Below are 121,896 nucleotides of genomic sequence, written 5' to 3' on the forward strand. Positions count from 1 at the left end.
TGCTGTTCGTGACCTGAATTGGTCGTGAACAGAAGCGTTTGTGACCCGAGGTACCACTGTACTGTGCTACAAAATGTATGACCTAAGCCATGAGCATGTAATCTTTTTCAGGCTCCTGTACAGACTCAGTCTTTGAATGGCGTACCAGAGATGTGCAAAAGATGCATGTGGACAGAACAAAAGAGGACTACATTATTTACATATTGATGATTAAATCTGCATGCTGCTGAATCTTCAAGATTCACAGTGGCTTACAACACAGTGGCTTACATGTTAATTGCAATAAAACACCCCAAACAAATAAAAATCATACCATATAAAACAAAATTCTTTGGCAGCTGATAATCAAGAAATAACATCTGAATGATGGTAACCAATCACTCTCTGAAGCTCACTCTTTAAGTTCTCTAAAGCTAGACTATGTTTACTATTTAAAGCTTCTGAAAAGATATTAGGAGGGGACCACCCTAAGTTTCTATCAGTGCTGCGACAGAAAACACAGCTTTCTCGCCTCAGGCCCCCCTCTCATCTCACTATAGCGGGATACCATTAGCAATTTCCCCTTAGAGGATCTCCTTGAATGGGTTCAATCAGATAGGAATCAGATGGCAGTCCCAGATATACCCAAGTCCCAAGCCTAGGTACTTTGCATGGCACCTAATTAACTACTTTAATTAGTTAAATACAGTTAATGATTACTTCCCTTATAGTTATTCATATCCTCTTCTGTCATATTAAAAATTTGGATATTTAGGCAGGCTTGGGGGGATGGTCTTGGAAGGCTGCCTGAAGATTGCATGTCCATGATCCAAGGAAATCAAATGTTCTGGGTGATAAAATGCTAAATAAACTGTAAATTACACATAAATATATGGAATTATCTATATGCAAACTAAAACAACCATATGGCAGGTGGTTTGAAAGTATCATGCTATATCATAAATATCCAATCCTTTCCCCCCAAATCCAAAGCACAATTCTTTTTGCTAACTGCATGAAGAGTGGAGCAGAGTGAAGTGGGATAAGGAACGACACTCTTTTTGTACAAAAACCAGGGTTATCTTTCACTCCCAGGCTCTTTGTTGCTGCTTCTCTCCTACAACAGCACTAATTGCAAGTAGCAGCTCCTAGAAAAAACACCGCAAAGTGGAATATAGTTGAAGAAGGTAACAGGTCCAATCTAGATATGACAGGGCATGGTGTTTCTGGAGCTCTGTGGCAGTGACAGTAAATCTTTATTCCCAAATTCTTGAAATGCCCTTCTCTGATGCAGCAACTCTAGACTTTATGCAATTCCAATGAAATTCCCCCACCCCCAAACGGTTGCTCAAGTAGAGAAGCTTCTGCTAAGATTTTCAGATCAGGAGTTCTGCTGCCACATGTGCTAATAGTCAAAATAAACACACAATTACAAATGCAGCTAGCCATTTCAGCTAATATACTTGGAAGCTGTCCACCAACAAGAACCTGGATTGCAGATTTAACAGCTACACCAAAGCTGTATTATATTTCTAGTAACACTATAGCATTTTTCTAAATTGGCATTTCTGCATATACATTAACATAATGAAAATTCTATGCAAATGCAACATCTTCTGTAGGCAGTAAAGTCCCACCCTTCTATCATCTAGTTCAGGGTTCCTCAACCTCAGCAACTTTAAGATGGGTAGACTTCAACTCCCAGAATTCTGCAGCCACCATGGCTGGCTGGGGAATTCTGGGAGTTGAAGTCCACCCATCTTAAAGTTGCTGAGGTTGAGGAACCCTGATCTAGTTTAGCTACAATACTACAGTTTGGGTTCCATCTTGAAATGTTGCTTAGTTTTCCTTTTCTAAGTGGCTCCACTGAACATGGTCTACATCAGACAGAGTTCAGAGAAAACCCCAAACTTGTTAATCTCATTGGTATCCTATAAGACCTTGAAAATAAATATTTAAATGGCATTATATATTTATTTGTTTGTTTCCACCTATATTCTATCTTTCCTTCAGGAGCTCAAAATTGCGTAGGTACCTATGCACGATGAGTAGAATCAACTGTGCACAGTACTGATGGCCTCTACTGGCTGTTGCTGAGCAGAAAAGAGTGTTATGAAATTGAGGGAAAAGGAGGGAGACCCAGGACTAATGGTCAGATCCAGATTAGACTGGTGAACTATTGTGACCTTATGATGAAAGCACCCTAAAACTCCACCTCCTAGGTTATTATAATTGCACCCCCACTTGTAGATTATGGGATAGGCAAGGTGTTACATGCATGTGTGATTTGTATCAAATTTTGACCAATCATATTCTTTCTCCCTGTTTGAATATTGTATAAAAGGCCTAATGTGACAGGCACTGGGCGCGCTCCCTGTGTAGTGACCCTTGGATGTGTCCTCCTTTATTGCTGCAGTAATAAACAAGTTGGGTTGGATTTCTCTTGTCCTGCGTGTTATCTGGAGACCCTCATGCTGGATCCCTGTATCTACTCAACACTGGTTTTCTGGCCAACAGTTCTGTAATGCAAACCCATGTACATTTATTCAGTTCGGTTTCCCTGGTGTAGCTACCCTAACCTACTAATCATTCACACACACACACAACCGAAGAGCACAGCTGAAACTCAGTTGCTTGGCCATCAGGTACCAAGCTTCAAATAAGAGCTTTACATTTGGCTTGCAGGATGATCAAATTCTATTTTTAAGTTACTACTAAAAGTGCTTCCCCCCTCCTGCGACCACCGTGCTGGTAAAGTCACCTGATGCATCAGGTGAAAAGAAGCACTGGCATGCTCCCACATTCTGATCTCAGCCAAAGCCAACTTCCTACTGCTGATGAATGAGTTGTGATATCATAGGCTGTGAGGATGCATACTTAAGCAGGAAAAAGAAGAGAGCCATCAGCAGCATCTTGTTTGATTTTTTTTTTTGTGCCATCTCTATCTCCATGTACAACATATTTGTACAACATGCAGAAATATTGTTTCATCTGATTCTCAGTTTTAAGAACACACATCTTTAGGGCTACTTTCAGCCCTGAGCATGAGGTGGCAAAGCCCATTGTGAGAGATGGAAGACAGCAGCAATAGAAAGGACAGCCGAAACAGAGGAAGCCATGAAGGAAAATGGGAGGCTTTCTGTAGGTGATCAGTTCAACAATCTATTATCTTGTTGTCAGGGAGAAAGAGACAAAAAGAGAAGCTGAGCCACTTTTGATTCCAGCTCTATCAACTACCAGCATATTGTCCTCAAGAAATTACTCTGGACTGAAATGCAGCCTTCAACAGAAAATTAGAGTCCGAGCCTCTATTGTAACCCACCTCAGCTTCATTTACAGAACATGTGATACAGCCTTCCTAGGATTGTACCACTTCAGAATGGTACAATAATCCCAGAATTTCTTAACATACCTATTTTATGAGAAGGGAAGATAGAAAAAGTAGACTCCATAGTATGTCACTCATATTCTGAGATGGTATTGTTTTAGGATAAATACTATTTACAGTAACAGATTTACAAAGGGCACATCTAACCACTTAGCAAGTTACTTATCTCCTGGATCAACTTTCCCAATGCTAAAAGAACCTTATAATTATTCCCAGTTCCCATACTGCTCATAGAGGAACTCTGAGTAAACTCTCTCACAACTCTCTCACTAAATCAAGTGATTTAGTCTCTTCATAAACCTGTCAACCACATAGTAACAAGAATTTCTGCTTCGTGCATAAAATGCAGATAGGGACATCTTCATCTAGCCTAGTAATTGTTGCTTTTGACGGTAGCAGCATTCCAGGATTTCAGGCAGAAACCTTTCCCAGTCTTATCTGAAAGTGATGAGATAGAATTGGGAACTTCTGCCTCAAAAGGACATATTGTACCCACCAGGGACTATAGCTCACTTTTAGAATCTATGGTAAGAGTTCTTCTCTCACTAATGTTGCAATCCTTTTCATTGATTCTTATGGTAGCAATTGTCAATTTTTAGAACCCCTTTTAATTCTCAGTTTTATTCTCCTTCCCTCTTTATACACATTTAAAGGGTGTGCATTTCATATTAGGAGAGCAGTTCCACATGGAGAGAGAGCCTTTGTAGACCTATGTTGTACATGCCTATGCTACCTTTAGAAGAGCTAATTAAGGGAAAGTGGAAAAGTGATAATAGGTGATAAGTTGCTCCTTTTGCAAATGATGCATCAGACTGCCCTAACTAACCCTCTGGTTCAGCTATAAAAGTAAAAGGATTCCTTGAGTCAAGCTGAACTCTTGGTGACTTCAGACAATCTGTGCACTTTTCTTAGCAACCATATAGAAGCGGTTTGCCATTTCCTTCTTCTGAGATGTTGTTCAACCTCTCCATCTAGCCTACATCCCTGAGAACTTGGTGGTCCCTGATTCAACAACTAGGCAGATCCAACCCTTTTTGGGGATCAGCTAAGTTTGCCTAAATGCTCCTACTTGATGGGACATGTTTCAGCTATAGACTAAAGTAACAAAAGACCAGGTCATACTTTCTATAATTTGGGTCCTTTCAGAGGTGTTGGGATTGCTGTTGGCCTATCAGCCAATACTCCACAGGAAGGCTAAATTTACTTTTATTGAGAGTGGCTATAATAACAGACTCTTGCAAGTCTGATTGCTCTGTATCTCCACTTCCTTCTTATAGTTCAGTGAATTAGGGATGTCATTGTTCTGGACTTTAAAAATGCTTCAGCCCGTTTTGCCTAGGTAACAATTCCTGCATATCTCCATCAAAGTCATCTTCTTTACTCTCTGCATGGCCATACTAGTTCTGAATTCTGGCAGCTGGGATCTAAAAGAAATCAAGTTGGAAACGTCGAGAGTAGACAAAAGAACACTTATGGGCTGATTTCTAAAGAAGGAAAAGAAGTCCCTTTTGGGCTTTCTAATGTAATATGAGAACGTGAGTGGTTATATACTATTCATAAATTGATCAAACTGAAAATCACACAGGTAAATTATATGTATATGCTGGAATTAGCACAAATAATGATTTTTTCCCTTTAAATCTAATCAGCTGGCCAATTGATTTTTATGTTCACAATTCCAGTTTATAGTGCCATTTCTCTAAGTGATGCTCTTCTCCAAGGTCTCATTTAAATGATGGATCCCTCACAATTACTGTCCATTAGAAGACAGGAAAACATTAAGATCAACAGAATATGGTGAGAATTATGAGTTCTTTTCTAAAGGGAGACTGTAAGTGAAAATTAATTTTAACATGTTCATTTCTGACCAGGATAAATAGGGAGGAGAAAGGGAAGGTTAAAACAAAATTATGTGTTAATCAAGATGCAAACTTGATATTATTTGGGAATACTTAGATATTAGAAGCCAAGTTATAACTTGTTTCCCTTTGTACATGAAATCCCTTACTGAAATAAATTTGAAATGTTCATGCAGACAAGAACACTTTCCATATTACATGTTTTTTGTCAATAAGGAGTCAAGTACCAAGTGGCATAAGAAGGCAAAAAATTACTTTTGCATCTGAATGGGGAAGGGCTATTCAAAAAAGGATGGGCTTTGTTCTCAGTGACTTTTATGGTCAAAGTAAAGTAATTGCAATCTGCTAGAGAAACCCTCCCCTTAAGCTAGATAATTCATCTCAAAGTGCACATCCTTTTGGACTTGATTAGCACATGGAAGCTAGTTTGGTGCGAACCAGAAACCACAAGACAGTGAGTTCTAGTCCTCCCTTAGGCATGGAAGTTGGCCAGGTCACTCTCCCTCAGCTCTACCCAACTCACAGAGTTGTTGTTGTGGGAAAACTTGGATCTGGAAGCATTATGTGCACTGCCTTGAATTGTACAAATTAAAATCAGGGTATAAATGTAATAAATTAAACAGCCATGCCAAGAGAGCCTAGGACAAGCTTCAGCTTGTATATCAGTTGTAGGTTTTTCTGAAACAGGGTCTTTGCAACAGTGACTCATTCCCTCATCACTACAATATGCTCTACATGGGGCTGACCTTGAAGACAACTCAGAGGCTGTAACTGGCTCAAAATGCAGTGGCTTGATGACTAATAGGAGGTAGTAGATTCAGAGGTGTACTTCTATGATGAACTTGGATGGTTTAATTAAAAACAGTACATTTAAAAATATATTAATATGCTTTTTAAATGTTTAAAATATTAAAGTTAATAAGTTTAAATTTAATAAATTTAAAATAATAATAATAATAATTAATAATAATACATTGGTTACCAATAGGCTTCTGGATTCAAACTGTCAAGAATCCATGAGGACTGAGGCAGTAGATAAATTGCATGAATAAATAACTAAATAAATGTCAAGATTTAGGCAAGTGGGCTATGTGCCAGAACTCCTCCCAGGGTTTGCTCAACTTGAGACCTTATTCTAGTTGGAAGAGACAGCTTTGGGGGTGGTCACATTTTTTTCAGTTTCAAGACAACATAGGGTTTTAAGCACTATCAGCCACCATTTAACCCTAAGCACCTATCAGATCATTCATGTGGAAATGTTTGTAGAAACTGTCAGGTTTCTCATGCCTATATTATCTTTAGCTTTATAAAGAACAGTATTGGAGTTAGGATTCTGGTTTAAGACTGCTGCATAGTTATCCATTGAAGAAAGACATTTGTTGTTCTTTTCTTTGGTACATAATTTACAAGTTCCAAAACTTCTAGATCCATGCACAAAAAACCTCAGAGGGAATTTCTGATTCATTGGTTGGTGTTTCAATGGGCCAACCTAAGTAGGGTTTCTATAGCTCCAGCTTGTGGCACAAGGGTAAACTGGATTATTTTGATGACCCTGTAGCAAACAGGAATATGTACTAGGCAGTTCCTCTATCAGATGATCCAACAAGACTCTTCTTATATTCTTATTTTAATAGTCCAGCATGACCCAAGCATTAAGCAATCAGAAAAGGCATGCTGATATAACTTCATAGACCAGGAATTTGTCTATGAAGATACAGAGAAAAGATATGTATGATGCCATACGTTGTTCTGTCTCCATTGCTTCCATCAAAATGGTCTCAAGTCTTCAGAAATGAGAAAATGGTCTCAAAGGCTGCTTTCTGCAAATTAGGGTGTCCTTTTATTAGATTTTGTTTATATAAGTGGGAAGTATACTCTGTCTATAAAATGCACTGTGTGAGGATAATTTAAACTTAAAAAAGAAACACAATAAAGCCACCATGGACACTTTGCAACATGACATACAATTTTAAATTCCAGGATATTAAAGATACATTTAATAGAAAATAATTAGCACATTTAACTACCCCTAATAAGAATGTGTAACATGGGTAGTTTTTTAATCCATTCAGAAATTTGCACAAATGGCATTGGAAAAATACTGTTATTGTTATTGTTGCTTTAAAGTAGAAGAATAGATGATAAACAAAAATATACAGAGAAAAAGCTACATGAGTTCTGATCCAAGAAATTCATTTTTTTTGCCTTATCAAAACAGTTTCTAATCTCTTTGATAGTTTCAACAGAAAATAAACATTCATCAGAAATTCTAATTCCTCCATCTGATAAACTGAAAGCAAACTGCTTTAGTTAAAAAAAAGAGAAAGAATATATTATAATTAGCCTAAAGACATCAGTCAGAGAATTTCATGTTAACTAAAGCTGAAAATATGAATGAAGAAGGAGCTTAATGCTACACAATCTCTCCTGCTTCCCACCCCCTCCTGTGGAATTAATACTACGGAGACCCATAAAAGATTAATCAAGGTAAGCAATCAATAACTTCTCAAGTGCTAATAAGCACTGTCATGTTCCATGATATGTTGAGCACTTTATCATGTTTAACCATATGAAGATTTATGGAAAATCCATTGTTAAAACTAAAGGATGAGGTAATGCAGCACTTAGTAAATGAAGTGCAATTACAATTTATGCTTTATATTATACATTCTAGAAATTTGCAAAAAATCATTTTCATTTCTCCCATTTTTAAAGACAAGAAACAGGACTATAGCCATGGTGCCCAGTATATTCTTTGTACAACAGCAGCTGAAAAATCAAGCCAGCATCCAAATTAATAATCCTCTTTCAAGGCATGAACCCCCCAAATAATCCTTTATTTTTCAAAAGTGGAGAAGAATCCAAATGTTTATACACTGAGTTATTTATTATTTTATTGGACAAATATAGAAGATCAAATATAAAATCTCTTAGGGTTATAGATGTCCTTTTAATTACACATTATTCTGGAAGATTTGTGAGCCACTCCAATGAAGGATTTGATGGCTTTTTAATAGCCCATAAAACAAAGGTCATGACCCATAGGCTCACTGGCAAGGATCCTATCAGCCATTACATCCTATTGTATATTATTAACTAAGGCTATCTTAATGTCATGTTTAGAAAAGGAAAGCACTTCGCCTGATATACCAATGCATTTGTCATGACTTTTCTGCAATAAGTATTTATTTTACAGTTATATGTTTTAATTGATTCATCAGTGACCATAATAGATTTTAATAAATCAAATACTATTTGGCAGGAGCTGACAACATCTCTGGCCAGGATCCAAACAACCATGGAATTACTTCCATGCATTCAAACAAGCTCTGGACTTGTATAGGTTAAACATTTGTCAGTCTCAAAATTAGTTCTATTTTGATCATTTCTATACTGTTACCCTTTTCAAAACATGATGTTTCCCAAGACTGCTTACGATAGATAGAAGTATTAACTTCAAGATGTAAAATATTAGGTATTAAATTATTTCAACTGAGCAAACTCACAGAATGTTGGGGTGGGGGTGAATTCCTACAAAGGGAATTATCTTTGAAATATTCACTTGCATGAAAGGGGAACTGATTCAGAAGAAACAAGAAAAACACTTATGAATTACTGCATAAGCTTTCAATGGATCTGAGTTTTGCCCAATCATGGAAACATATGCTTCCTCATACTCTACTGCAGTATCTGCCATCATCTGTCAGAAGCACACCACATTTTAGATAGGACAAACAGGCCAATTTCTGTATAAAATAATAAATGGACACAAATCTGACATCAGGAATAGCTATACTCAAAACTGAGGTCAAAGAGGATGGTGGGGATATTTCAATTCTTCAGGACCCTGTTATGTTCTCAAGGTGTCAGAACAAAATAATATCACTAGGTGTCAGGCCCAGTCCAAGAACAACAGTTCACCCAAATTTAGTTTTTTTATTGCTTACACCATATAGACAGAATCTTGCCAGGCAAAATCTGTACTACTGCAACTAGTGGATATACCCTGGGAGATTCTAGGGAGTGGCTATCCTAAATCTCTTATACTTTCCACGCTCCTGCTCCGGACTGTGCTGTCTCTTGTCTCTTTGCCCTTCCTGAATGCACCCCCTCCTTCCTGAGAACCTTGCTCTCTACTGCTATCCACCACATCAGGGTTTGATATAAATTGCAACACCTTTTTTTCATTGATTACATAGAGAACATATTTTTGACAAGTTTTATCTAACTGTTCAATGCAAGAATGCTTGTGTCATCTAAATCTCATGGTCTCTCACCTCTCCTTCATAAGTAAGATCAATATCCATCCCCCATCCCCGGCTTCCCTCTCTTCCAGTAACAACTGTGTGTATATATAATAAGACTATGTTCATGCCTTGTATCTGATGAGGTGGTATATCATTCAAAAAAATTTATATGATAATAAATGTATTAGTCTTTAATGTGCCCCAGAATTCTTCCTTATTCCTTCTAAATCAAATAACAGTGCATGCATATGGATATTTCAAAGATGATTCCTCTTGTAGGAATTCTCCACCCTGCTAGCTGTTGCAGTGACAGTCACTTGTTTGCATTCCTTACATTTGTTTCAAAAGTGGCAGGCCATCCCTCTGCCATTGGGCATTCTTCTGTTCATACTGCTGGATGGGATCTGGACATTTGCCCTGCATGTGCTTTGATGGCCCATTGAATAAGTGATCACACCAAGACTGGATCATAGTCATGTTTTATAAAATACAGCAAATTGCAGCACTTACCAACCCTGGTATCATCATCATCATCTCCTCCTCCTCCCCCTCCTCCTTCTCCAGGGAATCTAATGTTTGTATCATGGTGTAATTGGCACAGAAGAACACTCAAATTAGTTCATAGTTTTAAAAGAGAGGTAGATCTGCTCATCTTTAGCAACAGAACTGCATCATGCTATGCAACATTAGACCATATTCTAAGCGTGCTATTTCAGAAAAGGCAGATTTGACATTCAGAAATCTTTTCTTAAGTTTTCCCTCTTAAGCCAGCAGCAAACCAGAGCAGTTCTAAGGTATGTAAAATCTGGTGCACTTTGCTATCTAATCTCTTGGACACTGGCATACCTCCTTTCCATTGGGACTCGGGTATTCTCCTCTGCCATCATTTTTTGTTTGTTTTGCTCATAGAAGAGACGAGTACAGTGATTGGCCATGAACAGCTGCTTGACAGACTGGGAGAGTTATGGTCTATGGGAAGGTGCCAGGTTTCCAGCATGCTCTGAGAAGTGCACTGTGTTGCTTTGATATGTGCAGTAAATAGGAGTGGCAGGCCAGACACCTATCAAATACAAGTCACTTCCCCAAATCCCATCCCTCATTACAGTCCTGATTGGCAGATGGTTTCCCACCAGCCAGGGGCAGCCAAATAGGCACTGGCCTAGAGGCACCAAATTTTAGGAAGCGCCAAATTGAAAAGACTTCTGAAAGCAAAATAAAAAAGCGAAAAGCAGTAATGGTGCACTCTGTGAGCCAGGGCACCCGCTTGAGGGTTAAATATAATTTCAAGAGTTGTTCCCATATGACAACAGCGGGTACTGATGTAATTAAAATTATTTACTGTGTAAATAGAGTGAAAATGTCTGAGAAAAAAAAAATGTCTGGGGTTGAAAAGCATAAGTGCAATGCTCATAAACTTGAAAACAAGAAACAGGAGTGCCTTTTTGAAATTCCTAATAAAATTGGAAGATGAGCCAAACCATATGGGGCAAAGAATATGACTTTGCCTAGGGCATCAAAATGTCTACAGCCAGCCCTGTCACCAGCTGATGATGTTCAGAAAGTGGGAGGACAGCAAAGCCAGGGTATTTCACCAATCACTCGCTTAATATACCCTACATATTGAAACTGGGACACCACCATTCAACAGCAAGCCAAAATTGAGGCAATAGATGCAGGATATTGTGGAGAAAACAATGGAGACAGCAAACATTATGCTATTATTGTTTCCTACTAACTCAAGGATGGATGGACAGCACTTGAACTCAACAATAGGAAAAGGTCCTAAGACGTGGTTTTATTTGTTCTTTCTGCACACCATTTCGGCAGTCCTGAATAAGTGAGATCAATATAACTTCTGCAAAACACACTTTACACGTGATGCAAGCATGAAGATTAGGAGCAGAATTAATTAATGCTTCATAAGTCAGTCGTTACACTGTACATTACATTGTATACAGTAATTCAGGCATTTGTTCAACATGAATTCTTCATAAAGAGCACTGGAAGTTTAAATATATACACACAGATGCACGTGCACAATGTATATGTAGTGTGTATGTATGTACACATAAACATATGAAAGCAATTTCTCCTTAATTTATCTCAACAGAAATGCCTAAGACTAATTAATTTCCAAAAGGCCCTTCAATGAAAAATACAATACATCATGAATCCATCAGGAAAGGGGTTAAAACACAACAGACCCACAAGTCATGCCAGATATATTTTTATCTTGTACACCGCCCAGAGTCCACCAAATAAATAAATAAAAATAAAATATATCATTTTTACCATTTTCGAATTCTCTGAGGCATGGAATACATACTCCTGGATTTATAATGACATATCTAATGATACTGAACTAAATGCCCAGGCACTTTCATTTACCTTTTTATAATTAAATATTAATCAATTTCACAATTGTATACATTAAGTTAAAGAAAAGCATATTGATCCCTTTCACATGTGAAAAACAGAAACAAAACTACATTCCATTTTAATTCAACATGACTAGATTGCCTATTGATTCACTTCTATGCCAGTCTTACAGTCAGTGTTGCTGTGGAACATATCTGTGTGCAAGCTTCAGCATGTCCTTGTATGAATTGAGATGAATTGGTCATGTCAGTAGGCACATTACATTGCTTAAGTGTTTAAAACATATGATACTGTACCATTTCATAGTTCCTTTCTTTTCTGCCAAAATAATAATAATAATAATAATAATAATAATAATAATAATAATAATGGCAGTGTACAACAGCAATCAGCATTAGAAAATCTTTACATGCCACTTCAAAGCAAACTTAGTGAAATTTCTTGCACAATTCTGGGCCAAGTTGTCCTTTGCTCTGAGAAATGATGATCTGGATACTGTTGTAGATAAAACACAAAATAATCCCTCTACATCACATTTATAATACTAATCTCGTTTACCAAGTACCAAGTATCCTTTACTATAAGTGAAATTAGAATTATTAATGAAATAAAATTCATTTTAAATCTATTTCAGTAAGTCAGGTTTTAACTACAAAAATAATTATACACAGAGACAATCAACAACTTTTAACTATTAAATAATTAAATATTTTTATATATAAAAACACTTTCAAGATATAAAAGTTTCTTCAATCTTGTTAATGTTCTTGACAGGTAAATCTCATGAAACCAAGTCTGAACTTGTGACCAATTCTTCTGCAGTATACAGTCAGAAAAAAATAAATTCTCATCAATAATCAAGTCCCAGTTCTCCCCATTCTTTGAACTGATCATAGTCAAACTTCTAAGATCTATTTTACACAGAATTTCTGTTAGTAGATATTAACCTTTTTAACACCAGGAAGTGCTAATCTAAAGATGTGATAGACATTTCCATTATAAGCTTAAATCTGAGCTTTGATTGCAGCATGTTCTTAAAACAGAGTTGGCCTATGCCATATACAACAGAGGACAGTTCCCTCACTGAAGAGGTACCCTATCCAAATCTAGTTTAAATCGATATAACATTGAGTCAGCTTTGCCATTAGGCAAATTGATGTCCTATCTTAAAAAGTTTTAAGGCAAGTTTCACTGTGATGTACGGTGAAGACAAGATTTTCAGAAAGGCATTAAAATAAATGGGATGGAAGCAAATTAGACAATGAAAAGAAAGCCTGGCATATTAATATTAGGCTAAGATTTGCCTTCAGCAAAGTTAGTAATTTATTAAATTATTTCAGTGTATACTTTGCTTTATTATAAAGCCACTTGTCAATACTTTTTAAAAATATTAAATAAAGTATGAGCCATTAATAGGTAGGATAAAAACAAATTTAAGATTAGCATTCAACATGCTTAATTTTGCAACTGAGTCTCGGTCTTATGAATCAACACTTCATGAAAACCCAGTTTATATACATGGACTAATAAAGCAATAGTGTTTTTTTTTCTGGATCACTCTGTGGATCTCTTAAAAAATACCTTATGAGGAATTTGTAGCTATTGAGGATCCCCTTCATAAATGGAGGTTGGTAGGCTGGTTCCTTCTTTTTCTTGTTTATGATGCCTCAGGCAGGCACTAGGGCCTAGGAGTGGCATCCACAGGAAGTGTCAAAAAATTCAAGAAGGTGGTTGCAACCATGCAACCAAAAATCTGCATTTTTTTTAATGTGTTACCCATTAAAAACTGGTACAGCTGCAATTGCACAGTTGCAGCCACCATCTTGATTTTTTTTGACAATCCTATGGACACCAGCAGTCAACCAGGAAACCAGCAGTCAAGAAATACACCTAGCACTTGGTAGAGTGGCAATGAAGGCCTTGGAAAAATATTCAGATACTGGGAAGTGCCTATACCTACAAAGATTAGAAATGTACAGGTAATGTTTTTTCCCTGTGACACTCAATGGAAGCCAAACCTGGTCTATGAAGAAACATCATAGAAAGAATATTAATGTTTTTGGTGCTAGAGAAGACTCCTGAGAATACTATGGATAGCCAAGAAAGTAAATGAATCATCAAACAAATCAACCCTGACTCAAGACACAATTATCAGGCTTAAATTATCATATTTCAGACACAGCATGTGAAGACTTAAAACTTCTCTTAAGAAGTGTTTAAAGCTGGGAAAGGTGGAAGAAAGAGAAGAGGACAACCAGCAGCAAGATGGACGGACTCGATTAAAACAGAGATGGGTGCATCGCTAAAGAGCCAGGTTGGGGATAGATCATCTTGGAGAAATTTTATATATGTGGCTAAGAGTTGACCCTAGCTTGATGGCACATAAACAATCAATTAATCAATATGTACATACTCCTGGGTCCAGGTGCTGCTAGCTACCCTTGGCCTCTCCAACAGCAGGACCTGATGCCAAATAAATAGAGGGCCTGGTTATGCCATACAAATAGTTTCTGTTTGCCTAAAACCAGAATGGGGATCTTATAGCCCTCAGCCTAATTTTATAGTTGTTTCCTTACTTCCCATGGTCTAAGGTACACTCACCTGGGTGCTCTGCTGCTTTGAAGGTCTCTTTACACTTTAAATTTTCTCCATCCAAAAGTGCTTTAGAAAAGTGGATTGGGTGAACCCAGTGTCCTTTAAGCAGGCTTCGCCTGAAGCTGTGAGCAAGCTGTTTTCTTCCATGGCTCCCGGTGCTCTTACTCAAGAGTTGCCCGCCGGGTCCTTCCTGATCCTGCAGGTTTCCTCATGAGGAGCTCCCTTCCAGAGCTGAAGTGGGTGGTCTCATGGCTCTCTCCTTGTTCAGAGAAGCTCTGTTAGCTCGGGCACACCACCTGGCTGCCAGTCTTTGCCTCTGCATTGTCACCAGTCCTCAGAGATGTGCTAGTCCACCATATTTCCACCCCAGAAGTCCAGATTACAGTCTCATTTTATGCAGAACTGCCTTTCAGTCTCATTTTCAAATGCCCTCTGCAAATGATGAATCTGATAGCAAATATCTGCCTTTTATTAAATAGCCTGCTCTATAGGGAAGAAGAATGTGTCATCCTTGCAAGGCAGACCAGCAGGAAACATGGTCAGATGAGCTAATTCTACTTTATTGTAAGGTTACATTAACAGAATCTTGCAAGTTTGAAAGTACATTTCTCCCTCCATCCCCTTTACAGCCGAAGAAACGAGGGAGGATCCCTTCTGAGCCACTTGCCCTGCCCACATTCTTGCTGTGGGCTAAGTTGCTTTTATCTGACCATTCCCTTGGCTGCATCTCTTTGCCCTTTCTCCCAAGGTCATTCCCACATACCATTACAGAATGATACTAAAAAGGGTCTTAAATAGGACATCCAAGGGGGATAAAAAATGTGAAGATGGCCACTGTTACGACATTGTTGAAGCCTTGCCCCTTGTTTACATGCACATAAAAATGGAGCAGGGCTTCAACCATGTGCTCACAGCCATCATCTTGACTTTTTTGACTTCTCCCCATGGATGCTCTAATTTTTAATATAAACAGGGCATTAAAAAATGGAAGGATGGTGAACCCATAAAAGCCCTCTGCATTGTACATTCCCTTATAAATATGAAGACTGTTTAATCTTCTTGCAATAAATGTACGTTTTAGACATATTAAAGAGACTTCTCACATCGTCCTCTCTCTGTTGCACTGCATTGCTCTGTACATTGAATTCCCCTACTGCCAACTGATCAGGAAGCAATTCATTTGCAGAATGCTGTGCTTCCCAACATCCATATACAGAATGGAAGTGTAGATCAGAGCCTCACTGAAGCAATATTCACTTACTTAGGCACTTCTCTGAAATGGATACACAAGGATATATACACGGATCAGCCCCAGGGGGTTTTGTAGGAATTAATGGGATCCTATTTTGAATTCTCTCACACCTGTCTCTTTTAACAGGAGCATACCATGGGCAAGTCTACTACATTCTCCTTAACATTATGTGGACTTTTTGACATGGGTTATCAATCTTGCTGTCACCCAGCTACCTTCTGAAACTGGTACAATCCCACAAACATGATATCAAGTGTATGATTATTCTTGAATATCTGAATTAAACGTAAGAGCACTTTGTAACAAGTCTAAAGCAGATGTCAGGAAAAACTTATCTAAGTTAATAAAAGACTTTAGATGGAAAGGTATTCCAATCATTTGGAGAAAACAATTGATCTTAATAATGAAACTACAGTGGGATTCAGAGTGGCAGACCATAATTATCTGGCTGGCACAGAGCCAGGTCACCAAGTGTTAACACCTTTGATCTTCAATCAGCCGGCCGTTCACAGAAAAAAAGGGTATTTTTAAAAAAAATTATCAAGGAGGTAAATGAAAAGACAACTGGGGAGGAATAGTGGGATTCTCTTTTCTTCATTATTATATCACTACTTTTTTTTTTGGAATAAAGTAGGACTTTCTAAATATGGATTAATGAGCAGTGGTGAATTATAATCTCATAGTTTAGCATTTTATTTTAGTCCAGTTCTGACATTTGCAAACAATTTAAATAGGCTTTTAATGAGCTTCTCAACTCACAGGATAGCATGAATGGGAAGATTTTAAATTAGATTAGAATTTTTAAAATAACAATCCCAATGCCAAATGTTCCTAGTGAAACACGCATATTGACAATACAACCAACAAAGAGCACTATTAGTTCAGTCTGTGAAAGGAGGGAATTATGCATCTGTGACAAAACCTTATTTATTAGATTGATATCCTACCTCATTCAGGAGATCAAGTTAGTATACTTTCAGCCTTACGAGGCAGTCCAGACAGGAAGCATGCCCAGATGAACTAATTCTACTTTATTGTAAGATGACATTAACAGAATCTTGCAAGTCTGGAAATACATTTCTCTCCCATCGCCTTTACAGCCCAAGAAACTAGGGAGGTTCCAATGGCTACCCAGTGAGCTTCCATGGCTGAAGGTGGACTAGGATCTGGGTCCTAGAACCATTCCAAATCCAACACCTTAACCACTCCACCACACTGACTCTCTAGATATGGCTTATCAGTGTCTCTCCACAGACAAATCTGGTAAACCGCCATATTGTTGGGAGGCCTTAAAGGATCAGAACTCATCTTTTGTTTCTTAATATGCTTTTCCAGTATAAGCTTCTTTTTTTTCCAAACAATAGGTTATTAATTAGAACAGACCAGCTTCTTTGTCATTCAACTATAGGGCTGCTGGGAAGGTGCATTCACCCAACACGTAATTTTGTGATTCGCTTGCTAGATCTGTGATAGCTGGGGCATCTCATTTGGTTATGTAAAGCAACAATCAGTCCCCTTAAGAGACTGCTTTTCACTTATCTCTCCACTCTACAAAACAGTGATAGTAGCACTCAAGAGGATAGAAAAGAACTATAGGTAGGGACAGCCGAATAACATTTACCAGAGAATAAAGATGGTCTCTCTCATGTCATCCTCTTTGCAATGAATTCTACACATTATTTTATTCAAGCAAGTAAAATGTAACTACTTAAATTAGAACTGACTTTATTTAATTTGAAATTCTGTTGTATAATTGTTGCCCTCCTATGCTCCCCTTTTCCAAAATTAACTCTTTTTATATTCAGAGATTTGGCAATTCTGAACATTAATTCTCTCACAGTCAAAAGAAACAACCTTTTGGTCTGATACTAAATAAGATTTTTAGCAAACCACAGAACAGATGGAAACTATCTCCTGCCCAGAAGAGAATCACTTCTAGTCTCAACAGAGACAGAAAGAAACACAAGAAAACTGAACACTGGTTGGTATAAATAGAGCTTACATTTGGTACCCTGCAGATACAGGACTGTTTTTGTAATTGCTTCTTACTTCTTCTACAATAAATTTTACTTATTAGAAGTTAATGGATTCCTCCATCTTAACTTGCATCTGGTTGACCATTGTAAGGAATGAAATGCTGGATTAAGACAGGTCTTGGACAGGTCTCCACCATGGTTGTTCTTATGTTCTTTTGGAACTTTGAGAGTGTGCTGAAGGCAATCTCACAAATATCTGCCAGGAGGACATGTTCAAGCACACAACAGTTGCCAAGGTGGTGGATGCCAATCACACGCTTCATTTCCAGAACACAAACTGATATGGTTGCTCTCTTCTAGGCTTCTATTACTTTAGGATACTCTTGGCTACTCTGACATACTCTTGTCTATTTTCTGGCCAGATGGGTGGACTTCCCAATAAAGCAGTGGGATGCAGCCACCTCTCATTTTTATTTTTCAACAGTGTCTCCAAGCCTACGTTGGGCCCAGAGACGCTCATGGAAATAAGGATTATGCTAGAGGCTGATTCATTACAGCTTTTCATTTTTTAGAAAATTGAAAGAATCCAAAGAATCTAAAATAAAATATAAAAAATATTCAGGTCAGTCACCATCAAAGGAGTTATCCACAGGCATAGAACTATTACTGCCTGCATCATTTTCAGCTAGTCATTTGCAGGAGTCCTAGATGCTGGCCCCTAGATGCACTGACTGCCCATAAACCTAAAATGAATATAAATTTTCAGTTTGCTGAAATATCTGTTCCCATTTTAAATTACTCCCTTCCATTTTCTAGGTCACATTAACAACATGCATGCAACTGAACTCAATGGCAATTTTAGCTTCACATATGATGATGTTTGGTATTCATCCACATTTTGAGATGTAAGTTTAAAAGTCCTCTTTCCAACTCTCCAGATAAACATAATAAAGATTAACTTGGAAATGTGCTTTTTAAGTCAGAGGTAGGATGTGTCTAAGAGACATCCATCTAAATAAGAGATTCTATTCCACAAACACGCACACTCTCCATTTACACAAACAGCTTAGAATCAAGGAATAAGTGAGCTTTCCTCTTTTAGCAAAGTTGATGGCAACATTCATTCTCTAGCTGTTGCAATACAAAGTCTGCCAGCATGATGCATCACTGTCACTTTACTGGCAAGGGCTTATTCACCACAAGTGCCAAGACAGCAGTAAAGTGAAATTATTCTTTCAAAAGTGCAAAAGGGTGCTTTGAACTCAGAATTCCCTCAAAGCAGAGTCAATACTTGAGGAAAGGAGGGGAAAAAGAGGGAGAAAAACCTCCAAAGAATTCTTTTCAAACAAAATGAGAGGATGAGTTTAAGGTGTTTATTTTAAACTCATTTTCCAAATCTTTTTTGGATTTAACCTGCAAACCCATTAGCTAATTAAAGAAGAAACATGGTAAGGGTTTTTTTTAACTTGTTTGCCCCATTTTGAATTAACTCAAATCCCAGGAAGAACAACAAAGCTTTTTCTTTGTCCTGTTTAAATTAAGAGCCAGGAAAGACATGTTTACAAACAGCTTAACTGCTTTAGTACAAATATTGTTTTACAATCTTATATCCAGTTTAAAAAATCCCTTTGGATCTTTCAAGGTCTTCAAGGGACAAAACGATCTGCAAGCAACTTGGGATCAGTGCTACTGCTGGGCTTTAATTTATCTATATGCTGGGAGAGAGAAAAGCCCTGAAAACAACCCAGGAGAAGGCCCTTTTCCACATACTGGAAAGACAGGGCTATAACCATGGAAGCATCTTCAAAAAAGACCTCTTCTGTAAAGTGTAAAACCTGGACAGGTTTGTAAGAAAAGAGGCTACCCATTAAATAGTCAGGCTTCAGAGCTTCATACCAACTTCTTAAATTGCACCTGCTAAGCAATTGCCAACCAGCACATAGAAAGCTGTTGAGGGAGCAAGGGTGGGCAAGTGATATCACATGTGTTATGATGTCATTTGCACAATGATTGACATGATGGCTTGTACTAGATACCTATGAATGCTGATTTTTGAGTATAGGCATTATATGATCCATGTATTTTGCACCTGTTAATAGTCTAACAGCCTTATTTTGTACCAATTGCAACACCTGAACACTTCTCAAGGGTAATCCCACATATAGGCATACTAAAGACAGGACATAATGTTCACAGATTGAGACAAGAAGGAATCAATTTATCTGGTTCTGGCTAATGGCTACAGCTGCAATGAAAAGAATGAAATTAGTCCTTATGGTTCTCTTGCATATATTGTTCTCTCCTGAAGGGAAATCAGTACGTTGTTCTAAGCACACACTTACCTGGAAAAGTTAGTTCTGATACAGATACACATCAAATAACATTTCTACAAATGGAATGACTTAGCCCTTAAAACACTGCTGTAATAAATGCACCTTTTAAAACACAAGAGAAATGGTTAAACTTTGCCATTAAGCTTTCATAAAACCAAACTGCATGTATAATGTTAATTTGTAACAGAATAATAACAATTACATTAAAATACTGGTATTGTCAATTTAATGGGACCATAAATTTCAGCCTATTGGTTACTAGAAGAAACATGATAAAACAAAACCTTTGTTGTGGCCTTTAAGCCAGAAAATACTATATAGAAACAATAAAGAAATAAAAAGTAGGCATAAAATACAATAACACAACATATCAATAATATTAATATAATACAAATAATAATGTTGATCACTAAGATTAGCTGTCCTGTTCATCTGTTCTTCACTTGCATGTTGTCACATGCTGTCCAGAGTCTGTAGGAGAGAGTGGACATCAGGTACCAATTGGACAGCTCTCTCTGACCTTCACTGCTTGAATGCACAAAGTGCCTCCATCCAAGAAATCCTCTTTGCTGATGACTGTGCACTCCTTGTGTACAAACACAGTGATCTACAGTTGATGCTGAACAAATTCTCAGACACTGCTATGCTCTTTGGCCTGACTATCAGCCTGAACAAGACTGAAGTACTTTACCAGCCCGTGCCAAATACCAACCTCGTAGAACCAAAAATCACTGTTGATGACACCAGCTGACAAATGTAAATGGCTTCAAATACTTGGGAAGCATCATCTCAAGTGATGGGTCTTTGAACAAAGAAATTGACTCCAGCATCACCAAGGCCAGCCAGACACTGAGGTGGCTGTGTGCTAGAGTGTTCAATCAACACAACATCCATATCTCCACAATGCTGAAAGTCTACACAGCTATGGTTATCCCTTCTCTCCTATATGGATTAGAGTCCTGGACTCTCTACCAAAGGCACATCAAACAACTGGAGAAATTTCACATGTGTGCTCTCCACTCCATCCTCAGCATTCAATGCCAAGACCGTGTCTCCAACCTGGAGATCTTGGATCATGCAGAGTCTACCAGTATTGAGTTCCTGATTATCAGAGCCCAAATGGGGGGGGGGGGGGGAGGGAAATATGTCATCAGAATGGATCACCACTGTATGCCTTGCCAGTTGCTCTATAGTGTACTGGAGTCTGGAAAGAGATCTCAAAGTCGACCACACAAGTGCTATAAAGACACTGTGAAAAAAACCCAATGCCACTATGACATCCAGCCAAGGGAACTAGAAGCTGCAGCTGCTGACAGAATCTGCTGGCAAGCCCTGTGCTATGAAGCCTCTACTGGCTTTGAAGAGAGGCACCGCTAAAAACTGACAGAAAACCGTGAGCAGCATCACAGATTGACAGTTACTACAACAATGGACTTCCAATGCCCCCATTATGCTAGACTTTGCGCTTCTAGGCTGGGACTGCAGAGCAACCTCTGTGTCCACAGATGAACTGCACAACAGCATGTCTTCTTCAAACCCAAAGGACTATCATATACGGTATACAGACAGTAGATGACATTTCCAGTGGGCACAAGTGCTCTAAAACAGGATCCTGAGTCAAAATTCTTTTCAAATGGAAAAGGTCACTCTGGCTAAGAGAGAAAGGGAGTAGTAAAGCAATGCACAGTTAAGTTCACACCGGAAAAAACAGAAAGGATAGGTGTTGGGGAGAGAACCATCTCTTTAAAATGGAAATACTGTATAAAACTGAGTTTGAAATTACCAGAATTAAATTATACTTTGAAGCTCTAAAAGACACCTGAAATACATTGTGATATATCTACTATCATCTCTTATCTACTGTTGGGCAGGATATAATTCTGAATTACTCAAAATTGAAAATTGTACATCCTATCCTTATAAGCAAGTCCACATTTTATTAAATGTTGTTAGATCATTTTTCAATAATAACCTTCAACATAGCCAGTATCAGGGGTGTCCCATGGGGTCAAAAAAATCAAGCTGACAGTTGCAACCACAAGTTGGGCTACATTAATGAATAGCAGAGAAGTGCTGTTCTAGTGTGAGTCCAAAGTTTGATAGAAATCAAGCAGAATCAACAGAGTTCTATTCCTCAAGTCTTTCTCTTAGTGGAGCTCATTCATCAGATTACTACAACCAGAGACATCCACAAAGAGCATTAAGGAGACCGGGCAAATGGAAAAGCAACATCATGCCAAAAATCCCACCCCTTTTATATGTTGCATACATGTTTGAAAGAGATGCAGCTTGCATCGCAACGATGCAACATTGCTTTCATCATTTTGATGAAAGCCTCCAATCCTGCAGATACCCCTCCTAGGACAGTTTTATCCTGTATTTGCACCAATAACCAGACTGAAATGGACCCATATCATCATTGTTATCATGAGCCTTGGCAGTGGCCAAGAAACAGGAAGCCATCTTATGCCAGAATGGATTAGCTTTTACTCTTTCCCAGATACTATTTCGTCTGCAGTTTTTTTTTTTTAAAGGCCTTTTGAGGAGCCTCTTCTAAAATAAATATTGGACTTCATCAATTTGCTCTGTCACTAAACTGTGGACCACATGCAAGAGTGCCCTATAATATAATTAAGTCCAAATACCACCATTTTGGCACAGATTTCACAATATAATACTATAAACCAAGGTATATGCCCACAAGAGACATTCAAATGTTCTGTAATAAAATGACAATAACAGTAACAACTACATCATGGTCTTCTGGGCAAAGCTTAGTGTTAATCCAATCATCAGCCTTTACATACTCCCAATTCAACATCTGAGGCCATAACTGGTTCAATGTTGCTTTTATATTATGGCAAAAGGGACATTTCAGTCCTAAAAGCTTGATATATATATATATAAATAAAAAATGGAACTTTCTTTTCTTTTCTTTTCTTTTTTTTGAAACCTGAGAAGAAACTGCTTATCACTGGGAGGACACTAGCTTTGATGCTGATCTAAAAATGTACAGAATGTGTCTAAACTCAATTAAGAATTGTCTGTGAAGGGAGAAAAATCACTTAACCTCTTCAAAACACTTCCTTTCTCCCATTCTGGAAATGATCTTTGAACAAGAGGAGGGCAGGCGAGAGCTGTCCTAACTTTTGTGTCTTTGAAGTAAATTGCCTGCCGACTTAAACTACCATCTCTAAGCAATTATATAACAAGTCCCTCCAGATCAAAACTGACAAAGAATTAATGTTTAGAACCAAATAACCTGTTTGTGACAGTTCTATCCATATTTTCTGTCAATGAAGGAAAGCACTGGCTTCATACAAGTGTCTTGGCAATGAGTCAGCAATGGTTTTCCCTAATCTAGACTTGGGGCATCTACACAGGGGTCAAAAACGTCAAGATGGTGGTTGCAATTGTGCAATCAAAGCCAAGCCCTTTTTACATGTACCATCTTAAATAAAGATGGGGCTTCAATTGTATGGTTGTAGTTGTCATTTTAACTTTTTTGACCCCCCCCCGGTGGATGCCCCTCTGTGTTGACTAGAATACTCATTATCCCACATCAGCAGAACAAGAATGGATTTGCAGAGGATGAAAGGATTTGTAGTCAGACACACTGAAAGCCTAGTGAATAAGATATTAGTGTACTCTAATATATCAGGATATATTCCCATTGCAATCACACTACTTTGACTATTGTTGGCATTGCTTCAAGTGTTACTAGTTTTTGAGCACACACACATACACATATACATACACAGACACAATCTCTTACCTAAAGAGGGTCACCACCTACCAACTTACAGACTCTTCTAAAAAGTTGTTGCTGTTGCACTGTTGTTATTTACACTTGTATACTACCTGATTCTCAATGACTCTGGGGGGTTCACAACAATGAAACAAAGAAATCACAGTTGTTGTTGTTTAGTCGTTAAGTCATGTCCGACTCTTCGTGACCCCATGAACCATATTGCGCCAGGCCTTCCTGTCCTTCACTGCCTCCCTGAGTTTGCTCAGTTTCATGCTCATTGCTTCAGTGATGCTATCTAACCATCTCATCCTCTGCCGTCCTCTTCTCCTTTTGCCTTCAATCTTTCCCAGCATCAGGGTCTTCTCCAAAGAGATCTCTCTTCGCATTAGGTGACCAAAGTATCTGAGCTTGAGCTTCATTATCGATCCTTCCAATGAGCAATCAGGGTTGATTTCCTTTAAGATTGACTGGTTTGACCTCCTAGCAGTCCAGGGGACTCTCAAGAGTCTTCTCCAGCACCACAGTTCAAAGGCATCAATTCTTCGGCGCTCGGCCTTCTTGATGGTCCAGCTCTCACAGCCATACATTACTACTGGAAAAACCATAGCTTTGACTATGCGGATCTTTGTTGGCAAGGTGACGTCTCTGCTTTTTAATATGCTATCTAGGCTTGCCATAGCTTTCCTCCCAAGGAGCAAGCATCTTTTAATTTCATGGCTGCAGTCTCCGTCTGCGGTGATCTTGGAGCCCAAATAAATGAAGTCTGTTACTGCTTCCATTTCTACCCCTTCTATTTGCCAGGAATTGATGGGTCCAGATGCCATGATCTTAGTTTTTTTAATGTTGAGTTTCAAGCCAGCTTTTGCACTCTCCTCTTTCACCCTCATCAAGAGGCTCTTTAGTTCTTCTTCACTTTCTGCCATTAGGGTGGTATCGTCCGCATATCTGAGGTTGTTGATGATTCTCCCTGCAATCTTAATTCCGGCTTGTGATTCTTCCAGCCTGGCATTTCTCATGATGTACTCTGCATATAGGTTAAATAAGCAGAGTGACAGTATACAGCCTTGTCGTACACCTTTCCCTATTTTGAACCAATCGGTTGTTCCATGACCGGTTCTAACTGTTGCTTCTTGGCCCGCATACAGATTTCTCAGGAGACAGGTAAGGTGGTCTGGTACTCCCATCTCTTTAAGAATTTGCCACAGTTTGTTGTGATCCACACAATCAAAGGCTTTTGCATAGTCAATGAAGCAGAAGTAGATATTTTTCTGGAACTCTCGTGCTTTCTCCATGATCCAGCGAATGTTGGCGATTTGATCTCTAGTTCCTCTGCCTTTTCGAAACCCAGCTTGTACATCCGGTAGTTCTCGGTTCATGTATTGCTGAAGCCTAGCTTGTAGGATTTTGAGCATAACCTTGCTAGCATGTGAAATGAGTGCAATTGTGCGATAGTTTGAGCATTCTTTGGCATTGCCCTTCTTTGGAATTGGAACATAAACTGACCTTTTCCAATCCCATGGCCACTGTTGCGTTTTCCAAACTTGCTGGCATATTGAGTGCAGCACTTTAACACCATCATCTTTTAGTATTTTAAATAACTCAGCTGGAATACTGTCATCTCCACTAGCCTTGTTGTTAGCAATGCTTCCTAAGGCCCACTTGACTTCACTCTCTAGGATGTCTGGCTCAAGGTCAGTGATCACACCAGCGTGGACATCAAGGACATTAAGATCTTTCTTGTATAGTTCTTCTGTGTATTGTTGCCACCTCTTCTTAATCTCTTTTGCTTCTGTTAGGTCCCTGCCTTTTTTGTCCTTTATCATGCCCATCTTTGCACTAAACGTTCCTTTCATATCTCCAATTTTCTTGTAGAGATCTCTAGTCTTCCCCATTCTATTGTTTCCTCAATTTCTTTGCACTGTTCGTTTAAGAAGGCCTTCTTATCTCTCCTTGCTATTCTCTGGAAATCTGCATTCAGTTGCTTATATCTTTCCTTTTCACCCTTCCTTTTCGCATTCCTTCTTTCCACAGCTATTTGTAAAGCCTCATCAGACAGCCATTTTGCTTTCTTGCATTTCTTTTTCTTTGGGATGGTTTTAGTTGCTGCCTCCTGTACAATGTTACGGACCTCCGTCCATAGTTCTTCAGGCACTCTGTCTACCAAATCTAATCCTCTAAATCTATTCATCACCTTCACTGTGTACTCACAAGGAATATGATCTAAGTCATACCTGAGTGGTCTAGTGGTTTTCCCTATATTCTTCAATTTAAGCCTAAATTTTGCAGTAAGAAGCTCATGATCTGAGCCACAGTCAGCTCCTGGTCTTGTTTTTGCTGTCTGTATAGAGCTTCTCCATCTTTGGCTGCAAAGTATATAATCAGTCTGGTTTCGGTATTGACCATCTGGTGACGTCCATGTGTAAAGTCGTCTCTTGTGTTGTTGGAAAAGAGTGTTTGCTATGACTAGCTTGTTCTCTTGACAGAACTCTATTAGCCTTTGCCCTGCTTCATTTTGTACTCCAAGGCCAAACTTGCCTGTTATTCCGATTACTCCTTGACTTCCTACTTTAGCATTCCAATCCCCTATGATGAAAAGGACATCTTTTTTTGGTGCTAGTTCTAGAAGGTGTTGTACGTCTTCATAGAACCGGTCAACTTCAGCTTCTTCAGCATCAGTGGTTGGGGCATAGACTTGGATGACTGTGATACTGAATGGTTTGCCTTGGATACGCACTGAGATCATTCTGTCATTTTTGAGGTTGTACCCCATTACTGCCTTTCCTACTCTCTTATTGACTATGAGTGCAACTCCATTTCTTCTAAGGGTTTCTTGCCCACAGTAGTAGATATAATGGTCATCCGAATTAAATTCACCCATTCCCGTCCATTTCAGTTCGCTGATTCCCAAGACGTCGATGTTCAATCTTGTCATCTCATGTTTGACCACATCCAGCTTGCCTTGGTTCATAGATCTTACATTCCAGGTACCTATACAATATTGTTCTTTACAGCATCGGACCTTCTTTTCGCTTCCAGATACATCCACAGCTGAACGTCCTTTCGGCTTTGGCCCAGCCGCTTCACTCTTTCTGGAGCTACTTGGAATTGCCCTCCGCTCTTCCCCAGTAGCGTATTGGACACCTTCCGACCTGAGGGGCTCATCTTCCGGCGTCATATCTTTTAGCCTTTTAACATTGTCCATGGGGTTTTCTTGGCAAGGATACTGGAGTGGGTTGCCATTTCCTTCTCCAGTGGACCACATTTTGTCAGAACTCTCTGTCATGACCTGTCCGTCTTGGGTGGCCCTGCAAGGTATAGCTCATGGCTTCACTGAGTTACGCAAGCCCCTTCGCCACAACAAGGCAGTGATCCATGAAGGGGGAAATCACAATAAAATCAATAAAAGATAAAAGGTAAAGATAAAAGATGGCAAGGATGACAGACCAGATGGAATGAAGCAAGGGGTCTCACTCTCCTTCACCAAAAGCCTGGGTAAAGAGCCACATCTTCATGGCTCTTCTAAACAATAACAGCGTTGGGGCCATCCGGATTTCAGGGGGAACCTAGTTCTAGAGGGTAGGTACTGCTACAGAGAAGGCAGACTTCCAGGGTGGTCTTATGTTAATAGATGGTTGTGAAAAATCGATGGCCATCCAGAATATTCCTGGACTAGAGTGTCAGCAGATCTAGTCAGCGTGCCCAATACTGAAGGATTCTGGAAAGACACTTTTTTAAACTTATTGATTTGGTAACTGGATGATTGATAACACTTTAAATAAAGAATAATATGTTGCAACAGCAATAAAATTTCAAACCCTTCACCACCAGGCCAGCATCTGATGAAGCTGAAAAACAAGGGTCTCTTTTTATTTCTTTCTGCATTTTAATAAAATTCTTTCAGTAGCACTTCCTCTGGCTTTGTTACAATGCAAGAATAAATAACAGTACCAAAAGTATCTAAACATCGCACATACCCACTCTGTCCACAACACATACACACATACAATTAATTTACTTAGGGTCATAGACCAAATAAGAAAGTCATATACAGTAATCAGGCAATATGGTAAAAGGAGATTCATGAAAGAAAAAGATACTGTAGAAAATAATTTTTTTCTTCCTAGTGTTTTTCCTGCATGTTACATAGGCCAAATTCAACCCCAAAATTTCCTAATGACAATCACAACTGAACAGAATTTAGCTACTGTACTTTCGGAAGCTGACATATAAGTACGCCTTTGTAATATGCAGAAAATATATTCTGATGTATAATTCATTTATAAATGAAGCAAAACGCATAGCTCCAAATGGTTGGGGCACCAAATTAATGGGGCAATATTAATGAAATCAATGAAATCAGACATTTAGATTTTCATGTCAAGGGCAAAGACCCTATTTAATTTTTTTTTAATTAATGGGAATTAAGTGAAATTGTATGAAAACCATAAAATATAGCTACTATCATTCTAGGTACTTTTAAATGTAAAGGATACCAATTTTATTAAACTAACATTTTATTTCTCTACAGATCCAATTCCTTTCAAGAGTCTTTTTCTGGGGAAGAGAATAGAAACAACATACTTTAACAACTTGAAATTGATTTAGTTGATATAAAATATTAAAAATTGGAGAGGCTGACACATGAACTTTCACATGCACCCACATGGTTCTGTATAAAATATTAATTTTAGGTTAAGACGATGGAGCCATCTATATAAATATTTGAGTATATATATTTAAATTCAGATACCAAAATTCTGTTTAGCAATACCGGAAAAGAACAATGCCTAAGCTATAGGAAGAATAGTTGGAGATGTAATATATTCACTGAAAGATGCCTGTCTTTTTCAATAATAAACAAATTAAAGAAATAATTTGTCCACCTACAAGTGAGGTAAAAAGAAGCTTAATTGCTATGGAAATCAGTCAATTCTACTCAAATTTAACTGAGTATAAGAAAGAGTTTTTGCAAAGCATCACACACAGACACACACAGAGCACCTTCTGCTGATAAAGAAGGAAGATAATAACTTTCACAAGTGACAATCCTACATGACAGAGATATGCGAGGAACTCAAGAGAGAAAATATGAAAACTATTTACAATTAAAGTTTCTGCTACATGAAGTGACCTAAGTGAGGCAATCATGCTTGGAAGTATCAAAATAATGCTCCCCTCCCTGAGCAAAACAAGGGAATGGCTAATTAAGCAAAGACTTCTCACAGCTAAGAAAATTTCCCACATTTTTCATTCATCTGACTGACCATCTTGGTATTGTTTGATGCCATTATTCAGTTTACCACTGAATTCTTTAACTGGCTCATATTCATTCCTTTTCCACAGTTAAGATGAAAAATTAAGCACGTTTGAGCTTTCTGTCATGGGCTTAATTTGGGAGAATAGGGCTAATTAAGGTACAGACTGGCTTGGACAGTAACCACTTCGCTTTTGCCCAGAGACTAGATCACAAAAGGACATAATAATAATAATAACAATTTATTAAACTGATATGCTGCCTGACTCCCAGCAACTCTGGATGGTTTATAAATTGTTAAAAACATTTAAAACCAAGAAAACAACATAAAACAAAAAGGAACAGAGATGGCAGAGGTAAACTCAGATGAGAACAAAGAAAAAGAAGAAAACGGCTTCAATCACACTTGCCAAGGGACCTTCAAATCTCAGTGGTGGGGGACCTCATTGCAGAGGGCAGACACTGCTACAGAGAAGGGGCACTTCCAGAGTCCCAATAGATGACATTGTTTAATCGAAGGAACCTGGAGCATGCCAACCCTCCCAGATCAGATTGCCTGGGTAGATACTATTGGAGACAGGTGGTCCCTCAAGCAACCAGGCCCTATTTAACAACTTTAACTTTAGTGTCAGTTAATAAGAATATAATCTTTAGCAAGAAACAGCAGGAAGAGGTCCTTTAGCTAAATGTGTACCATTGCACGTTTCCCTGTTGGTCAAATGGGAAACAGAGAAGCAGTGATTTGGGAAATAATTTTTTTCAGCACTTTGGAGATAGTATATTGGGCTAGCAAAAGTGTTGACCAGTGATCTTAGAATTGGGAGGATTAACCCTCCAATTTGGTCTCCTTCCTCAAAACATGTTCCAACTAAGCCACCCCTCAGTCTTACTGATTTATTCAGGAATTCTGAGGATCAAAGCCAGAAAGTAGATGCTCTTCACAAAAAAGAGCTATGTAAATAGTTCTAGATACCACCAAGATGTCAGGTAAGGTATTGTGTCCCATAGCATTACCCTTTGACCAAAGATCATCCCCCAGAAACACCAGCCCAAGATACAGGCCCTGAAAGCAATCCTGGCAACCCAAACATTTTTGCATTTAAATATTTAAATTTGATATCCACTGATATCAGTACTAGTTATTCTTTCTTAAGAATACTTCAGGATAGCATTCTTAATGTTCATTCCACCAAATACACAAACTTTCACAATCAGATACATTGGTTTGGCACCAGAAAGTTTCTTCTCTTAGAACAGCATCCTCTAGGTTTGAAGACTTCTCTTAACATTTTTTTTTCAGTTAGAGTGAGAGCCATTTGATCTTAATACATTGCATGGTCCATCTGAACAGCCATGTCTATGTCCAACTGTGTAGTCAAGAAAGCTAGTCTCACTAAAGGTTATATAATAGAGCCTACAAATCTTCCTGAAAACCGAGTATATATCAGTGCATTGGTGTTGGTTTCAAATAAGAACTTTTGGTATTAATTCATTTATTCAGTGACATCATCATGACTCATACTGGGCCAAATTCCTCTGATCAATTAAAAAAAAAGTGACTGCTAATTTGAAGATATTTCAAAAAGTGATGTTTTAAAAGACATCAGTGTCAACTCTGGAATCACCAAAAGCATGGCCCGAGATTTATTGGGCTGACACTTTGAATAAAACAGCTGCTACATGCCACCAAGCCTAGCTCAATGCTGCTTTTTTAAATGGGATTGTTTGCCTAGAAAAGCAAGCAAAAGCCAGGCCTAGAAGAGGCACCTTTTGATTGCACATACTGAACTGAATTCCTGGCTAATAAATTTCCCCACACCTTTGTCTGAACGAAGGGAGGCAAAGGTCTACATTTTCTCACAAGCATGCACAAGCCTTATCCTAAGTCATATGGCTTTCTAACTCTAAATCTCACCCTTTGTTGACTTAAAGAGTTTGTCTGAGCGACAACGGACATTGTGGATTTGTTACTTCTGTCATCTTTTCTACCAGTGCACTTTGCTTCAGATCAAAGTTGAAAGCTCTTAAAAAAAATACACAAACCACAGTGACAAATAGCTTGCTTTGTTTGACATAGCAAAGCAAACAAGAAATTGCTTTAGTTAACCAAAAAAAGAGAATCCTCTCTTTTCTGCCTTCTCTTTCTGAAGCCCTAAGATGCTAAAAAATAAGAGATTTCTTTCATGATCAAGCAATGAATCTCTTTTAAAATTTTAAGTAGGTTGGCAAAAATAAAATCATCTGGGCAGTTTTGAGTTTTTCAAAACTCAGAAAATACTCTTCCAATTTCCCTAAAGTAGACAACCTGTCTTTTAAAACATTTTCTCTGCCTTTAATATATACTCTATGATTGCATAGTATATAGATCTATCAATAAAGTAATACATTAGCACTTAGTAAGCAAATAACATTAAAAAAATACTGATTTTATTTATTATGAAATTTTACAAATCTGGGCCTATGTTTAATAGAATTTGAAGCAAAGTCAAAATTCTATTACCACAGAATCCGGACCATGGAAATTCAGCCCACATAAAATACACCATGAGAACATACTATACATTCTTTGATCATACGAGATATGGCTTACTTTTCACAAAGTGGTAGAGAACCATATTGTTCCAACAAGTTTTCGGTGTAGACAATGGATCTGGCTATTTTTGTAATTGATTATCTCTTTTATGTTGGTTCAAGGTGGTTATATTTTTGTTGTATTATAAACTGACTTCCAGTCTTTGGAAGTAGTCAGTATGGAAGTCACTGGAGGGAGGGAGGGATAGATAGATGGACAGATTGATTAACTGATTGATTGGCTGGTTACAGTCTGCCCAAAGTTACATAATAATAGATTTGGTAATACTGAATTGCAAAGCTATGTCTGAGCCCACATATGAAGTTTGCTTTTTTGTGACTTAGCATACTAATATCTAAACACAGACAATTGTGGTTTATTCAATAAACAACAATTAAAACACAGCCTGGCTTAGTATTAAGTGTGAATCCAATGAGTACACTAGAAGCAAATTGTGCTAAGAAAATCAAATCTGAACTTCCAACGTAGAAGCAAAATGGTTTGTTCTTCATACAACAATCTCGTAGTTTTTATCCTCAAGAAAAACACAGATCAGATTTTTATGCTTGTGATAGTTATATTATTATATTATCGTTGTTGAGTAAACGGTAGTAGACATGTTAAAATGAAGTGCTTTGACCAAACCAAAGAACCACACAATTCATTGACTCACACTGTATTAACTCATGATTTGCTTAACAATTAGCTGAGCTCACACAACATGCTAAGGTACATCTAGCAAACAATCTTATGGCTAAGCATAGAATTTGAATCCCACAGCTATGTATGCCCATAGGATTTTTAACTGTGTTTTCTAAGCAAAATTCCCATCTCTCCTTCTTTGTTTCATAGCAAATCCCTGTTGATATCAAAAGGAATTTCAGAAATTATTTTCGGTAACTGAAGGGGGTAGCTGCTCAGAGAATGCTAGTATTTCAACATCACTGTATAGTTAGTTATCAATAACAGTACATGCAATTTTATTCCATTGTGAGTCACCCTGAATGCTTTTCAGAACTAAAGCACAGGAATGACCACATATATTAAGTAAGCAGCATATGCAAAAAAGAATAAAAACATCAAAAAGCTTTTGTGGTACATCATCATCATCATCATATCATCAGGCTTTTGAAGAAATAGAATCAATTCCTGATTGCTTATGCTGTGATCAGTCTGTTTGTCTTTAAATGCCAGAGGAATCTTAAGTGCTTTGGCTACATACTAGAAAAAAATATGGAGTCAAAAATTCTAGGCATAGAGTAAAGGTGCAAGAATACTGAGATCCTCATCCTGGGAAAGACCCAGATGATACTGGGACAAAAATCAAACATACTAAACGAATATTGGCCTATCAAACTCACAATTTAAAGCCCCATTTTAAACCTCTAAATAAAATAAATATAAGGTACAGTATACAGATTAAAGTTGGTCATTAATAAAAACCCATGTGCAGGAGTGTATATTAAAATGGCACTCCCACTACCTGAGATTTCTTTCTCAAAATGGCACACATACATGGCCTAATTGACAGTTGTACAGTACTCCAAAATTTCCATCATGCCTTTTCAACTGGGAATTAAATGGAGATTTCTGCATGCTGAGCATGAATCCTATTTAAGACTAGCTGACCTGGGAAGGCTTTTTTCAGTTTGGTGGCCCTCCAAGTATTTAAGTTTCAACTCCCATAATCCCATGTCAACTGTCCAAAACAGCTGGAGGGCATCCCAGTGAAAAAAGCTATCTCTAGCAAGAAAGGGAAGTATGGGTGTCTCCAATGATGTACAGCCCTTGACTAGATTCACAACATGCTCAGAGAAAATATTAAGATATTGTTTGCAAAATTTGAGAAAATTTGGGTTATTTGTAAAGTATGGTTGATGGTTTAGTGTCTTGTGCAAACCTGCAGTTCTGATTTAATCAATAAATTGTGGTTAAATAAACCTTGACTTAGCATGAGCACTGCTAGCATGCTATTCTGCATGCCCACTCATCTAATTTTTATGGTGAATCCCTTTCAAACCACAAATAACACTCAAATAGCGTCATTTAGGAGTACACAGGCACAGCATCTAGGGGATCTTGGTTAATCTTAATAAACTAAGTTAGACCTGGTTAGTCCTTGGATATGGATCATCCAAAAATCCTGGGTGTGTAGGCAGTCAAAAAATACATTGGGAACTGTACAGTTTGGAAGAAATCTGCACTATCCATGAAGTCATCAGGAATCAAGCTTGACTTGAGGGAGTATCATAGTTCCTTATACTCACAACTAACTGATTCTAGATCATCTCAAATTAGCTCCAATCCAAAGGAAAAGATTCTATATTTTATTTTTGTTAATTAAACCACCCAACAGCCAAAGCTCATTTGGGCAGTTTACAATACCCCCCCCCCAAATAATAATCCAATTTGAGTTTAAACATATCCAATAAAAACAAATAAAATCCAAAATAAAGACACCATACAAACTAGGCAGCAGCCAGGCGGTGGTCCAAATCTAAGGCAATGGAATTAATCAAAACACGATGAAAAAGCTTGGGAAAACACCAAGGTCTTCCCCTGGCACCAAAATAATGCTAATGTGGGCGTTGGGCATGCCTCTCTGAGAAGGGCCTTCCATCAATGGGGTGCCACCAGAGAAAAGGCTCTCTCGCTTGTAGAGACTCACCTCACCTCACCTCAGGCCTCAAAGCCAAGCTGAAGAATAGCCACCAAACCTGGGGGACAGACGGAGGGGAAAGGCTCACCCGCCCCCCGCCCCCCGGTCTCCTAGCATCCCTGCTCAACTTTCCTCTCAAGGAGGGTTACCAACCCTGGGCTGCAAACATCCGGACGACCCCTAGATGGCTGCAAAGAAGTACCAGACTTCCAGCTGGATTCCCTCAGCTCCTACCTGGCAGCCCTCATGTACGAGGCCTCCAGGAGGCCCCGCCCCAAGGGAGAGAGAGAGGGGCGAGCGGGAGGACCGGCAGGCGCCTGCGCGTCCCCTTGGCCTCGCGCCCCAAAGGAGCTCGACCGGCCTTCCGGGGCTCGCAAGTCGTTTTTGTGAGTCCGGTTGCTTAGCAACCTGGGGCCCAAGCCGAGACAGCAGCAGGCGGCGGCGGCGGCGGCGCTCCCGGGTGCGGAGGGGATCGAGCTGTTTCTGGGTCCTGAAGAGAGAGGAGGACGCCTTCGGGATAATATTAGCCCCAGAAGCGCCTGAGGTGGCGGCAAGTGCTTGGGGGCGGGGCGGAGGGGGCGCGACGAAAGGGGAAGAAGTGCAAGGGGTCCATATTATAGCGGTGTTTTTCAAACTTGGCCATTTTGAGATGTGTGGACTTCGACGCCACACATGCTGGCTGGGAATTCTGGGAGCTGAAGTCCATGGATCTTAAAGTGGGCAAGTTCGGAAAACACTGTATTATAGGTTGCCATTATCCTTATAGGTTAGGACAGCATCCCCAGCATGGTGCCTCCAGGGGTCCCATTGAAGGCCTCTCCTCATTCTCAGGGGGTGGGTTACAATGACTGACTGGGGATGGGGGTGGGGAGTTCGATGCTGTCATATCTAGGGCACTCAGGGTTGGGGGCGACAGGATCCCCTCCACATGTTGGCCCTCACGTTCCTCAGTTGCCCAGCCAGTGATGATGGGTGTTGGAATTTCAGCCCCCAGTGTTTGGGGTCTGCCAGGCCATCTAACACATATACCTCCCAAACCTGATTTCCCACCCAACCACCAAGCACTGTACATAAAGAGGAAGCAAAATAAAGGCAGGCATGCCTACAGGTTCATCATCCAATAGAAATATACAAAAGAAAGAGAAATTAAGATGGAGAAGAAAGCGAGAGCTCCTTTCTGCAGTACTGGATGGAAGCCAGATCAGTCTTCCTTTTGCCACGGTAGCAACAAAGGAAGGTAGACCATCCATAGTCAGTTCTTGGACTGCAGACTGATAGCAGAAGCCAATGCGATGCCCTTCAACTCTCTGTCCAGGACAATTGCAATATATCCCATCTTTCCTCCAAAGAATTCCCTTGTTAACCTCACAATAGCCCTGTAAGGTACTTTGTTAAGACGTATATAACCCAATGAAATTCCTGAATCTAGGTCACAACCTAATCTTATTTTCACATTAAACTACCCAAATTGCATTTTTTACTGATTCTGTTTAATATATTTTAAAAATTGATCCAATGTACACTCAAAATGCTGTAGAATATTTTAAAACAATTACAGTAGTATAATACTAAATGTGTCAGATTGCAAAGTTTAAAAAGGTAACAGAAGTAACAATAAGATATTGATACTTATGGCATATGACTACTCAGTCTTTGCTTTAGTATCTCCTTACACCATTTTTGGGTAAATCATTGGCAAGTGTAAACTCAGAATCTTTCATTTAAACCTGCTGGTTTTGCTTCTGTACACAAATTTGATCCATATATATATGATATCCCATTATTTTAAAAACTGCATTTAAATTACATTTCTTTGTTAAACATATGCCCAGCTCCTTCTGCTTCTCCCCATAAGCTTGGGATCCAAGCCCTTCACCAGCACTGCCATCTTCTTCCAAAAATATTCCAGTTCTTAAATAGCAACATTCAGAATACTTAGGACATTTTAGAATAAAGCTTAATTTTAAGGTTTCATCACTATTTTTTTAGAGTCTTATAAACCAAGAATTTTGAAGCTATGGAGCGCTATACTGTATGTTGCTAAAGTGCAATAGCCATCATGACCAATAATAATGTATGCTGCCTGGAAGTTACAGTTCAGCAGCGTAAGGAGGGCCACAGGCACTTACCCTTAACTTCTGTGAAATTAGCTCTTCCAAATATTTCCCCTGAGCTCTTTGGGACTGACACCTGTATCAGTAGAAATATGGAAACCTGTTCTATGGCAGTCATCTCTAATATTGGACCTCTCTTACAAGAACATTTACATTAAAGTAATATGGCAGTAAGAACATACACCAACCATATATTTTAATTGCCATGCTGTTTATTTAATGTTTTTATTTGGTGCTTTTTTGTTTGCTTGTTTATAGGAATGTAATAATTTGGTAATGTATGCTGTCAATAGCAGGACCTCATTAAAGATATTGAAGATAGGGAAATTATCACTGCCTCCTGTTCCATGATGCAAAAGAAATATTTCAAGGTGCACAGATCATATAATTGTAAAACATGCTAAGAAAGAGCTTTGAAAATAAAAGCTTTATAAATAGGCCGATTTAATGCATATAAAATGTTATCTACTGCTATAATTGTTTTAATGTGCAGTTGCTTTGGAAAGCAGAAGTAGCCTTAGGTTTTATTTTTAATTACACTGAAGCAAAATATGTTTAGGCATGTCAAACTTTTATAGTTCATAATGAGTTTATTGCACACAATAATTATGGGTTCAGTAATTAAAAGTTTAAAATTGCTGCTATTTTATTTAATATAAATGATAAATCAAAGATTTCTTTCTGCCTTTATATAAGTTAAAGTTGGGATGTGTCAAATATCAATCTTATGTTTCATATTGTGGTAATTGTATATTAGTAAGACTTCAAACATGGGAGTTGTATGGGTATAAAGGCTCTGTCAGGTTAAAAAAATCATTGGCTAAAGGCTGAATTTCTTTTGTTGTTTAATGTGCTGTACATATTCATATATAACAGTAATTTATAATAATAATTATGAAACTTATTTTAGGGGAGTTCCTACAAACAAGAGTCTGTAGTACTTACTGCTGTGGCATTACAAGATCACATTTTACATGATCTTCAACTGCAAAATCTTTCATTAGCAGATCCTTTAAAGTCAAAGACATGGAGTAAAAAACATAAGTACAGACCTGTGAACAAAGAGACAATCAGATCAGTTATAGATACTGGACTAAAAAAACCAAACAAACAGCCAAACAACCAAAACAACCCAAAAAATGAAGATCTAGAAAAAGAATATGTTCTTGATCCAAGTCCTCAGCCTCTGACTTTAGGTAAAACCTTAATTTTCCAGTCTGTGCATGTTTGCTTTTTATAAACATTTAATGCCTCTGGGAGTATGGAAGGATTTGGCGGCATACAAATTTAATAAATGTAAATGCTATTTAGATTATAATAAAGAGATTTTTCCATATTGCACAATAGCAAAAGAATACAAGAAGAGCTGCTCATTCTTACAAGCAACTTTCTCTATTTTGCATTTCAGCTTTTGTTTGCAACAGTATTAGATAGACATTTCTTGGAAAGTTATAAGCGGGGATGAGAAAACAGTTATTTCTTGTTTACCTAAGCATTTTGGATTCTGAGTTTTTCTGTCTCTGAGCATTACATAAAAACAAAAGCCTACTTCATCTCAATTCAATATAACTTATTTTGGATAAGAACACATGTGAACTGGAGAAAGACTCTCAAACAAATTTTAATTGATTGCAGTGATTAGAAAAATATCATTATCATTATGATATTGCTGCTGACCATGTCATTGATCATCACATTCTCTCGTTTGCTTACATGAAGAGAAATCTGAGAGAGAATAGGAATGCATCCGTGAACATAAAATGTGTTGTATTAAGTAACCCCTGAAAATATCCAAATCTAATGAATCTATCTTAAATAAAAGGCAATGCCACCAGGTTAAGGAGAATTACTTAGAAAATGAACCTTTCCTCTGCCCCCATGTCTCTTGGGTAGATACTTTAAATTGATTTCTACTGTGATAAATAGCAAAAACCTTACTGCAGTGCCAGGATAAAAAGTTTTGTCATTAGGAAGAAAAGTCTTTGTACAGCAAGAAGTGAACATACCACCCAGTGAAACTACATTAGCACCATCTAGAGTTGCCTTCTACTATAATGGGGATAAGTATTTGGGCAACTGTTGCTTTTACAAAGAAAACATTTACTAGGCTGGGCATAGTTTGGTTTTTTTTAAATAAAACTTCCTTTTAACTACCTTTTACTCAAAAATGTACAAGCTGTGTTTTCGTAATGATCTGGGGAGCAAATCCATGAATAATGCCTGTAGCTAAACACCCAACTTCAAACCAAGAAACAAGAGATGTACTGTATTGTAATAAAGGGTATGGATGCAGAAGTTTCCTGCCTGGGGAAACAGGAGGTGCAGCAGCAACACATTATACTGTCATGAGCTAATAACGTTACATGGTCTGACTAATAACTAGGAAGAACTACCGAGCTGCCACTTTTACCCTTTGTAACTTTTGTTTACAAGAGTTTTCATCCTTTTAAATCACCAGTAGAAATGTATTGGAGAGCTAGTGTGATGTAATGGTCGATGGCACAGTGTAGAAACTAGGAGACTGTGAATTACAGTCCTGCCTTAGGCACAAAGCCAGCTGGGTGACCTTGGGCCAGTCGCTCTCTCTCTGCCCTGGGAAGAAGGCAATGGCAAATCACTTATGAAAAACATTGCCAAGAAAAATTCAGGGACTTGTTCATGAAGTTACCAGGAGTCAAGAATGACTTGAAGGAGTGCGCGCGCGCGCACACACACACACACAAGAAATGAATTGAGTTATCCAGCACTATCTCCCTCCTGTTTTGCCTCCCATCCATTCTTGTTTTTAAAAGTAGTGTGTTTCTGTTCCAAGATTGTGTAGTTTAAAAGCCCAGCCCTGCAATCATATATTTAGAAAGCTATAGAAGATATATTTCTGTGTATGTGTGCTAATGCACATTGGTATGTTGATTTGATGGTGTCAGCTATCCACATATATCATCTACAGAGTGATATGCACTGAAGAGAACTAGGTGGAGCTGCTGGGAGTTGTAGTTCAACAACATTCAAATATTCACAGATTTCCCAGCTTTGCTCTGTTAGAATGCAGTCGTTGCAGAACATCTAAGAAATATTAAAATCTGCTCAGACTTAAAAGAGATTTAAGAATATGCTTAAATAATGCTTTGTTTAACTGTTTTTATGATCAGTTTACTTGGTGGATGATACTTCACTAAGCCTGAGTCGCATCTATTCAGATAGATAAACTCTTGTTTCAGGGAAAATTAAAATGACCAAATTGCTCTTTGTCTTAATAAACCTGGTCTTCATGCTGAAGTAGGCAAATAAAAATTTAGATAAAGAAATGGGGTTTGAAGTCTACAGAATAAGATATTTTGGTGGTCTATTTAATTTTAGTTGGGGTTGTTTGTTTGTTTAGTTTGGGTTTTGCTCATTATCACCCAGTCCTGCAAACATTCTTTCAGACAGAAACCCCAGTGTGGAATCCAGAAGTATTGGTTGCCTGAGAAAAATGTGGTATACCTGTCAAATTCCTCTGTCATATGGCACATCTGCCTACTTAAAGAAGGGAGGCTTAAGCAAATTTAGTTGCAATTCTGTAGCGTACTGTACATCCATGCCTGAAGTACCCATTTTACACTATGAAATGTCTTTCTAAGCAGATATGCAGGGGATTTCACTGTTGATGTATCACTTAAAAATAGGATTTTATGTTAATACACATGTGTGTATCAATATGCATATTTCTATGCATTTGTACACATTCCAGTGATGGCTAGTTTTTTTGTCTCAGCAGTGATTCCTGACAATTATTTACAAGACCAAAATGTGCATTTCTGTTGCCCCTAAGAATTCTCCCATTAGGTTTCACTCTTTTTTTTTTTTAGATTTTTTATCCCACCTTTATTATTTTTATAAATAACTCAAGGCAGCGAACATACCTGATACTCCTTCCTCCTCCTATTTTCCCCACAACAACCCTGTGAGGAGAGTGACTGGCGCAAAGTCACCCAGCCGGCTTTCATGCCTAAGTCAGGACTAGAACTCACAGATTCCTGCTTTCTAGCCTGGTGCCTTCACCACTAGACCAAACTGGCTCTTTCCTTAATAAACCATCCCCCCAAATATTAGCTTTAATTAATGGAATTATTGTTATTCAGTTACTTTCACTGAACTTATTACATTCAAATTTATGATTAAATTATGAGCTAGAAAATATTAATTCAAGTTTATCCCCAAAGAACATTAGTAGCTATAAAAAAAAAAGAATGCTTATGTTTCCATAGAAATATTAAATATGCACTGCCACACTGAAGATCCTCTAAGGAATAAATTATGAGTCCATTTCATTTACTGGACTTTATCTGCAGCTCAGAAACTTGGACTGGTGGAGCTTCCTGCCCTGCCACTAACTCTGGAGGAGTGGGAACATGTGAAGCAGCGATCCATAAAACAAGGAGATTCTGTTCAACCTTGTGCTATATGCAAAGAAGAATTTGCACTTCAGCCACAGGTATTTTATCTGCCTCCTTGAATATTATGACATATGTCTGGTAGAACTGGGAAATGCTGTGGCTTCAGCTTGGAAGAGATGCTTTGGAATACATAAGGGCACCAATGTAGCACCTGTCTGTAAGACATTAAAACAGCTGCTGCTGTTTCCAGTCAGTTTCCAATTTCCTCACAACCACCACAGAATTCTAAGTTGAATCCAAAGCATTTCACAGTCCTGGAATCCAGTGAAACATGTTAAAAAAAAAACCATTGGAAAAAACTAAATGAATTAACTTGCGCTTAGTCATAATAAATATGGGTTGCCAACTTTGTTCACAGAACATTGGACTGTTGCCTGATCATGAATGGGACACAACCTCTCTCTTCTTCTCCAAAAAGCAAATAATTGGTACCATTCTTTCCACTTTCTTAAGATTACTTTGTATAGCTATCAGAAGCAGTTCAGAGACAGGGACTTCAAGTGTTAAGGAGACTCCATCTGCCCTAGGAAGGACCTTCTAACATGTATTCAGGGACTCATGATTCACCTTATACACATGGCTTTTAGGGTACCAGGTTGTGCCCTTTCCGCAAGCATTTTAACAACCATTGGGGAAAAAATCCAGTATATAAATCTGAAGTGTAATAAATATGCAGATAATGTGATTAACCACTAAAATGTTCTCTTTGCAATGAAAGCTACTGTTTGTTTGTTGTGCATTTACTAATTATAGCAAGGGTAGAGGGGATTTTTGGATGAATTGAAGTCTCAAAGTAATTTTATTATTTCTGAACAGGTGTTGCTCTCTTGTTCTCATGTGTTTCACAGAGTAAGTAAACCACATCTCTTTATCATTTAAAAGGTAAATATGTATCCAGCTAGCCTTCTAACTTGTACATTATGTAACTAGTAATAATGCGAATTTTTAAGTATAAGAATAAATCTGTTATTTGTTTTTAATTGTGATAATTCAAAATGTAACTTTAGGATATTGCTTTGAGACAGTATGTTTTATCTTATACAGTATGATTGCCTATGGAACAGGCCTGCACAACTCAGGGGAAAGGGCTACATTGATAAATTAAAAATAATCATGGGCCACAAAGAATACCTGGTGTGCCAGTCAGCTTTTCAGCAGTGATGGAGCTGGCAGTGTTGGTGAGGCCTGGAAGCATTGGAGGTGCTTGGCAGTACATCTATGGGGTGGTGGCACATCCTTTCAGGTTCCTTGATTAGGGTATTGTTTACTGCTTGATTGTATGTCTGGTGATAATCTTGGTGTTAATCTCTGCTTATCTGGGTGATGATTGCTGGTAAGGAGATGTTCTGGTCTTTTGCTTGGAGTACTTGATTAGTGTGAGTTGTATTCTGATAGACTTGGTTTTCTAATTTGCTGTTGTTACCTCTGCTGATGAGGATATCCAGGAAGGGTAGCGTGTTCTTCCTCTCTGGTGAATTTTATTCCTTTGAAGATGTTGTTGATAGTTTCATGTGTCTTCTCTAGGTGTTCCTTTTTTATTATAACAAAGGTGTCATCTACATACTCCATTACCAAAGTAACAACCCAACCTTCCCACAAGAGGAGCTGTGTAAGAACATTATTCAAACGAGCACAAACGCATTGCAGTAACCCAGACAGCAGAAAAAGGAAACAGACCACCTATATAACATCTTCCAACAAAAAAGATATCCACACAACTTTATCAAAAAGTGCCTGACTACTTAACCTACTACAACACAACCAACACAAGCTATGAAAAGGATAACACTGCCATACATCAGAAACATCTCAGAAACTACCAACAGACTATTACAACCACATGGCATCTCTATAGCACACAAAGCAACTAAAGCCCTCCAAAACATCTTAAGCAAACCAAAAGACCCAGTAGCCCAAGAAGAAAAAATAGGAGTCATCTACAACATACAGTGTAAGGACTGTAACAAGCACTATGTAGGACAGACAGGCAGAAGACTAGCAGAGCGCATCCATGAACGCCAACTAGCAGTCAGAAGATACAATGAAAACTCCTTAATCTCACAACACATGGACAGACTTAACCATAGTTTCAACTGGGAAACTGTCAGCATTTTAGACCAAGCTAAATCCAAAAATGTGAGGGAATTCCTGGAAGCTTGGTATTCAGACAAGGAAGCCATCAACAGGCACATAGAGATAAACAACATCTATACACTATTCAAAAGAGACAATAAAAAGGAAAACAAAAGACCAGAACATCTCCTCACCAGCAATCATAACCCAGATAAGCAGAGATTAACACCAAGATTATCACCAGACATACAATCAAGCAGTAAACAATACCCTAATCAAGGAACTACCAGAGGGGGAAAAAATAAAACAAAACCCCCACCCCCACTAACACTGGCAGGGCATGCCACTATATGTAAACAGAGAGCAAACCCCATTCCATTCTAGCACTGAAGATGTTATCTAGCTGGGTAATGAAATGTTTGCAAGAAAACAACCAAGCTCAGGGAACACCAAAGACTCCACAAATGCCTCTTTGTAGGAGGGAGTGGTTCCACCTGCCTTGAAAGGGACACTGGTCCATCCCCTCCTCAAGAGACCATCCTTGGATCCAGCAGTGTTGGATAACCTTTGTCTAGTCTCTAACCCTCCATTTTCAGCGAAGGTTGTTGAAAGGATGGTAAGCACTCAGTTTCAAAAGGTTCTGGGGGATGTGGATTATCTGGACCTTTTTCACTCAGGGTTCAGGCTAGATTATAGTGCGGAGACTGCATTGGTTATGCTCATGTATGACCTCTGGAGGTCCTAGGATGCAGGTGGTACATCCATCTTTGCCCTCCTGGATCTCTCAGCACCTTTTGGTACCATCAATCATAATATCCTTCTGGACTAGCTTATGGGATTAGTAGTGGGGATGCTGTTTTGCAGTGGTTCTCCTTCCTCCAGGGCTGGTTCCAGTCAGTTTGGTGTGGAGGGGGAGTTTGAGCCCTTGGCCTTTCTCTGTGAGATGCCTCAAGGCTCTGCTCTGTTTCTATTCCTATTTAACATCTACATGAACCCACAGGATGAGGACATCCATTGACACAGGGTAAAATATCAGTATGCTGATGATACTGTTATATATCTGCACCCCTGGCTGAACAAGTAATGCCATCAAGGTGCTTATCAAATGCCTGGAGGGTGTGAGGGACTGGATGGGGAAGAACAGGTTTCAACTCAACTCTAGCAGGGATTTGAGGTTCCTTGGACCTAGGGATTTTGCATCTTTAATTCTCAGCAGGGTAGCATTTCCCCAGATTGAGTTGGTGCACAGTTTGGGAGTTCTCCTGAACTCATAGCTCTTGCCTGAAGAGCTGGTGGCAGCCACAGCTAGGAGGAGCTTTTGCTCAAATCTATCTTGTGCCCTTTCCTGGACCAGGAGGCCCTGCTCACTGTCATTCATGCCTTAGTCATTTCCCAACTGGATTTTTACAATATGCTGTACATGGGGCTGCCCTTGAAAAACTCTTGGAAACTTCAACTGCATCAGAATGCAGTGGTATGCAGTTTGGATGCACCAAGGTTGACCAAGTTACATTGCTTTCAGGTGCAATTCAAGGTGCTGGTTACCCCTTTAAAGCCCTGCATGACACATGGCCAGATGACTTGCGGGACCACCTGTCTCCAAGGGTCCCTGCCCATCCCACCAGATCTGACAGGGCAGGTGTGCTCCAGGGACGCCTCCATTAAAGAATATCATCTGATGTGACCAAGGAGTTGTGTGGTATTTGCCCTATGGAACAGCCTCCCCCATGAGATCTGGAGGGCCTCAACCCTTCTGACCTTCTGGAAGGCTGTGAAGACCTGGCTTTTCTGTTAAATAAACCCCATACAGGTGTGGTGTATATGGTTGAGCTTGTTATAAAGTGCCTTGGTGATTGTATTATGATTATTTTCATTCTGGGTTTGGTTTTGGATTTTTTGGTTTAATTTTTAGATGTTTTATTATATTGTTTTTGTTGATTGTTGTTAGCTATCCAGAGTTCACACGTAAGATAGGTGCCTATATACATTTTCTAAAATAAATAAATAATCATATCCCCAAACAGCCTTACAGTTGTTTAGTGCTAAACTAATTTCTCCTGTGCATCTCTGTGTGTGAAGATAAACAAAAGTATTAGACCTGTGGTCTGCCTTTTAGCACAGAGATGAAGCCTCCAGACAGACTTCTTACAATATGACTTCTTTATGAAGTTCTTTCCATAGATGGATGGATGGATGGATGGATGGATGGATGGATGGATGGATGGATGGATGGATGGAGGAGGAGGTGCAGGCTAGACATTAGGAAGAACTTCATGACTGTACACACTGTCAGCCAGTGAAACAGGCTGCCACATGGAGATGTTGAATTTGCCTTTGCTAGAATTCTTCAAATAGAGGCTGGATGGTCCTTCCCCAGAGATACTTTAGGATTGTGCACTGCACGTGGGACTGGACTAGATGGCCTCTAAGATGCCTTCCATGATTCTATTGTCTTTCCTGCATGTATAAACTATGGGCCCATAACTCTGCACACATATCCATAAATCTTGGGCGGGGGGGGGGACTAATTTCAAGCAGGTTTATAGTTAGAACTAATATTATTTTTCCAGGCATGCCTGAAAGCTTTTGAAAGGTTTGCAGCTAAAAAGAGCTGTCCAATGTGTAGAAAGATCCAGTATCAAACACGAGTCATTCATGATGGAGCCCGCCTTTTTAAAATAAAATGTGCTACGAGGTAAGAATGACTGGCAAATGACAAAAACAATCTTCTATTTTTGACACCTTTTATATTTTATTTTCAGTATTCAAATCTGTAAAAGACTCTCTTTTTATGCCACAGAATTCAAGCTTTCTGGAGGGGTCATATTGTTAGAAAATGGTATAAAAATCTGAGAAATACAGTACCTCCCAAAGATGTGAGATTAAGAAAAAAATTCTTTGAAGAAAAGGTAGGCATTTCTCACATTTCAAAATATATTATGTTGCGACGCTACAAATCAAAACAAATTCAGTGCTTATCAAATCTGCATTCAGAACAAAATGGCCTGATTTTGTTCACATATGAATCCAAACATCTGAAGCATTCATGCTTCGGTTTGGGTGTGGGCTACCCCAAAATGGTGGTTCCATGCACGGCATGGTTGTATGCATCTCCAGAAGAAAAGCTACTTTCCTTCTCCCTCCCATGCTTAGGCTAAAGCAACAGAATCTAGTAAAGATTCTTTCTTTAAAAAGAAATCTTTCAGAGCCTAGGAAATACCAATGAAAGCATATAATTCATTTTCTTCCATATGCTGTACGCATATGGTTTCACGTATACATTAAGGCCAGTGGGGAGAGCAGTTAAAATGTTGCACTACAATCAGGGAGAGCCAGGTTCAAGTCCATCTTCAGCAGTGGAAACTCACTGGATGACTTGGGGCCAGTCACACACACCCAGCCCAATCTCCTGCACAGGGCCATTGTAAATGAAGGGAAAACGCAGTGGAAGTTTCCTGAGCAACTGGAGGAAGGATGAAATCTAAGAAATGCATAAAATGTACATAGGAAGAGTACCTAAAAGAATAAGAGTCCTAGAAAGGGAGAATTGGGGAAGGAAGCATAAAGCTCAGAGTGTACCCTCCTCCCAGTTTGGCAGATGTACAGTATAAGATTTATTATTACCTGTCTTCATGTCTGCAGAAAAACCACATTCTCAGCCTATCCTAATTATGTGAGACTATTTCTGCTAATCATGCAACTTCCTTCCACTTTTGAATTTTTTTTTTTCATTTGTCCTCAGAATTGTCAAGCCTAAATCTAGCTGGATGAGATACTGCTGTATCTAATTTTGTCTCTTTTATTTATTTGTCACCTTGGTAGACCATTACAGTCTCAGCAGTTTACAAGATAAAATATACAATAAACAATATACAATTAGAGCACCCAATTAAAAATATACAATTAATAAGCATAGAATACTAATTAAATTCCAAAGCTCATCTGTAACCCAACCAAGATTGTATCATGGCCCAAAATCCTCTGGAAAAGTTCTGTTTCAGTCTGTTTCCAAAAGGCAGTCATAGTAGGAGCCACCTGGATATCCTTTGGGAGGTCATTCCAAAAGGCTGGAACTGCTACTAAAAAAACATCACTGCCAAACCTCAGACCCCATCACCTCCCTAAAGTGGGAAATCACTGGCAGCTTCTTCTAGGTAAATTATTTCTAGTTATTACAGTCAATGCCATTTTCTAAAAGCATGTGAACTGCAAACCAGTCTATTTCCTTGGGAGCAAGACCCATTGATTTGTGATTTAGTTTTGAGTAAACATTCATTGGTCCACCTTGTTTATAGATTGTAAGAAGACCCCAAGGTTTCTGAAATACAAGTTTATTTTCTCAAAGGGTAACATGAACAAAGTACTGAGGGTCGCTAAGTTAAAAGATGTATTCATTGATAAGAACATATAAACCAAGGGTCAAGTTTTGGCAATGATAAATTCCAAAGTTAGATCCTGTGAGAGATCATTGTTGAATCTACTTTATTACTAAATAGCTTTATTACATAAATCAATTAGAAACCTTGCTAATTTAGATCAAAGGAAGTAGGAAAAGTTACTCCAAGCAATCTATGCTAATTTTTAACACTAACGTACACAGAGAATGAAATGCTGTTTAGATTTCCATGTGTTAGATAGTGAACCTGTTTGACTGTTAGCTATAAACAGTGCTTGTATATGTCATCTAACTGAGCTAAAAAATTTTTATTGCTATAATTAAATCTTTTCAAATGCATTCCATTATCTTCAGTCCAGCTAAAAAGGCAGCTATTGTTCCTGAAACAAGGTATATTATTTATAAAATGGTACTGCTCACTCCTTCCTCACCACGTGATTTCTTCCCAAAGTTTTTAATTTAAATCTCACCAAACAACATAATGGTCTGGGAGTTTGTTTAGCCATTTGACTTCCTTTATCACATAGAGATGGCAAACATTCTGTTGCTAACTTGATGTGGCTCCAGGCAGCAAGCTAAGAGGATATTAAACTAGTAAAAGCTTATCAACTGATTCATTGATACGCTGTAAATTCCAGGCTTTTCATTTTACTTTTAAGTCAACACATTAGTAAGCAATTTGCTGACATAAAGATGGATTGCTTTAAAACAGCTCCCCTTGGCAGACAAAGTTCATTTTGATGCTTTTGTGTGCATCTTTATTTAATCATGTTCTTGGGCGTCACCTAAAACCTGTGACTGATGGTGCTTTACATACAGCTAAAAATGTTTAGAATGCCTCCACTGTCATATTGTGCATGTTGAAAAGCACAGAAGTGACAAAGGAAAGTACCGAATTTGGATAGAGAATAGTTTTCAGAATGGCCATTTTCTTGGAAAGTAAAATTTCTCCTTTTTAAAATTGCAAACGTGTTGTTTACATTTGTTAAATATTTTTCTTTTGAAGAAAAAAATAAATGGTTTGAACATATGTTGCCTCTCCTTCACATTGGTGTGGGGAAGAAGATGCAGGTAGTAAACTATGTGTATATCAGCCTAAGTGTGCAAGTTTTAGAACAAAAATATTTTGTATTTATTTATAACTCTACTACACATGTGCATGTTGAGAATTTAAGCAAAAAACAAACAAAAAAACCATCTGACTACTTTGTGGTCAAGGAGAAGAAATTAAGGACAACCCTAATTTTGCTTTCTGCAAATGTCCCCATCTCTTCATTTCACCTGAAAAATAAAAGGGGGAGGGGAATCTTGCAAAGCCAGTTCTACAACTTTAAAGATAGATATCCTGTTGCTGCAAGATATAATATCAGTAGATCGGAACATACATAATTCAGTAGTGCACAGAAATGATAAACAACAATAAAAGTCGTGTAAAGAAATCTAGAGTGTTACTCTGATGGAGAAATAGCTTTAGGAGAAGAAGGTAAGCCATGTAGCCTGTGCCATCCAAGTGAGTCAGATACTACAATACCAAGTAGTTCCAGTAGAAGAGAATATATGTAGCTCAAGGTGAACTGTGGAGTCCTTGGCACTGTCTGAGTTTGGATGTTCGCTTGCAGACATTTCATTACCCAAGTAGGTAACATCATCAGTGTGCACTGATGTTACCTAGTTGGGCAATGAAATGTCTGCAAGCGAACAGCCAAGCTCAAAGAGCACCAAGGCTCCACAATACCAAGTAGAAAAACTAGGTGGTTCCAGGTGTGCAGTTGGCTGGAAATTGTGTGTGTGTGCGCACGCACGCGGCTGCATTTGTTCCCTGAGGAAGGAAGGGCTCTAGGTCAATTGTAGAGAAATATTTTGCATGCTGGATTCCATCTTTAGCATCCCTGGTAAATATGCTTGGGAAATCAAGCAATAGTAGCTTGAAAGAATACATGGGACTGCAGCAAGTGAACCAATGCTCACTAGCACCTAGCAAGGGAAATTGACGAGAGCAGGGGGAGAAACATGGAATGGAATGAACAGAAAGGAAAGAGAGACAATCACATAGATACACAAATTGAAGAAAGGTCCATCATGTTTTATTGAATTAGGTTTAATTCTTAGAGTGCCCACTGAAATCAGTAGGCTTTTAGTGAGTCCCATTAATTTCAGCCGTTTTTTTATTCTTGCAGTGACTGAATCTGAAGCTATCATTTGTTTAGATGCTTATAATATTCTTGCTGATGAACTTTTAAAAATATCCCAACAGACATGAGATCTGCTATAGAATCAGTAGGACATTTGAGATAATGATGTAGTTTGATTAGTGTGTCCACTCTCTAAATCCAAAATACAGAAGAGGGAACCTCAACTAGGCCAAAGAAATAGTGAGGAGGTTCAGTGGGCCTGAAGGTTTTGGGGGGAGGAACAGAATGGAGAAATCAGTACTGAAGCAGCCAGCATCAAGCACCCAAAATGTGTCCTTCACTACCCGGGGGTGGGGAGAGGGGGATATTTAGAGAAAAAAAAGCATGAATTATAATCCGTTGTAGAGCTCCACTTGTTAAGATATTAACACAGTCTAATTTGACTGATACTTAATTTAGGCCTTTGAAAAGGGTCATTTATTTCATTGTACTACTATTCCCCTAAATTTGATACAGAAGTGAAAGCAACTGCTATATTGTGTTCCAGAGTCTTGCTTTACAATCTCTAACAGCAGATGCAGAAAATATTTTCTTTCAGACCATTCTATTCGGACCTATCAAGAACAGAGAGGATTCTTATTAGACTGTGTTTGACTTGAGCCAGAAAAAAATCTTGCACGTCCTGCAAAAGAGACATTCTTGGACTGATGCTACATGGACCCTTTGGGACTCCACTTTTAACTCATTAACAATAAAAATATTTGTCTCATCTTCCAGTTTACAGAGATCTGCCAACGATTGTTGAATTCCTATGATACTCACATTGATGAATTCTTCTCTGAGATAGATTCTACTGTAGCTGCAAGTCAAGAAGTATTTCAGCAACTAGAAAAAAAGTTGGGCCCAGAGATACATGAAGTTGAGTGGGAAAAAATTCAGATTCAGGTTGGTTTCAGTGTCAGAAAAACCTCTTGTTTCATTTACCTTGAGGTAGTTATATGTATTATAATTGATTGGTAACTGACTTTTCTCTTACTCCATTTGTATCCTTCCCCTTACTATTACAGGTAGTCCTTACTTACTGACCCCAATTGGGCCCAGCAAGTCCGTTGCTAAGTGGCACAGTCATTAACTAAACTGTCACATGACCACACTAATGTTGGTTCTGGCTGCAGTTGTTAAGCAAATCACCTGCGGTTGTTAAGCACAACATCAGGTGACCATGACTTGCAACTTCCTGCCAGCTTCCCCATTGACTTTGCTTGTCAGAAGCCAGCTGTGAAGGTCACAAATAGTGATCATGTGACTGTGGGATGCTGCGACCGCTGTAAATGCGCACTGGTTGCCAAGTGCCTGAATCACAATCACGTGACTGCAGGAATGCCATGACAGCTGCAACTTCAAGGACTGGTCATAAGTCTCCTTTTTCAGTGCCATCATAACTTCAAATGGTCGCTGAACAAGCAGTCAGTAAGCAAGGACTACCTGTACTGTGAATTACGTACATGGTATGATCCCACTTTGCTCTTACAGCAAACCCGTGGTCTGAGGGCCCACAAACAGTCACTAAAGTTTGTGGCTGAATATGAAGTTAGACCAGTACCCTTTTTCTGATCCAAGTCTACAGCTCCTTCCACCAAACTACACTTGTATGTAATCTTGTGTGTTTTGCTTGCATAACAAAGACAGCTGTTGATTCTTGCCAATTATCCCGAACAAATTTAGCATTAGCAGCACACACGACTTTACCTTACTTGCTATGTTATCTTTACTGTTCAGCGTTAGCATTTTAATGACCAAGAATTAGTCCAAACTATTTCTGCACTTAAAATGTTTTTTGTTCTTGAATAAATGAAGCACTTGAACTACTATAACCAGAAACAATCATCTCAGAGTACGAAGGACGTAATAAACTCATACAAGTCAGCTTTGGTGGTCACACGCTGTATTTTCTGAGCTTACCAACACTTTTTGTTTCAGGCATTCCGACAAGATATTGTTGACTGTCCAATTTGCATTATGCCACTCATGCAGCCTGCTCAACTTCAGGATGGATTTTCCCAAGATGGCCATCAGTCACGCCCCCGTCAGACGGTGCTGCTCTCCTGTTCCCATGTGTTCCATAGTATCTGTCTTCAAGCATTTGAAGAATTTTCTTTAGGAGAAAGGCCTGTATGTCCTTTATGCCGTTCCTGTTATCAGAAGAAAATTCTCGACTAACAATCTAACATAAATTACAAATATATTTGTAAGAAACCTTAGTAGAAATAATTTATCTAAAAGTGTTTGAATTTGCATTTCAGCAACAAGAGGTGCTGCGCAGATTTGTTTTTTCTGATGAGCGCATTTGTGTGTAAACCTAGGGAGTGCTGTCCGTAATCTAGAGATACGCAAGCCATTAAGATCTATGGTAGGGTTCCAGTTCTCATCCGTGCCACTTCAACTGAATATTTGCATGAGACAGTCCCACAGATGCCTGTGTTAACAGTGGATTGAAAGAAAGGGAGAAAAGCTCCAAGTCCATGGGGACACCGGAATAACTGTAACCAACCAGTTCTTCATAAAATTCTGTAAGCTGAACATCTTATTTTCCCTCCTTGGCCTACCAGACATCTGTTGACCAAAAGGAGGACTTTATATATACCTGTTATCCAAAGACAACAGAAAGAACAATTGATGCTTTGGCTACTCCTGAATTCTCATTAGGCCTCCCTTTGGAAAGTACACAGTTCCCAGGTTAAGAACGAGATCTGTTCCTAAGTCTGTCCGTAAGTCGAATGTATATGTAAGTTGGAACTCGTGCTTATGAATGGGCTTCCCATTACTAAAAATGGTGGACAGCGTTCTCCTTCCTCGAGCCAAGAAATCGCTGAAGCCTTGCAACGTTTTCATGAACCGCTGAAAACAGGCTGTATATTAAAAACACACAGCTTCAGCAGTCCACCCTTTTTAGTAACAGGCAGCCCTTTTGTAAGCATGAGTTGTAAGTCAGACGTTCTTAACCCAGGGACTGTCTGTAATGCTCTGCAAAGGTTTGTGATTCTAGTAACTTTTCTAACGGGAAGCCATTATTTATTGGTGACTGATGTTCTGCATATGGGTATTTATAGCTGTATGTGTAGAATGTGTCCCTGCAAGCCACAGATGAGATTTTCCTGTAAAGTTCTTGACCAACACTGTCCTGTCCACTCACTGTACACTCTAATGCATTGTTTAAGGAAGTAGGAAGAGTGTGTTCCTGTTAGTTCTATGCAGCAACCAAAGAATATAGATAACTGGTTTTGGAAATGAACGATAGGACTCTCCTCCTGGACAGTGACAGGAACTGCTTTTTTGCAAGTTCTGTGTAGGCCCATATATGGGAGAACAGTGAGATCACATTTCGAGAGATGGGGGTAGGATTAATTAACTGAAGCAACCGCTGGGGACAACTTATCTGGGGTGGAGATACTTTGCCTGGAGCTCAGAAGCTTTTTTGACAATACTTGCAAGATTCTATAATCCTGACACTTGTTCAGGCTAAGGCAAGAATTGCATTAGTACAGCTCAAGAAACTTTCCTCACAAAATGTCTCAATAACAAAGAGCACCTTCTGTTCCCACATGGGTTTTGTTCAGTCCATTTATGCCTGGGATAGGCAATGTGTTTTCTTTGATCAGGGGCTTGAGGATAATCTGTTAGAAGCTACATGCCACTGGTGAATGAAGCTGAAGCAAACTAAATGGGATCGCCTATTTTTCCCCTAAGAACCCTTTTCTCTCTTTGCTGTCTCCTTTTCCACACACTCTTAAATCTCCTCCCCACATTCTTCCATGTCAGCAAAGGGAGATAGATTACTGTTTCCTGAGGCCCAAGTTGATTGCTGAAAAATGTATTTATTAAACTTGTGAAATTAGGTCAAAAGATGCATATGGCCTTATGACTGCAAATTACCACCTACCTCTAATTTAGATAGAAGAGTTTTAGAAATGATAAGATTTTAAGGACACTGTTAAGCTACCCAGAAACCTCACTTACGCAGAAGGATATATATTTCACAACACTAGTACATCCACATTTCTTTGAAGACCTTCATCAGATACTGTAGATCAGCAAAAAAAAAAGAAGTGCTGTTCCAGTATAAATCAAATACTTATGAATTGGAATATGGAAGTAGCACGCTATGCGGTGTGTGAATGTGATGCAAGCTTTATACCACCATATACAATTTTAAAGCTTGTTTTGAATAAAACTCCTTAGAATCAAGTCACAGAGGAATGTCTTGTCAAATACTTTAATCAACACTAAACAGGCAAATGTGTAAAAGTGTGAATAAAGAAGGGTGAAGTTCACCACATTACATTCAGTAAACCAAGTGTCCTAGTAAACACTACTTCTGAATAAACCTGTGTCCACTTAAGCTTAGCTTTAAAAGGTGAATAGCAAAGATTTGCTCAAAGTCTGCAACAACAAATCTGTTGTAATGTGTTCACACTGTGTTATCAAATCTATCATGGAGAAAGCCAAACAAATGCTTACTTGAAACACTTGTTTTGCACACATTTTTGGTCTACTTTGATAGATACCTAGTACATTTAAGAAAAGCATATTTGTGCTTAAACCTCATAATAAATGAGGCAAAGGTTGATACCTGAAGAAAACCTTTTTGTATTTTAAGAAGTACAGGGTACTTGACTCCAAGTGTCAAACCACTAGGGATCTGTATACAATGAATTATGAACCAAAATATGTCTTTTCTGAATTTGTAAAGTATTTCTGAATCATTTTTTTAAAACATAGTGGCAAGTAAAAACTCCAAAGTAGTTTACAATAGGCCATTTTACACAGACAAAGCCAAGGAACAGAGGAGCTCATCATATAGATATATACCTTTCTGATGCCACTTGTCTAACATTCATTTTCAAAATAATGTATCATAAATCTGTGTACAGGGATAAAAGAAGAATAGCATTTTTAAAATGAGATTGTATGCAATCTTTCTATATTGTTAGGAAACAGGTGCTACGCCAGCACTAGGACCACATTAAGATGTAAAATGTTTCTAAGGCAAAGGCAAAAATATTCAAATGCATGTCAATACATGGGCTGGAAAGTTCAACTGATCACAAAAACTGCACGTTGTGTAAGCCTTCAGTAGTAAGTGCCTTCCCACTTTTTAAAAGGGAACCTCTTTCAATTTAAGTATCATTAATGTGAACTAATCCAGAATGGCTAAGGAAGTGTTTCGTTTCCAGCATAATTCCTTACTTGAATGGGGATTTGTACTCAAATGAGTTTGCAATGAATTAATCCTTTAATCAGTGTCCATGTAGGAGATTCTTCTTCCACTGACAATTACAGTGATTGTTCTTCAAGTGTTGTTACAAATTAGTTTAAGAAGAACTTGCTGCAAATTAAAAGTTCACATGGTTTCAACTGTGTTCTCAATCTAGAGATAAATTCACAAGGAAACAAGGACTTAAATCACACCCTTGAGTAAATTCACTATCATATTTTTCCTGAATGTTTCCCTAGGCAAGATAGACATAGATGCCACAAGTTTTTTTCCAAGAATTCAGCTCTACTTAGATATACTATCGGTTTATCACAGCAGTTCATCATATTTAAAAAATATATTTGAATTATAGTATCATGGTAAGGGAGCCAAACTGATCCTAAAATTGATTACTACTATTTCAAATTGTGATAGAGGGTTCAATATTTGAAATAGTGAGCTAACTAAGCTACAGCTTCCACTGTAGCAAACAACCCAAATTCTTAGAATCCCCCTTTTGAGTGTTTTATTTATCATTTCCATTGGCTATGCTAGAAAAATTCCTATTATATATTTGCTACAATTCTTACCTTCCAAATAATGCAAAATTCATTAATAGAAGAAACAGTATAAAAGTAAGGAAAAAAGTTTTTGATGTCCAAGAACTTCATACTGGTCAGTCAATGGAATCAATAGAAAAGATGTTCATGAACCCTTTGAAATTAGCAATATCGTAATCCAAAACACCTGAATTAAATATCTGGATATTGTGCAATATGTTGAGACTATGTTTGAGACTTTGGATTTACAGAGATTAACATAGTAACAGATTTTCCACAAAGTGAAATGCTTGAAGTTACAAAGTCCCAATAAACTGTCCTTGATCAATCTATCATTATACATGGAATAGGGTCATTCCATCATACTCAATAATCACAGTGGTCTTTACAATCTACCTGCCTCTACTCACAGTACATTAGTGAATAAATTCAGCTTTAACTTCCTTCAGCTTTTTGTCTCTCTCACACAGGGTTTTGTAAACTTCAACAGTGTAGCAATATCCAACTATATGCTGTGTCAACTATATCATATCTAACCCCCTGAATATCGTCTAATCTTACGTTTTCATACTATAAACTAGGTGAAATACTAGCTCAATTCTGCTTTCATAAAAAAAAAGATATATGTACACATAATTAAAAGAATTAATAAAAAAATACCTTGTTCAGCAAAATAAAATACACTGAATCACTAATCAGTCTTAGGAATGGGCAATCATTTAAAGATAACTTTGTGAAAGTTAGATGCAATTGTTTTCTTCTCGCTGTTTATACATACGTATATTTTACACACATTTTCTGTTCATATTATTTAGTAGAGTATGACAACCACGTTTTTAGGCATGATTATGCATACAATGATCAGAAGTCTACAATTACTGTTTTCCAGGCTCAGATTTAGCATTGCAGTTGTAAGATGATGTTATTGCACAATCAGGGTTTGCAATGAAAATTATCCCTAGCAATAAATGGGGCAGTTTATCAGTTAGAACTAAGAACTGCTATTACCTTAGATACAATCATAGTGCAAACTGATTTGATGGGTAGATTAATGTACTGATCCTGAGCCTTATTGTGCTCTCACAAGTTTTCAGAATGCAATCTTACTGGAAAATCAACCTCTTGAGTAGATGTTTGCCATTTTCAGATAGCAAGCTCATCTCCCAAGTTCATCTTCACCAATGAATTTATGCGCAGAAGATTCTTGTCCTTGGATGCAGAGATCAGTATGAAGGTCTGTTCAAAGAGGAATGTTCAAGACACATCTCCAGTTGACAGAGAAATTAAAATAGATCAATCCAAGGCAGAAGACTACAGTCCGAGGCACCCAGCTTTCTTTTGCATCAACCTGGACCCAAGGTATAAACAAGTAAGAGCAATAGAAAACAAGTACAATGAAGTGAGAGGAATGTCAGGAAGCTTTCCACCGACTGCGTTTCACAGTGTTTTCTGATGCCCATTTACAGAAGGCTTTGCTGTCTCAGAGTCTCTTGCATTGTGCGAGAGGTGCAGTTTATCTAAACCTGCAAAACACAGTAAGACAGTGTAAAGTTTATACTTCATTTCTAACTGGCATGGCACATTATAAAACCAAAGTAATACTTGAGCATAGTACTGTCCTTATCATTAGCAAAAACTCTGCATATGGCACAGGCACAATTAAGATTGTTGTCCTAGCCTACGCCTTTTCCGTCTTACTAAAAAGCATTATGTGAAAGACTCAACTGACCAAAGGCATGATGGGCAAGGGAGGTCAACATCTATAGGTCCATCCAGTGACAATGGTGGCATATGGAAGACTGCAACTTGGAATGTAAGAGAAGCAAACAGTAAAAGCATGAATAAATGAATCGAAGGAAATAAAGAAAAATAGGCATCCTACCTATTCATTACACTAAGAGAAAAGGGTAGGATGTAATAGATATAAATAAATGTGATCTGATCCTATGGTGAAGAGTTGATGGATACATGCAGGGAAGGAATTATAAATGAAAGGGCTAAATGGGTGTCAAATATAAACTGGTGTTATCTAGCTTGCTGTGAGAGTGTATCAAATCCATAGGTTGGTGATAGGATTAGGGTGGGTAGTATTAGTGGAAAAACCAGAGATGCGTTTTGGGATAAACTGCACAACTTTCTAAATGAATGCAACTAGGGTTAGAAAGGAATTATTTTGTTAGGTGGCCTGAATGGATGGGCAGGAATGAAGTAAGAGACTCAGAATGAATGAGAATGGCACTGGTGAGTATCTGCTTAGAAAAAAATCTGCTTATTTCAAGTAACCAGACTTTAAGCCTAAGTCTACAGTACTTGCACACATATATATGGCAAAGGAATTAATATAAATCTAAAAGCATGATTGATTTGATTGCTTATGATGAAAAATTGAGAGAATTAAGGATTTAAGGGTGAAGGATTTAAGGGTAATAAGCAGCTGTGAATGTGAAACAAACTACAGTCACCATCTCCAAGTTATATATACATGGTAAAAAAACTAGAGCAAGTAGATGACTTCATGTACCCTTGTAGAATGATGATTAAAGATGGGGAAATGGTTAAAGAAATTTTAAGATGTAAAATGTTGGTGTATATGAGTATGCTACTATCCACTCTTTTATATGAAAGGGAGAGTTGGGTATGAAGGAAACTTCAAACTGAATGCAATGGAAGTGAGGTATATGGTAAAACTAGCAGTGATAGGTAAAGAATGAAGAGGTATGTAGCAGACAATACAAAAGTAAGTAACACAGGTATCCTGTGTTTGGCATATAGTGACGACAAACAAAGATCAAATTGTAAAACAAATATGAAGGAAGAATGGGTCAAAAGGAAGGGAAAGAAAATCACAGCTGGAGGTTGTTGATGAGATTTTGAAAAAAAAGGGGAAGTGCGAGTTTGTCACTGAAGTTATTTTATACTGGTCTATGATCAAAATAAAGATATGATAATGAAAAGGAGGAGAAGGAAGAATAATAGAAATAATCTAAAAAACAAAAGGCAATGTATGAAGCAGTGTATGAATGCAATGGAAGCAAGGGTGGCTTGCAAGAACAGAAAAATGTAGAAAAGTGAATAGTATCCCTGTAAACCAGTTTTAGCTACATTTCCTTTTATTTTTTTCTCTTAACTTTTATTTGAGTTATTATTTCTTGGTCCTGTTCTACACTCTCTATAATATTGCCTATATTGACAGTAAATATGAGGCATGTACGTATGCATGTTTGTACATTATAGTATGCTCTGAATAAGCTATCTTTAAAAATATTTGAATGCGGCCTCTAGACAGTTGGTTACAGAGATCCTGTACCACAACAGCTAAATTGGCTATTGGTCTATTTCAGGAGCAAGTTATCTAAAAATCATTTGAGCCAACTCAAGTTTCAAGACCCTCAGGAAAGGCCATAATTTGTGTTATCCCAACTTCTTAAGCAGCTGTGCCAGGAGTCTTGTTGGAGTTGGTCTGGCCCCAGCTATGATTTCCTTCTACCAGCAAAACATCTTTATTCAAGGAGGTGTCACTAGATGATTTATTATGAATAAGGTTTTGTTTAGAAATCTCATCATACGTACACTAAATTAATTTCTAATAAAAAGTGTAATATCTAGGATCTCATAAGGCATCAATAGGGCTAACCAGATGCATAGTAGCCATGAAATGGCCAGGACCACTATTTAGGCCCACTTCCTGCCAGCATGGTATGCCAACATGAGAATGGCACAGACCTAAAGCTTGAGAAAACAGTATTATGATGGCCTGTCACAATAGCATCTCCTTTTCAGCTTGCTATTTGGGTGTTTTTCCATTTCAAGGGCATGCACCTTATTCTGAATGGCCAGGTGAAGACAGTGATTTTGCTGGGGCACCTGATATCATCCAGAGTCACTGGGAGTCAGGCAGGATATAAATTTAATTGATGATAATGATGATGACGACATCCCACTCACTGGCAGAATCCTCTGACTAAGGTGACAACTGATCTAAAAAATTGCACTGAAGACCCTAAAGCTTGGACCTTGAAGGGTTCCTAGATCTAGCACTGATATTGGTAATCACAAAATATCAGTCAGAAGGAGGACTTTCTTATCTGCTTTAGTCGATAATGCTGAATGCATTCCTACATGGAGGAGACATCTGGCTTTGGTGACTCATGCACTGATACCTCAAAGCCAGATTATTGTAAAGCACTCTTCATGGCACCTCCCATGATGATGGCCTGGAAATCACAGCTGGCCCAGAATATGGTAGTGTGAGTAGTAAGGGTAATCCTAGTATTGAAATGGGGAGCTGTCTTCTATGCCCAATTCAAGCTGCTCCTGACAGTGTAGAATGTCTTACACAACTTAGGCCCAAGGATTTACAGGGCTGCCAACTTCCTTACAGTTGATTCTGGACTTAGGCCGTACATGGAGCTGAGGATACATTTATCATCAACAGTTTATTCTGCTTTCTCTACAGCAGAGTCCATTATGAAACAAACTGCCAATGAATTTCATTAGAATTGTGGGCTAAAAACCTAATTACACACCAAGGCTTTTAACATTTTAATCTTATGACTACTGTATACTACAATGAATTTAAGTATTTTTATTAGTTTTATTGATGTGGTTTACCTGCCTCGCTTATATTTTTATTATTTTGTATCTTATTACTATCTGCTTTGAGCATAGTTTCCGCCTGGTGGAAGGCAGGATACAAATGTTAACAGATAAATCATTTGTTCTTCAAACGTAGAGACAGAGTATGTGTGTGTGTGTATGCGTGCGCACTCAAGCAATGCATGATGTATGAATTTCCCTACCAAGTAGGCAGAACGGCAGTAAACAGTTCTCAATTCAAGCTTTACAGAGAGAGAACAGGAAAGCACTTAATAATTAATCATTCTCCCTAGCATAATCAAGTCAGTAATCTCTAGGACAATTTCAAGTGAATAGATTTAAAAAATGACTATCACAAAAGAAAGAGAAAGTGTGTTACCTAATGCTTTGAGGAGTTCTTCTCTAACTGCAGAGGTGAACTTTCTCACTAGGCACAGGGTTGTCATGATAGCAAAAAGTAGATTGTAGCACAATACTATGTAGAAGTTTCCTAACCAGTTAAATCTTCCAAAGTCTCCAAGGAGATCAAACCTGGTGATGCCTAATAAAAGGTGAAGGGGGAATACATTGATAAAGTTTGCACAAATATTTAGGAATTTTTAAAAAATCCAGTATATTGCATGTAACTCTTTATATAAAATATAAAAATTTGACAAATCAGAGTAATTTAAACCACAGATACTTATACTCTCTAATTTTCCCTTTTCATCACTCTTTTAAATTGTATTTTAAATTGTATTTCAAAGATATTGCCTACTAAATTAGAAAAAAACAATGAGTGTATTTACTTCATAAAATTGAATGATATAGTCCTCCATGCCAAGCAGGAGCATAAAGGAAAAAACTGATAATCTGCATAGCATGTTATCTTCCAAACTTTTTAAAGATGACAATATTGTGAACTTCTCAAGTCTCTGATACAATAATGCTTATAAAGATTAATTTTGCATTCAAAGAAATCAAGAGTACTTTGATAACAGGGAAATTTTCTTCCCCATTTGCCTTTCCCATCACAGGAACAGTCAATACTCCTTTTATCATCCAGAAATACACTGTTTTAAGACTATGAAAAGCTTCTATGAATCTGTTCAATTTTTTTTTCATCTAGCCAATGATACTAGACATAATTTATTTTAATACATTTAATACAAAACTTTAACAATTTAAAGTCAGCTCCTGAAAGGATGACATTTAGCAAACATTCCATCCATGGAGTGATGGAAGTGACAGGAGAAGTGAAAAAGCTCTCTTCATACATAATGGCTTAGAAGGCCAAAGAAGGTAGGGAAGAAGCTCAGACAGTATAGTAATTAGCTTATCAAGGCCTTTAAGCACCAACACATACTAAGTTCTGGAACTGACTACAAATCAGTTCAGCCCTTCCAGCCCAAGCCAATATCCCACTAACCATGCTTGTAATTTAATCTGACTACACATAATTCATAGAGGGCATCACTGCAGCCCAAAAATATGGCTAGAACTATTGTCTTTTAATCAGAGTGAAGAAATGATATGGCTAAGAGCAAATGCTTTTCACCAAGATCTACTTATGAACTTCAAGGAGATGAAGAAGCTTGAAACCTCCAACTGATAACCCATAACTAGCTACTGCACCACTAATACTGCTTTCAGGACAAGTTTTAATATTTTGGTTGCCAAAATTGCTTTGGTTGCTTTGACCGTGGGATCCCATTAATTCTGCTGGACTTCTCCGCAGTTTTCAATACTTTTGATCACAGTAGCCTTCTGGATAGGCTGTCCAAGATGGGAACTGGGACACTGCAATCCAATGGCTCTTTTAACTTTAAAGACCTGTTTTAGGAATGTTGCAGAGTTTTGTGGCAGTCTGGATACAAGACTTTCCAAGCATTTTACCATCTACCCAAAGCCACCAAGTGAGGTTACTGGGGATTTACAATATAGACTCAACTTCACCCTCCTTTTCCATTTAACTTGAGTCAAGAGTAGATGTGCTGAATTGGTATCTCAGTCTGAAAATGGATTGGCAGTGAGTTCCAAGAAAAAAAGCTCACTGCTGACAGGTCAGAGATTGTCCTTAGCTAGTTGCTCTTTCCAGTCCTCTGGCAGGCAGGATCAAGAATTTTCTTTCGTGATCCCTAGGTGGCATAAGAGAGTAGCCTTTCAGCCAGTTTAGGGACTGAGAAAAAATGTAGATATGACAGACAGGTACTAGAGATGATACTCTGCTCAGCAAAATCATCATCATCATCATCATCCTTTTCTTTGCTAAGAGGGAGAGTATTCAGACACTCATTTCATAGTAAGCCCAATGTTCCTTTTCCTACAGTACTTGAAGAATATCCTTAGCCAGCACTAATATCCAGAACAGTCCTCAAAAGGGTGGGAACTATTTGTTGAGCAGACTTATGAACAAGGCACTATTTTGCTGCAGGCACATCTGACAAACAGAGCTTCAGTGGGACTTACAAATTAAGCTTTTAGTGCCTCATCGAGGAAGAGACTGAGGACCACAATACCACCCTGCATGTGACACTCAGTAGAGTGTTAATAAAAAGGCAGCTGTGATTCCTGTGCTTCTATGGAAATAGCAGGTACTGGGCTTTGTAGCAGTGGCTATGTAAATTTTGATTCACCTGGCAACCGTAGCCAACAGTGGCTTGCTAGGAGTACATGAAGAGATAAACTAATCAGCGCAGTCCTTGCTTCTCTTGAGATAAAATGTGACAGCTCTTTCAACAGTTAATCCAAATTGGACTGATGCCAGCAATGGGATTTGGTATTTTAATGTATTGGATTTCAGCCTATATTTGAAACTTACTTGCAAAAAGTACAGTATTTGAGGAACTGACATCAATGTAAGGCAGATTCCTTTCCTTCTCCTCCAGTGGCTGTAGGTGTACCAGGTAATCTCATAAATATAAGTCACTGATGCTTTGCAGAGCCTAAGATTGTCTTGATGGAAGTTGTGTCATAGCCAACAACTACACAGGTGCAGCCATAACCACCTCAGATCTGAATGAAACTGGGCTCCCTTGGTGAGAAGTTCCAGTCTGATAAAGAGGGCTCAGACACCTGCACCAGCTTCAAGTACCAAGGTCCTTCAACCAGATTGACTTCTACATTCTCCAAGTATATTTTCTGCAGAACATGAGACAGTAGACAGAGTGGCAGGAAGATGCCAAGAAAGTCTGAGGCCATTTGATGTTCAGGGCATTCCATGGGACTTGGGAGATGAAATTACTCAACTTATGGTTGGCTGGCAATGCAGAGGCCTATTGTCTGGCTGCTGAACCTCAGAGAAATCTTGAACACCTGTCAGTGTAGATCTATGCTGAACCAACAGAGTCAGTCTGTGAACAAGTGGAAGGAGCCTTGGATAAGTTCACCCAAAAAACAAGACTCCATCTGTTCCAGCATTACTGAAACCTCCTGCAGAAGGAAATGCTATTTTGTTTTGCCTTGATAACTCATGTGTGCTCAACCTGTGTTATTGTCTGTCAGGATCAGCATATGATGATGAGATAATACAGGCTTGAATTCATTGAATGCTAGTTTAAATATCATTAATATTATCTGCACTTGGAATCTTTAACATCCAGCACCCTCTAGTCCATGCATTCCCTATGGTAGCTACTCAAGCCCCAAAGACTGGGTTTGATGGTGACTAGAAATGCATGGAGACGTCTCTCAGATGGGTTAACCCTTCTAGGATCTTGAACATCCACCAGAGAATCACAGAATTGGAAGATGCCATTGAGTCCAGCCCCCTGTTCAGAGTAGGAACTCAAAGTATCCCGGACAGAAAGCTATTAGTCTCCATTTGAACACATCCAACGAAGGGAAGGCCACCATCTCTCTAGGTAAGTGGTCCAAGGTCAATGGTCTTACCATTAGTTTTTTCCTAACATTCCATCAGAACCTGCTGTTCAATTTAAATCCTCTAGAATGAGAGAGGATGGGTCTTCACCTTCTCTTCTGTGACAGTATTTCAGGAATTTGATGAGTACTGTCACATCTACCCTCAGTTAACTTTTTTCATGTCTAAACATACCCTAGCTCCTTCAATCTCTCTTCATAGAACTTCACCCCGATTATCTTTGTTGCCCTTATTTGAACCTGGTCCAATTTCTCTTGAATCCTTCTTGAATTATGCAGTGTCAGAACTGGACATAGTACTTGAAGCAGAGTACCAATAAGAACAGTGGAACAATTATTTCCCATGATTTGGAAACTATGCCTAAAACTGCACATGCCTTTTCTGCAGCCACATCACACTGCTTGCTCATATTCAATTTGCAACCAAGTATTCCAAAATGTTTGAAAGATGTTTCAGGTGCATTCTCTGTGGAATCATGGCTAAACTCCCCATGATTATCTCCTTTTGGGTAGGAAATAGTCCCTGCTGTAGAGCATGAGTGAGCCCAGGCCCAGAGAACTGAGTCCACATATGAGATTAAAAGCCCTGGAGGCAAATCAGGATTGCTGAATCTCTTTGCTTGGCACACGACACTGACCTGATCAACTGCATCTTAGCATCTGAGAGCAGAGTCAGACTTTCCATAGTGTGCAAAGTTGTTTCCAGATCTTGAAGTGTTTGTGAGGGGAAGATCTGTTTCTTCTTTTGAATTTTTGAATAAGAAAGACTCTTAGGTGAGGTACGCACTCAACCTCTAACCAGATGTTGTGCTCATTCTGTTGAAAAGAAGAACAGATAAGATAATCAAAACAAGATGTGAACTCCCTGTTTGAAGAGGTCTGATTCCAGGGCTACCAGGATGTTTGTGAACACTATGTGGGCTAACACCACACTGAAGTGGAAAGTGATGTATTGAAGATAGCAGTTCAGATATTCAAATCTCAGGAACCTTCAGCGAGACAAGTAAATGGCACATACAATAATGCTTCCTGGAGTTCATGTGAAGCTAAACATTTCTTGGTTGAAGACAATCTAGAATGGAATTTAGAGTTTCCATGCAGAACATGATTTCTGGATGAGCTGAATGTAATGGCCAATGTCCAGAATGGCTCTCCAATACTCATTATTTTGGGGAAAGGAAAAGGAGGAAGCTCAGTAGCACTCTAGAAGCCAGTGGAATCATTTCTATAGCCTTGATGGCAAACAGATGATTGATGACTTGAAATATCTGGAAGTACTCCTCCTCCTGTCATTTCTTGGGGGAAGATATAAATTTGTTGTAAGATATGTCTTTGAATTCTATGCTGGAGTTGTGGGAAATTCTGCAGTGTCCAGATGCCTGTGGTGACGGACAACCATTTGCTGAGGAATAGTCAAAGTGTGTGTCCCACTGGCAGTCGTTGTTTGGGGTCTTGTTGCATCTAGCAGAAAAGGAGTAGCCTGTATCTGCTGCTGCATCTTCTGCTCCTTTTACTGGTAGAGTCCCTGCCAAGGACTTTGAATCCTCTTGTATCTGTGGCCTACACAGAATGAAAAGTATTAAATGAGTGAGTTGAACTCTTGTGGGCTGTCCCTTTTTTTCTCCATAGATTCAACTAGAACCTTCTCTAAGGAGTCATCACAAGGTCTCCATTCTTGAAGGTGCTGTAGGCTAGTATTGATTTGGATTTGGCATGTAAATTCCAGATCTTAAACAGAGGTTTAGTACATGGTGATGTCTGCAGCCACGGATCTTAGCAAGAACTTCAAGAAGTCTAGGTTGACCTCAGCCACTGAGGCAATGATCTTTGCCAATTTGTTAATGCTGTGACATGCTGTCACCTTGAAGAATTATCTCCAAAAGTTTTCTGGTCCACAGGATCACAGCTCAGACAAACACAGATATGGCTCTGCTGCTTTAATTACTGGGGCTCTGTGAGCCTTCTCATGTCATACCTCTATCATCAGGATGTATGGGTATGTCATTCCCATCCTTTGAAATCAATACTTCTGCAACCAAAGATGCTCTTGAGGCATCTCCCAATGGGAAATTTAAAGCCTAGCAGGTGTCCTAGTAGCATTTGACTGCAGTGGGAGGCCCTTTCTTTATACCTGTGGACAAGCATTCTGTCTTAATGGTTCATCAGTCAGTACATGCAGGAGGAAAATATTGCTGCTGGGTCTGAGGCTACTGGGAATACTCAATATTGGTCCAATAATGGATTGGTGGGTGGGTGCGTGGGATTCAGTCATGTCTTAAAGACTATTTTTCTGTGCTGGGCATTTCTTCATTCTCTTCCTCCAATTCTTCTCTCTTCTCCCTATCTATTAACCTAGAAAGAGCCACCAGATGAGTTGGCACCCAGGAAACATCAGAGAAGGCACCACCCCCATTTCTTAACAGACTGCAAACAATGACGTTGCCTATCTTTGGGGCCCTGGATTCAGAGGATGAGCATAAGTGGTTTTGTCATAGAAACTTTATGAGGGCAGCCCGTGCTGGGAAGTTCTAAAGAGACTGGACAAGATGGCATTTCCTTCACCTGTATGTCTCTCCAATTCACTTTTTAGGGTTTGGGGGAGGCAAAGGAGCACTGGAATTGGAGGGAGAAAGCTTGGTTGTTGTTTTAGCCATTGATAAAAATCCCCCACTGATGATCAGGAGAAAGGGAAATGCTGTCTTGGATCCATTGCTCCAACCAATACAAGCCACATGTACCTTGGTTCCCTGAAATGATGAGGAACAACTCCATAACCTCAAGGAAGTGGCATGAGGAGTATTTGCTATCTCCAGAACAGCCACTGAAGATGATCCCTTGAGGTGAACAGTAGGGAGAAGAGTCACACCTCTTGCTGAGGATGCTGTTGAGGCTCAGCTCTCAAAATGTCAGCTTCAACTGACTAAAAGTCGTTCCAGTGAAATTCTGGGAGAGGGAGAGATTTCCTGGATCTCCAGAGGCCATGGAGAGCCACAAGAAGGAAGGAAGATTAAATACATGGTGAAGAAAAGAATACAAAAAAGGTAAAAAATAAGAAGTAAAGGAAGGATAGCTGACAGTTTCAGAAGCAACCTGCTTTCCAGAAGAGGTGGACTAAAAATCTGTCTCAGAAGTTCTTCTGTACTGTGAATTAGGTTGTACAGAAGTGACTTTCTGTCCTGTCTGCTGGTGCAAAAGGAACAGCGACACAGCTAAAGATATGTTCCAGCTATAGCACAGAAATGTTGCTATTTTCCAATTGCTGTTTTCTTATGCTTTTACTTCCTACTTTATTGCTGATATTTTGTTCCCCACAAAAAATAATGTAAAACAAAATTTACTAAAACCTTACACAACTTTCATGAACTTGTAGGATTTCAGCTTTTGACAGGCGGGAGGCACCCATGCCAAAAGAAATTGCTCAACCCTATTTTCTGCTTTATTATTATTAATTTACTTTCTGCTTTATTATTATTAATTTACTTAATTTACAATACAACCATGTATTGAGCCACTCTAAGTGGCTTACACATATTTACATTTCAATCATAAATTCTAAGTAGCTTACAAGTTGTACAAGTAAACCACCATAGTAGCATAATAGCTAATATTAAAGAAGATAGCAATTTAACCCAAACACTTTCATAAAATCTTGAAAGGTAACAGACCCATAACTCAGGTTTAACAATAACATTTATTCCCCCAAATTTCTGCAGTTTAACTGTCCTCCTGAACAGCAACAGGGAGGGAACCATCCTAACAGAGAGGGCACCCCCTCTCTCCTGGGGTCCCGGAAAGCTTTGAAAACCTGGCTTTGGTCTCAAGCCTGGGGTTGATGTTTATTATTTGCTCAATGGCCCCTGTTTCGTTTTTGTTGTTTTTGCTGTCCATTAGATTATTTTAGTCTGGGCTGTCTGTGTGATTCAATGTTTTTAGCTGTTTTATTGTTTTCCCTAGTTTTGTGCTGGATTCCACTGGAGTTGGGCAGCCAATAAATGTAAATAAACAAACAAACAACAACAACAAAAGAGTATTCCAGAGGGTGGGGACCATCAAAGAGAAGCTTGCTTCTAGGTCCCCACATTACCCATCTCCCAAGGGGTTGGGAGTCACAGCATTAACCAGCCTGAGGGGGAAAAACAGTTCTAACAACCGTTGTCAATACATAATCCCCCAGAGTTTCTCACCACATAATTCTCAGTATCTCCACTTCTTTTTTTCATGAGCAGAACTATTACAGAACACAAGGGTGTACGATGAAGTGAGTAAATGCAGATGTTTCCCAAAATATTTTTACACACTTTCTGTGTGTATGTGTGCCTTTAAATCAATCTTGATTCCTGGCAACTATATGGACAAGTCCCTGCAGTTTTCTAGGCAACATTTTCCAAAGTGGTTTGCCCTTGCCTCCTTCCTAGGGCTGAGAGAGAGTGACTGGCCTGAAGTCACCCAACTGGCTTCCATGCCTAAGGCAGGACTCACATTCAGGTTTATCCACTCCTAGTCTAGCCCCCTAAACACAAGGCCAAAATAACTTGCCACCAGTTCAACAGTCTTGCCAGGACCAAGATCAGAAAACGTCCATAGTTCTGTAACTCCACAGTGATACATTAATATAACTAAATTACTGAGTCTGAAACTCTTTTACAAAGTGCAGCATAATTATGTAACTAAACAGCTCCTACATTACCAATATTCTGTTTCTAAAAGTGTAGCTGAACTTTCTGTAAAAGTGACATCTAAATTCATTCAAGATTTTCTAAAAAGACTGAATTAAAACTTACCCAGTGTCCTTGACATAACTGGCAAAGCTGAACTGAGGACCAAGATAGAAACACAGTTCCCAATTATCTGTTAAAACAAAAAAGGTATTATTTCAGTTACAAGAAATGAAGTTTCTAAGTGACAAATAAAAATTGTTATGTTTAAGTGGAGCATATAAACCAATCACCAGCTAATAGTTTATCTCAAAGTCTGTCCACCATCCAATTCTCAGGGCCTCTGGCTTATGCAGCATTCTACTAGCAATATTGTAAAACCAGGTCTATCAAATCAGCTGCTTCTAAAAATTCACAACAGCATAGAAACTTTTGAAGTTCTGAAACTTCTGAAGACCCTGTTGGCCTTTCAGAAAGCCATTAAGACTTGGCTGTTTTCCCAGGTATGGGGGTCAGCAGAATAGTTGAGCCCATATTTGTTGACTGCACGGTTTCATTGGCATCAATTTTATACTTTTTGCTTTATTTATTGTATTATTTAATTTTTTGTTAACCACCCAGAATCACACTTAGTGAGATAGGCAGCCATGTAAATGGATTTAAATAAAGTTACCATGTACTGTATGGGCAAACATGCAGAAAACAGTAGTCACTATTGTCTAGTACAGATGTTTCAACTATAACACTGAAGGCACCTGTTACAGTGGTTCTCCTTTCTCAGCGCTCAATTTCAGTCAGAGTTGGCAAGGGGAGAAGTCACTGCCTTGGCCTCTCACATGTGGGGTACCTCAAAGTTTGACACTTTCTCCTCCTGTTTAACATCTACATGAAACTGCTGGGTGAGGTCATTGGTTGGGTCAGGATCTGATATCATCAATATGTGGAGGTTACCCAGCTATATATTTTGCCCTCAGGCTGGCCAAGCGATACTCTCAATGTCCTGTCCTAGAGTCTGGATGCTGTGTGAGTCTGGATGGGGAGGAACAGACTCAGGCTCAATCTGGCCAAGACTGAGTAGCTGTGAATTTTGGGGGCCCCTGGATTTGGGGTCTTTCCATCTTTAATTCTGGATGGGGTTGCACTTTCCCATTCAAGAGTGGTCCACATTCTGGGGGTTGTCTTGGACTCACAGTGCTTGCTGAAAGAGTAGGTGGCAGCTATGGCCAAGAGGACCTTTACACAGCTTCATGTGGGGCACCAGTTGCATCTGTTCCTGGATGGGGAACCTCTCTAGATGGTCACTTGTGTCCCAGTCACCTCACAATTGGGCTATTACAATGTCTAATCTACATGGTGCTACCTGTGAAGACCATTTGGAAGCTACAGCTTGTCCAGAATGCAGCGGCACAAGCAGTGATGGGCATGCCTTGGTATACCCATGTGATACCACAGCTTCATGAGCTGCACTGTTTGCCAGTAAGCTTCTGGGTATCACCTATAAAGCCCTATGTGGCATAGGGTCAGGTTATTTAAGAATCCCATGGTTTCTGCCCACCTGAGAAAAGCTGGCAGAATTGGCACACACTGGATCCACTTGATTAAACACTGCCAACTATCAGGACCTAGGAAGCATGCCTTCTCTGTCACAGCACCTGCCCTCTGGAATTATATTCCTCCAGAGAGCTGTTTAACTCCAACCCCAAAGAGTTTCAGAGGTCTTTAAAAACCTAGCTATTCTCACAGGCCTTGGGGTAGAGTATTTGTGGAGCCCTGGATAAGTTGATTGTAGTGCAGTTCATAGGGACACTTAAGAGGGTTTTGTTAAATTGTTTTACGATTTTAAATATAAGCTGCCCAGAGTCATTCTGGAGTCAGGCAGCTTCTAAATCTTTAACCAATATTTGAACTGAAATTTTGCTACTTACATTAATCTATAATTCCTCAAACATTTTTTGCCATATACAGTTTCTTACTTGCTGTCATGCAAGGTCTAAGGGCTGCCTTTAAAATGTTTAAGCAAATCCAGAATAAACTCTGAGCAAATGAAAATCAAGGGATCCCAACTGATAAAGCATCTAAAATATGCTAAGCAAGGCACTGAAACTAGACTATAAGATACTTCCTGCCTGCAGGCTCAAAGTCTAACAGACATAATACAAACATCACTCCTGAAACCATTCACTTGCATGTTCAAAACTAATCTATGATAGACAAGTGTAAATTAATGATGTTCATAGGTGCTGACTGAACCTTAGGGCTCCAGTCTTTAAAACTGAGTGTATAGCCGCCCTTACCTGACCTCTAACCAAAATTTGTTTTTGTGTAGTTATTGTGCAGGTGCTTATACAAGCAACGTTATATTAATATAATGATGGAAAATAAGGAAGGCAGGTGCCTGCTATAGTTAGGCAGTAATTTACCACCAACTGCTCGTTTTCCAAAATGTAATCTTGATGCTAGTAGAATGTGTTGCCTTAAAGAACAGGATATAAAGAATTACAATAAACAAACAAGAGCTGATATAGCATCATTCTCTCAAAAAAAAACAGAAAACGCCGAGGCCTCTTTTCAAGAGGAGTTCTAAACACAAAGAAGTTGAAAAATTTGAAGGACATGTGGCTTACCATTTCTCTTTTTTAAATGCTGCTATATAAAAGGGCTGAGCAAACATAATGGTACTGCTCAATTGGTTTAATCAAGGGTCTTCTGTACAGTTGTTTACTTTCCCATTTCTGAGAATTCCTGGAAAGATTAAAGCAAATCTCACCCGCCCCACTCCTCTGAATACAAAAATCCCTTTTTAAATGGAAAAAACCAGAGGAAAATCCTAAATAATTTTGGTTCATATTCATGGCTGTTCGTAATGTTCCCCTATTTATGAAAATGTCTTTTTAAAATCTACCTTTTTAATGTGTATGCAACTGTTTATTGCAACTGTACATGTTCCTGAAAATCAGAGCAGCCTCAGATTGAGAACGGCTGAATAGAATCACTTTTTAATTCATTCAAATTAAAGGAATCTATCGATATTACTTGTAGTAACCAAAAGGGAGTTCTTCCCTCCAAAAAAAGGGGATGGGGGGAATGACTCAAGCCTTCAGATTTTCTATGGCTCCCTAACTAACTCTGCAATTTCAGGCCTTTCCCAAGTGAATGGATGCTACCCCAACTAAGCAAGAAGTTTGCTTATGCAAGTTTTAACTACTAACTGCTGTTCACAAGCAAATCAGTACAATTACTGTCTGACAGAATCAGGCTTGTCTTAGTGAAAGAAGTTGGAAAAGAGGGGGAAGAAGACATGATCTTCTCAGGTTTTTTACCCACCTTTGTCATGGTTGTGTCATCCTTCCTAGGAGTAAAATCTCCAAAAAAACGTAGGCTATAGAAGCCAACAACAGAGGAAACCATAAGGTAGCTGTGAGAATTAAAGAAAAAAAAAGAACTAAAGAATGCAAGTTTCAGAGTCCTAGAGGTCTTTAAGCACTGCGAAGTGTATAGGAGGAGGGGGAAGAGAGAACATCCACTTTTGAGTGCCTGGGAATAGCTGACCTGTTGTTTTCTCTCTCCTAAGCAGGCATCTTAGTAAATTAGCAGCCTCCCAGAAAATTAGGCAGAACACTTGTTAACAGACAAGCATGCCTAATGAAAGAAAGGATACAAAATCAAAATGATCTCAAGTGCTGCTCCCACGAAACCAAATGTGGACAGAGAGGCATTTCCTATGCCAGGCCCCTGCAAGAATTGTAAAAAAAAAAAAAGGAATCAGACAGAGGATGCCATTCTTCCACTTATTTTTTTTTAAGCCTGAATGCCTTGGACAATTCAATTATATATTGTTTGTATTAAGCTAATATTGAGGCATTAATAATTACAGCAAACTTCAGGATTCGAAACAGGATTTCACCTACAGGGACTATATCAGGATACCGTGTTTTGTTGATTCAAAACAACTACAGACATTCAAATAATTTGATAATTAAAAAACACTGTAGGGGAACTGGAGAAATTTTAAAAACAGTGCCCCTAATTAGGTACTAGAATCCTGCAACAAATGCTTAAAAACAAAAGCCTGTGTTGCAGGATTCTAGCACCTAATTATATTCCATGTTTATTGTGTGTGTTTGTCAGTCTTGACTCTGGCAACTCCCTGGACAAGTCCCTGCAATTTTTTTTTTTGCAAGATTTTCAGAAGTGGTTTGCCTCTTCCTAGAACTGAGAGGGAGTGACTGGCCCAAAGTGACCCAAATGGCTTCTGTCCCTAAAGGTGGACTAGAACTCTCAGTCTCCTGGTTTCTAGTCACTACATCAAAATGGCATATGTGTGCATGTGTGTGAGTGTGTAAATTTAATTCTTTTAAAGACTGACTTCAGGGTGTAAATCTGTATCTGCTCACCTAGAACTAAATTACTTTAGGGAAATTTTTGATAAACTAGATTGTGTGATCAAATCTGCCATTACTGATATCCCAAAAGGAAAAGACTTTACCCTTGATCCCTTTGGCATTGCAGTTTCATCAACCAACAGACACAGAATATTGCAAGCAACTAAGAGCACTGAGAATGCCTGAAAAAGAAGCAGAAAAATCCAAGAATTTGTGCAAGTTCAAAACTGCTCCATTTTGCAGCAATGCCACGAACACTTCTCAGGTTTAACAAAAACATAAGGAGACAAACTGCAATTCCTGTTATTTGTGATACTCAACTCAGACACGTGCCTGGAATAAATTACTACCTTCAAGAGGCCAGGTGGGTCTTAAGCAATGTAAAGAAATTAGAGCTTACCGTTTCAATTAGCAGTAGTATCATTACAGCTGGATACACAAGGTTCCTTTCCCATGCAGAAGCCTTTTTCCGTCGCTCTTTAAATAGAAGAATATGTTAAGGTGGCTTGAGACAAATATATATAATCCTTTTAAAATTAGAAGCTAAACAACTAGAAGCAGCCCAAGCATTCTGTAAGATGGACCACTAAAACTTCAAGAGCAAATTTTTGGCTTACTTATGTACATGCAGATCAAACATCCTACATCCTATTCTGCCAGCGTCATATTCTCTACATGGTGCATCCTTCCCTCTCCCCAGCATAACTGGTATAAGCTCCAATAAATCATTCTGAAGGAATCTGCCCCCCCAAAATGGCCCCTTTAATAAGGTTATTTTTTAAAAAAATGTGAGTACTTTAAGTGGAGAAGTTTTCAAAGATCTGATCCCCTGGGTTGGAGTCAGAAATGGGATATTTCAGCAACAAATACAGCACAGTGAATTTCTTCTACTCTGACTTACTTTATTACAGCACAGTGAATTTCTTCTACTCTGACTTACTTTATTTACAAATGGAGGTATGGTATAGCAAAAAGATAGCATGAAAAAAGCCAATATCCCAACACGATTGATTTATAAAATTTATTTTTAAATATAACTTTTCAGAAGAATTCTTCCTTGCAAAATCAGCTAAACATTAAACAACTAACACTTTAATGCAAATATGAACAAAACTCCAAGTGGGTTAAGAGCATCTTTTTTCCTGTTCTATCATATTAAAGCCTATGTTCAACCACTCAAGTCAAGTGGTGGGAAATTCAGGTCCAGTTAAAGAAAGCACTTCTTCATACATTGCCTAATGTGTGAATTTGCTATTATTTATTTATTTGGTAAATTTATATAGCCACCCGTCTCACATATATGACTCTGAGCGATGTACAAAGTTACAAAACAAAAAACAATACAACTAAATATAACAAAAATCATTTAAAAAAACATTTAAAACAATAACAAAAACATTAAAAAAACATAATCTGCAGGACAGCATACTCCATTTCCCTAGTAATAATGCCACCTTACAGGTTCCATACCCATATTCCCAGATCCCCAGGCCAGATGGCAAAGCCATGGCTTCAGGCCCTTCCAGAAGGCCAGCAAGGTTGGGGCCAATTATAGGTTGAGGTGGCTAGTGACTAAAAGGGGGATTACACTAATTTGTGAAAGATAAGCTTGTAAGTATCTACTAGTATTAGAAGCATCATGTCTCTAAATTCCAGATTGTAGGAGAAAACCAACAAAAACAAAAGCTTTGCCCTGATGCGTGGCCTTCTTAAAGTCTTCTGGTTGGCTAATATGAGACACAGGATGCCAGCTTAGACAGGTCTTTGATGTTTCATGACATGGCTCTTCCTATAGTCTTAACCTGATTTTATCACAGGTTCCACCAACCATCAGACAGGATGCTGATTAAAAAAAAAAATTAAGGAAACAGAACTCAAAATAAGAACAATATACTGATGTAGAGAGCTATTAAGACATCTTGGAGAAGGAATCCAAAGGCCATTAGAGAAAAAAGTCCCTGGCTCCCTTGGGTATAAGTGGGAGGGAAGAGAAGACACAGATTTGCAAGACTTTACTGAGATAGGCTATATTAACAAAGTAGAGTTCTAGTTCTAGTCTTCTTGTGGAATCTGTTTCTGATCCGGTCTACCTTGAGGGGCCGCCACTCTGGAATTGTCAAAGTATTACACGAACTGGATTTTCTCCAATATACACTAAAGCAGTCTTTGTAAGAACAGTAGGTAATATTTTTCTGATACCTCCCAAAAGAAAAAAGAAAAAGAAAGACATTTTATTCCAAACTGAAGCACAGTGGATACCAAACAAAAACAATGAGGCAATTACCCAATTTTGTTTTCATGCTCTTCACATTATTCAGCTCCTGTTCGAGTTGTTTTGTATTATATTCCACCGTGGAAAATACTCCTGTGCCAGAACAAAAGTACTGTCACCAAAACTTCTCTATTAAAATATTCTACCAATAGTGCACAACCATTTTGCTAACTACAATAGGACTATAAGAACAACTCATTAAGTTAAGGAAAACGTGGAGTGCTTGGTGCTCTTTGAACTTGGTTGTTTGCTTGCAGACGTCTCATTACCCAAGTAAGTACCATCATCAGTGCACTCATGCACTGATTCAAGGTGCACTGATGATGTTACCTAGTTGGGTAATGAAATGTCTGCAAGCAAACAACCAAGCTCAGAGAGCATCAAGGACTCCACAGTTCAACCCAGAGCTACAGATATTCTTTTCTAAAGAAATTGTCCCTGTAAGGTATAAATGGCAGTTTTCACTCCCATTAGAACACAATTTCTGAGATGAAAGAAAGGTGTGGGAAAAAGAAAGTGGTTTTGTTTGATATGCGGGGAAAGGCAGTCAGGATTTTTTAAGCAATGTTCATTTAATTAAAAAACTTTGAAATCTCAAACAAACCTAAAAAAAATTACTTTTTTCCTCAGTAACTAAATTAATCCTTTTATATATCCTGAATACAAGTATTTAGCTGCTCATAGTTTGCATCTGCCCTAAATTAACATATTCACCATTTATATGGGAAATACATCAGATCCTTAAAATCTACACTGACAAAGAAATGACAACCCTTACAACATACTCCAAGATGATAGTGGGATAAAACTAATCCTGGTAAATTTCCAAGGAGTGAAGCAACATTTTAGAGCAATCAAATCAGATCTCAGAAAGACGGAACAAACTATTGAATGCAAGCTATTCAAAGCACTATGGCCTCTCAACTTTATTTCAAACAAGCACAAAAGTTTAATGTCTGCATTGTCTAGCCAATAAATCAAACTGGTAGACAGAACTTGTTCAGACTAGTCATGAAAAATTAGAAGGGATTCTCCAAGAAAACCACAAAGCAGCTCATTCAAGGTCAATTTAACAGTATTATTTTGTTTTTCTTCCAGCCCCAACATAATATTTCAGTACCTCAAAGGAAATTGTAGGAGTATCTATTTGCATTCCCTGTAGGTGATTGGCAGTTCAACACCAATTAGTTCAAAATTACACTGTTACTAGTGCGCAATAAAAACAACACCTTTCATCTTTCTTACATAGGTTAGAATACCTTCAGAGCTAATAACTTTGATCAAATAAGTATTTTTGATCCTGCTCCACCCGTCTCCTGGGATTCAGGAAAACTAATAGCTAAAAGCAACTTTCCCTTTTTAATATAAAGAGAGTTTTAGCTTTATTCTTTTTGTGCACGAATGACGTGGGTATTGAAATACAATACGGAAGAAACACTTTTTCTCTCCCATTTCTTTAATAACAAAACAATTTATGCAGACTAACCACTGCAGGGATAACTTTTCTACCCCAAACTTCCTGTGCCAATAAAATTATATGAAATGTGAAGTTCAAAAGTACACACTTTCTTAATTCTTTATACTATCTTTAAAAAGCAAGAACTTTAAAAAAACGCAGTTAATTGTAATTCAGGTTTTTGCAGTTTGATTCCTATTAATACAATACCGAACTAGCCTGGATTCTAATTTACCTCCTAGAGAAGTATGAAAATTACTTACAACATTTCTCCTACTTCTCAAAAGGAGGGGGTCCCATGGCCCTTTATTTATAGTAAAATCTGAGTTCCTGCCAAAGTGTGATTTAACATCTGTGACATGTTTCCAGTTTGATCTTATATAACTCTCTTCTTTTTTTAATTCTCAGGGCATATAAACAAAAGAGATTATATCCTATGGCATCATTCTGCATAATCTGTGGTCTCCAGAGCACCTCCAAAAGTTGCTGCAGAATTGTAATTTTAAATTTTACCAGTGGGTCTATAATTACTTTAATCTATAGAATACATTAATTACCGTTTGCAGAATTCTGTTTTTAGCTTAGTCAAGCTGAATGGTTTGACTGCATATGGGCAAGCTATAGATCAAACCTTTTCACAATTCGTTATGATTCAATGCATAATACTGCATTTATTTTCCACTAAGACTTGCAAAAAGTCTTAGTAAAAGTTAACAGATGACCAACATTGCCTATGATTTCTGTACAACCAGTATCATTTCTTGGTTATTTATTTCTATTAGATTACAACTTTTTAGAATATTTAATTGTAAGAGAATTCAACATAATACAAAAACTCCTGGGCCACAATCAGTCATTACACACACAAGCTGAGAAGGAGAATATCCATATGCCAGGATTCCTGAAACTAGCATTCTCTGTAAATGCTGGGCCGCAACTCCCATCACACCTAAATACAATACAAAAGTCAAGCTGTATCAAACATACTTACCACTTAACCTTCTCATTATAGCTTCTTCCTCCAGAGTGATGATATATATCTGCTCATCCAAGTCTTCAAGAATCTAAGTTCAGATATACAGATACCATATCAGATAAAATATTTGGAAACTGCACAAAATTTACTATGAATGAGAGAGAAAGAGAACTATTTACAAAGAAATAGGATACATGTAAGACAAATGTGAATTGGTCTTCATTTGTCTAAAGTTACAGACTTCCCTGTTTAAACAATACTCATCTGAAGTTGAGACAATGCTAATGGGGGGGGGGAATGGAAAAAAGACTTTGCTTTGTAATACCTGTTCCCTAAACAGTGAGGGAACATATGTCAGATAACAAGTTAACATTAACAATACTTACTGTTGGCTTTACAAGCAATTGTCCAATCACTGTAAACATGCGGGAAAGTCCTACTGGTGTACAAACTGTAGAGGAAGACACATATTATCTATCATCTTTGATTCATTACTCAAAGTTCCAATATCCTTATTAAAAAGTTAAAAAAAAAAAAACAACCCAAACACCTCAGATCTTCCTGAATAAGTTGAATTAGTATCTTAAATACACAGCTATAATTAGGAAGATTAATTCAGCCTTATGCTCTACATCTAATTTAAATTTTTACCAAACCCAGTATATTGTCTTACAGCATATTCTATAAAATAGTTCCAGGAAAAAGGTAAATGACAGACTAAGATGTCATTATATATTGGTCAATGATAAGATGAAAGCAGTTTCCCCTGTGGTAGGACAAATAACTTCATTCACCTCAGTTTTCAAATGCAAAAACTAAACAATGCCAAATAATATAAAAAAGATATTGGAAGCTCAATTCATACAATCTTGATGACGCAACTAACTTCATTTGCTTACTGGAACTTCCAATCCTCTTGAAAACAGCAGCTTCTCATGCTAAATAGGAACCTATTTTAAATTCAGGGTACTGAACTTTTTAAAAAAAGCAGTGTTTAACTATTTGACCATGCAATATTTGTAACACAGTAGTTGTATCAGTTGATACATAACACACTATATAATTTCTACATGGAAAGGTCAGTTCTCTGGATTTCTAGTTAAAAAGTACCTCACAAAAATATGATATAAAAAAACTTGGAGATTTTAAACAACTCATACCCGAACACTGGGAAAAATACAGGAAGTTCTCAAACTTGAAACTATTCAATTATGTCTTTATGAATCTGGGCAAGTTCAATCTATCAAACATATAATTCTTCAGTGTTCATTTTACAGAGATATCTGAAGTGCTCTTTTTTTCCCTATACTGAAAATGTTGCCACTTTGCACAGATCAAGCCTATGTCCATTTATTAATCTCCCCATAACATAGGAAGTTACCATTATTGTGCTGCAGTGTATAAAATCTATCAGGAATTGATAGCTTACAAAAGACAATTCCCATATTTTTACATATTCATTGTTGTAAATTAAAATTATTTAATGTTAGTTTATCACTGTATTATCTTACATTCTATACTGTATTTCTTATTTCATACTTTTTGTAGGTTTGGTGTTAAGTATAAATCAGAATTTCTATATTTTGATCTAAGTATTATAATGTTACATCTTGGTGTCTATAATACTTAGTACCTATCTGATTAAAGGGACATGGAAAGAGGGACATGGTTAGGCTTGAGAAGAAATGACTGAGGGAGGGGATAAGCTAGCACTCTTTAAAAACATGAAATGTTGCTATCTATAGAACAATATTTCTTAAACCTTTTACTCTCAGGACCCCTTCCCATTTTTAAAAATTATGAAGGACCCCAAAAGAGCTTTTGTTACTCTTCCCATTATTATATTTTGTTAAAAAATAGTTTTTTTCATGAAAAATATTTTATTTATGTTAATATCTAAGGGTTTAATATTGTTATTTTACATGATTCAACAAATACTCTACAAATGCATCAATTTAAATTTTTAATATGGTGAATCTCAATAAATATAATCCATACAAACAAAAGTTCTTTTGCAGCCCTTCGTAATTTTTAGAAGATACTTGCAAAAATTTAAATTTTGTTTGTATGGATTATATTTATTGAGATTCATATTAAAAATTAAAATTGATGCATTCATAGAATATTTATTTATTGAATTATGTAAAATAACAATATTAAACCCTTAGATATTAACATAAATATTTTTCATGAAAGAAAACTATATTTTTTAACAAATAAAATATAATAGAGAGAAAAGTGACATTGTTTTAAATTTTTGCAAGTATCTTCAATATCTAGCAAATAATTTTGATTTCACAGACCCGTGAGAAGGTCTTGGGGGACCCCCAGGAGTCCTCGGACCACACTTTAAGAAACACTGCTAAGAAGGTCAAAATCTGTCCTTTCTTGTTCCAGAGGACAGAACACAGAATAATGGATTTAAGTTACAGGAAGAGAGATTCCAAATAATCTCTATGAAATATAAGAAAAAACTTCCTAATGGTAACAGTGGTTCAATAGTGGAACCAATGACCCGGTGAAGTGTTAGGCTCCTCTTTGCTGCAGACCTTCAGCTGGAGGCTACACAGGCATCTGTCTGTGATGATTAATATTGGCTTCTTTGGTGTTCAGGATTTCATGAAGATGTTATTGGTCCAGCATACATTTGGGCTGGACAGCAACTTAAATGTTACTCCTGCTTCTTACTTTATTTATTGTTGGTGCTTCATTTAGGGTTGTTGTTGTTTTTTAAGGCAGCTTGACTGTGCTGCTTTTTTGTGCAACTTATTTTATGATTGATTGTTAGCTACCAAGTTTACCATTATGGCCTGAAGGAAGGATATGAGTATTTAAACTCACCATGAATCATATGAAGCTAGGTGAATTATTAGCTGCTTCACATCATTATGTTCCAAGGAATTTTTGAAACTCTGGAAGTAATGAGTTAACTATTTTAAAAGAATATAAATACTTTTATCAGTAACAGCTAAAGCAATACATTTTATAAAACCCAAGTTTTATAGGGCTATGCCAGATACTTGAAAGATGTGGTTTGAAAGTATGGCAGTGCATGCAAAGAACCTCTCTGTGAAGTCTTAAAACAGCTGCATCCCTTAGAAGACTTGTTCAACTGCCTCAAAAGCTTTCTCTGGTGGTCTGCATGTATGTGTGCCTTCACTGACCAATCCTGCATGCATAGCCACCAACAAAATGACTATGTATGCACACAGACATGCAGGCAATTAGGAACAGCCTTCAAACCAATTAATTCTGCCAAAGAACACCGTTTTTTTAGCAATTTGTAGAGAGGCTTTTACAAAGTACCTCTTTCAAATGCTTTGCGCAGTGCTAATACTGAATATAGGATACAGGTAGTCCTCAACTTACAACCACGTAAGGACTGGAAAATATGTCGTTAAATGAGGCGTCACATGACTGCACCTGATTTTACATTTTTTGCAGTGGTCATTGAGCAAATCATGTGGTAGTTAAGTGAATCACATGGTCATTAAGCGAATCACACTATTGGTTTTGCTTGTCGGAAGCCAGCTGGGAAGGTTGCAAATGGTGATGACACGACCCCAGGATGCTGCAACCCTTGTAAAGCTCTAACCATAAATGCTTCTGTGCTCATGCCAGCTGCCAGGGACCCAAATTTTGATCACATGACCCTGGGACACTGCAACAATTCTAAGTGCAAGGACCAGTCGTAAGTCGCTTTTTTCAGCGTTGTAATTTTGAACAGTCACTAAACGAACGGTCCACCTGTATTCATACAGAAAATGACAAGCATCTGACATCTGAACTGAAAGGTCAAAAAGCCTTATTAAACATTATTTCTAATATATGCATGAAAAACTTACGTAGAAGTAACAAACATCCCATCAATGATATACAGGAATATAAATAAGGGAGGTAGAATTCCCAAAGATCTGAAATTAAAAAATGTAACACCGTTACTACATTATTTTATCTAATATACATGAAGGTATGAAAAAGAATACTCTTGTGTACTGGCCTTAAATATGCAACTACATACATGAGCATTTTAACAAGAATACAATTGATTAAAGGCAATCAGTGTCACTTCAATCAACGTTTTTAAAAGATTAGAGAACAAATTTATCTCAGAAACACAGATCATCCAGTAGACCCAATCCGAAATTCTGACCAAAACCACGGCACTTCTTTTGTCCTTAGTTGGATTAGAACCTTTTAATTAGTCTTATCTACATTATTTTTTTTAATTTATGATATTTTTAGTCTGGTTCTGGGATGAAGAAACAAATAAACAGTTACCGTTATCCCTCAAACCCAACTCCATCCTTAGGTGAAACACAAGGTGGGAATAAATTGAAACTTTTATATTTAAAAAGCTTATAACTTAAATTAGCCTATGAAAGATACAGATCTGTTTTGTCTAATGGCCACTCAGCTACCTTTTCTTTGAAAAAAAGAACACAGAAAAGACCTCCATACCATACAAAGACTCCATACTTGCAGCATCATTGTCTATGAGAGCTGAAGCTACCCACACTATTCCAAGGATAAGCAGCGCAAGAAGAATGAGCATAACAAGGGTTTCCAAAATACGTGCTTTGATTCCCTGTTAAAAAAATAGTACACATATAAATAAATAGATATATAGATATACTGATATTTTCTTAAATGTGCTTTTTTGAGAAGCTAAACCAAATTTCTTCTTGGAATATCTAGGAGAAAAAAAGGATTTATAATTCTTAATAAGCATTACATGTACTATTCTTATTTATTTTCATTAAAATTACTCATATGAGTTTCACAGAGGCACTTTTTTTAATGAAGACATTCAGTTTGGTAGATATACCAGCAGGCAATATTTTGAATTCCAAACAAAATAACAGAAAGATTTGTTGCCTATTAAAGCAAACGGCTCTGAAAATTATGATGTACACTAATATTACTATGAATAATCACTGATAACTTCAGTTACAAATTTTCTTACAGCAATGCTTAAAAAGAAACTTTATCTGCTCTATGTAATAGTATCCAGAAAACAAGTTTTAAAAAATCACCCAAATAATTTCAGCTTCTGTTCTCACTTTACATTTGCATAGATGCAATGGCGTAAATGTAACATCACATTCCTTCTAGATTTGCTTGGTTGAAGAGGTCCAGCAGGCTGATGCAGAGCAGAAGCGTGATGTGAAAGCACTGCATCTCTTTTTTCCCCAGACAACCAACATGCATTAGAACTCCAGTTCAATGTTTATAGTGTCAAGAAACCAACAGTGTGCTCCAAATCAACATGTTAAGTACCATAATTTACAAATCAAGTACAGTACATGCATTGAGAAAACTGATAGTAGGAGCAAACATTACATGTTTGTTGCCTGTGGCTCAAGTAATATGAAAGCTTTTGCAGATCATTTACACTCTAGCAGCTTGGTAGACTGACAGAAATCTACAGGCCATAATACTGTATTACCAGAATATTCGCCACACCAAACAGAAAAAACACGCTGTAATATTAGCTAATAGATATGTTTAAGTAATATCCTCCCTCCTTCTACGTGCCCATACATGTATACACCCATACATTCAGTGATACTGGATGTATGTGACTTATTAAAAGTGTGTGTGTGTATAGATTAGTGCTGTTTTAATGTTTACATTATGTATCCATGAAGTTAAAGCTGTACTCTCCTAGGAAAAAAAGCAAAGAGAAGGTTCAATGATAAGCTGACACGTTTCTGCAAAGTAAAGATTTGTAGTCCTACAAGGAATCAAAATTAGGGAAGCTGCTCAACACTAATATCAATTATTCTGTCCTTAGAAAAATAAGCTAAAAAAATCTAACTAAGCCTTATCCAGTTAAAGTCATTATGAGCACAGAATAAATTAGTTCATTTAATGTATTTCTGTTTACACTGAGACACAATTGTTTTTCAGAGGAGAAACTTTCTTAGCTTTATCTGAAACAGTAAAGGACTTAATACACTTCTCATAAACATGCCCTGTGCCACTGAACTATACTGGCATGGATTATTTAATAGATATTTCTGCATTTATTTATTATTACATAGCTCTGAATACAGACATTCCTCTACTTATGAACAGGTTATGTTCCAAAAAGCTGTTTGTAGGTCCATTTTGTTTGTAAGTTCAACCAAGTATAAAACTCAGCCTCCCAGCGTGCAACAGTGCTGCCAAGCGTATGTATGTGACCCATTGTAAACTAACCCTTTCCTACCTTCTCCCAAATTCTGGGACCTTCTAGGTTGGAGCTGTAGACCAGTTTCTTCATATCGACGAAAGTTCGTAACTTGAAAGTTCATAAGTAGAGGACTATCTGTCTAGTTTTATTAAAATATTATTATCACCAGAGCAACACAAGCTACATTTACTGCAATTGTGTTGAAAGACAGAAACTGTATTTTTAAAATGCCACGTTATGATGTCAGCTTTCAGAAAGTCTAGTTAGTGCATAAGGTTAGGAGAATGCATGACAACATCATCCAAAGGTAGGCAATTCACTATTACTGCCTTTTTATGATGTTCACAGAAATTTAAATGAAAGGGGTTCAGTTGTGAATAAGAGGAAGTATTTGTTCAATGTGCAGAAAGTCCTATCTCTTTATTTCCACACATACCCCTTTCTGTATCACACTGATGGTTGTGCCATTCAGAATTATGACATTCTGAAAAGTATCCAGACACTGACTGCTATAAATTAGAAGCTTATTATTAGCTAATAAATGTCTTGCACCAGAAGTCTTAAATACTGATTCAGGTGTAAACCTACCCCAATGAATACATACTACAGTAAATATTCAGAAAAGCATATTTCTATTACAAACAAAATATTTTGCCTTCTGCTACACTGCAAAATTAATATTTGTGAATGTAAATCAATATCATAGGTTTTACCATTTACGTTAGAGTCAACAGTATCCACATGTCAGTTGTATCACTGTTGATAAATTGTGTATTTACATAGCATGCCTCATGAAAAAACAAATACTTCAATGCCAATAACTGCTACCAAGCCATTCTGTTCCAGTTAAACATGACATATAGAAATTAGAGGTCATATGAGTTATTACAATTAAAAAGAAACATTATCAACGCCAGTGCTATTTATCAGAATAGGTGCCTCATCTATAAGTTCTCTTTGCAGCATGAACATCAGGAACTGATATAATCTCCATTTTTAATGTTATATTTCTAAATCTAATTGATTAAGGGAATCACTTCAGGGAAATGTGAGAAACAGGTGAAGAACCAGAACTATCCATGAAACACCCTGTACGGCACCGATACCGTTCTTTAGCCATATTTCAGACTGTTGCTCTCCTTGTTGTCCCTTTCACCTCTCTACCCCAACACCTACTGATGTTATAAGCTAAGTCTGTATATAAGTCAAATATCTATGCTTTTGAATTTTAGAGGAAAACACTATGTAAAGTTTTGTAGATTTATTTTCTATGGTTTATTCTTTTAGAAAAGGAGACCAAGTATAGCGATTGCAGGATGCTCAGGGATAGACCTAAGATCAGATTCATGTAATTTTTTAGAAGAACAGTGGGAAAATTGTGCTGCTTATTCTTACAATTGCAACCCTAAAGTTTCTGATAGTGCTGCAAGACTATATTATGTCTTTTATAACTTAAGCATTTTTTCTATTTTTGTTTAATAACTGGCATTACTTCCTACTTGCAAAGAAAATCCTATGCCAATGAAGGTACTATTTTAAACAAAGCAGTTGTAATAGTGGTTTTTTTGTAATGAAAAAACGTTGATGTTACTGATTAAAAACTCTTTGTTTCTGGTTTACTAACAGTGTGTACAGTAGTACAATGTAGCACAATTCAATTACATACCAATAAACATTTCACTGAAACCAGAGCACTAAAATGTCAGCCTCTACTGAATTATTTTAATAGACAAAGGTAAGCATAAATGCCAAGTAAATGCAATAAACAATAAACTATACTCAATAAGGATAGTTGGAGAGCCAATATTCACAGTAGCTTATGGTTATTACTGACTTTCAAGCACAGATAAAATAATTAATTGTGTTTCTGCCCAATAAAACTCTAGTATCCTTTGCACAGCATTTTTTTTTCTGGGAAAACAAAAAACTTGCTTCAAAAAGACATATTTTAATCAAGAGAATGATCCTCATCAAGAGCTACCTACTTCATGACAGTATTGCTCAAAATGTCTAAAAGTGACTTTCTATGGAGATTTCAGGATTGTAGAAACAAAATGTTTTATATAGTTCTTACTGAACAATGTATTGCAAATGGTCTATCACAAATGAGAGTACTGTGCCAACTCAATACTTCTGAGACAAATGTAAAGTCAGTCAAAATACACAAGAAAAATTGGCATAATAGTCCATTTTTGTACTAAGCTATATTAAAAAGTTAAATTAAATATGGTTCTCTTTGCCAATAAATACAATCACACAGCTAAGGTGTGTGCATTTTCATCCATTTTTAAGCCTGTGAATGTTGTGGCACTTTTATATAATGCAGCAAATTAACTTCAAGATACACCAGAAGCTATTCTCTGAAAGACTGTTGTCTCACACATCTGTATTACAGGTCAGGCATAGATCTGTCATTCTGAATAACAGCTATATCAAGATGTCTTATCTCAAATTATCAACCAGCTGACTAATATATTTTTGATAAAAATTTCAGTGTAAATTATTCTTTATCACATGTGTAGAAAAAAATACCCAAAATTCTGCTTGGAAGAAGTTTATTTATTTTATTTATTTATAGGACTAAGCAGCATACAATTCTACCACTGTAAACTCAGATTAAAATAAAAATTATATAATCCATAAAATCCCACAGACAGGACCCGGGAATATACAATAGTCAAACTAGTCAAAACTAAAATACCTTTCACTGCTAAAGGACCAGGCTTTCCTGCTGGGGGCGAGGGGAGGAATTGGCCAAAATTATACTATTATGAAGCAGACAATTTGCAGTGTTAATGGCAGCTTTTAAAATGTACATTGTGAAGTAGCCCCTTGTTGCTCACCACAGTTTTGATAAATTTTAGAAATGCTAACTTAATTTTATGCATTGTGCTTCCATAAATATGTCTGTTGAGCAACTTTCACTTGCATATTAAGAAGTAAGGCCAACTAGTTTCATTTTTAAACAAAAATATCTTAAGAATTCAATGTGGAAAAGATAGCAGTGATGGAGTTAATACTTGACACACAGCACCTGGTGAAATACTGCTGTATGTTTTTGTAACAAACATTAAGATCAAAACATTATGCAAGTTAAATTTCCATGAAAAGCTCCCAGCAGGATTCTTCCTTTTTGCTTCAGCAATATCTGATTTCCTTTCACTCAGAAAAAAAGCGTTACCATGAACGTCTATGTGCCACTAACACTAAGCAGCACTTCCTTAATCACTTATTTCCAGCAATTTATGGATGATCAGTGGCAAAAACAAGCAAAACCTAATGAAAGAATGCAATGAAGCGTCCTCGAGACATACTGCTTTCGACTTCCTACTCGTTTCTGTGTCTCTTTAATACTGGGGACCTGATACAAATTAGCCAGAAAAGGGGGGAAAGTCATCTGGTCATAAAATACAGTACACAGTCACTTTTATGTAAGTTTGCCAAAAGGGACATAAACCAGGACAATTTCAAACTGTGAGACAGGATAGAAGTATATTAAAACAATCTTTGTTCCTCCTCCATTGTGCTGTCATGTTGCTCAGCTTTACAGCTTTATAGACGGGCCTCTTCACTTCCACCTGGCCTACCTAATTAATTAAAAATTTCGCTACCATTTGCTTTTATTATCAAGCATTCTCTTTTGATGTTCTTGGTTAAGCTCTCAATCCACAGACTTTCTGCATTGGGTGCCAAACACTAAGATGTCTGGATGCTTTGCACAATTGGGTTTCAAAATTACTTCCATAAGAACTTGTTCAGGTCTTCCCATCACATAACAGTTATGTTTATATAGCAATTCTTATGCTTTTGGTTCTATAGGCAAAAGAAATCTGATTCGGTTTCATTGTTTTTGGCCAAATAACCTAGTATGAGGTACAAAACAATCCTTCAATCAAAGATCCTTTCTCCTCTTGCTTCTAAGCCCTACACCAACCAATCAGATGCCATTTTATACGATAGACACAATGGGTCAAATAGAACTATTTGAAGTATTAAATAAAAGCATTATAATAAAATTCAAATAAGCTAGCAATAAAAATGTAAGAACACATTATATGCACTCTCTTTAATGTTTGGTTACACCGTGGGTCTGAATGGTAACTCTTAAAAAATATGTCCAAGAAAATAATTTATATAATTGAAGCTGTTGTCAACCACTGAGGCTATAATACAGTTTAAAAGAGTTAACAAGAAGCATTACTAAAGCATTCACAGTGAAGATAGATCTATCTAGATTTACAAGAAGGAACATAGAAAAAAACTGCAGGTCCAATAAAAATTAAACAGTGGTCTAAGGAAAAAATACATTTAAGTCTCTTTTTAAAAGAGTGTAAGTTAACCCCTTAGGCCCAAAATAGCCTGTCTGAATTAACAGAATGGTTTAATTAATATCCTAGAGAGAATCACGTTCAGTTTGATTTTTCAAGCAAACTCTACACCTATCCATGATGAGTGATCAATTTCTATATCTTTATCTTGGGTTATATATAAAAAGTTTTTTTAAAAAAATGTTTGCCAGAGGGGATCAATATGAGCTACTAGAAGAACCCTATGCTATTATGAACAAATGCCATCAGTTAGTATTTAAAAACTCATAATAAATTTGCTAGTGACAAAGGGAAAATAATTTTTTTTTAAAGAACCAACAATATTAATCTAATAGGCATAACCATGATCAAGGCCATTTTTACAGTAACAAATTACAGTACATTTGCTGTACTACATATAGCACTTGCATATGGAAAAATAATGTCAGTAAGCATGTTATTAGACAACTACCATAAAGAGTCAGAGTATCTAGGGCTCTCCAGGGAGAGAAGGGGGGAGAACACTATTAAAATGATGGAAGCACCCACCATTTTGATGCTGTTGATCCCCCCCCAGACACCCCTGAAGCATATTTAATTTCTGCAAATTTAACACAATTCCTTAACTGTAGACCAAAATATTAAGAAAAAGCTGCAGATTAAAACACCTCTCTTCTCTTACTCCTTTCTGCATTGAATATCCCCTCTCCCAACAACAATTCAAAGAAAATCATGTTTCCACAAACCCTGGCATGATTAATACTCTCCACATTTATTTCCAGGGCGTTGTGAAGATAACAAAAATCATGCCTACAGCTAACACTACATGGGGTAGCACTGAGAAAACCTGAAGGAAACAAACATTCTTCAGCTGGATCACTGGCACCTAATCATGGTTAGTGGTGCTGCGCTGTTATATCTGCCTCAGTCTTAATTCTGTGTCACTAACTAATCATCTACCTGCAATTAACAATAAACAGAATACAAAACTTCTCTGGAATACAAGTAAGTGGAGATTTGTTTTATCTTACTTATAACCAGAATTTATTCACAGAAAATATGTAAAACCTAGGTTTGAAGTATAGGAACATTAATACCCAAACTTGTTTGCAAGTTACTTAGCTCCTCTTTGAAAAAATTAACAACTCAAACAAGGGGAAAGGGCTGAGGGAATTACAGACCAATATCTGATCTCACTACCTGAAAGATTCTAGACCAGATCATAAAGCAATTTGTATCTTGAAAAAGCTTAATGTGCAGTGATTACTAGAAGTCAATAAATTCATCCAGGATAAATCTTACTAAATTAATCTCTCATTTTTTATCAGATGACTACTGAAGAGTCTATTGGAATGATGAGAACTTAATCTTCATTTCAACAAAGCATTTGAGAAAGTATTCATGACATTCTGATAAGCAAGCTAATTTAGTATGGGCTCGATAGCAAGCCTATCTGATGGGTCCTTGCCCCAAGGGAAGGGAGATTAAAGTCCCCAATACCGATAGTCCTGGGAAATCAATCATCCAAAGACAAGACTGAAAAGCCCAGGATGGAATACTGTCAAGCTACAGGACAGCCAGTATATCAGCAGTACCTCTAGTTTTTCCCTAGAGCCCAACTTTATCTGAAGGGATTTGTATCTACCCACCTACATAGCTAGGCATCTAGTCTCTACCAAAATCTCCTTATATTATCTGCATTATCAGGGACAGGATGCCTGACTTCCAGTTGTTGGGGGAACATGAGTGGGACGATTGCATTCCATTCATGTCCTGCTTGTGGGCTTCAGTACGGTGTTCTATCAGAACACCATACTGAACTAGATGTGCTTTTAGAGAGATCCAGCATGGTTCTCATATTCTTCTGAAGAATTCCTTTCATGAATGGAATAAAAATTAATTCTATTGGCAAGGATAAGGGATAGCTAAGGAAGAAAGAATATCTGAAGACTTCTCGTCCCTATCTCCAACTGTTCTTGCTATGATCAGTGCTTAACAGTATAGATAATTTTGAGTCCACATTAGATTTCTCCCAGGCTTCTTACAGTCAGTTACCTAATCATCTGATTTTTTAATGTAACTGCAAACTTCTACAGAAAACCAAATGTTCAGAAAACAGTAGAATAAAGGTATACTGATAAGATTTATTGTTGCTTTATGGGTACTGGACTGTTTGAGAAACCCAAATCAGACATCTGAGTTTGGGAATTACCATAAACTAAGACTTCCTGATTGATTTTATCTACTTGCATGAAGGACAGAGGTGAGAAGCAAACAGTGTACTGCATCAGCAGACTGCTCATTTGCAGTGAACTAGGATAAACCAGACCTTCTGGAATATTATCAAAATGGAACAGGAAAATATAATTGACAAGGTTAAATGAGTGCTGGAAAAAGAAAAATAGGATCAAATTGAGCCTGACTGCATTTTGAATAAACTGCTATGGAATAATCACAAGTGTATCATGAATTTATTATTCAAGTTAATATACATTAAAATCTGAATGCTGTCACTATTTAATAAACCATGTTTATACAGCTGTTTCTTCTCTTTCAAAATGTTACATCAGTATTATTCAATAGTAGAAACCATACTAAAACAGTTAAATAGTTGCAATTTGTTCATAACTTGAATGTAAACCATGTTTTCTTACTTCATTATCATTTTTTACTACTTAAATAATTATTGTAAAAATCAAATACTATTATCATTTAGCTCAAACATAATGTCTTTAGCATAGATTTTAAAAGCTTGCCCTTTTTTAATAAATAAAGCTTTGCTGGTAATCACATGGTATTTCTGATATCCCATTCACCTAATATATAACAGTCACGCACCTTTTTTAAGCCAGCAAAGCCTTCTGACTCCAGAAAGAAGAAAGCAAAGGGCATCAATATAAACAAACAAAGATTGGAAAAGAGGGAAGCAAGATTCCATAAGCCTAAACAAAACAAGAAAATAAATATGTTTTACTTCTGAATGACAGCAGATTTTAAACATATCACAGAAAAAAATGACGTTTACTTTTTTTTTCCTTTTACCAATCTTATAAGATGTAGAGGCAGGAATTTTAGATGGTCTTGAAAACATTTCTGGTTCTATAAGCTATATTTTTCATACAAACTATTTGTCCACAAACTAAAATGTATTCTCAAATGCTAATAAGACACGTTAGTGATTACTGGCTTTCACAAAATGTTAGCAGCAAAATCACAGAATTTCTACTGACAATTTCACTGCTCTAAAGATTTTAGATATTAGATATTAGAGTTCTGTATGCCGCAAAATGATCAGAAAGAGGTGTTTCAAAATCTGTGCAAGTCTTTTTTTCAGGTTTCTAAACAAGGCTAAAAGCAAATGCAGCTACTATAAGGAGTCACATTAAAGACACAGCTGTTTTAATGAGTCAACCCACTAAATCAGCTACCTTCTTTATGTTCCCATACATTCCAAATTACCTCTTCCAAATAATTTTAAAAACATATTATGTATTAGACTGAATGCCAGACACGAATTTTAATGGTTCTATTACCTGCCAAACATTGCCTGATTCTTTGAAAGTTACTACAGGTAGCACAACTGATTCATTTAAAGTTCTAAACAAGACTATGAAGCAAGCAATCGGGGCAAAAAACTTGGATGAAAAAAATCGTCCAGAGAATATCCTGCATGTGTAATCTGTTTTGTACTATGTCAGATACATTCATAAATATTGGACACAGACTTACACATCTATGTTGGAACCATCATACCAATCCTCTGAAGATAATTCTTCAGCATCAAAATAAAATGTAATACAGTGACGGAAAAAATGAGATAAGGATTGCTGAATGTATAGGAAAAAAAATGTGTATTTATCTGTCCAATGAGAAAACTACAATGTATGAATAATTTTATCAATAAACACAAAATTCTTGCCAGCTTCAGTCTGATGCAATATCAGGATTAAGGTATTTAACTACAAGAAAACTTCAATTAAGTATTTTACTAGGTCTGATAAAGCCTCACCCTTGCCTACAGTATTTTATGGAACGGAAAGCAAGTCCCATATAATGTGCGTGGGCTGTTTGTACTATATTCTATCTCCATCTGCTGGGCATACGTGAAATAGAAAAAGAAAAGCTCATCCTTGGCAAATGTTGTTGTTGTTGTTTAGTCGTTAAGTCGTGTCCGACTCTTCGTGACCCCATGAACCATATTGCGCCAGGCCTTCCTGTCCTTCACTGCCTCCCTGAGTTTGCTCAGTTTCATGCTCATTGCTTCACTGATGCTATCTAACCATCTCATCCTCTGCCGTCCCCTTCTCCTTTTGCCTTCAATCTTTCCCAGCATCAGGGTCTTCTCCAAAGAGATCTCTCTTCGCATTAGGTGACCAAAGTATCTGAGCTTGAGCTTCATTATCAATCCTTCCAATGAGCAATCAGGGTTGATTTCCTTTAAGATTGACTGGTTTGACCTCCTAGCAGTCCAGGGGACTCTCAAGAGTCTTCTCCAGCACCACAGTTCAAAGGCATCAATTCTTCGGCGCTCGGCCTTTTTTATGGTCCAGCTCTCACAGCCATACATTACTACTGGAAAAACCATAGCTTTGACTATGCGGATCTTTGTCGGCAAGGTGACGTCTCTGCTTTTTAATATGCTATCTAGGCTTGCCATAGCTTTCCTCCCAAGGAGCAAGCGTCTTTTAATTTCATGGCTGCAGTCTCCGTCTGCGGTGATCTTGGAACCCAAATAAATGAAGTCTGTTACTGCTTCCATTTCTACCCCTTCTATTTGCCAGGAATTGATGGGTCCAGATGCCATGATCTTAGTTTTTTTAATGTTGAGTTTCAAGCCAGCTTTTGCACTCTCCTCTTTCACCCTCATCAAGAGGCTCTTTAGTTCTTCTTCACTTTCTGCCATTAGGGTGGTATCGTCCGCATATCTGAGGTTGTTGATGATTCTCCCTGCAATCTTAATTCCGGCTTGTGATTCTTCCAGCCTGGCAAATGTACTTTTAGCATTTAATAGCTTTTTAGCTTTTTTCCTTTGCTTTCTATACTGGGTTTTAAAACTGAACATATTAATCTGGTATGAGGCCTTTCAATTTTCTCTTTAAAATTGGGGTTGTCAAAAGTGTTGTATAAAAATGGTGGTACCACTGTCATTACAATATGATTTCTGTTTAATTTCTGCAAATACAACACATTTATATTAAGTATAAACATTTTTTTAAGGTTCTGAAAATAACTCCAAGAAGAGTAGCTATATCAATTATTTGATAAAATGTTTTATACCATTGGCTGCCAAATTCCTTTAAAGTATCTTCCAGGAAAATGGAAGTACAGAAATAATGGCAAACATTCTCTATTTCAAAATGACTAAGGACCACCAGAGAAATATATATCAAACAAACATCACATAATGTTGACTTCCAATATTATACAGACTTTTCAAGTTGCTGACTATATTACTGGTTATTAAGAAAATTCACACAACTATACAATTTCCCAAATATGACTTCCAAATTCTATTAAAATAATCAGACCCTTTATGTTATTCATTTATTAAACATCCTGCAGGTAGCATAGGTTGCCACTTCCCTTTACTCTCACAACTGCTTTCCATGCGCTTATGGTTCTGATAAGAAGCATATATGCTACCCTTGAAGGCACTCACATGCTGTAACACATTACACATTCAGCAATATTATATTACATCATACTCACCATGAATTAGAGAACCGTTCAACCACTGGATGTAATAACTTTGTGGAAAAGAAAGCAGAATCTCATTGCTAATGATTGAGAAAGGCAAGAGGAGCACAGCACCAGCTGAAACTGCAAGAGTAAAAGTGCTCAGGAACAGCCTGAAATACAAAGGGATGAAGTATTTTTAGTCTCAACACATCACGTTTGAAACTAATAGAAGTTTAAGCAAGGATTTTATTTAAAAGCTTATAAAAGCTACTATTCTTCAATGGTATAATCTGCATCAGTCAAAGAAGATTTTCTATAAATATAATCAAACTCGCATTAAAAATAAAATCCTATGAGGCTGATACCCTAGTAAATTTCTCTATGCTGATTCACCACATAATCATCTATATTGCATCTGCAGGATTAAATTCTGTATTTAAAAAAGCGTGTGTATGCCACATACTAGACCAGCCCAAGCAAGCAATAGCTGTCCAGAGTTAATGGCAGCACCCCCTCTACTGGAGAAGACCAGAACTCCTGGTTCTAAAAGGATCAATGGGCATATCAGTACCAAAAGAGCATACACATTATTTCAAAAGCCAAAGAACACAGCAACTAGTTCTGCAGGCACACAAGTGTTAATCTTTTTCAAACATCCACTCACAACACATGGCAAGCCCAACTATGAAATTAAGGGAAATTTAAACTGGTTTCTCACAGAGATATGAAGGCCCACTATTAAAAAAAGGAGAACCCCCAGGGAGCATGTCTATGAACATGTCTACAAGAGCTTTTCGGATCTCAGCCATAGAATTTACTGGGGGGGGGGGATTAATTCATGGGATTAAAAAGATGACCTTTTGAATAAAACAACTTATATTTGCTTAAAAGTTTTTTCTTAATACAATCTATACAGAAAACAACCCAATATATTTTAATTCTATCAATTTCTGGGGGCAAAGTCCTTAACTGCAGAGTCCCAGCTATGTACATGAAACTTCTAGCCTCTCTCCCTGGTTCAGATCTTTGAGTTCCTACAACTCTTCTGGGTGTCAAAAGACAAAAAAAGACTTGTTGGTCCCACTCCAAAGATGTTTCAAAGCATATTACAGGGATTTAAACCTTGTACCTACCAAGCAGGTTGAAGCATTTAATTCCCTGAGCCTCAATGGCAGTTCTCATAAGGAGCAGTGTTTCTCAACCTCAGCAACTTTAAGATGAGTGGACTTCAACTCCCATAATTCCCCAGCCAGCCATGTTATTATCTTAACACTCATCTTAAGGTTGCCAAGGCTGAGAAACCCTGATATAGAGGAAACTTCCAAGCACAATTTCTAGAGCTATGCACAGTTCAAAAGTGTTTAAGGAGAAGTAATTTGGAACCTATACAAGCACAGCATCTCTCTGCTTCTCATTAAAGCAGCCATATGTGAGGGTGCTTAGGCTTCTGTGCAAGAGGGAAAAAAGATCCAGTTCTTTAAGGAGTTAAAGACACAGCTCTTTTAACAAGCAGCAGAAAGGTACTATGCTCAAGGAAGTTCTTCTAAATCATTTTGATAATCTTTGGGGAAAAAGAGGTAGAAGAATTTGAACACAGATTTTGACTATAAACATCTGATACACAGTTGCCAGAATTCTTTCATAATGGCTTCCCGGCTTTTCTACAATAAAACATACACCTGAGCATTTATGTTTTTGGAAATCTGTTCTTGTTGCCTGAGGGACACCTAACATTGGTACCACTGAAAGTTGGGTTCCTGTTGGTGGGAAAGTCATCTGGTCTCAGGAAAAGGTATATTCATTTTGAGTAAGGTAATCGATTTGCTTCCATTCCAAAAAATTATCAGGCCAAAAGACTAATATTTTGAGACAGAGAGCTATAGCTATTGCAGCTGCTTCAATCACAGTTACAGAGTCCTGATCAAGAGTGCTTCAGGAACCACTGGCTGCAGTAGATTCTATTTCACCTGTTGGGCTAGTGGGTTGGGCTAGCACATCTGGCTAAGTGCTCCATTTGGGTCACAGCTTGACTCTGATACTGGAGCAAGACACTGGTATCATAACCGACAGATAGCAGAGTTGCAAAATATTTGTAGTCACAATGTAATCTTTAGTCTATAGATGAAGGGTCTCCCACCATAGCAGTAAGTGTGGGCAAATCCCACAAAGATAGCATGATTCACTCTAGGCACAGTTGTAAATCACAGCACTCTGAACACCTTGACCCCATATTCAGCCTTTGGCTTACTCAACAGGAGGCTCACAGACATGACTATATAAGATTTGTTACTTTCTTACAGCCAAGAATGAAACCATACATATACAGAAAATGGCCTACAGCAGCATACAGAAATCAAAGCCTATGTATAGTTTTAAATTCTAGACTTTTTTTCTGCTGCCTTCCTGAATCAATGGACACCTGGCCATTCTTTTGATGACCTTGGAAGGAACTTGATCTATATTGCTGTAACCTGGGAACAGCTGGTTCCTGTTCCTCCCTTGTCAGTTTCTTTCCTTAGAAAAACTAAAGCTGGGAATGTTTGAAGGAATATTTTAGAGATTGATATGGGAATGATAGTGATATCTCATAGAATGGAATTGAAATGAATGCCATTTTAGCATTCAATAAAATACTGATTAAAAGGATGTCATCACATGCCATGAGAATGTTGGTAAATGGTAAGGTTGCAATTCAGACCACATACAGAGAACTGTTAAGCTCATGGAACGGTTTGTTCATGGAACATGGTGTGATCTGTTTTAATATACAGATAGTTCTCACTTAATGACCACAATTGGGACTGGAATTTAGGATGCTAAGCGACATAGTCATTAAGCAAATTATCAGGTGACTGCTTCACTTAGTGACCGTAATCCAGCAGTCCCAGTTGCCATCGTTAAGTGAATGCCCAGGTCATTAGGTGAGGCAACTTCCTGCCAGCTTCCCACAATCAAGTCAGTGGGGAAGCCAGAAGGAAGTTGCAAGCCCCAGGCACTGCCAGGTGGGGGAGCGAGGGGATGCGTGGGAGGGTGAGAGTCTGCAGGGGTGTGGTTCAGGTTGGGTGCAGGAGGGCCTCAGAACTGCTTAGCTTTTCAGCCCCAGAGTTGAGAGACTCCTGAAACCTCTCCACTCCAGGGCTGAAAATCCTGCTTGTATTTCGGCATGGGCCACTTTCAGCCAGCCCCCAGAGGTGAGAGGGAGTCCTCTTGGCAGGCAGCAGCAGCTTGCAATTGCCAAGCGCCCCGCGATCATGTGACCACCATTTTCAATCTTCTCTGCTGTCTTCCCCATTGCCTTTCTGGAGAAGCCAGCAGGGAAGTCGCAAGCTGCTGCCCCCTGCCAAGGGGACTCCCTCTCAACTCTGGAGGCTGGCTGAAAAAGCTCTGTGCCAAAATCCTGCTTGGATTTTGGCACTAAGGTTTTTCAGCCAGCCCCCAGGGACGAGAGGGAGCTCTGCGAAGAAAGGAAGGAAAAGGCTGCTTTCAGTTCTTTTTCCCTTCTTCACAGCATGAAGCCCTCTTTGGAGCTCCTGGGAGGGGGAGGGGCTGGCTTTGCACTGCAAAGAAGAAAAAGGCTGCTTTCGGCTTTCTTCCCTTCTTCCTAGCACGAAGCCAGCCCCATAGGGCCCAGCAGCTAGGCTGGGCATGCCTATTCAGCAGCGAGAGCAAGAAGACAGTGGCAAAGGGCAGCAGGAGGCCAAAAGGGCAGAGATGGGGGGCAGATAGGCTGGTGGGGGGAGTTTAAGCACCCCTGCAGTCGTAAGTGCAGGCAGGCTGACAAGTGCCTGAATTTTGTTCTTGTAACTGCAGGGGCATTGCAATGGTTGTAATTTTGGGCACAAGTCATAAGTCCATTTTTTTCTGCATTTGTAATTTCGAATAGTCGCTGAAAGAATGGTCATTAAGCGAGGACTACTGTATATGTAAAGACTGTGTCTGTGCCTGACAATTGTAAGAATACTGTTATATTTCCCTTATACAATGGGAAAGGTACAACACAGAATGAAAAAACTACAGAGGGATTGATTTGATGTGTGCTTGGGATGGTATTTCACAGAATTATGATCCAAAGGATACAAAAGGTGACAATAAGCAAAATTTGGAAAGTTCCGTGTACCTTTTGCACTAAAAATCAGATTGACTGTATGATACGTATCAAAGGAATTAATGATTGCCAGTTACTTATTAATGACAAAAACTAGAGCAAATAGATAATTTAGTGTATCTTGGTAGAATGTTTATTAAAGACAGGAAGACAGATGGAGAGGCTTTAAGATGTGCAAATGCTGGCAGAAAGCTAGTGGATAGTGCATTGTTGGTTCAAAGAATGAATATTTGTTGGAAAAAACTAAAATGGCTGTATATAGGAGCATGCTTCTGCCCCTTTTACCACATGGAAGTGAGAGCTGTGTATTTCAGGGGAAGCAAAGTAAAGTGAATGCAGTGGGAACTGAGTACTTAAGTCTGTGTTAATACAAGATGATAAAGGGTTGAGAATTATCAGGTGCTGACTGAGTGTGGGTTGAATACAAAAATGAGTGACCAGTACAAAAGAAGTACATTGAAGTGGTGTGGTCAAATAGAGAGAATGAAGGAGGATCAAATTGCAAAACAAATACATAAAAGAAGAACTGATGAGTCAAGAGGAAGGGGAAGCCTGAGAAAGTCATGGCTGAAGAGAACTGATGAAAGAGAAGTTTAAAGAACAAAAGAGAGTATCTGAAGGGGTATGTGGAGGTGGTGGAAGCAAGGAGGGTTTGAAAGGACAGAAAGATATGGAGAAGTATCATGAATAATTTTGGCATATGCTTGTTTTAATCATCTTTTCTTTTCTTATGCCTTGAATTTCTTTGGCTAACTATCTCTTACTCATTTTCTGTGCTCTGCATAACATTGCTTACCTGAAAGGGAGTAGATGATAAATATGTACTTAGGCATGTATGTAACCAAGGCATTTCATGGAAGTTTCAGATCGAGGAATAATGGAATCCATAAAATAAAAATACCTTATTAAATATTCCATTATGAAAAACTGATTGCAAGAAAGAGGTAGATTTTTAAATTTCCACAGTAAGCTTTAAGTTTTGGGTTTAGGGTAATAAACAGAATGACATTTAAAAGATTAGTCACATGAAAGAGAGAAAAGCCAATTCTCGTAATAGTCAAGGAAAAAAATTATCTTGTTCAGAAAAGGAAATAGTTTTCATAGATTCAACTTTACAGAAAAACCTACTTGTACTTGCAATGAAAGGTAATGACCGTGATAGATCAGCTGTCACAAATGGCAAGTAAGAAGGTAGCTATTCTCCCTAGTTGCCAATAGTTTTGATTTACAATGTCTTACTCACTGTCTCCAGTTTGCATAAAGTAGTGTTGTCCAAACTTGGCCACTTTAAGATGAGTGGACTTCAACTCCCAGAATTCCCTAGCCAGCCATGCTGACTGGGGAATTCTGGGAGTTGAAGTCCACTCATCTTAAAGTGGCCAAGTTTGGACAACACTGGCATAAAGCGATTATAGAAATGCTTTCATTTTTATAAAACAGGGGAAAAAATCTTACATTATCAACCTCATGTTATATATTTGATTCTGTGTATTACCAAATGAAGTCTCACTCATTTTCAGAAGGGTATATAATCATGTTCTCTAAATTAGTGTTTTTGCTACAGCTAGCATATAAAAGTTGACAAATTTAAGAATATAGTAGAACTGCAGTCATACCCAGTGCAGTTAAAACAAATCTTTCAAAAAGCAATGTTAATAATTAATAATAATCCATTAATAATCCATCAGGATAATGCATTATCATATTACGCTTAACTAAATATCCATTCACACATGTTCCTCACATTCTCACAATACAGACTGCCCTGCAAATAGCAGGGAAATAACTGCATGCTTAAAGTCTTGACCCAGAGGGTTATTTTGAGAGGTATAACAACATAATACCAGTTACTAATCTGAAGAATAGGATGACCAGTTCCCTATCCAATCACCAAAATGTTTTTGTGCATAAATGTAATATAACTTAGGGTTTAATAAAATAATAATTAAGAATAAACAACTAAATATTATAGTCTACACATTACTAATTATAGTTAAAAATAAATAACTGAACACCATCGTCTACCTTTTACATTACTGATCATGTAAATGTAATTTCCAAAGAACTATGCATAGTTCAACACTATTTTTTAAAAAACAATACTTAGATAACAATGTATAGAAGTGAATTTTCAGCTGAATATGTCTCCAAGAGACCAGACTGGCATCTAATGATCTTTCACTATTTGTTAGATATCTTTTTATTCATTTCAGTTGATTTAATGCCCTATTTTAATGGTTGCATCTATTTTTCTTTTAACTGTTACATTATTTTCATTGCAATTGTTATCTACCTTCAGTGATGTGTAAGCACTAAAGTGCTAGGATAAAAAATGATTTATTTATATAAAATCAATAAATGCTAATTATTTTAGAAGTGGATTCCATATTCTAAGCATTTTAACGTTTTAAAGAAGACAGTTTGCATCATACTTAGAACTCACTCATTGAAAACTACTGTAGTCACATTGTTTTCAATAACTTTGCCCTAAGCATGACTAAATCTGGATGTAACCTATAAAGAAAGAATAAACTATCTTCATATGTTGTCCTCATATAGCTATTTTGTTCACACATAAATGTGAGCAAAATAGAGCTACATGTTAATATTATAATTTGTTTAGAAATGCTTTCCAAACAGTATAAAATTTCAGCATTACTACAATCACCAATGCTTATCACCCTGAATCATAAAACAGGAAGTTCTTCTTCTTGAGTTTCTATATTTGCATAGTGCTGAAATATATTGGGAAAGTGAAGATATACATACGAAATTCTATTGACAATAGCATCTTCATCCTCTTGCTCATCTGAAAAAAAATACATATTTTAGATTACATTTTAGTGCCATGACTATTGCTAAGTGTTTTACTTCTTGTCTAATAGCAACTGATAAAGAGAAATTGTAGCATGATCAAAATGCAAAGTGCGCTTATCTTTCATCCTAATCTTAGACTGTTCTTTCACAAATCTCAAATTCAGGAAAGGGGGGTAGCAATTATCTTTCAAGAGACTATGCAGTCTTCACCAACCTAGTGTTCTACTAATGCTTGCATTAAAGTGTTCTTTGCTTGAAGACTTAGAGATGGAATTGCAAGCTGCTTACCCTAAAGTACTGGAGTATAACTTAGATTTCATTGGTCAATAACATAATAAAGAGAATATAAGAGCCATAAAAACAGAATTAAAAGATGTTGTTATCAGAACTTAGAAACAGTCATCACCACAGAGCAACAGTTAGTTACACATTAGATGCACCAAAATGGAAATGGAAATGCATGTTTTAATTCACATCCAACTGAAAGAACAGGCAGATAATATTCAAGTCCATCCTGATTTATTGTCACTGCTTCTAATCCAGCAAATTGAAATATTCAATATCCAACAGCAAATATTCAAAATCGTGCATCTGTATGTAAATCTCACATACGTGGGTGGAAAAAAACATATGCTTGTGAAGACACTTAGAAAATAAGGCATGCCTCTAACGTAATGAAGAAGGAAAAATACATTTAAATAGACAAGACTTTAATATTAAATTCTTTAAAATATATTAATATATTCATGTAGCTATAAACTACATTAGCTGTTCTGAAGTCTTATTTGTACCAGCGGGATCATACTCATGCAACTATTCATACGATATAAACAAGGCATCTGGAAGTAGTTTGGTAGCTAGGTGGCACTATGACACAAAAATCTCGGCCTTCTTTTCAACAGCCAGAGCAGCTGGACAGCTGCCAGGGAAAGTACAGCACAACCTCTCCATTTAACAAATCAAAGAAGACTACAGTCTGGATTACTACCTATAAGCTGGTTCTGGGACACTATTAGATTATATCCTATAACTCCCCTATAGTATTCAAAAGCAACATTTGTGGGCTGGTCATGGGTCCGATCTAAAGAGATAATTGATTATGATGCTTCCCTGATTAATTTGTGCTCTTTTCATAGAGTATTGGTCATTCGACAGAATAAAGCATCCTGCCTCTAGTGACCAGAAAAGGCTAAACTTACTCTTTAAAATGTATGAATACCTACAGATACAGTACTCAACTGCAAACAACCATAAAATCAAGTTACCTAAAGCACTAACTTTGCAACTCAGCTTATTTCTTACCAGATACAAAGTCTCTCCAGATAAAAGAAATTTGCAGCATCAAAAAAGAATCACTTAGCTATGCATATTTCATCCTCCAATGCAAGATTATCCCTTAGCCCCAGTTACCTGGGGCTGAAAGGGACACTCAAGCAGTCAGCTAAAGTGCAAGGGACATTCAGACAGACAGCTGGAGCAGCCCTTCTTTTCACACTGCATAACATCAAAAATCGTTTTCATCTGTTTGGAAAAAAGTACATGAGCTGTGAGGGTGATGAGAAACTAAGGAACACACAGTTGCTCAGTGCTGAGGTACATCTTCAAACCATGCCTAGAGTGGAAAAGAAAGCTAGAGAAGAAATGGCCCAGGGTAAGTACAGATGGAACGTGAGCATGCCAAATCGCCACGTGACACGTTAGCCCATGCACAAATACTCAGTACTACTCATGGACTCAAAATAATAAATAAAAAAAATAAAATAAAAAAATGCTCAAAAGCCTTCAATTGTGTGGATCACAACAAACTGTGGCAAATTCTTAAAGAGATGGGGGTACCAGACCACCTTACCTGTCTCCTGAGAAATCTGTATGCAGGCCAAGAAGCAACAGTTAGAACCAGTCACGGAACAACCGATTGGTTCAAAATAGGGAAAGGTGTACGACAAGGCTGTATACTGTCACTCTGCTTATTTAACCTATATGCAGAGTACATCATGAGAAATGCCAGGCTGGAAGAATCACAAGCCGGAATTAAGATTGCAGGGAGAATCATCAACAACCTCAGATATGCAGACGATACCACCCTAATGGCAGAAAGTGAAGAAGAACTAAAGAGCCTCTTGATGAGGGTGAAAGAGGAGAGTGCGAAAGCTGGCTTGAAACTCAACATTAAAAAAACTAAGATCATGGCATCTGGACCCATTAATTCCTGCCAAACAGAAGGGGTAGAAATGGAAGCAGTAACAGACTTCATTTATTTGGGCTCCAAGATCACTGCAGACGGAGACTGCAGCCATGAAATTAAAAGACGCTTGCTTCTTGGGAGGAAAGCTATGGCAAACCTAGATAGCATATTAAAAAGCAGAGACGTCACCTTGCCGACAAAGATCCGCATAATCAAAGCTATGGTTTTCCTAGTAGTAATGTATGGCTGTGAGAGCTGGACCATAAAGAAGGCTGAGCGCCAAAGAATTGATGCCTTTGAACTGTGGTGCTGGAGAAGACTCTTAGGAGTCCCTTGAACTGCTAGGAGGCCAAACCAGTCAATCCTAAAGGAAATCAACCCTGACTGCTCATCGGAAGGATTGATAATGAAGCTCAAGCTCAAATACTTTGGTCACCTAATGCGAAGAGAGGATTCTTTGGAAAAGACCCTGATGCTGGGAAAGATTGAAGGCAAAAGGAGAAGGGGACGGCAGAGGATGAGATGGTTAGATAGCATCACTGAAGCAATGAGCATGAAACTGAGCAAACTCAGGGAGGCAGTGAAGGACAGGAAGGCCTGGCGCGATAGGGTTCATGGGGTCATGAAGAGTCGGACATAACTTAACGACTGAACAACAACAACTCATGGATAGCAAGCTACAGTTTAGCTGTTCTATACAAGATAAGGTTACATTGGTGCAAAGAAGCAATAGAGCAAGAATGGGTGTTCCCTTTAGTGTGATATCTTGAAAATACAGGGGTTTTTTTAACATGGCAAGAAGAGCTCTCAAGCCCTTCTCACTTACAGTACGAAATCCCTCTGAAGTGGCCAACAGCAACACGGGGGGGGGGGGGCAGAGACATTGGGGAAAACACCCTGAATCATAACAGCTGTTTAGAATGGTACAATGGATTCCAAGGCCCTATCCTGGCCTAGGAGAAATAACAAGTTCAATTGCTTTGTCCAACCCTAGAATGGGTATGCACAATATTTTTGCAACTAGAAAGTCACACTTTTTAAAAATGCTTTCGACCTCTGAGAACTGCCAAAGGTGTGGCTAGTGACGACATGACCTAACTGGAGTGGCTGAGATTAACATTTTTAGCCTGGGGAAGGTTAGGAATTTGGGGGAGTTATACAAGATGTAATGGGTGCCTTAAGTACTTATTTTGTCTTTAAAATTCTCTCCAAACGGAGAAAACCAGCCTACTCTTAGGAGAGTTAAGAGATTTTTTTAAAGGTAAACTGGATGATTTAAGCACAAGGCATACATGTAGCAAGCCAATGAAAAGAGCTTGAAGAAGGCAGCCAGAAGCCATTAGGACAACAGGTGCAGAAGAAGCATGCATTAAGCCCAGGGCAGAAGAATATAAGAGACTCAGACTGACCCACCCTGACTCCCTGGGGTGTAACAGGGAGGGAAGGGAAAACACAGGTAGACTTGCATGATTCTATTATTATAGCCTATATCAATAAAGTATGGTTCTAGTCTTCCAGTAGAATCAGGAAATGCCTGTGGAGTCAGCTTCTTGTTCTACCTCATAGGACTGACAATAAGGTATGATTTCACTTCTTAACCCCTAAAACACTGGAGCAAAAAGTTTGATCCCAGCCACAGTAGGGTGCTAACAAAATCATATGCAACTTGCCTACCATAAACGTACATGCAAAAAGAACCTTTGTAGGTGGATGTGCCATGGCCATCCCAGTTCAATCTCCCAACATAGGCCAGGGAGGTAGAAAGAGTGGAACAGATTGAGTATCTACTGAAAAGGCTTTCTGGCTTCTACTTTTTCTCTCAAAGATATTTTTTAAAAGTACAGAATTCATCCCCCATTTCAAACAGGAACTTGGAAGTTAATAGGAATTTTCAGGAATAGTGAATCCCTGATGGTGGGACTAGTAGATTACTTATAAATGACACTTAAGCCATGTCTGAAGTTATAACTTAAACTAAAGTATATAAAGGAAATACTTAAGAAAAACAGATCTACTCTAACCCCACTGGGATATGCACAAGCAGGACATAAAGACAGCAGCATTTCCCCAATGTGGTTTCCCAGCAACCATATTTCAAAAAAACATATTTAAAAAAAAAACTCGATAGGCTGAAAGGGCTCATAATGAAATAAATGCAAATTGGAAAAAGATAGGAAAGTGATTATGCAATTTGATTTGGTCAAGCTCTCTGGTCGAATGCAATTATGGTAAAATACTTACTGCATAAACAGATATGCATCCTTCCCAGAACACTTTCCAGCTTATTTATTATCATTTACTATAGAAAATATATAAATAGGAAACCAGTTACCTCCTTTCCTCTTGTATCTTCTGATAATGAAGTAGGAAACAATATACAGTATCGCAAACAAAAGAAAACAGATCTGAAAGAGAAAGTTTCATAGTTGAAGCAACAATTTAATTTCTGAAAATATTAAAATGGAACAAATTATAATACAAATAAAAAAGCCTACTGTAGACCACATAATCAAAATGAAAAGTTTGCTTTATTATTGCTATTTCTACAGCTCTTCTTAGTACTTCTCTTAGTAACGTACTATTTCACATGGGAAAAAGACATCAAAATAATCCATGCCAAAAGCATTGGAACTGAAGTTTATCACAAGTTGAATATGAATCAGCAATATGATATGGCTGCCAAAAACATAAAAGTAATATTATGCTGCATCAATAGAGGTATAAGTTAAGAATCATGCAAAGTAAGACTTCTACTATATTCTACACTGGTCAGATCTCACCTCAAGTAATGGACCTATTTCTGGACACCTCACTTTAAGAAGAAGTCAATCAAACTGAAAGAGATGCAAATTAAAAAAAACCTCAGAAACGATAATCAAAGGAGTGAAAACGTAAGACCTATGAGAAGAAACTGAGAGAACTGATCATAATTAGCCTTGAGGAAAAATTATGGGGGGAGAGGGGAGGGGATATGAAAGCACCTTTCAAGTATCTGACATGGTATCACAACAGAAGCAATTTGTTCCAATTATTCCAGAGTCAAGGACATGAAATAATGGTCTTCAGTTATAGAAAGACAGTTTCGATTCTTATCCTATCCTTATCCTAACAATAACTATCCTTATTGACTGCCTATGTTTATTTATTTGTTTTATTGGCTTTACGCTACCAGATTCCCAAATGACTCTTTTGGGATAAACCTTATCTTACTAATGTTTTAATTTGTATTTCCGCATTGACCAAGTCATTGAATATAACCTAAGTGGCCCTTTCTAACATTATGAATCTATAATTCTACCCAAGTATTAAGAGCTATAGTACTAATAGGGCAGTGATATAATGAAGGAGTAAATAAAGCAATGTTTTCTGTCTTTGACTTTACAACCAAATAAGGATGCCCTATGTCAGGGCTTCCCAGAAAAACCTAACTCTTTCCTCAAGCAAAAGTTATGAAAATGTCTTTAAAGATTATGTCCCTTGTTAATTTATACTCAAAAATAGCATTTTTATGTAACATAGGTGGAAACTACAGTTATGGTCTTCTAACAACTTTCTGAATTAACACTGGCTTGTCAAGTTCAGCTTGACTAGAAACAGTATTACATTTAATTCTGGAACTATTTTTTTCAATGTACACCAACAAATGTACTCCTGCATTCCAAATTAAATTAATATGATTTAATATAAATATGCTTGTCTTTTCTGTAGACTATCCTGGTCCTTCTTGATTTCTCAGCAGCTTTCAGTACTATCAAACATGGTGTCCTTCTGGACCAGCTATAAGGGAGGTGGGGCTGGGGACACGGTATTGCAGTGCTTCTCCTGTTATCTCCGTGGTTCAGTTCCACTCAGTGTTGGTAGCAGAGAGAGAGTAAATCCAAGGCTCTTACCACTCCTATTTAACATTTTGATTAAGTTATTCATCAGCACAGAGTCTAGTATCATCAACTACTGATGATACCCAGTTATACATCTTAACCTCAAACTGGCAAATGATGCTGTCAAGGTCCTGTAATATCATTTGAAGGCTGTTGGGGTCTGAAGTTTGAGTGGCTGCAGGTGCATGGACTACCCAATTCCAGGGAACTTCCAACTTAATCTTGGATGGGGTAGCATCCCTCCAGACTTGGTGGGCAATTTGGAGGTCTACTGGACAGATTTGAAGAGCAGGTGGCAGCTGGGGACAAAAGAATCTTTACCCACATTTATGTTGTAAGACTCATTCTTGGATTGGGAGGCCTTTCTCTCAATCACTGACACTTTAGTCATCTCATTGCTAAATTACTTTACCTGGGGCTGCCCTCAAAAGCTACAAGCAGTCCAGAATGCAGCAATATCAGTTGTTATAGACACATCTCAGTACAACTATGTAACACCACTATTTTGCAAGACTCCCCAATTGTTTCTGCCCATCCTGTAAGATCAGATAGAGTTATCATGCTCTTTGTTGTTGTTTAGTCTTTAAGTCGTGTCCGACTCTTCGTGACCCCATGAACCATATCGCGCCAGGCCTTCCTGTCCTTCACTGCCTCCCTGAGTTTGCTCAGTTTCCTGTCAGTTAAGCAATGCCATCCTATTGGACCCAGAAGGCATGCCTTGTCTGTTACTAAGCCTGCCTTTTACAGTAGTACCCTCCCACCCAAGATCCATATGGTGCAAACTCTGTTGGCTTTTAAGAAGACCTGGGTCTTCTCATAGGCTCTGGGCTAGGATGGGATATGGCCCTGCTTATCATCAGATATATATGGTGTTTTAGATTGACCTTCCTCCTCAGCATGGTCACTTTTTAATGTAATGCTTGTTTTTTATTCCTTTTAATTCAGTAAGCCACCCAGAGTTATTTGGCAAGTGGGCAGCCTTAGAAATCAATCAATCAATCAATCGTTAAAATGCAGTAACTGAGCTAGACAAACTTCAGTAATTTCAATTCTGAGTGTGACTTTTCTTTGTTCTTCCATTTCACATGCATTTCCTTTTATATATGGATATTTGATGGTATTATTTTAAAAGCGAATTTCTCATTAATGCCTTTCATGCTGGCTGAGAACTGTAGTTTCAAAACATCTGAAAGGTATCAGGTTCAGAAAGGCTACCTATATATTCTAGCTTTCTCATATGAAGCTTTAAGGCAACTGCACGTTGATATGATAAGAAATATGCATTATTTAAAAATGCACAAGACTTTCAAATTGCTAAAGAGATTTGGTCCATCTGTTTCATTAATCACTTAACATCTAATTATCTAAGAACCAGTTCTATATTTGAAATTTATAATTCCATTAAAAGATGTATGAGATGGTTCTCTGGATATATTTTCCTATTTATTTTTATTTTTATTTATTAATCACATTTATATGGCCGCCCATCTCACAAGAAGTGACTCTGGGTGGCGTACAAAAATCAATAAAACAACAAATATATAAAAAACAATCATTATAAAAATATAAAAAGTCAGCATTAAAAATGAAAAAATTATTAAAAAATTAAAATATACAAACCACCCAGAGAGAGTAAAAAGATCAACCACAATGGAGCACTTTACTGCATGTTTTGCAGATAAGAACATGCTAACAGTTGTTTGATATTAACCCAGATTTTAAGTTAGACTGACTCATCCATCATGCAGAATACAACAGCAGAAAGGGTCTGGACGAGGCAAGGTATGTGAATCTAAACAAAGAACAAGGTGTGATGACAAATGCATGAGAAGATACATACATAATTGCCTTTTAATTGATTTTAAATTTGAAATTCTTAGCATTTGAATTTGGAGTATTAAGGACAACAGAAAAAAACAGTTAAATTCAGATTAATTCATAGAAGAGAACCACTAGGTATTATTAACTTACACCTCAATTTGAATAAATCTAGTCTGCTACAAATTTGAAATAAATCAAATATTAATTAAAAAATGAATGCAACAGAACTGCATCAATCCTGCCAATGGGATTTATGACATGGCAAAACGACAGTCCACCACAAGGCCTGCTGTGCTGCCTCACGATCCCCAGGGGTCCTGGGATGCATGCATGCCAACAGTATATAAACTCAGCAGAGTCACCTAAGCATGAAGTCATACTCTCTGCCCAGCTAAAACAAAGAGGCTCCAACACTGGACAGCAGCAATATAGGAAGAATGTCCAAGGAGAACATCAGGAATCGCTTTGAAGATCTGAATCTCATGAACAGGGGACTAGAGGAACTGTGGAATGAAATCAAAGTTGCTAAGGATGGATCTGAAGAGAGATTGCCAAAGACCAAGAAAGAGAAAGCAAACCGGATGTCAGAACAAGAGTGGAAATTGCTGAGAAGAGAAGCAAAAACCAGGAAAAATAAATATCTCAGGAAGGAACTTAACACAGAATTTTAGACAGCTGTAAAGTCACTGAAGATGGAAATAGACATTAAAAACAAGGAAAGTCTTCCAAATGATCTCCAAATTCAGAAAGAGGTTCCAACCTCAAATTGTTATACTAAAGGATACCAATGGACAGACAGTAACTGATTCTAAGACAATTCAACAAAGATAGAAACAGTACAGATGGTCCTTGACTTATGACGGCAATTGGGACCGGAATTTCCATCACTAAGCTATGCAGTCGTAAAGTGTGACCACATCACTTAACGACAGCAATTCCTGCAGTCCTAGTTGCCATTAAGTTGTTAACTGAATCTCACCATCATTAGGCAAGGCAACCTCCTGCAAGCTTCCCACAACCAAAGTTAGTGGAGAAGCCGGCAGGAAGTTGCAAGTCCCAGGCCTGCAGGCAAGTAAGTGGCTGCTGCCCGGAGGGGATGGGCAGGGTGTGGGGGAGGGTCAGGGAGGGTACGCAAGAGTCACTGCACAGGTCAGGGAAGCTGCGTGAGGGGAAGGTGTGCAAGAGGCACCACACAGGTTGGGGAGGGTGCGCGGGTGGTGCACGAGTGGCCAGCATGGTGCAAGTGCAGAGGGGCTGGAGGAGGATGTGCAGGTAGGTGAGACTTACCCCAGCGACTTACAATCTTCCCTGCCAGCTTCCCCTTTGACTTTCTGGGGAAGCCAGCATGGAAGGTTGCAAATGGTGATCACATGACTGCCAGGGTGCTGGGACGGCTGAAACTACAAGGACCGGTCGTAAGTCTCCTTTTTCAACACCATCGTAACTTTGAACTGAACAAATGGTCGTAAGTTGAAGACTACCTGAATACTGAAATTTTATACAGCAGATATGTCAACTTCAGTACTCCAATCATTACCAAGTTGGAAAGCTATAGAAATTGATGGAATATCTACAGAAATATGGCAAGCAGCTATACCAGCAAATTTGGAGAATGATACAGTGCCCAACACATTGGAAGAGATCAGCCTACATACTAGCACCAAAGAAAGAAGACTCAACAGAGTATGCAAACGATCATACAATATCCTTAATTTCACATGCTAGCAAAATAATGCCTTGGATCAACTAACACATTAGAGCTTTATATGGAAAGGACGATGCCAGATGTTCAAGCTGGCTTTAGAAAAGGCCAAAGAACAAAAGACATTATTGCTGATGCACAATGGATAATTGAGAAAGCCAAAGAATACCCAAAAGAAGTGAATATGTGCTTCACTGATTATGAAAAGGCTTTTGATTGCATCAACCATGTCAAGCCATAGAATGTGGGAATCCCAGACCATCTTCCTTATGCAAAACCTATACAAAGAACAGGAAGCCACAGTATGATCAGAACATGGTGAAACAGACTGGCTCCATCTTGGCTAAGGAGTGAGACATGACTGTATACTCTCCCCATATTTATTCAATTTATATGCAGAATATATTGAGGGAAGCTGGACTGGAACAAGATGACTGTGCTTTTAAAATTGGAGGAACAAACGTGAATAATCTCTGCTACACTGATGATGCTACCCCGATAACTGAAAATGCAAATGATCTGTAACCTCTAGTAATGAAAGTCAAGGAGGTAATGAAAAAAATGGGACAATGGGCAATTAAATAAAAAGAAGACCAAACTAATACCAACAGGTACAGCAACCAGCCTTAGAATTGACAGTGAAGATATTAAAATGATGGATAGTTTTGCCTTTTAGAATTGACTTGCAATAGTAAAGGAACCAGCCGTCAAGAAATATACTGCAGACTAGCACTGGATAGAGTAGCCACAATGCCTTGGAAAAGATAATCAGATGTGGGATGAGTCTATACCTACATAGATCAAAATCATGCAGGGAACGGTTTCTCTTGTGACACTGTATGGAAGTGAAAGTTAGACTTTAAAGAAGCAAGATACAAACAGTACTGACACAGAATTTTGGTTTTGGAGAAGGCTCCTGAGAACATTACGGATAACTAAGAAAACAAATGGATCATTGAACAAATCAACCCAGAGTTCTCATTCAAGGCACAAATGACCATGCTCAAGTTACCATACTTAGGACATATTACACAAACACCTAGCTCTGGAGAAGTCTATAATGCTAAGTAGAAGGAGAGAGAAGAAGAGAATGACCAACAGCAAGGTGGATGGACTCATGTTCAGCAGCGATGGGTACACTGTTGGAAGAACCAGGTTGGAGACAGATCATCCTGGAGAAAATGATAACAGGTATCGCATAAGAATACATTAAAAGGAACTAAGTAATAGGAGAGGAAGCACAGCCTACTAAATATAAAACCAGAGTGACTTTAGACATTTATGTAAATAAAAAGCAGAAGTACCATTTGCTCAAAATTCCATTTTTATTGCTCACTTAGTGTTTCACCTAATGGGGAGATGCATAGCTCCAGCTGAATTCAGGCTATGCAAACGTGTCCATTGAGAAGCAATACATATTCTCCCTTTTACAAGATATGGCAAAAAATGACAGCATGAATTAGACAAATCTCAAATAGCTGTTTAAAAGATTATGTAATCCAGTATGTATGCATTGTGAAACAATGCAAAGTCGGATGACACAAACCAGTCAGAGTAATTCACTATAACATTATCTGACATTATGTAGCAGGAGGAACAGTAGAAAATGAAGTCTCAAAATGCACAGGAATTAGGGCACTGGTTGATTTAGGGCATATGATATCATACTATCAGGGAGATGGACAAATTATGTACATTTGGACTTGACTGTCACACCATTAAAAGAAAACCAGTGTCGTATACAGGTAGTCCTCGTTGAATGACCACTCATTCAGCAACTGTTCAAAGTTACAACAGTCGTGAACAAGGGGGACTTACGATGGGTCCTCATAGTTGTGGCCGTCATAGCATCCCCACAATCACATGATTGTGATTTGGGCACTTGGCAACCAGCTCAAAATTACAATGGTTGCATCATCCCACAGTCACGTGATCACCATATGTTATCTTCAGTGCCAGCTTCTGACAAGCAACGTCAATGGGGAAGCCAACAGATCGCTGGAAATGGTGATCACGTGACCATGGGATGCTGTGACCATGCAGGATTCACCTAACAATGACAACTGGAACTGCTGCAACTGCTGTTGTAAATTGGCACAGTCATATGACATTGCACTTTACGACTGTGTCGCTCAGCAATGGAGTTGCCAGTTCCAATTATCATTCTTAAGCAGAACTACCTGTAATGAGTAACATACTGGGTTAGGATTTTTACTAAAATTCAGGAAGTTCAGTAAATGCTAGTATACAATATAAAAGCAGCATGTACTTTTATAAATAAATATAGTAAAAAGAAAAGTGGATTACAACTACTATATATACTTCCCTTTTAGGTGAGAAGAGAAATGTGCAAAACAATGGTATCCTATGCAGACAAGGAAATGCATTTACTAGAGGCATAATGGGGGAACAGAAGGCTACTGTTAGCCATAGCCATAGTACCAGAAGGAGAATCTGTGCACCATGTATTTTTATAGTAGGATTAAGGTAAAATGATGACCAGAAATTCTCCAGTAAAATGATGTTCAGAAATTCTCCATATTCAAATCAGGATGACTTGACATTATAAGGCAGTTCAATAGCAAGATGAAAAATAGATACTAAATTAAGCCAGGGTTCAGCAAACTTTTCAGGAACCAGGTGCTTCTTTTCAAAACTGCACCAATTCTCACAAGCTTTCAGAGTCCTCAGTCCCTTCCCTCCCAAATCACCCAAGAGAATGTAAAAAACTCATGAAATGCAGTTCTTATGATATTCAGATAAAAATAGTACAAAGTAACATCTAATATGAGGATCCATGGATGCTCTTTATGGCTAACATGGGTTATATTTTAATGAAGTTACGCATATATAATTTTCTTAATTTGGCATAATATTTGCAATCTAACAATATCTGGTGGTCTGTATTCCCCACTCCTGGTACTATATAGATTTCCCATAATTTACAATTATTTTGAGAGGATGATACAGCATGCACCACATAATTTTGGTTCAAAGGTCTGCTGCTTGTGGCAGAGCAAAAGGGTAATGATTACAAAATTGATGTTTGTGAGCCAAATGTCTATCAATAGTAAGAACATCACTGAAAATATTTTCCATGATGCCTGTTGTCCACATCTAGTAGACTCAGAAATACACTGCTAACTGGCCTGAGAAGACAGTGGTCCCCCACTCCAGAGAGGGCCTGGTTCAATTATAAAGTGTAAAACTATTAAACTCTATGTTTTGACTGCTTCTCGCGGGGAATGAGGTTTCCCAGGGCTCAAAAGAGCTTGGAAATGGACATCTTGACCTGCAGAAGCTAGAAGAACAAAAAGACCTTGTAATCCCATTCTTATTGCATTCTGCCTTCACAACCAATGTACAAGGGCAAACATTACATTATTAACTGCCAGGGTAAAAAAAAAAAAAAAAGAAACACTTTATAAAAGCGGTAAATCTGTTTTCTTAAAGGGGGGGCGGGGAGGAGAGAAAGCGCCTTTAAAGCCGGAAAGAGCCAAAGCCAAACAAACAGTCCGTGTAAAAGGCAAGAAAGTGACTCCCAAAGCGCCCCGCCCCGGCGCAGGCCGTCGCCGGGGGCTCAGGTAGAGCGCAGCCCCCGCCTCCCCCGGGGACAAGGGGCGGACGAGCATCCGGAGGGCAGCGCCGAAGCCGCCGGGGCGGCCGGGCAAGCGCCGAAGCGGCCCGCCGTGCCGGACGGCTACGCACCGTGTACTCCCGCACTTGGCTGTGGAAGTTTTGCTCGCGGATGGTCACTTCGTCCGCGTCCATCCTCTCATAGCCCCCGCCGCGCAGCCCCCTCCGGCAATGGCGGCTGCTGCCCCCGCGCCTCCTGCCTCCCAGGCGACGGGCGAGCGACCATGGCCGGTGGGCAACGCCTGGCGCTCGGGACCCCCTCAGGCCGGGCGGGAGGCGGCTCGGGCCGAACGCGCCACTCTCGGCGGCGGCGGCGGCGACGGCAGCGGCGACAACAACAACGGCTGCCCAGCGGACGCCCTCACGTTCTGACGCCGCCCCGCCCCTTCCCTCGCGCGGGGCGTGTCAGGCCATCCTGCGGCGGAGGGGGCGGGCCCTACAGCGGCTGCCTCGCGGGAGGCGGGAAACTGCGCCTGCGCAAACATTGACAAGCGTTAGGGCCACCTGACTTGGACAGGGCCGAAGGGGGAGGAGTCGCTGCTGGTAGTGGGCGGGGCTGATCGGGCGCCGAGGCGGGGTTACCAACGCTTCGATGGAAGGACGGGCCAATGGCAAAGAACGAGGCGCGCGGAGGCGGAGCTTCGGTGCTCAGTGGGGTGCTGAAGTTGCGCAGGTGACCGCGCTCGTGAGGTGGGAGTGCGGCTTTTTTTTAAGAGCCAGTCGACTGTTTGCAGTACCGTCAATGCATGTAGGGTACAGAATAGTAGCATAAAAGAAGCATATGTCTTGGTTGGGGATTGTAAAATGCGAAGCCCGAAACAGACAAAACACGTGTTTGTTTATGAATTTATACGCATCTTCAGTCAAGGCTACCCTGAGTGGGCTTGTTAGAAGGTTGGGGCATGTAGACATTTTTATATATTAAGACATTTAGATGTTTAAACATTTATCTTTATAATAAAAGCAGGCCTAGCAAAATGCCAATATTCCCTTTCCTGTATGTATGGTTAACTGTATTTTAGATTATCAAAAGGTTGCATTCTTGAGGATGAGACCTTTAACACTTTTCAAAATCTCAAGGATGTGTTAATTGCTGACATGGTTTGCCTCTTCCTGACTGGAAAGGCAGCAACTCATGTAAGCAGATAAACTGTCTTGACCTGATAGACTCTTCTTGTTCAGATGACCCCTCACAAAGAAAGATGAGCGGTCCTGACCTTGTTTCTTAGGGATGTATGTTTACATATGGCTGTTAACACTCAAGGTGATAGAAATTAGTTTACATACAGAAAGGAAGAACCTTATTTGGCATCAGAGAAAGGGGTCCTGGGTAAGGGGAGGAGTATGGATCAAGGTAACTGGCTTTGATTGGATCAGAAAGTCATGACATCTTAACGTGGATTTGAATGTAACAGAAGGTATATAAGGTACTGTGGGGAGGGGGCCCAGCGTGGCCGCCCACCTAACTGCCTGCTGTCATTGCTTCTGCACTTGGGTGAAGAAGAAATCTCCTAACTTCATGCAATTCGTCAGTGTCTTTACTCCCGGCTCAGAAACGGACTTGGTAAGATAACTTTTTCTTCCAACAGGCTAAAAAGTAGTCCGTGCAATAAGAAAAGTAGCATACAGAATAGTAGCATAAAAGAAGCATATGTCGTGTTTGGACTCAACCACTAGGAGATGTGCAAATCCAGGCATTAGAGAAGAGATGCAGTTTTCATTGTTTATTTATGGTGCTGCTCCTCATAATATAGGAGCGTGTTGATTTGCAGCTTGAACATGCCTGCTAGCCCAGTATGTAAAATAGGCACATTGGTGCAGTTTTCCTGGCAATGCACACAAATTACTATAGTTATATCCTACCTTTATGTTTGTAGGCAGTGGGCATAATGCTTCCACCACCTATTTTCCTCACAACAAAAACCTTACCACAGTGTTTCTCAACCTTGACAACTTGAAGACGTGTGGACTTCAACTCCCAGAGTTCCCCAGCCAGCATGGCTGGCTGGGGAACTCTGGGAGTTGAAGTCCACACGTCTTCAAGTTGTCAAGGTTGAGAAACACTGCTTTCTAATGGGGGTTGGGCTGAGAGTGACCCAGCAGGCCTCCATGCTCACAGAGAACTAGAACTCCTTCTCCCAATTTCTAGTCTAATAGCACCTTAACCACTGCACCAAACTGACTCTCTTAAGAATTCCTTCCTGCCTTTTTCCAACTTCCCAGGACAGCCTTCAGCTTGGATTGTCCAGATGGTCCCCCATCTAAGTACTAAACAGGACCAACCGAACAACATACACAAACCGACACTATTAATATGACTTTTTTGAACTGCAGCTTGATAAAGCAAGATGCCATGAATATATAATTTGAATAGGTCAAGTTGCAGTATGTTATCTTCATGGTACTGAAGAGTTTTGGGATTTGGTTGCTTGAAACACATTCCTAATGTGGGAAACCTTCGGGCACATCGATGTGGTTCCCTTAAGTTTCCAAGTTGCGTTAAAAAAATATTAAATATAAGTCTGAAAATATAAGTCTGAAAAAGTCTGGGCTATTCACAATCCAGAGAGACCAACGTTTCTGGTGCTCTAGAGATGTTTTGGACCTTTTCTATTTATTTTTCATATTTCTGGGTGGGAATTGACATAGATGCAGTACAGAATAGTGGATATCATGTTTGGAAAGACAGATGCAGACTCACCACAAAGCAGTTTCCTATTTTAGTGCAGGAAGAAGCTGCGGTTTAAAGACTAAAGGGAATGTCTAGTGAAGATAGTAACCTAACAAATAGAACGATTTTCCTATATAAGCATTCGTTTTAAGATGGCGGTGGACCTGTAATTTAACTCAGCCTATCTATAAGCCATTCAGGTCCCTCCCAACTATTTTTTTCTGGGTCTTGCTGCTTAATAAAAGCCTAACCGTGTTTGTTATGGTTGCTACTGGTCTATTCATTGTATTGTATTACCACAGGATGTTTGCCTATTGCTTATATTAAAGCAACCACTTTAAGAAGCATATGCAAAAATTAACACATCAGGCAGAAGGTTTTCAGCTAGTCCTCTTCTTGACATTCTACATTTATGTACAGGGAGAAAAAGTTATATAAGAGAACGTTGCCATATTCCATCACACAAACTAAAACGTGTATTGTTTCATGTCATTGAAAAAGAATGCAGAAATGGATGCAAACACATCCATAAAACTTTCTTGGCAGCAATATAGAAGATTTACTATTGCCTTCTTCCAAGATATTGGGGGGTTTTAGTTTTTAGTTTTTTTTTTAACTTCCTAATCTAGCCTACAGCCTCAGGAATTCCTGGAGGCTTCCCATCTAAATATTCATCAAATCCGATCCTGTTTAGCTTTTTAAGATCACCAAGTTCAGTTCTGAAGAAGGAATGGAAACTTGGTGTCATATATGCAAACCAGACCTCAAATTAGGACACAAAGTCTACAGAAAACCCACCCACACAGACCGGTACCTACACAAAAACTCCAACCACCACCCACGTCAGAAAAGAGGCATTATCAAAACCCTCATGGATCGTGCCAATTGGATCTGCGAAACCCAATTCCTAAACTCTGAACTTAACCACCTAAATTGGGTCCTACAAGCGAATGGCTACTCCAAGAATGAAATAAAAAGAGCCATCAAACCAAGAAAGCAACATGCGACTGAAGAAGAAAAACAGCCACCCACCAACAAAGTATTTCTGCTCTACATCAAAGGGGTCACAGACCGCATGGGAAAACTGATGGAAAAACACAATTTCCAAACAATCTTCAGACCCACCAGAAAAGTACAAGAAGTGCTAAAATCAGCAAAAGACAAAAGGGATCCACTCACCGCCGCAGGAGTATACCGCATACCATGCATTTGCGGGCAAGTATACATCGGGACCACAAAACACAGCATCCAGACCAGGATAAAAGAACACGAAAGACACTGCAGACTACAGCAGCCAGAAAAATCTGCAGTAGCTGAACATGCTCTCAGGCACACTGGACACAAAATCCTTTTTGAAAACACAGAGATACTGGACAACACCAACAGCCACTATACCAGGCTATACCGGGAAGCCATTGAGATTCACAAACACCAGCACAGTTTCAATAAAAAAGAGGAGAGTCTAAAAATCAACAAAACCTGGCTACCAATCCTGAAAAATACAGCCTGCAAAAGGTCAAGGAACTCAGCTCAACCACCAGGACATGTGAACAGTTCACACAATGAACATACTAATCACCCCCAGCAGCCACTCGTTAACAACTCAATAGAAGAAAAAACCCTGCCTAATCCCCAGGAAGATACACACAGATGCTGACACCAAAACAAGCAGCCACTCAGCAACCCAAGCCCCCCCCAAGTCCCCCCTTCCCCCCCCCTCAGATCTCTATAAATACCCACAGAAGGGTCACATCACCCTGGGCACAGAGAGAACTGCTCCTGTCTGTGCTCCTGCACTCTGAAGATGCCGGTCACAGGTGCTGGCGAAATGTTAGGAAACAAAACTTCCAGAACACGGCCACACAGCCCGGAAGACCCACACCAGCCATTGGTGTCATATAATTTAAACTTTCCTTTGGAAATAAAATGAATGATTATTTGTCAAAAGCAATCATAGATGTGTTGGTCCATGAAAAGAATCCGATCTATAGCAGGATAATACTTTTATCAGCCGAACCCAAATGGCACAAAAACATGTGTAGTCTTTCAGGTTTTCTTTTTCATTAGATGTTGCCAAAAAGAAAAAAACCATGGAGGATGGACAAAAACTAAGGAAGTCCAAAAATTCAGTCCCACATTTCAGCCATTAATTCTGCAGTTCAAAGTTGGTCTCAACACGAAAGCTGTAGACTGAATACTTTAATTAATGGTGTTATTTCTGTAATATTATATTTAGCACTCAGGGGTGCGGGGAAGGGTGTGTGCCTCCCCTCCCAGCTCTGGAAATACAAAAGCCACTTACTTACTATTTACAATCTACCTCCTCTTAGAATCTCTTATGGCACTTTTTTCTTATAAAAAAGTCAGTGTCTCTTTCTCAAGTATGTTTCATTAAAGTTTTCACATAAATTTAAAATTGTGTTTATAGTGTATCTGTTCTAACTGCAGAACCTCTAAACGAGATTTGTCTTGCATTTCTTTTTTTCATCTTGCCAAAAAATGAGAAATCTTTGCACTTGCTTTCACATGCAGATGCTGTTTCACGAGCCCTTTGGAAATTGACCCTGAAGTCATCAGGGTAAGAGCCTCAAGTACCATAAAAATGAGATTTATAGTACATTTCCTGAAACAGAATGGCCCTTTCCATGCTTTTTTCTGAATTTCCACTGCATGGAAATGATGCATCAGTTCCCCATCAATAACAATTGCAGTAGAAATCTACTATAAATTTAAAATGACAACCTTTTGAAAGTGCAATGAGGGTAATCTTAGGAAATGTAGTCATTGTGAATTCCTGGGCAGAGCTGTTGAAAACATTTGACCAACAGTTTATGAGCTTGGAATGTATCTAGACACATGTTTAATGTGGAAGTATGGAATTTGTTTAGTGTGAGCAATTCTGGGAAGTGTTCAGCTTGAATAATTTTCCAGTTATTGGGTGTTATTAGGTTTTAATGGTTTATAATTATGGAAAGCTAAACTTTGTGCAGGTTTTATTTCATAGAGATCCAATATACTTTAATCCACTTTAGAAAACGAAAGAGAAGAAGGAGAAGGCGTGGTGCAGTTACAGCATGCTTCCCTAGAACACAATGATCTATGGATGTCATCTCCAATGTTGTTGGCATGTTATTAAAATCGCAAATAACACTGAACATGATCATGCTTGTAGGAGCTTTTCCAAGATCTTAGATTTCAATTCCCAGAATTTCCAGCCAACATAGCCAAAATTGATTGGCTGTAATGGTATGTGGGAAGGACCTTGGGAGATGGGGGAAGAGATGTTGCCTAGGGAATGGTAAGTTAAGAGACAGCATAGCCCACAGCTGCATAGTGGGTGGAGCAAGAGGCTCAGAGGGGACCCTCCCTGGTTTTTCAGGCTGTAAAGGAGACAGTGGGACAATTGTACTTTCAGGCTTGCAAGATTCTGTTAATGTAGCTCTAGAGTAAAATAGAATTAGCTCATCTGGTCGTGTTTCCTGTCTGGTCTACCTGGCAAGGCTGACAGTGGCTGCCTTAACAATATTCTATTCAAACCTCGATTCTCTATGCCAATGTATTTCACCTACTGTTTCTGTTCAAAATATATCCTGTTCCAGAAGCAATAGAGGTTTTCTGAAGGACGTGGAAGTCAGGTGACTCTTGTAGACCAGCCAACTTGTCAACCATATCTGTACTTTCCAATTGCACCTTGATTTACAAGAATCCACCAATCGTGATCATTAGCCCACAATGTCTGTTTGAAAAATTGTCTATTTCATGCTTTTCCCCTAAGCAACAAAATAAACAAGTCATGATGGGGAAAAGAGAATAGGCCTTCTCAAAAAATACTGCAGAATGGATACACTACTAACCAATTCCTTGAATAGTTTATACCCAAACTACAACTTTCTATTTAGTATAGGCCATGCGTCAAATTCCACAGCTGAATTAAGAATCGGGTTGCATGGAAACCCAAGAAGGTTGGTTTTTTAAAAGGCCAAAGAGAAGAACCTAGAGTTTTATGCAAATGGCATACCATTATGGGCCAAACCTATTCATACAGTAAAAGTTCCATATTGTTATTTTTGCACTTGGAGCTCCAGGATAGGTCATTTTCTCAGTTGCAGGAATGTTTGCCTCTCCCTATCTCTTGCTGCCTGAATCTTTTAGTTTTCTAGCAGATTTCACAGGCAGCCTTATCACCAAACCCCAATCCTTCCAGCAAGTTTCACCATCCACATAAAAAAAAAAAAAACTGCCCCAGTTTGTTTTCCCTGATAAAAACAACCTGACCTGACCTCTCGTCTCACCCTATGCTTGGCTATAAAACTACTGTGTCGTGCACCATCATAGTTTTCAGTGGCGATGTATATGCAGATGGATGATACCTTCAGGCACCCATGATATCAACAGCTCAGGGCTTGGGGCTGGATTAGGTTGGATTTTGTCAAATGGCAAACACGGAGCATAAATAGAAGGATCTACCATTTATGATTCCCCCTTTCTGTATGGAGGAAGGAAGAGGATTTTTGGTAATGTAGGAGCTGCTGTAGTTTGGGAGGTAGAGCAGTGACTGAATGGCTGCATAATCTACCTTGATAAACGGGACACTCGTTGGCTTACCCTGTTCTGGGCCTGTTCTTAGCATTCCAAGGTTGGCATGAATGAACATAACTGCATAGCCAAATTCACAATGCTTTGGAGGGAAGTCAAAAATCAGGAATCTGCTACCACCATTCCCGTCTTACAAATTTCATTAAAAGGCATTTGCTTTCCCAAGCTTTGGCTTATCTCATCACTTGCGTGGAGGGAGAGAGAAAGGGTGCCATGGAAATGATCTATGAAGCAGCCCTCTCAAGCTGGTGCCTTTTGATTGCCATAATCCTTCATCTAGAGGAAGACTACCAAACTGGAAGAAGTCTATCATTTCTCAAACAACTTACCCTGTAAATCAACTTCATGCAAGCATCAGCTGAGTTTGACAAGAATATCATTTAGATCAGGGAAACCCTGATGATGACAATTAGACACGATCACACTCTGCTGCTGCCCACTTCACATAAGATTGGATTTTGAAATTCTAAAAATCCATGATTGTTTTTAAGTGCATGAGAATATTCTTAAATATACTGTCCTATTCATTTTAGGAAGAATTATCTCTTGGTAATTGACCAAATAAGAAGCAACTTACATTTATATCAAATTATAATTGACATATTCTCCAACATCCCAATCTTGTGCATTAAATATTTTTTTATAAAGCAATTATTTCCAAGTCTCATCTTTTGAGGCCAGTTGCTATAGTGGTAATTGCCTTTTCAACTGAGGCAGACAGATTAATCAATCTCTGGTCTTGATTCAAAAAAGAATATTTGCGTCCATCATCTCAGCATCCCATCATTCATGCTTCTGCTTTTGTGGCATGCTTAAAAAAATTTCCCACTCAAACTCCTTTTTAGGAAATGAGTTAACAGGTAACACATAACCGAATATGCATGTAAGTCTTTATATGACTCTGCAACCAGAACGTA

The 121,896-nt window shown here is 38.3% G+C and overlaps 2 protein-coding genes across 5 annotated transcripts; one reads left to right on the forward strand and one right to left on the reverse strand.

Moving 5' to 3' along the window:
* The first annotated feature begins 34,586 nt into the window (after nt 1-34,586).
* RNF32 (ring finger protein 32) lies at nt 34,587-52,892 on the forward strand. The gene is made up of 9 exons (XM_007433845.3): nt 34,587-34,788; nt 36,617-36,729; nt 37,269-37,554; nt 40,690-40,832; nt 41,611-41,643; nt 45,438-45,562; nt 45,668-45,776; nt 50,173-50,340; nt 51,376-52,892. The coding sequence occupies exons 2-9, from the start codon at nt 36,706-36,708 to the stop codon at nt 51,613-51,615; spliced, it is 1,128 nt and encodes a 375-aa protein (XP_007433907.2). The 5' UTR covers nt 34,587-34,788; nt 36,617-36,705; the 3' UTR covers nt 51,616-52,892.
* A 762-nt stretch (nt 52,893-53,654) lies between these two features.
* Nucleotides 53,655-114,100, reverse strand: LMBR1 (limb development membrane protein 1). Of its 4 annotated transcripts, XM_088150590.1 has the most exons (18): nt 113,785-114,100; nt 105,008-105,080; nt 100,443-100,482; nt 93,599-93,738; nt 90,728-90,831; nt 81,866-81,992; nt 81,250-81,318; nt 77,791-77,855; nt 77,420-77,492; nt 74,985-75,065; nt 73,101-73,177; nt 72,805-72,882; nt 71,977-72,050; nt 71,643-71,733; nt 68,445-68,511; nt 60,185-60,346; nt 56,939-57,014; nt 53,655-56,732 (listed from the first exon to the last, which is right to left on the reverse strand). In XM_088150590.1, the coding sequence occupies exons 1-18, from the start codon at nt 113,845-113,847 to the stop codon at nt 56,723-56,725; spliced, it is 1,470 nt and encodes a 489-aa protein (XP_088006716.1). In that variant the 5' UTR covers nt 113,848-114,100; the 3' UTR covers nt 53,655-56,722. The 4 variants fall into 4 exon arrangements, 3 of the variants coding, with proteins under 3 accessions (XP_088006716.1, XP_088006715.1, XP_088006717.1); XM_088150589.1 differs by lacking the exon at nt 56,939-57,014 and having other exon boundaries at nt 113,785-114,098; XR_015797824.1 differs by lacking the exons at nt 53,655-56,732; nt 56,939-57,014 and adding an exon at nt 62,606-65,223 and having other exon boundaries at nt 60,211-60,346.
* Nucleotides 114,101-121,896: the final 7,796 nt, after the last annotated feature.

Source organism: Python bivittatus, unplaced genomic scaffold (genome assembly GCF_059951505.1).
Source record: "Python bivittatus isolate LINGU-HERP-01145 unplaced genomic scaffold, Pbiv_v1 ctg000610_np1212, whole genome shotgun sequence".
Taxonomy (NCBI): Eukaryota; Metazoa; Chordata; class Lepidosauria; order Squamata; family Pythonidae; genus Python; species Python bivittatus.

Excerpts from the sequence above, each read along its gene's own strand:
- LMBR1 (XM_088150590.1), bottom strand. The coding sequence starts at position 113,847 with ATGGACGCGGACGAAGTGACCATCCGCGAGCAAAACTTCCACAGCCAA. Across the intron at positions 77,856-81,249 it reads GGGATGTTTGTTACTTCTAC|TTTGTACACCAGTAGGACTT; the intron begins GTAAGTTTTTCA and ends CTTCCTCTACAG. Across the intron at positions 60,347-68,444 it reads AGTTATGTCAAGGACACTGG|GCATCACCAGGTTTGATCTC; the intron begins GTAAGTTTTAAT and ends ACCTTTTATTAG.
- RNF32 (XM_007433845.3), top strand. The coding sequence starts at position 36,706 with ATGATGCAAAAGAAATATTTCAAG. Across the intron at positions 36,730-37,268 it reads TGCAAAAGAAATATTTCAAG|GGGAGTTCCTACAAACAAGA; the intron begins GTGCACAGATCA and ends AACTTATTTTAG. Across the intron at positions 45,563-45,667 it reads AAAATAAAATGTGCTACGAG|AATTCAAGCTTTCTGGAGGG; the intron begins GTAAGAATGACT and ends TTTATGCCACAG.